The 123,781-nt window shown below is 44.9% G+C and overlaps 1 long non-coding RNA gene across 1 annotated transcript; it reads left to right on the top strand.

Annotated features, from left to right (window-relative positions):
- The first annotated feature begins 55,720 nt into the window (after positions 1–55,720).
- LOC146867307 (uncharacterized) lies at positions 55,721–102,653 on the top strand. The gene is made up of 4 exons (XR_014966085.1): positions 55,721–55,873; positions 63,958–64,021; positions 102,277–102,430; positions 102,511–102,653. It is a non-coding gene; the product is annotated as an uncharacterized LOC146867307 (long non-coding RNA).
- Positions 102,654–123,781: the final 21,128 nt, after the last annotated feature.

Raw genomic sequence — 123,781 nt, forward strand, 5'->3', positions numbered from 1 at the left:
GACTTCAGAGGGATTAAATCTACTATTCCCACTCCAGTCTGTGCAACAGTATTGAAAGGGTTGGACTTCGAAGGTATTACATTTACTATTCCTATTCCAGTCTCTCCAACAGTAGGGAAATCATTGGACTTCTGAGGGGTAGGATTCACTATTACCACTCCAGTCTGCGCAATATTAGAGAAAGTGTTGGACTTTGGAGGAGTAAGATTTACTATTCCCACTACGGTGTGTGCAACAGTAGGAAAAGCGTTAGACTTTGGAGGGGTAAGATTTACTATTCCAACTCCTTTCTGTGCAGAAGTAGGGAAAATGAAGGACTTCAGAGAGAATAAATCTACTATTCCCACTCCAGTTTAAGCAGCAGTAGGGAAAGTGCTGGACTTCAAATGGGTTACATTTCCTATTCCCACTCCAGTCTGTGTAACAGTGGGGAAAGTACTTCATTTCGAACACATTACATATTTGAATAACATTATTATTTTGGAACAAATATAAACCTTTTAATATGAACTTTGCAAGTTAACCCCCAAATTTTATATATATAAAATAATAAAAACTTTACATGATTATTAAACAATTTTATAATTATGTATCAGTTATAAAAAAAGGTTATTTATTTATTACTTAACTATTCTCACACTATACCCCACAAACCTAGCAGCCCATACTTAAAATATAACTAAAATAAATAAGTATACCACAATTTGCATAATTGATATTCTATTAACCAATGAATAAACAATTACAAATTATTTGTTAGAGAATTATTACTTAATTAATGTTCCACGCTATACCCCTACAAACCAAGCAACGCACAACTTAAATATAACTAAAATAAATCATTATTACGCAATGTACATAATTAACTATCAATTAAGTAACTAATAATAAATAACAAATGTATATTTAATTATTACTTGATTAACTTCCCTCCCTGTATCCCTACAAACCCAACAGCCCACACTTAAAATATAACTAACAATATAACGTTATTACACAATTTACATAATTGATATTCAATTAAATAATTATTAATAAATAAATAAATAATTGTTAATTAATTATTACTTAATTAATTTCCAATCCTATAAATCTACAAACCCAGCAGACCAACACCTAAAATATGACTTAAAAATATAATTATTACATAATTATTACACAATTTACATAGTTAATAATAAATTAAAAAATAAATAATAAATGAATAATTAATTGCTAATTAATTATTACCTAATTATCTTCCCTCCCTATACCCCTACAGACCTATGCACAACACTATAAATTATTAGCAATTAAATAGAAAACTATAAATCACTTAAAATGACAAACTATATTTAAAATTATAACATAATAGTAATATATGAACTAAAACCCATTAAGATGAATTAAAAACTATCCTTTTTACAAATATGTTAATAAAATTGTGCAGCTTGAACAGCCCTTGCTGGGACAGCTGTTATTGTGTGTATAACAAACTGTGGTAAATCTCTATATAGTCTAATTAGACCTGAGTAAAGATTACGGCGGTCTGTAACATTTAATGGTGCTAAGTTTGGGGATGGTGCAAAGCTGGAAAAGGCTGGCCAGATCACCTGTTCATTTCTGAGAGGACCCAGTCATAAATTTTTTTGTGGATATGGAAGGGCCCCTTGGAACCAATTCTTATGTTCCTGATATGTTAATGGTATTTAAATCTTCATAAGTTCTATACTGACCTGGTAATGCAGCTGGAGTGTATGTGTGAAATGTTTGCTAAGTGGCATTGATTTCAGGAAAGTGAACCCAAGAATAGATTTATTTTATATGCTTCATTGTCCTCAACCAAGAAGGAAACATCCCCAAAAGGGAGCCCTTGTTGTAGTAATAGAGCTGTAACAGAATGCTTACAATTAACAGGAATTATAGCTTCTAGCACCATATTTAATCAATTGGAATTCAAGGAAAGGAAAATACTATAGTGGGGTAATCCTTTTTAAGGATTTTTAAGTTCAAGCTTGAACCACTTTCAGACAAAAATTGGCGTTTCCTATTAAGCTGAGGAGGATTAAACACTAACACCACGGATGTCTCTATATAAGATGAAAAGGAGAACTTTGGTACACACAAGAACTTCTCAGGGTACCCATTAAATAAGTAAGTGACCTAGAACACACGTGGCGCCATCTTATATGGTTCCTACGAATTAAGTTGGACTTTTGATCTGGACAATATGAGCTCCAGAATATGGAGTCTTAGTTCACACCTATCATCAGAAAATGTTGACCCAATTCCTAGCTAGTTCACAGTGCCCCATCTGAACACCTAACTTTGCCTGGGTAGCAGATGGTATCAGCAGCCTCGAACATGGCGAATCTGATTCCACAGGGAAATCGTGGAAACAGATCTACCCTTTCATTGTTACTTTTGCGTGCCCAAGGTAAAAAAAAGAAAGATAAGAAAATGGCTTTTCAAGCATTTATCGAAATAATTGTCTTCTTGTATAGAAACAGGGAGCTGCAATTATTAGGTAGATGAAACAAAGCATTGTGACCAGCATTACGAGAATGGTGAAAAAGATAAACAGTTCAACCATGATAACATTGCTATATGATTATATTCCTATCTAATACTACTATACTATCAAGATCATAGTGAGAGTACCCTATGCCAAATCCATTGGGATAGTCTAAACCCCATACCTGAGGTAGTAATGGTTTTGTTGACCGCACATCTTGTGATAAGTGCAAACAATGTTAGAAAATTACAAATTTTATCTAGTTGGTGTATATTGGTACAAAAGCACCCTATTACCATGGATGCTTCAAACACGTTGGTACAACTACCTTAGTGTGAACATGGGAAACGGTAGTACCAAAGCAATCAGAAAGCAGTAAAAAAAACAGTTTTAAACCTTCACAACAATTCATATTTTAATTACTGTTTACTCTAAGTAGAAGACAAAAACCAGATAGTTGCAGACCATAAACGTGTATTAAAACCTGGAAAAACAGCCGACATGTTTTTCGTCACAAGGTTGACAGTTGATTGGTCAGAGGTTACGAATTTGGTTTAGGAAATAACTCATATAGATGAAGAGCTGTTAAGGTGAAAATTGTTCCACATACTTAGAGTTCTGATAGGATTGAGTGGTCTGGAGCCTTATAGCTGTCTCCAACCAAACAACCAAATAAAAGTGCCTCGCATTCTACGTGCCTAGCCTTGGACAGAGTGTATAAACAACATGATGATAATACTTACTAAGAAATTAACTGCATGTAAAATAACTTCTGAGTAAATTATGGTGTCAGTATAAAACATGTAAAAAGTCATCATTAGAAAAAGATGTCAAGCTAAAACGTGTAGCTAAAATTGAGACTCAGAGGGGGTCCTAATGTTCATTACAACAGGTCCCATATTGCCATTAAGGGGTTCTTGTGATAGAGTGGTTTGTAAATGTCACTACAACCCCATGATAGTGATGATGTAGGACCATCTTAAATATGTTACCCATAATATATGTTTCATAGTACATCTTAGGGTAGTTATCAGGGCACACACAAATTTATGGCACGCCACCACTCACATAGATACACACTCAGGGATATGAGCACTCCGATAGAGGCAGATAGGCGGGGGTCGTCCAATGCAGGCACAAGTTTACGCACACACTGCTAACTCTGATACACACACATGGCTAATCTCAGGCATATGTACTCTCAAATAGTGGCAATGTGCATTAAGTCAGTGAGCATCCAACGAAGGTGCACATTTATGTACACTGCCACTCACTTCCATATGCACTCTGGGCTACACTCAGGTATTTGAACACTCCGATGGAGGCATAAGTACAGTAAGACAGGTAGGGTCCAATGCAGGCTGAAGTTTAAGCATACTGCCACTTACTCGGACACACACTTGAGGCTACGCTCAGGAAAGGTAAAATTCCGATTGAGGCAAGTCACAGGTCACAGGTTAACGCACACGGCCGCGCACTCTGGTACACAGAGTTCTATGCATAAGAGGGGTTGTCACCTGGTGCGGGTTTGGCCCAGAGTCTGGCCAGAGACTATGCTCAGAGGAAGCAGAATGTTGGGCACAGGGCCAGAGGCCATGATCTCCAGCTGATCTCCACTTTGCACATTCAAAGGTAGACAAAGGCTGTGCACAGCAGGGTCTTGGTAGCCACAGAGGCTTGGGCGCTGGGCCTTATGTCAACCCCAGTGCACATGGCCAAAGGTCCAGCACAGCATGTGTTGGCACCCCAAACCATGCCATACTACCCATGCTTCATCATTGGGCGTGCGACTAGCAGTGCTCCTACCCCAAGGGTAGGAGCACTGCTAGTCGCACGCCCCCCTGTTGGTGAGCAACAATTTGCTTTTTTGGCGAACTCGTACAGCCACGACCCCACTACTGGGGGTCTCGCACTCGCAGGTCTCTCTACCCTCCTGGGACCGCATAGACCCTTGCTGGTGATGTACTAATTTTACTTTCACTGGCAACTGTAGTAGAGATATTCCTGAGCAATTTCTCACCACCACGGTCCTGAAGAATTGCCAAGCGACCCGTTAGGGGCATAAGGCAAGAAACATGTCGACCAAACGGACACATTAGTCCCTGTGGATCATTATTATCCAGACTGGGCTCACATATTTTAATTAGGTTGGTACACCACCAGAATAAATTCAATCCCCAGTGGTGGCACCAGACCTATTTTAAACCACAAACACACCAACTCACTACACTGTTTCACTTACCCCCACGCACCTATACGGCTGTCTCTTAAAAGATCTCCGATAAAGAGCTCCTACTCGGGAGCCCGTCGGGCATTGCTTCGCCGGCCCGACGAGGAGCACAGCCCAATGATGAAGCTGGACACCTTGCTAGGTGTGTGAGGGCAATCAATAAGAGACTTGCTCCCCTCCCTGTTCCCTTCTCCCCCTTGAGGAACTGCATACCCACTGCCTTTAGCATACCTTGGAGCATTGTGCAGGACCTCGTACAAAAGCTCTTGGTTCCTCTTTTCTCATAAGCTTTAACAACTTTGCCCATTTTTTCAGCATCAAGGAGCAAAAAATCCTAATGTTTTTTTAATCCTTATATTCGGGTTTTTGTTTATACATTCCAAAAAAACTTCACATTGCCATGGGAATTCCAACAGAACACAGAGTAATGCAGTTTTTGTAACCTTTGCTGTTGCCAATTTCAAGATCAGTGTCATTGTGAGTGCGCAGTTCCTTGTCCAGAATGTTCTCATGTCAACTAGTTAACTCTTCTACCCTCATCAAGGTTTTAGTGAAAGGAAGGAACAGAACAAGAACCCTAGAAACTATCATGCAACCAAGGAGTTTTGGTGGGAGTAGGGCATGGGTTTTCAACCAGGGAGGAGGTAAGTGATACACTAAGCCAAAAGGAATGCATTCTATATATACATATGTATATTCACTGGAAAAACAAAGGGTAAAGTTACATTATAATAAGTTGAAAATGTCAGTTTCATTGTTACAGTTAAAGTTACAAAAACACTGAAATTTACCAGTTATATAGTTAACTGAAGTAACTATAACTCACACCTACGCCGGGCACATCTATGTCATCAGTTGTCATTTCAGAGGTAATCAGGAATCTTATCAGTGATGTCATAGAACATTTCATGTGTGATGTTGATGGAGCAAGGGCTCATTGAAAAGAGACTTGCTCAGAAGCAATCCTCTCATTTAACTCACTAACCAGTTATTAATTATGTATTGTGTAAATATAACGTGCACCACATAAACACATGAATTAGTGAAGCTTGCCTATGTGTTTGCTTATACTAAAAACACAGGCGAAGGACTAAAATGGCTTCTAATGGGGAAATCTTTACGGTGCATGCGTCAACTATATCTATGTAATATGACGTACTAATGCTTGGAGGGAAATTCTTGCGCATGAGCAGAAGCACTAAAATGGAGTCTTAAAGACTTGCATGCACGGCACCTGCTTAGCCGAATAGAAAACGCGTTATTTTACTAATGCTAATGCGGGGAAAAGTAATAATAAATAAAGGGGAATAGAGTATAGATGGGTGGTATACAGTGAAACCATTTATTCTTTAAAGTAACATCTGTCTTTTTGACTTTATTATTAGTGCGCATTTGGGCCTCTCAAGTATGACAGAAGTAAGCAGAGCCATGTGAATTGTTCATCTGCACATGCCTATTGAGAGTGAACCCAGAACGATGACTACAAACTAGAATACAAGCCAAGGCTGCAGAGTAATCTGGCCTGGGAACTGTGCGGTGAAAAGTTCACTGGAATGAAAGAATATGTGGAAGTTATTATCAATGTTGCAAATATAATGTGAATACGGGTGGGAATAAAGTTTGTGAATAAAAATTAAGCGCATAAATCTATGAACAATGGGCTGACTGAAAAAGGTGACATGTAAGCATGGTGTGATGATCATCCCCCCTTGCCTGACCAATTAGATTTCATATTTTTACGATATTGAAACTTCAGTGGGTGGTACATGAAGAGCGAAAGGTATAACTGAGGTAGACTTTAGTTAGAGAGACGTCGATGCTGAGATGCTGTGAGCCGCGGGTGCTGTCTCAGTAGGGAGAGATGCTGATGAAGAACCTGAATGCAGAGCCCTCTATCCTAACTTAATTGGGTTAAAAAGAAGATTGCGGAAGAATCTCAAAGAGGAAGAGAGTGTCAGAGAGGGGTGCGACTCAATCGTCGGTCTTAGCGAGGCAACTATCCTGTCCTGAATCCTGTCCTGAAGTCTTTGTCGCCTGAACTATCCCGGGGGACCCTTACCAGCCCTTTGGCCAGGGGGTTGGTCTTCACACCATCCTTGGTAACTATAATTTCATGCATTTGCAGATGTTCTTTTCTCTCTTTCCTCTCCTTTCTGAGCATAACTCATTGCAAGTTTGGAATATATGTTGATGATTTGATTAATTGAATCTTCCCTCCTATGAGTGACGGTGACTGTACTGTATTTTTGGAGTGGATCATATGCAATTAATTTAGATAAAGACTTAAAACTTTCTCAAGTCTGTGGTTATTTACTTTAAGGTATAGAAATGTTTTAGAATTATGTTCATCATCACCATCAATTAGTTCAACTAATGGTATATCGACCAGAGGAAAGAACTTTTTGATCAGCGAAAGGTAAATTAGGAATGGTGAATAACTAATCTTGATTTTGTTTTTACCCACATAAACTTTGACTCCAGCGGTTTACTCAACTGTGTATGTGTGTTTATGGGCCCAGGTGAGCATATGGAAGTGGAGTATCTGTTGTTGGTATGCCGCTGGATCAGTTTTCTGGTAGCAGAGTTATGTTTATTATTGACTAGTTTGGTGATGAGTATTGATTATTGATTTATGTTTAACAAGAGTTAGTGTTTTGTTTTATGTTGTCTGGAAAATTCCCAGGGAATGAATAGCGGGTGGTGACAGAAGCCACACTGCAGTGAGGTTACTCGTCTGTTGGAATAGCACTGAGAAGCTAAGCAGGGCTGGCATTGTTAAATTAGGGACTATTTTGTATAAAAGTTGAGTGTGAGTGGTAGCAAAAAGGTTCACTGGTGAAACCTTGGTCTTATATCACCTAGTACGGGTAACACTGAAGAAGTAACAGGTTCTCTTGAGCTTGAATGAAGGGTAAACAGAGGTTTTTACTCGCAGTAGAAGAGGAGAAATTCTGAGACTCCAGAATAAGTTGGAAATCTATCGTTTGTTTAGTGTAACAGGCAGAGTAGAAAATGTTTCTATGTTGTTATTAACAAGGAATTTAATGAAAGTTGTTAAGAAGTACGTTTTTTGTATTAAATTGTAAAGGGAGGGTCAGTTGCCGGAGTAGTGCTGACGTCACAGAGAGCCGCACTGGGATTGGTTGAAACAGCGGACGTGAGACAGAGCAGATTGTAAAGGAGGGGTCAGTAGTAAGTAGTAGAACTGACGACATCGAAAAGGCCGCGTTGGCATTGGTCAGACCAAGAAGTGGGCCTGAGTCTGATTGCGTGATTGAATAGAAGCTGCTTTAGGATTGGTCAATGAAAATATGTATGTTTGATTCTGATTTGCCTTTTGGTGTGAGTCGCCCGGACAGAAAAGCTCGAGGATTGGTGGATTATTGTTTCTCACATTGAGTATCTAGAATGTATGGAGAAAGGAGAAAGATGGTGTTAATAAAGAAAATTAAGAATTTCTTTAAGAGAGATAAGCCTGTGTTGACTAGAGAGGGAATTCCTATTCTGCCACCAAAGACGCCTGCTTCATTTATGATGATGGAAAGAAGATATCATACTTGTGTATGGTTGGAAAATTGGATAGAATATACGAAAGGTGATGGTGTTCTAGCTTTCCCTGAAAATGGTATGTTTAATGGGAGAATTCTTCAGAATTTGAGGATGAGGATGAATGATTTAGACCCAAGACCTAGGTTAACTCAGTATGAGGCTTTAGAAGAATGGGAGACAGAGTCATATGAACGAGAGAAAAATTGAGGTGGTAGATATAAAGCATTTTTCCCTGGTATTTGCATGAGTCACGTGACGGTCAGATGAAGCAATGGAGAAGAGCACTGGTATCAGAAGGTTTAAACCTAGTGTTGATGGCTGAGGAACAGACAGGAAGCAAGTGTAAAGAGAAAACAAAACATATGAATGTGGCAGGATATGGTGAGTCAGATGATGAATTGTTGGAGGACATTTTAACTAAAAACCCTCCACCCTATTAAGAAGGACCGAGTAGAATCACCCCAAGTGCACCAGTAATGGGAACAGCCTTAATTCCACAAATTTTACATGATACATCAGTTAATAGGGTGCTTCAAGACAGAGAAAGAGATGTGTTAGGTAAAAATAGAGAGGAATTAATACAGAAAATAGACCAATTGAGTTTAAACCCTGAAGCATTGACAGTACCAGTGACTATAGGTCCTGTTATTCCATTATATGGAGATAAAATAAATTGACCAAAACCCCAAGCCGTAACAACTCCTTTGAGTAATCCTGGAAAGGAGGTAGTGATATCTGATGATCAAGCCAGTGAGTTTGGTTCAGTCATTTCATTAATGGACCTTCCAATAAGGGAATCTGTAAGTGAAACCCCAAAAAGAGTTACACCCAGTAGTTCGAAAGAAAGAAAGTCTGTGGTACCCTCAGGAACCAGAAGCTCAACAACAGTAACTCCAGAAGATTTGGAAAGATGGGCACAGGGGATAGAAACACAAAGTTCACCCCCAAAGATTTTAGATATTTTCAAATTGAAGGTATAATTGGAAGAGATGATAGCTGGAAATATGGGAATAGAAAGATTGAACCATTACAATGAAGAAGAGTTGTTATTTATATGTAGGAGTATAACCAGAAATGCAAGATTTTTTCATGAGAAATTGACAGAGCTTTCTGCAGAGATTGGAGTGGATATAGGGAGACCAAAAATATTACAGAAACCATATAGAGTGGAGTTTACGGATAAGGATTTGAAGAATATGAATGTGTCCGGTAAGAAATTACAGGTTAAGGAGTTAATGAATATTTTGCAAATATGGGGAGACATTGACAAGTGGAGAACTAGGTGGACAAGAAAGAAGGAGGAAGCTCAGACAAAGGAAGCGTCATCTACATTCTTGCTAAAAGAATCAGAAAAGGCGGAAAGACTGTGTCCTATGAGAGAGGTATCTGGTGGTGGATATGTTCATGTTCCATGGAGCCGACAGGATATTTTTCATTCACAAACGATTTTCCTAGGTTAAAAGAGATGGTACAAACAAGTTGAAAGATTTGTGAAGGTTTCAAAGGTTCTGTTAAAGGATCTGGATGGTTTGTTTGACATAGTGGTACCTACTGATTTATGGATGGAGTGTAAGATTACAGTTGATTGGCCAAGCGAGGAGTATCCAAGAGATTCGAAAACAGGAGCACCCTCAGATGAGGTGATGAAGAAATATCATCAAGTAATTACTTTTCTGAAAAGGAAAATCCCTCCCAAAGAAACAGATTGGGTAAAGATAGATAGAACAACTCAAGAGCCGAATGAGTCTGTACATGCATATTATGAGTGGTTGCTACAGGTGTTTTATGCAGTATAGTGGCTTTGAGAGCATTGGAGATAAGGATATGGGACATTTTGTGTATCGGTTTGTGTATGGTCTGAAACCGGAGATTAGTCAGATGATTCAGCAGCACATGTTGTGTTGGCAGAGTAAGCCAATCGACGACATTTTGAAATAAGCGATGTACTGTATGGATGATATTGAGGCAAGGCGTATAAAATTAAAGGAGAGAATGATGTGGGCACAGGTAACATTGGCAGAACAACAGGAGAGTAAATTAAATAGCCAGACTGATAATCATGTGCAAGAGCAGAGTCAGAATGATCATGCGCCGAATGGTGGAAAATTAAGAGGATGAATAAATAGAGAGGAAGCAAAGAAGAAGTTTCCTTGTCATGCGTGCGGAAAGCTTGGACATTGGAAGAACGAGTGTAAGAGTATTCAGAATAATAATGGGCCAAACCAAAATTTTAATCCACAGACGCAGAATGAAGTGCTTATGAATCAGCCGCAGCAGGTAGTTAATCCACAGTGTCAGGTGCCACCAGCTCCTATGCCACATTTCATGAACCAGCTAAAGTACAGTGCGGACGCAGGATTTCAAGGAGGAAGTGGTAAGAAAAATTCTGTGGTTTCACAATATCTTTTACAGAATAATGATGATGAAATTAGTTACTTGCAATGACGGTGCCAGAGGGGGGAGGAAGAGGAGTGCGTACTTGGTGCATCCTTGCCGATAGATCAGTCAGGTCCATTTATTGATGGGAAAGTGGAAAGTAATGATATCATTTTTCTATTGGATACTTGTGCTACCCGTTCTACTGTGAGAACAGCAGATATCCCAAACCTACCCCTCTCAGGAGATTCCATCCAAGTCGTAGGAGTTTCAAGTCAACAGATTAGAACCCCAATCACAGAACCAATGGAAGTGCACATTGGAAATTTTAAAGACATGCATAGATTCGTGGTTTGTGATTCTAGTCCAGTAAATCTATTAGGAAGGGATCTGTTGTGCAAAATGAATCGCACAATCTACTGCACACCGGATGGTGTTGTTTTTCGAACCCCGGATAAAGCTATTGTATATAAAATAATGCTTGCTAAACAAGGCACAGAAGTAGATGAAATGTATTCATTTTTTGACAGTGTATGATTTACCAGAAGAACTAAAAACAACAGTGAACCCGGAGGAGTGGGATTTCACGGGAAAGGAAATTGGTCTAATGTCAAACTTAGATCCAATGAAAGTGACAGTGAAAGAAGGTGCAGTTTATCCCAACACCCGACAATACAAAATGAGTCCAGAGGGGCAAAGCAGGGGTTGCTTCAGAAATTGACCGAATGATTAGACAAGGCATTCTAAAGGAAATAATGAGTAGTCCTTGTAATGCATCTATAATGGGACTTAAAAAGCCTAGCGGAAAATACAGGATAGTGCAGGATTTGAGAAAGATCAATAAAATTATAGTGCCTTGTTGTCCCGTACTGCCAAATCCAGCAGTGACTCTTTATCAGATACTCTGGAATGCAGGCTGGTTTTCAGTAATTGATTTATGCCAAGCCTTTTTCTCTATCCCTTTGCACCCAGACAGTCAATATCTCTTTGCATTTAAGTTTGAAGACCGTATCTTGGCATGGTTGCCGAGTTCCTCAAGGGTATTCAGAGAGTCCCTCGTTTTTTAATCAAATTCTGAAAAAGTGTCTGGAGTAATTAGTCATGCCCAGAAATTCAGTCCTGGTACAATACATCGATGACCTACTAGTGGCATCAAAATCATGAGAAAATTGTGTTACTGATTCAATTTCATTACTGAATCATTTGGCCGACGGAGGACACAAGGTGTCTCCAGAAAAGTTGCAATTTTGTCGACAAGAAGTTAGATATTTAGGCCACAAAATAGAAAGAGGAGTGAGAAAAGTGACTCCAGAGAGGATTAAGATAATCAAGCAAATGAAGTTACCACAGATGCAAAGGGAGATAAGACTGTTTCTCGGAGTGGTTGGATACTGTCGGCAGTGGATCATTGGGTGTTCCCTGCTGGCAAAGCCATTGATTGAGTTAACATGAAAAAGAGCGAAGGACCCAATTGTTTGGAACAATGAATGTGTGGATGCATTTGTGAAATTGCGAAATTGTTTGTGTGAGGCCCCTGCTTTAGGCATGCCTAATTATACAAAATAATTTGCACTATTCTGTTGCGAGAGAGAGAGTTGTACGCTTTCAGTTCTGACTCAAAGAAATGGACTGAGTCGACATCCAGTGGTATATTTTTCTGCTAGTTTGGATCCTGTGGCTTCAGCTTTAACTGGCTGCTTAAAAGCAATAGCTGCTACTTGTATGAGTCTGGAGCAAAGTGAGTCAATTGTGATGGGATATCCAGTCAAGGTTTCTGTCCCACATTCAGTTGAGATTCTTTTAACACGAACTCGAACACAGCACCTTACCCCTAGTCGGATGACTAAGTATGAAAGAGTGATTCTTGGAGCAGAAAATGTGACCGTGATAAGGTGTACAATGGTAAATCCTGCCACATTATTGCCAGATCCACACTGTGAAGAAGTGAAAGATGAAGTGGATCATGATTGCTTGGATGTGACTGAGATGTGTACCAAGCTCCGACCTGATATAAAAGAAGAGCCCCTGAAAGAGTCAGATCATGAACTATTTGAAGATGGCTCATGCCTGAAAGTAGAGGACTCAGTGCAGCGTACGCTGTATGCAAAGTACCTGGTATTGTTGAAGCATCCTGTTTACCAGGAGTCAAGTCTGCACAAGTAGCTGAATTGGTTGTCTTAACAAAGGCATGCAAAATTGGGAAAAATTGGAGAATAACCATATTTACGGACACCAAGCATGAGGAGAGACAGGACGAGCACGGCTACATCTTGCGAGAGTTCCACCGCCGCTACACCATCCCCAAGGTGGTGAACCCCGCGGCCATCACCAGCGCGCTCTTGCCCGACGGCATCCTGTCCGTCGAGGCACCCACGGTGGAGGCCAAGAAGCCCGAAGAGCGGACCATCCCCATCGTGTGCCAGGACAAACCCGCTGTGGCCGGGAAGTAATATCGGGAGGAGCTCTGGCGCCATGCCTGGCTTGTGCCCCCTTCAGCAGATGCTAAGCTGACCTTTGACCTTGGTTACCAGGCTGAGAGACCGCCTTCAAAGCAGACTGCCCACAAAACAAATATAGACATTTCTCTATGGACTATTGCTTGTCTGAGCCCTGTTTGTCTGAGGGGGCAATTTACCGGCCATCATTACTGCCACAATCTTGCCGCCACAGAGTCCTGCCGCCAGCGCTGCCATTCCGGGACTCTATTACCCGGCACCACCAGCGGCGAGCGTGGCGCGCTCACCAACCACACCCACAGCAAGCGCCAGGAGGTGCATATAAGGAGTACAGGGCTCCGGTGGAGCGGGTGCCCTGTTTGTCTGAGGGGGCAATTTACCGGCCATCAATTCTGCAAAAATCTTGCCGCCACCGCCACAGAGTCCTGCTGCCAGCGCCGCCATTCCGGGACTCTATTACCCGGCACCACCAGCAGCGAGCGTGGTGCGCACACCCACCACGCCCACAGCAAGCGCCAGGAGGTGCATATAAGGAGTACAGGGCAGCGCTGGGCGAAGCCCGGGCCAATGGCGGGCCCATCTTTGCCCGTCTATGGCCGGAGGAAGCTGGGCTGGGCCGCCCCCCTTGGTTTGAAAATCGCGCCTAGAGAGAAGTAACAGGAAGTGAGGGGTTCTGCATTGGGGTCAGGCAACGAAGAAGCAGGAGTGACTAACCACTGCAACTGTAAGTCCTACCATTAACTTCGCCAACGTAAGCTGTTTCTTTGGGCTTGTCGTTTTTGTTAGTATTAAGAAAGCCCCCACAATTTTAGCCGACACCACAGAGCTGAGTATGGGCAAACAAACTGTAAAAGCCTTATGCCATGCCCCCCTTGTTCCACCCCTCAAATTCTCCCCCAGACATCAATCGATCAGATGTTACAAAGGGCGATAGGAGTGGTGGCCACAGAAATCCAGTGAACTGAGCACCGACTGTCTATAACTCCGGACCTTCCCCTGGCCTTGTCACCATCTAACCTTTCCCTTCCCCTTGAAAGGGGTGACAGTATTCAAAGTCAGGTCTCTACGCCTAAGTCGCCTGTTCCAATTATAGAAACTACATGTAGGGCAACTACTAGACGTAAAGGGTACACTAAAACCCCCGCTAACTCAAGTGCGGCCAATCATCATCTTCAATCCAAGAATGTGGGGGGCAAAAAGAGGAAAATAAACAATGGAACCTCCGTGTCGGTAGTAGCTGACCAGAGAGTTTGTGAGCCTCCAATTCATATGGATCTATCGCCTCCTGCATGGGCTGCTTCATTTTCCAACATACTATTAAATCAAATCAGTGGACTTCTGAAAGAAGAATTTGCCCTAATCCATGCCCGTTTGGACACAATGTCTAAGACCTGCACATGCACTCGGCTCATCCAAATCCATCACTCCCAGCCAACACATATCGGAGAAATACGGCTCCAATTTTGTGCACTAGTCTGGGAAATCCATCTGCTGGGAAAAGCAGAGGGGAAGGTTTTACAGCCCATACTGCAGATAAGGGGTCAGCAAGTTCTAGCAATGTAACAGCCTGTACTACTGAGGCAAAGGCAGACGGTCTCGTTCGTCGAAAGGAGATTGCCACAGTTCCGGGAGTAGCCCCCACACCTCATGGTCATCGAGGCCAAGAGCTACCTCTTATTAATCTGCCTCCTGCTAGTGTACCATATGTACTAGTCCTTGCTCGTATGCTCTCACTGGGTGAAGATAATACTGAAACTCATTTGGAACGTAAAAACAAATGCCTCCATTTTCTTGCCAGAAACTATCAGTTTCCTTATGCCAACACAGTTGACATTTTGATGACTCGAAGGGTGAAGTGGATTGGCAATCGGGCTAAGGACATTAGTGGGGATTGTGTAGTTGTCAATTTTAGGAATCCCCACTTGGTACAACACGTTTTATACCTGAGTAATGGGGATTCTACCATCAGACTTCTTCCCCTCACTTATTTTTACAACCATGGTTTTGCTTGTGGTACAGGGGTCAGGTCACGTTATGGCACTAGGGTACGGCCTTCTCATCGATCTGGGAGGGGCCAGGTGATAGGCTTGCAACGGCCCCAACAATTTAACTTACCCCTCTTTAACAGATTTGAGAGCTTGGAGGAGGTGGATTGACTCTTGATCCCAGGGCCCCCACGTAGCAACGCTGGGCCAGCAACGATCAAAGTTAACTGTGAATTGTGAATTGAAGATTGTCATTGATAGTGGAAGGGCAGCGTGCAAGTTTCCATCTACCCTTGAGCAGGCAGAAAATTGCGTAGTAATTGCAGTGCTGGTTGGTCCTTCTCTTAATCAAAATTCTGTAAATAATCCTGTGGTCCCACCCACGACAGAACTAGTTATGAAGGCCTCAGCTGACAACCAGACCTCTCTCCATAGAATTAAGTTACTATCCTGGAATGTGGCTGGTATCAAAAACAAACTACATTGTCCAGAATGGGGAGTCTTTGTAGATTCTTGTGACATATACTTATTTCAGGAAACATGGGCTACAGACCACCCTGTTCGTAGAGGCTTCGCATCATTCCATATCCCTGCCATTGTTGGAACTAGGGGCAGGTCTTCAGGTGGACTCAGCATTTGGGTGGGATGCCATCTGAGTTGCGATGTTAGGCAAGTGGACTCACATAGTCCAGACATCCTTTGCCTTATATTATTCTTTTCTAACAATCTTACATTTTTTTTAATTAACATTTATTCTGGGCCCTTTAAGACGGGTAAGGAGTCCCCTGCACTAGCACACCTAGAAGATCTCCTCTCGGATATCCCCGTGGATGCCGCGATAATTCTGGGAGGCGATTTGAACTGCCAGTTTGAGCCCCTACTGGAATCTGGGGATTTGGACAGCGCAGAAGAGGATGATATATGGGCTATTTCGGAGCCTAACATCCCTCGGATCAGAGCATGGTCCCCCTGAGCTCTTCAAATTAAAGCGCTAACTCTCAGATATTCACTGAGAGCATGCAATGCGTGGTTTCCCTTTGATTCCCCAGGTAGTTTTACCTACAATAGTCTGGCCCACTCCTTTATCCTGGACTATATACTTCTGGAGACCAGAGTATGGTCGTTAGCATCTGATTTTAGTGTTATACCCTGTGAGGACAGTGACCATAACGCGCTGATGGTAAATCTTGCAATCTATCCCGGGGCCAAACACAGCCCGGATCATATCGACCAAGACGATGGGCTTCTCCTCAGTAACAATAGGAAGAGAGTGAAGTGGTCATGGTTAGAGAATTCCCAGGAAAAAATGGCAACACTATACAGGGAGTTTATCCCAGACCTTGAGGCTATGTTAGAATACGTGCACTATGATATCTTAGTACCCCATGTGAGTAAGGTTGCTGAAATCAATCGCCAAGCTTTCCTGAGACTGAAAGATGTCTTCTGGAAGGAATGTCGTAGGATTGGTGCCCACAAACCTCAGCAATCTTGGTTCGATTCCAATTGCAGGAAAATGAAAAGTGCCTTGATAGAGGCCATAAAATCAAAGTGTAGTCCTACCATAAAAATGGCAAGGCTTGTCTATAAAAACGCCATTCATGCTGCTAAAATCTCGTGGGGAGAAGAACAGTGGGCAAATCTCAAACAGGGTCTGGAAAATAAAGACTCAAAATCTTTCGGGAATATAGTGAGCTCAGGGACTGCAAGAGGACAGGGTGCTGTTGAACCTAATATAGCGGCAGAAAAGTGGGAAGCCCATTACAAACTCTTATATGCACAAAGTCCCGATGAATGCACTGGTCAGGGGCAGGAAACTATAGTCCTCCCAGAAACAGATTTAGATAGCACAAAGATCACCTCCTCAACACTTCCAGCCCCGAGATCCTGTGTCTAACTGAAACCTGGTACACCGCCGACTCCCTACCTGACGTTCTCACTTCCCTCCCAGACTCCTATTATATCCTCCGCGCTGACCGCCCTGAGGGTAAGACGGGCGGTGGAGTGGCTATGATTGTTCGCTCTAACCTTCTATTCCAACCTCTTCCTCACCCTCCCATTTCATCTGTCGACCTTCTGGTGGCACGCTCTACCAATCTTCCGATCCCTCTTACCGTTGTATTGCTCTATCGTCCCCCTCAATCCATGTCTCACTTCATCCCAGCCATACAGGACCTTTTATCCACCCTGGTCGTCAACAACTCCTCTCTTCTGCTATTAAGTGATTTCAATTTTTGGCCTGGGGACCCGCGTGAAGACTCCATGTCTAAAGACTTCTCTGACACCCTCCATAGTATCAACTTCATCCCTCATATTTCTGTTCCCACTCACACTCACGGTCACACTCTCGACCAAGTCTGGACTGTTAACCTACCCATCTCCACACCTAATATATCCCCCTGCGTCTGGTCTGATCATTCTCTGATCACCTTCTCTGCTCCTCTGGCAGAGGTTAACCTTCCTCCCTGCCCTAAATACACCTATGCCCGTAATTGGAACAGAGTAGACATGGTCGCCCTAGGTCTTTCTTTAGCCTCTTTGGCCCCCACCCTGACTGATTTTCCCTCAATTAAGCAGGTAGCCCTCATCAACACCTGGCTCTCTGAAGCCTGCAATCAGGTCGCCCCTCTCAGATGTGTCAGAACTCGCCGCCCCCACGATGCCAACAGATGGTTTTCCAATACCCTCAAAACTCAGAAACTCGCACTCCGTCAGGCGGAGCGCCACTGGCGCCGCAAATACTGTCCCGATTCCAAGCTTCATTATCTGACTCTTCTGCAGGCGTACAAAAAGTCCATCCTCTCCGCTAAGCAGGAATATTTCTCTCAGAAAATTCATCTGGCAGCTAACAAACCTAAGGAGATTTTCATAATTGTGCATGAACTTTCTGCCTCTGACAGAGCCGCTTCTAGGCCCATTCCCTCCCAAACCCTCTGTAATGCCATCAATGACTTCTTCATTGAGAAGATTGCCATCATAAAACAGAACATCCCCTCGGCACCCGCCTTTTTCACCTGTCCCCCGCTACCTCCGCCATCCTCCTTCATTGACCAATTTCCCTTGATCTCTGAAGAGGCCTTCTGCACTCTCCTGGGTAAAGTCACCTCGGGCTCCCCTGCCGATCTTTCCCCGGCATACATCTTAAGAGATATTCACTTCCGCTGCCCGGCCCCTCCTATTACCCTTCTTAATACTTCCAGCACCCTCGGTATTGTACCCGATTCGTTCAAATCTGCCACTGTTATTACCATCCTAGAAAAAGCCCGGTGCCGATCCTGCCGCCCTTTCAAACTTCAGACCCATCTCACTGTTGCCACTCCTAAGCAAAATTCTGGAGAGCCACATTACTACTTCACTCTCCAACCACATTGAAGCTCATCACCTCCTAGCAACTAATCAGGCTGGCTTTCGGCTGGCTCACTCTACGGAATCCGTCGTCCTCTCTGTAGTCGATGAGCTCAGGCGCAGTGCCGATACCAACTCCCCCCAGGCCCTAGTCCTCCTCGATCTCTCTGCTGCCTTCGACACGGTCGACTACTCCATTCTCCTCGACCGTGTCGGGGGCGCCGGCCTGCGGGGTTCGGCCCTGGCCTGGCTCGCCTCTTTTTTAACCGGCCGCACACAGGCTGTTCGCCTGGAGGGCTTTCTTGCTCTCACCAACTCCGTCACCTGCGGAGTACCCCAGGGCTCCTCACTACCGCCCCTTCTGTTCAACCTCTACAGCCACACCCTCATCGCTGCTTTACAGGACATGGAGATCACGGCGTTTAACTACGCCGATGACCTCCAGCTCATTTTCAATCTCTCTCCCTCCCCTGATTCCATCTCCAAGGTCCACTCCATCCTCACGTTCATATTCAACTGGATGAATCTCAACCAATTGAAATTGAACCCCGATAAGACCGAGCTGGTTCTCCTTGGTGGTCCCTCTAACCCCTGGTCCTCTGCTTTTTGGCCCCCCATCTTTGGTTCCCCCCCATTACCCTCAGCCTCTGTGAAAACCCTGGGCATTAAAGTTAGTCAAGACCTCTCCATGCGCCCACAGATTAGCTCCGTAGTCTCTTCGTGCTTCTTGGCCCTCAGAACTATTCGCAAAATCTCACGTTACTTCTCAGCTGAAGCCCTTAAACTCATTATCCTAGCACTCATCTCGTCCCGCCTGGATTACAGCAATGCCCTCTACGTCGGCATTCCCGCCTACGAATGCCGCCACCTGCAGCTCATCCAGAACCAAGCGGCCCGCCTCATCTACAGGCTCCCCAAATCTAGCCACATTACCCCCGTATTAAGGACTCTGCACTGGCTTCCTATCAGGGAACGCTCACTCTTCAAGATAGGCTACTTGACCTTCATGTCCCTTACTGGCACTGCCCCCGCTTTTATCAGATCTAAAATAAACGCATATGTCCCCTGCAGAGACCTCAGTTTTTCCACTCAGTTTCTTCTTAAGGTCCCCCGCTTTCGCAAGAAGAAATCTGGTGGCACCAGATTCTCTACCCTTGCCCCTCTTCTCTGGAATTCACTCCCCCTCGCGATCCGATCCACCCCCTCCTACTCAGACTTCCGAGCCAAACTCAAAACCCATTTGTTTTCCCTAGCCTACCCCTCTTAAATCTCTCCTTCCTTCCTCCTTCAGGTTTCATTTTTTGCCTACAGCGCCAAGAAACCGCATGGTGATAGAGCGCTCAATAAATCCTAGTTAACACATGAGGTAGTGGTGCATAATGCGTCGCACAATCAAACCAAATATTTAGCAGATAGTAGGGTACTTATATAGAATGGATACAATTGGCTAAAAAATCGGAAAAATTTATAGGTGCCAACTCGAGGTAAGATATCCCACTACCAAAGATGTCGATCAAACAGGCCACAAAGTGGCCAGTAGTACATATAAGCATAGAAACCCCGGCACTCTGATTAAATGTAAATATACACAATTATGGAAATTAACCCCTTCTGTGCCCCGCCCTTTCCACGCCCTGTGCCGGGCGTTTCATTAGTGGGTGGGGTTCATGACGAGATAGTCTCGTCATGGGCACAGCGCAACCACGCTCCATGACGAGACTATCTCGTCATGGGCACTGAAGGGGTTAATCCTTTGGGCTAAGAACACAGAAATGATGTTTGAGAGTAGACCTCTGACATAGAGAATGTTCAGAAACGTACAAATATATAGTGCAAAAGCTAATTTATTGATTCTTAGAAACACAAATCCAGAATATTGTATCCCATGTCAACAAATTCATAAATACAGTTAATTTCGTGAAGTTCTTGACAGTCCAGTTCTTGACATGAGAAGCATCAGAAAGAGCCGACGCGCGTTTCGTCACCAACGTGACTTCCTCAAGGCTCTGTTTGTGATACTCAGAAAATCGGGAAGGCATTGATATGCATAATTCCCTAGAACCTCCGATGTCCTGGATAATTTGTGGGATTCCAAATTTAGGTTCCAAACAAGATGTATTTGTGTCTGAATATAGACAAAAGCAATTCTGCTCTTAAGGTATGCAAACATCATTTCTGTGTTCTTAGCCCAAAGGATTAATTTCCATAATTGTATATATTTACATTTAATCAGAGTGCCGGGGTTTCTATGCTTATATGCTCAATAAATCCTTTTCAACTTTCAACTTTCAAGTGTATAATTCCTTAGACAGAATAGTCCCAGGGAAAGCAGCTGGCCTTGATAAGGTTCCTGGCGACTTGTATCGGGCTGAACCTAAGATCTGGGGCCCTTATTTATGGGTAGTTTTTAATGCCATTCTGGAAGGGATGGATCCCCCTGAGTCTTGGCTGGGTGCAGAGGTGATACCAATATTCAAAAAGGGTTCGCCTCTTCTCCCAATCAACTACAGACCGATCAGCTTGATCGATGTCTCTCAGAAGGTGTTTGCCAGGATCATTTTGGATCGCCTACAATTATGGATGGAGGACAATGATATCCTCTCCCCCCTCCAGGCGGGCTTCAGGGCCAAAATGTCAACGGTAGACCAGATTTTCAGGCTGCAGCTCCTCTTTTGGAAGACAGTAACGATGGGGGGCGGCAGTCTGTATCTGGTCTTCGTTGCCCTTAAAAGTGCCTTAGACTTGGTTCCCAGAGAGGCACTATGGAAGGTGCTCAAAGAGTTGGGACTTCTGTCTTATCTCTTACTCCTACTTAGGAAATGACACACTGGCACCTTCGCCCAAATTAGAATTGGTAAGAATGGGGAACACACTAATCGCATTCCGGTTAATAGGGGAGTGAGGCAAGGATGCGTGTTAGCCCCAACACTGTTTTGCATCTTCATTAATGGCTTAGTGGATGTTATAAATAAATGCCAGAACATCGATGCCCCTAAACTAGCAAACAAGAGTATACCAGCAATGATGTTTGCAGATGACACCTTGCTCCTCTCAAAATCCCCCATGGGCCTGCAAAAAATCCTGGATGCCTTCTGTGAATTTTGTAGGGGTAGGGGTTTAGAAATCAAGATACTAAAAACAAAATGTATGGTTTTTAACCCCAGTAAGAATTAACCCTGGGCGTAGTACTCCGCTTCACCCACGGAGTGTACGTAGCGCTGCCTGCTTCGCAGTTTACGAAGTAGGCGTAGCAGGCAGCGCTACGCACACGCCAGGGCGAAGCAGAGCTGCCTGCTGAGTGCCGCCCGCCTCCCGCCCACCCTCCTTTTAAAACAAGGTAAACTATGATAAAAAAATAAAATAAAATGCATTACCTGCAGCGCGGCGTCCCGGGGCTCCCTCTTCCTCGTTGACCACAAATTCTTTTCACAAATGCGCATGCGCATTTTTCGCGAGAAATGCGCATGCGCGGGCGTCCACGCATTTATGAAAAGAAGTTGTCAATTAGGAAGAGGGAGGCCCGGGACGCCGCGCTGCAGGTAAGGCATTTTATTTTATTTTTTTATCATAGTTTAACTTATTTTAAGTTAGGAGGGCGGGCTAGAGGCGGGCGGCGTGTAGTGGGGCTACGCGGAGCACACAAGTGTGCGTAGATTTGGCCACACTACGCGATGCTCCACGTAGCCCCACTACGCCCACTATGCCCAGGGTTAGTAAGAATGTCCGCTCTAATCTCTGCATGAATGGTGTACCGTTAGAAAGGGTATCAGAATTTGAATACCTGGGTCTTACCATAAATGAAAATATGACATGGAAACCCCAAGTGGCCAGATCAAATCTGAAATTAATACAGACAGCTGGGGGTTTGGCTAAACATTATGGAAAGTCCTTCCACAAACCCCTGACCCCGGCAATGGAGATTTATAAGACGCAGGCCAAAAGCTCAGCTCTCTACGGGACTGAACTATGGGGGCACTCCAACCTTAGGCCAATTACACATATCCAAAATAATTTTCAGAGGCAATTGACAGGGTTTCCGCAAACCTCCCCTCTGTTGCCCTTGTATATGGATCTGGGGGTGAGACCTATCGCACAAGAAATTGCAAGGCGTCCGCTACTGTATTGGCGACGTCTATGGGCAACAAACAAGCTGGCGAAGTACAGAGCCGAATTGCAAGAGGTACTCAGCCTATCTGGGGCAGGGATGCTTCCTTGGCTTATGCATGTCAAGAAAAGCTTAAATGAGATAGGCTGTCCCGAGCTATGGGCAAGTCCTCTAATTGCCCACACCAGGGTCACGCGAACATATTTATCCACCATGTACTGGAAGGCGAAATTTAATAACATCTCAGAGGACCCCAAGATTGGCTCAGTAACTCGCCAGTTCCTGGATATAAAAGCCATTTACCAATTAGAGCCGTGCTTGGACTTTATACGTCCAACCATTGCCAGGAAACTCTCTTTGCAGTTTTGTCATGGTTGTCTCCCCCTGCATTCATTTGTTAATAAATGGTCTAAGGATGTTCCCATGGCCTGCCCTGCCTGTGGTCTAGCTGAGGAAACAGAACTGCATGTTTTTTTTGTTTGCCAAGGCTACTCTAAGATCAGAAGAAGAGAATGACAGCAATTATGTAAGAATCTAGGTGCTATCCATTGCATAGATGTGTTTAGGCTTTTAAAACATGACACCAGCATGCATATAGTATTTTCTACCTCACGATTTCTTGCTGCAATGTGGTGGGCTCATCTGCAAACCTTAATGAAATGTATTTTTTTATCTGTGGTCATTGACAAATTGCGAAAGAACTTTTTCTTTTATCAATGTATTTTACTCTTTTAAATATTCCTGCCAAAATCTTTTTTTAATCGTTGACATGAAATGCTGTCTTTTATGGTTTCATAACTGAAATAAAGATTTCCTACATATTTACGGACAGTCAATATGGTTTTGGGGTTGTCCATGACTTTGGCCTGCTATGGATGCAGAGGGGATTTCTGACTTCTTCAGGATCCCCCATCAGAAATGGCAAAAATATTAAAGAATTGTTGGAAGCAATACAATTGCCAAAAGAAATAGCAGTGGTCTGGTGTGCTGCTCACCAGTCAGAAAGAGACTATGTAGCGGCAGGTAACAGATACGCTGACCAAATTGCTTAATATTGTGCGAAAAATAACATGGTGTTAAACAGAAAAATTGAAACAAGTGAAATAATCTGCCAACTTATGTTCTTCTCAGCTTTAGAAACATGGGATGAGGTGAGACAGTTGCAGGATGAAGTTGAGGTGAGCGAAAAGGAAAACTGGATAAAATCTGGTTGTGAAAGAAGGACAGAGGACGATGTATGGGTGTACACTGATGGCAGACCATTGATGCCAGACTGCCTCCTGTCTCAAATGGCAAGAATGTATCATGGGGACACACATGTTGGCAGGTACGCCATGATCACACTATTCAGACAGAATTGGTACAATGCAAAGTTTAGGGTAGTCGCAGAGAGTCTTTGCCAAAGATGCTTAATTTGTCAGCAGCAAACTCCAGGCAGAAAGACAGTGGTAAATTGGGAAAAATCAGAGAGGCAGAAGGACCATTCACGAAATTACAGCTGGACTTCATAGAGTTGCCTCCAAGCAACGGAATAAAGTATGTCCTTGTCATAGTGTGTTTGTTTTCACGATGGGTGGAAGCATACCCCACGAGAAGAAATGATAGCCTTACAGTTGCCGAACTACTGTTGAGGGAGTTGATACCTCGTTTTGGTTTTCCAGTCCCTTTGGAATCAGATAGAGGACCTCATTTTAATAATGAAGTAATGTGTTTAATCTGTGAAGCATTCAAAATTGAGCAAAAACTGCACTGTTCATACCGCCCAGAGGCTTCTGGAGTGGTTGAGCAATTAAATGGCACAATCAAATCAAGGTTGAGTAAAGTATGTGCAGCCACATCACTGAAATGTCCAGATGCATTGCCTCTTGTGTTGATGGGACTCAGAAATATTCCTGACACAAAAACAGGATTTAGTCCGCATTAGATACTCATGGGAAGGGCAATGAGACAAGCATTTATTCCTGGTCACAAATTAATGAATATAACTGATGATTTGGTGTTGGACGATTGCAAAGGATTGGCTGATCTAGTGCGTTCTGTCACTCACCAGGTTGCAGAAGACGCAGTTGCCAGGCAGCCAACTCAGGTGCATGATTTGAATCTTGGAGACAGGGTGGTAGTGAAGAAACACACCAGAAAGTCGTGCTTAGCACCCAGGTGGGATGAACCACGATAAGTCATACTGGTCACTACTACAGCAGTGAAGTGTGCAGGTTTACCCAATTGGATATATGCGAGTCATACCAAAAGAGTTCCAGACCCCACTGAAAAAGAACAGCAACTGATTGAACCAGTTGAGACAGCTGAAGGTTGTGAAGTCGAAGAATCTAGATTGATAGATTCTGAAGTAATAGATGACGAACAACCGAGCACAAGTCAAGGGGAATGGATACCAGTGACTGACATACCTGAAGTTGTTATTCAAACAAGAAGAAGAACGAGATTAGAGAGACAGGAAAGTAGTGAGGACCAGATAGGTGTAGAAGAACACGCTCAGGGCGAAGTGAACAAGGTTATTCGAGACTCTGAGCAGGACCAGACAGGGAAAGAAGAACATACTCAGGCGAACAGACCTACCAAAAGTCCTGAGCATGGATAGACAGGAATAGAAGAACACGTTCAGGCAGCAGAAGAATCAATTGTAGTTAGACCTGAATAGGACCAGTTAGGTGAAGAAGAACAAGTTCGGGCAGGAGAAAATCAAGATGAAATAAGACCCAAACAGGAACAGATTGAGGAAGAAGAACAAGTTCAGGCAGAACAAGCCACGATAATAAGACCTGAACAGGAACAAGTAGAGAGTGAAAAAGAAGAACGGATTGTGCCTAGACACCTTGAAAATAAAAGAACTTTAGAAAAAGACGGTGAGGGTGAAAGTGCAGCACAAGTGAAAAGGGTCAGAAAAGGTGATAACTGGCCAGGTGGAGTGAAAAGACTGAGGTACTATCTGAGGAAAACAAATGAAAAACCAGAACAAGTGAATGAGGTTACTAGTCAAACTCAGTCTAAACAGTCAATTGTGAAAAACACTCGAAGAAGTCCAAGACTGAGAATTCTGAGCAATAACTTCAAGGGTCCTGAGTGGACCTATGTAATATTGGAAGAATGTGAAAATCTGGATTTGAGTGAAGAGACCGAGGAAGTAAATGCCGCAAAGATTGATGAAGGGAAAGTGAGGCCTCCTTGAAAAAACAAAAGTTTGAATTTATAAGCGAACAAAGGAAAGACAGGAAATCTTCTTAGACTAAAATGACAAAAAACAAAGTTACAGAGAGACCAAAACGAAGTTTTAAACGCAGATGCTGTAGAGCTTGCATATATAGCATTTTATTAGTGGTCTCAATATGGTTATTTCTAACAGTAGCAATTCCTTATCTCATGATAAAAGACAAAAAGAATGATACAGATACTAATGAGAAAACAGCTACAATGAAAGGAGATAGATTAGAATTAGAAGCCGCAGATGAGATAGATTTACATCACACAGTAGCAGATAATGACACGTCTTTAAATGTCTTCAGAAAGTTGTTATTTCAATATGTAGATACAATGGAGATTAGTGATTGTTACGTCTGTATGAAATTACCAGCTTCAGTGTCGGAAGGAGTTACATATCACCATTTACCTTTAACACATGGTATTTCATGTAGTGTACTAACAAGTTTGTTCTATAGAACAGGGACACTTCAGTATTATTATTCAAACTTAGATGTAGTATTTTTAGAAATTCCTATTCGAAAGAATATGAATCCAGTGCTTAGTAGTCCGGATGCACAGTTTATGGGTGAATTTTCCCTAACAATGAAGTCAATAGATATAGTAAAGGCACACAAAATAACCTAATATGTACATTACGTGAAGAAGAAAAAGTGTTTTTGAATTTAGTTGTAGAAAGGAGACAGGATTCCCAAAGGAAAGCTGCTGAACAGAAAACATATCTGCCTCCATGGGCTGAGAAAGAGGGAATTTATACAGCTGGCAAAGCTCGTGCTGCGATGTTCCTAGACTTTGTGAAGAAAGGGAAAACCTGCCTCCATAGATGAAATACAGATTATAATAACGTATTTATTGGTTCCAGTGAATGTGAACACAACTTCCTGATTTTAGGAGGTTGGGGACTAAAAGGGGGAACTGATCCAGTATTTCCTGAGGTTTACTACGTGTTTGGGAATAATGCTTACTATAAGCTACCTGCACGGTGGTACGGAAGTTGCTACTTTGGGATAGTATTTCCGAAAATATATCATATAAAAAGAATCATTGAAAGCAATGAAAACACTAATGAACTAACACGAAGAAAGATAGCTAGTTTTTCAGAAATAATAGGTGACATATTTGGTGCATTGATACCTTCAGAGGGAGTCATTCTAAATTCACATAGAATTTGTCAATTGTCAATAGTAGTTGATCGTCTCTCGAGTGATACTGCTGGGGAGTTCTTGATGATTAATACGGAAATGGTTGCACTTAGGTCTATGGTTTTACAAAACCGACTTGCGCTTGATATCTTATTGGCAAAAGATTACGGAGTCTGTAAAATGCTGAAAGTGCAACATTGTTGCACTTACATACCAGACAAAAGCAGGGAAATCAGAGGGTATATTAAGAATATTACAAGACTTCATGAAAATTTGAAACCACTGGAGGTTGACAGTGTATGGGAGAGACTAACAAAGATTATTTCTTCAATAGGGACTTGGTTTACTGATTTAGGGGAAAGTGTTTTAGGTCAGATAATTCTTGCAGTAGTTGGAATAACAATAATAGTTTTCTTAATAATGATATGGTGTAAGTGTTGTAGAAACAAAGGAAAGGAAAGAAAATATGAAGTGAATGGAAAAGGAAAGAAAATAAAGTATGAAGAGATCCAAATGGAGGAAATGAAGGGCAGAATTTATAAAAAGATGAAAGATTTAGAAGACAAAGACGAGACCAAGAGAGAGAAGGAAGAAAATTAAATCAAATGATACTGAAAGTTGGTATCTAGTTTGGGATGGGTAAATTTTGTGATGGCTCAAAATGCCATCAGAGAGGGGATTGATGAAGCAAGGACTCGTAGAAAAGAGACTTGCTCGGAAGCAATCCACTCATTTAACTCACTAAACTGTTATTAATTATGCATTGTGTAAAAATAACGCGCACCACATAAACACATGAATTAGTGAAGCTTGCCTATGTGTTTGCTAATACTAATAACACAGGCGAATGACTAAAATGGCTTCTAACGGGGAAATCTTTACTGCGAATGCGTCAACTACATCTACGTAATATGACGTACTAATGCTTGCAGGGAAATTCTTGCGCATGAGCAGAAGGCACTAAAATGGAGTCTTAAAGACTCGCGTGCACGGCACTTGCTTAGCTGAATAGAAAACGCGTTATTTTACTAATGCTAACGCCGGGAAAGTATTAATAAATAAAGGGGAATAGAGGAGAGATGGGTGGTGTACAGTGAAACCATTTATTTTTTAAAGTAACATCTGTCTTTCTGACTTTATTATTAGTGCACATCTGGGCCTCTCGAGTATGACAGAAGTAAGCAGAGCCATGGGATTGAATCATTCATCTGCGCATGCCTATTGGGAGTGAACCCGGAATGATGACTACAAACTTGAATACAAGCCAAGGCCGCAGAGTACTCGAGCCTGGAAACTGGAGTGGTGAAAAGTTCACTGGAATGGAAGAATATGTGGAAGTTATTATAAAGTTGCAAATATAATGTGAATACGGGTGGGAATAAAGTTTGTGAAAAAAATTAAAGGGTTGGATCTATGAACAATGGGCTGACTGAAAAAGGTGACATGTAAGCATGGTGTGATGATCATCCCCCTTGCCTGACCAAGTAGATTTCGTATTTTCACGATATTGAAACTTTAGTGAGTGGTACATGAAGAGTGAAAGGTATAACTGAGGTAGACTTTAGTTAGTTAGAGAGACGTCAATGCTGAGATGCTGTGAGCCACGGGTGTTGTCGGAGTAGCGAGAGATGCTGATGAAGAACCTGAATGCCCTCTATCCTAACTTAATTGGTTAGAAAGAAGATCGCGGAAGAATTTAAAGGAGGAAGGGAGTGTCAGAGAGGGGTGCGACGCAATTGTCGGTCTTAGAGAGGCAACTATCCTGTCCTGAATCCTGTCCTGAAGTCTTTGTCGCCTGAACTATCCTGGGGGACCCTTACCAGCCCTTTGGCTAGGGGGTTGGTATTCACACCATCCTTGATAAGTATGATTTTATGCATTTGCAGATGTTCTTTTCTCTCTGTCCTCTCCTTTCTGAGCATAAGTCATTGCAAGTTTGAAATATATGTTGATGATTTAATTAATTGAATCTTCCCTCCTATGAGTGACGGTGACTTACCGTATTTTTGGAGTGTTTCACATGCAATTAATTTAGATAAAGACTTAAAACGTTCTCAAGTCTGTGGTTATTTACTTTAAGGTATAGAAAATTAGTTCAACTAATGGTCCATCGACCAGAGGAAAGAACTTTTTGATCAGTGAAAGGTTAGTTAGGAATGGTGAATAACTAATCTTAATTTTGTTTCCACCAACATAAACTTTGACTCCAGCGGTTTACTCAACTGTGTATGTGTGTTTATGGGCCCAGGTGAGTATATGGTAGTGAAGTATCTGTTGTTGGTATGCCGCTGGATCAATGTAATATTTGAGGTCATCTCTTTTTCCTCACTAAGGCCATAAGCAATGGCTCATTGTTCAACAATCTCCAAGTACTCTGAAGAAGTGTCATGATTTTTTATGTTCTCCCTGTAGAATACAAAGCTCTGCTTGTCAGGCTATACATGCAACGTTGACCTATAACTGGTGTCTTACTCTACAGGTTGAGGAACCCTCTGCAGATTGCTGGACGTCCTATCTACCAATATGCCACAGAAGGAAATTTACCTGAGGTTCCCTCGTGCCTTAACTGAGTGCACAGTGATAAATCTCAGAAAGAATTCTCCACCTTTTGCCCTTCTGTGTTACTATAAGCAACATTGCAGTGTATGTACCATGGCTAGGGTGATGGCTGGACAAAGTGTCCCTCCTCTCCACTCAAGGTCCCTCCTCTACACTGACTCAGAACAGCTGGTACTTCTCGTCCTTTGCATCACACATTCCACATTGCGGTGTCCTGCAAAGTGCAATTATGTCCCTCCATCTTGTTAATCTCTACCCTATCCTTGATCAGGTCCTTCACAAACGATAACTACACAGATGACACTCCTAAAACTGGAAAATCCCAAGTATCTACACAGATCCAGATGTAAGAAGTGTCTCCATGCCACTCATGACTGGAAGATACTAAACAACCTTAAATTAACCTACACAAAAACAGAAATAATAAACTGTGACTAATGGCAAAACCACCATCTCACATAAATATAGCCCATAGAACTTGATGCACAGCTAGAAACATCATGAGATGTATGGAGCCAAGGAGTGATCATGGATTTGGTGTTATCACAGATCCAACATGTAACTGAAACCACAAGTAGCACCATATACACAAAAAATGGCTGAGAGCCCTTACCTAGAGTTGCAACAGAAATTCTGTGCCATTCTCACCCACATAATATCAAAGGTTGATTATGGTACCAGACTTTAACTTGAAGCCCCTTGCTTCCTAGTATACAAATTATAAAAGGGTTCAGAACCCGGTACTCAATGGATTGCATAACATCAGTTCTCCAAGCACTTCACTGGCTACTCCTAGCAGGACACTTGGCATTCAAGTCACTCTGTTTTATTCACAGATCCGTCATTACTTAAGGCTTACAATATCTGCAATACTCTCCAAACTGCACACTACAGATGAGTAGTCAATGAGCGGTAACAAAATCAAATTTAAACGTTTATTGACCAATCAGTGGTAGTGCAAAAATAGTTAATCAACGCCTCATTTTTCTTTAGCTGGTTGTAAATTTTTGTTCATCATAATACAGCATCTCTGAGCTTGTAACAGGAACTTCCTTTGTCATGTCCCAGTGACCCCTTTCCAGCCTTACCATGACTGTTTCACATCTCTGGTTACTTAATCAAAGCGAATATTTCCTGTGTGATTCCATCTTTTCTTCTCTGTTGTACACTTCCAAGTGGCCAAACTTAAAGACTTTTCTCAAACCCAAGTATATTGAGGCATCTTAAGTGACACACTGTCCCTCATGGGGAAAACCACCTGAGCAAGGAATGGTTTTGTTTGCAAATGCAAAGCGAGGAAAGGCAACAATGCAATATCCCTGCCATCTAAACTACTGCTGGTGTGTGAACCTGTGACCCAACTTGAAGAATTGCACTTTACTGGACATCTGCCATTCTGTAATAACTACTACTGGTTGGCCTCTGTAGTCCACCAATAGTGCATGGCCAAAATATCTTGGCTCTTGAGTTCCAGATATGAACCAGTCATCAACCTGCCTTCAGTCCACTATATAGTAGTAAAAAAAGATATTACCCAATTCCAATACCTTTGGTTGTGAATTGAGCATCTTATTGTCTAAGTTCTTATGGAGTTGGGCAACTGCTGCTCATGTCAGTTGCTTACCCCGCTGCCATCGGAAAAAAAGAAGCATCTAACTGCCTCAGCTGTTCTAATTGTTGGTACAATTCCTGCAGACCCTGCTGAGTACAACACCAGGGATTGAAATCCATTGATATCCGTTTCAATACTCTATTGTTGCAGTCCCTAATGTTCTATTGATGTGACTTATCTTATCTTATTTGCTAACCACATGGGCATGTCCTGGTGACTAACTAACTATGGAAAAATATGTTAACACTGAATGAGACTAAGGACTCATAATATGGGCCAGATAGGTTTTAGGTTAGTTTTCCTTGGACTTATACTTATGACACAGTGTCAGCGTAACTAGCACCACCAGTTTAAATTCGTAAATACATAAGGGCACTTTAAGAATAAGCCACAATAGGATTGGTGTAGGGAAGACTGAGCTTTTAACTTATTATTCCAACGGATACATGCTAGACGAGGACCATCCCCATCCATCCACTATAATCCAGCTAATGCTGGATTCCTGCTTAGGAGCAAAGCCAATGAGGCACCATGCCACTAATTGTGAGCAAGGGTTTTGTTTTATATTACCAGATTCAGTCACTTAATATCAAATCAAATCATATCAAATCAAATACACTTTATTCAGTTTTTACATAAAACCATAAAAGTAATCTAAAACAGTACAGTATACAAAAATGTAACATAGTTGACAGCTCGCACTTAAAAATCACTTGTACAGTACATAGGAATAGAGGCACGGTATACTAAAAAATGTGTGTGTACTAGTTCTTTAAAAGGGAAGGAGATGAACACAGGAACCTTAGCTCCGCCGAGTGAACCACAGACCTATATACTGGAACATATTAAAAAAAATTACATCAATTAGTTGCAGCAGTCTCTAAGCCTCACTGCTGATTTGGAACGTAATAAAGGGTGTTAGAAGATGACATTTGTAAAAAGATAAAAGCTGGTCCCACCTGTCTGAAATCCAGTGAATTCAGGAGGGTGATGATTAAAAAAATTCCAGGGAATCATATACAAATTACAAAATATTAGAAAGTGACGCATGTCCTGTGGAGTCCTACCGTCGCAGCCACAGGACGGTAAACTTTGTCCTCTGCTACACCCACGTGGCTGAGCTAAGAGGAGGTGGAAGAGATCAAGGCTAAACCTAGTTGATAGAAAACGTTTGTGAGTACTCAAAAGCCCTAAAAGATATGGCTCAGTATATCGTGAAGTTTTTGAGCAACAAACCTACAAGCACTAGATTTCTTCAGCTCACATTCTTCCCGTTCCACGGACATCTGATTAAAACAGGTCTCCTTTACCCAGCCCAGATCTTTCTTATGCACCGATTCCGGGTTGGAAAATAGGTCAGCTCTACCCAACCCGCCAAAGCATTTCTTAATATATTGAACCATGGGATATGGTGAGCATGGTCAAGGCCTATACACTCTTTTATAATTAATTTACTTAAAAGTGGACCCTGTTGCAGCCAGAGCTTCACTACAATGTTAGGGGGTGAAGAGGCAATAAATGAGAAAGGTAAGGCACACCCAGCTCTTCATGAGCCACAAAACGTCGTTTTAAGAAATTGTTTTCAATCACTTGTAATTCCTTTGTGGTAACATAGCCCAAAATCTCACTGCCATAGGGGGCTTATGCAATACATTTTGCCTTGTATAGCTGAAGGATTTCGGCAATCGGTCTCCTACCTAATCTTGAGGCAAAGTTGAAAATAGCTGTGTTAGCATGCACGAAATCACCATCCTTGCTCTGTTTTAAAGGGCCCCATTTCATCTTGTCATCTATCAAAACCCCAAGCTAAGAAAAAACATCTGTGTGAGGGACCAAGGCGGAGCCGACTCCAAACCGATACCGCTTTTTTGTGCGCTGTCCCATCTGCATCACGTAGGATCTGGAATTATTTATAGTCAAATCCAAATCTTCCATGAATAATGAGAAAGAATTGAGCAGAGATTGAAACCCTCTGGCGGTCCGGACCATAAGAAGGTGAACAACCTTTACAACGCAACTATTACAACGCACTACACTTACAACGAAATTTTTACAACGCAACATCCACTACAACGCATTCCATTACATCGCATGACACTACAACGCATGTTTAAAAACTACCTTTACAACGCATTCCATTACATCGCATACTACCTTTACAACGCATACCATTACAGCGCAATCCAACACTTACCCTACTGTTGCACCCCCTGGAGTTAGAATAGTAATTTTTACCCCTATACTATCCAATACTTACCTTAAATGCAATTTAATATTATGCATTGTAATGGTATGCGTTGTAAAGGTAGTATGCGATGTAATGGAATGCGTTGTAAAGGTAGTTTTTAAAAATGCGTTGTAGTGTCATGCTATGTAATGGAATGCGTTGTAGTGGATGTTGCGTTGTAAAAAATGCGTTGTAAGTGCATGCGTTGTAAAAGTGTGCGTTGTAACGACATACATCCCCATAAGAATCTCGTCATCCGTGTATAGTAAGACCGGCGGGCACCCTCGACACACCTGGGGGTAGTCTACCCCGCCTCCAGTAAAACCTTCCCCAATTTGTTGATTTATAAATCAAACAAAACAGGGGCTAAAATATAACCTTGACGTACTCCTCTTTTTATCAGGAACTAGCAGGAGACCTTGAGGTCCTGCGAGTATCGCACCTCGGCCTCAGTATCCCTATGGAGGTTGTCCAAAAAATAAAGCATATCGCCGTCCATCCCCAAAGACAACATGGTCTGCCAGAGCTTAGCTCTATTCACACAGTCAAACACGGAAGACAGATTCATGAAAGCCAAGTAAATGGTACCAGGGCGGGCAACCGTGTTTCTGTAAAGAATCAAAAATAAGTTAAGACATTGGGCCACGGTTGACAGACCAGGACGAAGGCTGTACTGGATATCGGTTAAAATATTGTTATTATCTGCCCAACCATTCAGCCTGTCTAAAAGAACACGGCCCACCACCTTAACCACCGAATCCAACAGGGATATAGGTCTATAACAGTGGGTGCTGTCTTTATCACCCTTTTTAAAAACCGGAACAATAGTGAAGCTGGCCCAAGAACCAGGAGGGCCACTACTAACCGCCGCATTAATAACGGATGTTACAACAGGTGCCCAAAGGTTCCACATAAGATTTATATGCATCTGGCGGGATACCATCAGGGCACAGTGCTTTATTATTAGACAGACCTTCATTACCTCTTCAACCAAAACAATCAAGGCAGATTTCCCCGCCACTACACCAAGGGATCTATTCCTCTCCGGGGGAATCTGAAACATAACCTCAAAATTATGCACCCATTTCTCTTCTTTTATGTGTGTCGCCACCATAATTCCTGCATTCTCATTTTAAAACGGGCTGTTGATTATGCCCCAAAACTTGACGCAACTCTTCAAGGTGCTTGCCTCAATTAAGTCCCTCCATGTTTCCTCCTTCATTGCTGCCTTACGTCCAGCTAATACAGCTTTATACTCCCTTTTGCGAGTTTCAACTAGGGTGATATCCCTTGGACTTTAGCCTACCGCTTCCTTCAAGTTCCTGGCAGCCCTGGAACAATCCTAGTCAAACCATCTGGGAACCCGAGTAGCAGTTCGCCGCACAGGGGCACTGAGAAGATATGTTATTGTGGAGGAAATACTCTTAAAAGCTTCTAAAATATTGCCCGGATCTGTTAACGGGGCTAAACAAAATTCTAACTTGATATCACAGCGAGCAGATAAGGAATCATGGAATGACTCCGGGGATATCTGAGCCCGTTTTAACCTTCTTCCTCTTTTACCTTCAGTACCCCTCTGCTCCCGACCCACTCGGTAGCAGCCAGTAGGGGCCAACTAATGTGCATACATAAGGGATTTTAATCACTGTGTATGCTGTCCTCGATGGTAAAACCCGAGATCAAGTCGAGGAGCGGTGTCGAGACCAAGATAAAATCAATAACTGTGCTGCTACCACTCTCTACAAAAGATGGATTAGAGACCTTACTACATGGTTCTAAGATGCACATGGATAAGGATAAATCAAATTCATATAATATGTCATTGAGGGAGTCACCTTGTACAGTATGCTAGAAATGACTACCCTTCACCCGTGGGCAGACCAAGTTAATGAGGTTAATTTCCCTTGGGTCCCCACATACGTGGATGTTAAAGTCTCCGGCTATCATAAGATTACTGAAATCTTCCTTAAGCTGATTTCTTAAAAAGAGGCCCAACAAAGATATGTTACAGGCTTCCATTGGATAGGAGGTTGCATTATTAAAATTCAAAAGTCCCAATTTGCCAGACTCTTTGTATAACAACAATGATTGTAAGCAGGGCTTGTCCATAGGCAACACTGATACATTACACTGTAATGCAAGGGAAACATAAATTATGAGGTCACCCTTTGATCTTCTTGAGCTCGATGGAATAGCCGGTACAAAGAAAGATTTAAAACCCTCCAGGTGGAAATGTTTTTTGGTATCCCATGTTTCCTGTAAGCAAATCAGGTTAAACTCTTTCATAAAAAGGAACAATGTGGGGTCTAAAAACTTGTTCGCCAAACCAGCAATGTTCCACGAGATAAAGTTACAGACCCTTCCACCCATGATGTTAAAACCTTGCCAAAAAGTGTCCTGCTTGGGATTTGGTATCCCTAGTTCCACTGAGACAGCCCCACTCAGTCAATCACAGGCATCCAGGGTGCTCAAAGGTGCAAAACTGTTAGATAATTCCAGGAGGGGCGGTGTGAACATCCATCCTCCATGTGGGGCCCGGTAAGCATGGTTCAAGTTGTTCCGGGGCACCATGATGTTAGAATGCATCAAAGAAGGGTTAATAGAAATCTGCCTTCCAAACGAGACCTCACAGTTGTAAAGCATGTTGTTCCAACCTGGATACTCAGGTTTGTAAAAAAAAACAAGAGGGAGGGCTATGATAGTCGACAAAGGTCCTGGGGTGGTATCGATGTAAAATGAGGATGAAGCCAAGTTCCTTTCTGCAACATGTGGTTTGTTGAAATTAATGATGACACAATCAGCCTTGTAGGTTTTTTTACCCCCCCTACCTCCCACCCAGTTGACCCTGCGCACCATGTTAATATGTTTTCCCACCCGTGGGCCCATTGTAGTGTAACAAGACATTCCAGGGCAAAACATTATTCTTCAGAAAAAATCTTCCTCAACACCTGGAAAAAGGGTTGGCACATTTCCCACGACCAAAACATATGGCGTAGATTTCGGTGGGAGATGTATATTAACTAGGTTCTGGTTAGAGTTCATCTCACCGCCATTCGATTTTTTCCCCTGTTTTAAAGTTCCTGGGGATCGATTGTTCCAGGATGGGAGCCCTACACACAGCTTCACCACGTGGGCCCACCTGGATCATTTTCTGAGCCGGGGGCAAAGGCCAAGGGTACTGAGGGCAGGAAATAATGGACCCCGTAGCAGACTTTTGTGATGGTGGTTGTTGCACCCTACTTTTTAAGTGTGAATCATCTGAATTAGGCCTCTGGAAAACAATGTGGCCCATCGTTGACGTTGGACCCATATTGCCTTCCTCTCCCCTAGGTGGAATACAGTCGCTTAGTAGTTGAAACAACTTTTACACAGGTTGTTAATATACCATTTGTTCCTACACTCTCATACTTTAAAAACAAGATCATTCTTCAACTCATTAGTGTTTATTCACTGCTGGCAGAATAAAGCCTAGTTTGACCTCAACACGTTTCAGATCTGTGAACCTCATCTTGCCCTCAGTTATCATATCAGGAACATTAACTGCTAAGCTGTCTCTTCTACTATATAGCTGCAAGACAATGGTATGTGCTGGTAAAAAATGGCTTAAGATGGCGGCGTATTCTGCAGAAATCTTTGTGTATACAGCAATTGTCAGCGTATAATATTGAAAGGCACCGTAGTGGGTTAATGGTCATGCTACACAGACTTTATGTTAATGTTAGACCTGCCAGCTTTAGGGTGGTCTCCACAAACCTTTTACCTTACTCCCCTTGTTTTTTCTTAATTTGTTTTTTTTAGCTTTAGGACTCTGCACATGTTACAACTGCTAACCAGTGCTAAAGTGATTGTGCTCTCTCCTTTAAACATGGCCAAACTGGCTTAACCTAATTGGCAAATTTAAGTTACTTGCAAGCCCCTGGTAAAATTGTACTGCATATACCCATGGCCTGTAAATTAAATGCTACAAGTGGGCCTGCAGCACTGATTGTGCTACCTACTCAAGTAGCCCTTGAAACATACCTCAGGCCTGCCATTGCATCTGTGCGTGCAGTTTTGAACTGCCATTTTGATCTGGCAAAATAAACCTTTGCCAGCCCTAAACCTCCCTTTTCAATACATCTAATTCACCCCTAACGTAGGCCCTATACAGCGTATAGGACAGGGTTCAGGGTATATAAAAGGTTTGACATGTACTTGTTGATTTTATATGTCTTCGTATTGAAAAGCTCCCAAATTAGTTTTTCAGTGCTCTAAGGCCTACCTATCCCACAGGAAAACACTGGGTTGCCTTGTTACATTTAATAGGTGATAACTTTCAATTGAAAGCAGTTAGAAATGTTGAGTTTTGTCTCTAAAGAATTGTATTTTAAAACCCTCATTAATGTTAAAGTTGGATTTTAAGTCACAATTCTAAAAAATGCCTCTTTTAGAAAGTTAACATTTTTTTGTGCCAACCATTTGGTGACTGCAGCCTGTGTCCCGGGGTCACATGAGAAGATGTAGCTGGAAGTTGGTCTTTGTGTATTATTCCCGGAAAGTGAGACAAAGTGGGCATAGGTGTTGGCAGGTTGGTCCATCTTTTACTTGATAGGTGGGAGGAGCTGTTACATACCACACTTACACATCACAAAGGCTCTGCCTCAACACACTCACAAAGGGGTTCACAACAGTCATTTGGGAAGAGGTGTGGTGCAGTGGCCAGGGCGACTGACGCCGGACGCTGGGGATCACGGTTCGATCCCCGGCACCGGCAGCAGGTCAGCCCAGCACCATGTGACTCTGGGCAATAGCTCGCTTAATTTTCCAGACAGCCCCCAGCGCCGGGATGCCTACGGGTAGCTGTGCGCTTTAAAAATACTGGATTTAAATTTGTTCCCCCAGACAAGCTGGGGCCAGGGCAGAGAGGAGAAAAGTTCCTAGGTTCTCTGACTAAGGAACCCTCTATAAACTTCTCCTACTTCAAAGCTAGCACCAGGTATAAATATTGAACCCTGAGACCTAACCCTACAGTACACTTCCAAACCTATGGAAGACTTGACTTGGAAAGATTGCTCTGCTGCTCTGCTGCAAAAAGCTACTATACTACTCTGCTCCCCTGCTGCCTGAGTGAGAAGGATTAGGCCTGCATCTTGAACCCAGAACACAGGAAAACCAGAGAGACTCTAAGGGCTGGTTGGCTGGCCTCCTGATCAGTGCCTTAGGGACAGAAAAGGCTCCAACCACCATAAACCGAGCATCTGCAGTCTGTCTACTTTGAGTGTTACACCCCAATGGTGCCACCAAGTCCTGGACACTTGGAAGTGAGCCTGAAAGGGCTCTGCCAGCCCAGCTGTGACCCAAGCAGAACAGATGCAGCGGGATGCATTGATCCTCGTATCAGAACCGCCACTGTGCAATGCATCCTCGATGCAGGACCTTGCAGCTCTTCAGATCTGCCGCTTCGCAACTCCTCATCAATGTAGCACCTTGCATCACAGTCCAACTGCTCCTTGAAACAGCCACTGCACAACCGAACCTCAATGCAGGACCTCGCACTGCAGCCTCCCTGGAATTGCCACTGCGCAATGTATCCTCGATGCAGGAGCTTGCATTGCAGCCCCAGCTCTCCAATGCATAACACATCCTCAATGCAGGACCTCACAATGCACCGCAACCAGGATTTAAGGTACTTTATTCATTGGGCCTAACCTGGTCCCTGTAGCCCGGCCTACTCTTCATCCTGGTTAGCCTGAAAATGTGACTTTGACTCGGTCCGGCTCGACCAGAAAACCACAGTAGACGCCTTTCGCATTTAATCATTAATTTTACCTAAATCTGTAAAATTGCTTATCTCCGGTTCAACTAATTGGATTTTTTCATTTTGGTGTTAAATATTTTATACTTTATTTTGCAAAATTGGTGTGGGATTTCTCTTGTGTTGTGTTTTCACTTTGTGTAATTGTTTGAGTGCTGCATAATACCTTGCACATTGCCTCTAATTTAAACCTGACTGTTTTTGTGCCTAGCTCCCAGAGGATTAAGCTCAGGCTAATTTGAGGTTTGCTTGTGTTTCACCCTGACAAGATTTGTAGTTGCTGCTTGAGTAGAGTTTCACCCTCCTCAACCAGTAACCCAATTTCCTACAGTTAACACCTGGTCATAAAATTTCTGAGACAGTGTGAGGATCTATTACATGATATGGATAGGTAGCCTTATCGTGGAATACACTCACAAAAACTTTTATTGAGTCCACTCAGACTAGTTTTCAAACCTTAAGCTCAACCCTGGGTAGCTGTGGCTTAAAGCATCAAGGCTTAGACAAAGGAACTTAGTGTGAAGCATTTAACAGCAACAGACAATGAAATAAAAAGGAACACAACTCAATGAAAGAAACAAAACACCAATTTTACAAATGTTTAGGGTCCTTTATCGACTAGAGGGTTCCAGAGATATAGATTTTTAAAGATTTTATCACTTTTAATTTCAACCGTAAACAAGCATTGGTCAATAAAAACTTTGCAAACCTTTCAATAATTTGAAACAGTTAGCTTGGTTACTCCAGCCTTACTTGGGCTATCAGATCTGACAGGAAGATGTTATAGGCAGTTTATAATGATACTTTGGACATTTAGCTGGCGAGTAGAGAGTTTACCAGTCCAGTTCCAGCCTTTACAGCACAACCGCCAGAGTTGACAATTGAGTGGTCCTAATGCTGTGGATGCAGGATGAAAAGATGCTCAAAGATGCTCCACTTGCAGGGGAGCCTTTGTGGTGGTTTCTAGGTCCACAGACAATATGGGGCAACTGGGTCCACTGAGTTCTGGGTCTCATGATGTCCAATTTAAGGGGGTAGAAGGGCAGCGGTGGCTGGCTTTCAGATCTCCGGATACAGCAATTGGAGTCAAATCCTTTAGTGGGTTTAGTGTCCCTCGTGGATGACCAATCCAGACCCTGATGGCACTCTTGAGTCCAGCTGACTCAGGTGCAATGTTTGGCCATTGAGGATTGGTCTATTGTGGCACCCTGAGGCAGCTGACAGTGAATCTTCTCCGGTGCCTAGCAACATGTCAGTTTGGGCTTCTTCAGCTCTTTTAGTCCTAGAGCTGGTTCCAGAAGATCAGCATTTTGATCGTTTGAGTCACTTCACTGGTCAGGGGCCGGGGATCAACTTTTCCCCAAGATAGGAGCCACAGGCACAGTCCAAACTTCACTAGCTCAAAGTGCAGCAGTTGCAGTTCAGCAGATGGTACAGTCTCTGTTTGTGAAGCTGCAAGGGCAGCAGTGCAGTCAATTCTAGGTCCTCTTTCGAAATCCTGGGTGATCTACAGGTCCAGGGTGCCAGGGATGCCCTATTTATCCTACTAAAGTGCCCTGAGGGGACCACGCGGTTACTAGATAATGGGCTACTTGGTCTCCTCCCTTTGGGCGAATGTGTGGCATCTGACAATCCCAGAGGGAACTATTCTAGCCATTCTCGAGATGTCGGGACTCTTCCTCAGAAGCTTACCGTAGAGATTTGCCTACCTGGGGGCTACAAGCCCACAGAAAAAATGGGTTAGAGATGTTTTTTGCCTCTCTGGCCCTGTCTCCAGCTAGTCTAGGGAAAAAAGCAGCCCCTCAGGAGTGTTATCACCATTTACCCTTTGAAACTCGCCTTTTGGCCTAACACATGGATTGGCTTCCTCGCAAAGGGGAGGTAAGACCCCACCCTGTGGCAGGCTGTGTTTGATTCTAGCCTGGGAGTCATTCACAAAACTCCCCAGATGGGCGGAAAGCTGTCTGTGGGTCAAAGCCTGTGTGAGGCTACTGAACCACTAGGCACAGAATGACCAACTTTCTAAAAGTTGCTCTACCTTTATAATGACATTAAGTACGAGCTGGGCATCAGGTCCGGTTCAATGCCGCAAGTTATTTGATACCTTACAGTATCAAGTTATGTAGTCCTATTTAGAAGGTAGCCAGGCTGGGGTGCCAGCCAGCAACCCTGTGTTAGCCAATGGGGCTACTAACTTTTCCACACAAAAATGACAATTTGAGGGGTTTTGCAGCAAGGACATAAATTTAGTATACATGTCAAAATTAATATATGGCCCCCTGGCTTAGGGCTCTTTCTCTAGGCCTTGCCTAGGGAAATCTTACATATATTGCCAAGAAAAATTGTGGTGGCTTTGCTGTTGGTTTGAATGGTAAAGCCTAACTGGCAGTGCAAACACTGCCATTCCAGTCTGCAGTGGGAGGCTAGGATCCATTTTTGTACTTTGTCGCACATAGGGCGGCACAATCAGTGCTGCAGCCCTGGGTGGACACTCTGCCTTACATGCCCTTGGTACCCTGTGTATCATATGATAGAGATTTATAAGTTACTCAGTACTTGCCAATTGGGAATAGCCAATTCAAATTACACTTTGTATGGGGTTAGAACATTGGCACTAAGGTCTTGTTAGCAGACCTCAATGCACTCTCAGAGTTAAAAAAAACCAGCATCAGCAGTAAAAAAATGTGGGGCTGAACATCCCAAAAAATGCATTACCTTACAGACGAGTAATGTGACTACATAGAAGCATTGTGTGTAACTTGCAAGTCCTATATTCTATTAAAAATATAGTGCACCGGATTCCTGTGTTTTTGTTGAGATATATTTATAACTTGAAGGCCACACATTTCTTTTCTGATTCACAAATCGGTGGCTTTTGCTTCTGCTACAAATACATATATGCAAACTAGCAGGTCAAACCAAACTTTCAGTCTTATGATGTTAATGGTGCAAACAGCAGTGCTAATCCCCAAGGATTTTGCTACTCCTTAACTGGACCTGCTTGTCTACATTACAAAGCAAGATGTAAAACACATTGAGTTTTGAAAATGAAACAAACATTTAAAATTAAACCTTGAATGTGTATTAAAGGTTTAAATCATTACAAAAGAAAGAATTAAATGGGTGGAAGTCAGACATATATTCATATAAACCAGTAAATAGTATAATGCCCAGAATAAAATGTAATTAATAATATATCAGAACAAAACACAGTTCAGCTTAATTATAATAAGTCACAAATCAGAGGTCAGTGGCTCTATGGTGGGAGAAAAGACCACACCTAGCTGACAGAACTGGCGCTCAAGGGAGCCCATAATATCAAGAACTGGATTTATAGGGAGTCTCTCCCGGCCTCACTGTTGGAACTATCAAGAGTGGTAATCCCAACATGGAGGTCGGCGCTTCACAGGACGGTGTGAAACAGAAAGCTCACACTGATGATCCCTTCATGGAAATTTAGGTGATTGTGTCAAGTGGCACAGCTTGAAGGTTTCTGTAAACGGGCCTTAACGGCATGGAACAGTTGGGAGATGTTTGGCAGGGTACCCATATGAAATCATACCCAGACTTACAGGCAGAATTTGACTTACACCAAACCCAATTCTACAGGTACCTCCAACTACGGCATGCATTACTCTCCTATGGTGACTCCATCAGAAGGCCCCCAGAATTGAGCCCGGTGGAGGCGCAGCGATTGATGGGCCTGTTGGGAAAGGGAGGCATATCCAGAGTGTACAGATCCTTTGTAGTCAATTCACCAGGCCTGTTTACAGAGCTGTGGGCCAAGTGAGAATCTTGGTGGGTGATCTGAAAGGCGGAGACTGGAGGGAAGTCCTCATGGCCCCCAAGAAAACTAGTTATCCCCTCCAAATTGCAACTAAACCAGCTGAATTATTTGCATACTAGGCAGTCAGTCAGTCAATAGCTTTATTCGATCCAGATAACAAATAGATCATAAAAGTACAGAAATATATCAAAGAAACATCATATAGCAAAATATCATAAATAAGTGTTTTAAAAAGACACATTCAAACAAATTAAAAGGCCATAAAATTACAATTTACAAAGAAGGGATAGGATCTGTTGTTCCTAACTACTGGTAACATATATGCATATCACTTACTTGAACCCTGTGAAGCTTTGAAAGGCTTATAGGCACCCGACAGCCACCTGTGCGCGATGCAAAGAGGGGGCAGCTGACGTTTTTCGCATGGTATGGTCCTGTCGAGCAATTGCGTGTTACTGGGAATTAACCCTGGGCGAAGTTCACGAAGTAGCGCTACACGTAGCTACGCAAAGTGCACTTCGCACTACGCGAGCTATCCATAGCACTTCGCGAACTGCGTAGTACCCTGTTTGCACTGTGCAAGATGCCGTTTTCAATGATTGCACAGTGTGGACAAGCATCCGGCACTGTGCAATCATTGAAAACAGCATCTTGCACAGTGCGAGCTATAGTTTTCTGCCGCTCGAGTAGATTTTTACTCGAGCAGCAGCTTTCTCAACGCAGACTGGCAGTTTCTCATCGCGAGCGGTCGCAAGCATACGCGACCACTCGCAATGAGAAACGTGACCTCCCCGCATTGAGAATCTCGCCGGGAGGTTTATTTTCCACGCTCGCGATCGGCAACTTGATGTTGCTGATCGCGAACGAGGAAAAAGTCTCCCCGGGATGTCATTTTGCTTCCTCGCGGTCGCCAACTTGATGTTGAGGACCGCAAGCAAGCAAAAAATGACCGCTGCACTACGCTACGCTACGCTACGCTACGCTACGCGTATTTGCACTGTGCTACGTGCAATTCGCATAGTGCGAAGTAGCGCAAACTTTGCAAACTACACGAGGCTTACTGGGAATCCATTTTTTAAATTTATCACAGGTGCTGGAGTGCCAAATTGAGGCCTCGGCCCGAGTTGTTCACTTAGAAATCCTGGAGTGTGTTGGGGGGAACAGGAGGGAGCGTGCATTGGTAGGGGTGGGTACCCGTTTGGCGGAGAGAGACATTGCACGGAACTAGAATTCTGCTACCACTCAAGTAATCGAGGTCTGGCATAGAGTGATGGATTGGTGCGCCAAAATGGTGAAGACCATTTAGGAGGCAACTGGCTGCCCCCGCAACATGGCAAAATTTGAGTTAAATGGGTGGAGTTCTCTGGGGTAGTTTAAATTCACAAATGTGACTGTATACAGAGCTATGTGCAAATCTGTACTCAAATGTGTGTGTGAAGGCTAAAGTTGTAACAGTTTTGTAAACAACAATAACATTTTGTTTATCAAAAATAAATCAGCGGTCAGACGGACATAATGTCACCTCTTACAGATCTGGGAGAGTAAGCTCTCCACCCACCGTAATGGGCTTCTTTTATGATGCAAAATACAATTGTTGTGGCTCACTAATGTGAGAGTCTCTATCCAGTGGCTCTGGTTCCATTTGAATGGGGAGATCTCAGGTTCCTTGAGGGTAGCTGTGGGTCCGTCCATGTCTGTGGATGGCATGCTTGGCAATGACCTGAGCAATCCAATCAGTCAAACCTGAGCTATTGATTTTTAAAGAATAAATTATTAATTAGTGCTTAAAAGCAATAAGCATTTACTTGGGATATCTGGTCTTGCTGGATCGGGACTAAGTTAAAACTTCAGGCAGACCACTATAGAGCATGGGGTGGCTACAAAGACACAGTGAGACCTGCTGAACAAAAGTACTTTAATACTGATTGCGCAGACATCGAGAATGCGTGGGCAGATGAGGCGATGCGTCGTTGTCAATCCATGCAATGACTGCAATGCACTGGTCTTGATCCTCACAGCAGGGCTGATGAATCCTTCAAAAGGAGAGTTAGCGGTATCAGGCTACAGAGCTAGGCTATCGGACCGGCTGCAAGTCACGAGGGTTTTCTGTTGCAAGGTACGTGTTTGTAATAGGGCATTTTATTTTAATTTTGGAGGATTGATAGTAGTGATATTAATGTGGTGTCTTTTGGTTACATTTACAGTTAAATAGTCAGTGAACAGGAGGATAACAAACAAGTTGAATTTGCAATAATATTGATGGAAGCCTGGAGGTTTCAAACGGATAATGGCGATTATAAGCAACTGAGCGGGATCATTGGATCAGATGTGGGAGTTGTGAGGACATAAGATTATAGGTACGATAAGGAAATTGGACGTGTCAACTTACTAATGGAAAGATGGAAAGGATTGTTATTACTAATGCATCTTTTGTTATATATTTTAGATTAATCAATCGTATACAGAAGGATTGATTGGGATAAAAAAAAACAATTTGGTGACAATAAACAAAGCAACGGAAAACTAAGAGGTGAATTAAAGTAAAGGAAAGCATAGTTGTGCAAGGATTGTTCCATGTAATATGAAGGTGAGAAATAATTATTAGAGAAATGCAAGCTTTTGGATATTATTAGCAGGAGGGGAGAGGTAGAGTGGTTTTATGACAAAAGGGTCAATTTTTGGAAAATATAAAATTGAATTGGAGCTTATATCTTTAAGTTTGATAATAAATTGTGAGTTCTTAAATGAATGTTGATTTTGTAAACATTTATATTATAGGCAGGATGTTGTGGGTTATCCTCTCTGTAATGGAAAACGTGAAAGGAATAATACGGCCATGGGTGGGACCAAGGGCACAACTGGAAAATCAGGGGTCAAAGGAGCGATTAGCTCATCACTAGAATGGAAAATAATTGTTCACACTGTTCGATCATAAATGGATATTTTTGATTTTTATTTTAATGATTGTATTGTTCAATAGGTATATTCTGTATACTAGGGATACATGTCTTCCTTGTATAGGTTTTTAGTAAGAATCATACATGGAATAATGGAGAGTGATACGATATTCTTTTTTCTTTTCTCCTTCATTACAGCCCTGACGATGTCCTAGACAGGACGAAACGCGTCGGCTGTATGGCTATGTACATTGAGCAATATTCACTCAACGGATTTATTATATTGTTTGAAATTTTGAATATTGTTAGTTGGAATTAATGTAACAGTTGTACATGTATAGGTTTAGATGAAAACCAATGTATTAGTTGATTGGAACACTATTTAATGATTGAATAATTGAAAAAATCAGGAAGGAACAATATTAAGAAATATAAAGAATGAGAAATAAAAACAAATAATATAAATTCATTTGTTGTACTACAACATTTATTTGTTTATATTATGTAATATTACTCCGCTCCTTTCCATTATAATTCAAAAGTTTTGTATTCAGGTGGCTTTAACGGTGGGCCACTAGGAAGTGAGCAGGAGACTATTAATTGCAAGTTAATAACTATCTACTAGATATTACTCTCTGGTGCACGCATAGTTGTAACCCTCATCGTTGCATTCATTATATTAGAAGCCAACAAAACTTATTTTCCTTTTTTTAGAGCTTAAGCTGTGGTTTACAAAAGAAGTCATCCTTTATGGAAGAGGAAACCTCACAAACATAATAGTGTCATGCTTCATCATTGGTATACTCTCCTCACTCTAGTAGATAAATAACACCAGGGCGGACTCGCCCTCCTTAAAAACTTCTAGGGTAGGGGGGAGTTCTTGAATAAGACTAACTGGATAAAGGCAGCATCTGGATCTTATTAAAAACACCTTGGTGTTGCCAGGTTATTATCTTTTTTCAGTGGTACACCAGGTATATCAAAAAAAAAATCTGAACGGATAGGATGAGGACAATGGCTCAAACCAGTTCCTTAACTGTCAACATGTTTCTGCCAATTAAAAGCCAAAATGTCTGGGCATTCTTCAGGGCATCAAGATCCCTAGCTAAAGTGAATATGACTTATGTCAGTATATAAGTAGAGGTATGAAGAATTGTTTTCATCTAAGAGTTGTGAAAGTGTCAACTACTTTATAACCCAGGTGATTCCTCCCTGGTTCTGGTTCTAGTGTTCAATGAAATCCATAGACTTTAGGGGATATTGGCTTACTGGTCTAGAAGGGGGTGATGTCCTTTATAGTCACACTCTCATCAAAAGGTACACTACATGTGGTTACCTATACATGCCCGCTCCGAGCCACTGGTGAGTGTTTCTCACCCAGGCAAGAGGGCAGCAGGCAACAGGCCAGCACAGCAATGCAGGAGTCCAGTGGAGTAGCAAGCAAGCAGAGTGGCAGTCCCTTCAGCAGTACAGCATTCCTTCTTCCTGGCAGAGTATCCACAGGGCCAGAGGTGTACAGAGGTGTACAGAAGTGGTGGTGTCTCAGGTTCAGTTCTTATAAGAGATGCCTTTGAAGTGCACAGATGGCGTCCCTTCCTGCCCTGGTTCCAGACTCTCTACAGGGGGGGGGGGGTATGTAGCCCTTTGTGTGGGGACAGTACACACTCTATTTAGGTATAAGTGAGGCTGCATCGAGCTCTTTCCTCTCATCCTCCCAGGATGGCCCATCAAGTCACACCTAAGCTCCCATTGTGTGTGACTGTCTAGGGTGAATACACAATGCCCAATATCACCCACCACAGACATGTGATCAGAGACAGGCAGAAGGCTCACAACTCCTAAAGCAAGAAAATGCCAGCTTTATAAAAGTGGCATTTTCAAAATTGCAATTTAGAATCTGACTACAACATAAGTTAGGATTTAAATTGTGATTCCGGAGGCACCAAACTTGAAAAGTCTACCTCTTTACAACTGGGAATTATACTTATAAAATGTAATAAGGTAATTCCAATGTTGTCCTATGGGAGAGATGGGCCTTGCAGCAGTAGGACAAATGTAATAGTTTTTCACTACCAGGACATGTAAAGCTTAAAAGTACATGTCCTACTTTTTAAATACACTGCACCCTGCCCTTGGTCTGTCTAGGGCCTAGGGGTGACGTATATATGTATTAAACTGGAAGGTTTGGGCCTGGCAAGAGGTTTAATTTGTCCTGTCAACATGGCAATTTAAACTGTACACATAGGTTCTCCAATGGCAGGCATGAGACATGTTTAAATGTCTACTTAAGTGGGTGGCACAACCAGTGCAGCAGGCCCACTAGTAGCATTTAACTTATATGCCCTGGGCACGTGTACTGCACTATACTATATCAATAAAATTTTACAGGAATCATACAAATTGGACCAATCGGGTTAATGGAAGAAAGATGCAGTTTATGACTATCACATTATTCAGCACTATCCCACAGATTCACATAATGCAGTTCCCACCCCTGGCACTCTCTTCGAGCACCTCAATAGTTAGCACAAATATTGTTAATTATTATACAAGGGCAAGTCAACCACAGCCCTAAAGAAAGAATCTGGGAAAAATCACGGAGTCAATTACCTGTTGCCTTCGACTCGCCGTGAGGGGAACGGCTCTGTCAGTGGGAGAACCCTGCTCCTGGACTCTTCCTGAAACGCCGTGAGGGGAACGGCTCTACCGCACTACCCTACCCAGCACTCCGAGGAACCGGCGCAGCGCGTGACGTCACCCGGGTGGGCCGGAACAACTGAAAAGCCGCCGGGTGCCCCCGCAGCGCGGGACGCGCCTGGGAAAAATCACGGAGTCAATTACTTGTTGCCTTCGACTCGCCGTGAGGGGAACGGCTCTGTCAGTGGGAGAACCCTGCTCCTGGACTCTTCCTGAAATGCCGTGAGGGGAACGGCTCTACCGCACTACCCTACCCAGCACTCCGAGGAACCGGCGCAGCGCGTGACGTCACCCGGGCGGGCCGGAACAACTGAAAAGCCGCCGGGTGCCCCCGCAGCGTGGGACGCGCCTGGGAAAAATCACGGAGGCAATTACCTGTTGCCTTCGACTCGCCGTGAGGGGAACGGCTCTGTCAGGGGAGAACCCTGCTCTTGGACTCTTCCTGAAACGCCGTGAGGGGAACGGCTCTACCGCACTACCCTACCCAGCACTCCGAGGAACCGGCGCAGCGCGTGACGTCACCCGGGCGGGCCGGAACAACTGAAAAGCCGCCGGGTGCCCCCGCAGCGCGGGACGCGCCTGGGAAAAATCACAGAGTCAATTACCTGTTGCCTTCGACTCGCCGTGAGGGGAACGGCTCTGTCAGTGGGAGAACCCTGCTCCTGGACTCTTCCTGAAACGCCGTGAGGGGAACGGCTCTACCGCACTACCCTACCCAGCACTCCGAGGAACCGGCGCAGCGCGTGATGTCACCCGGGCGGGCCGGAACAACTGAAAAGCCGCCGGGTGCCCCCGCAGCGCGGGACGCGCGCGGGCAGCGCCCGGGCGAAGCCCGGGCCAAGGGCGGGCCCGTCCTTGCCCGTCATAGCCTGGAGTAGGCTGGGCTGGGCCACGTTCTATGGCTGGAGCTTCTCAAAAGAGTGATCAGTGAAGAGACTTAACAATTACCAAAGGTACTGTTCTTATTCGTGTTGGATTGTCTGCCCCATACTTTGTTTATTTGTGCACTCTGAAAGCCACGTTGTCTGAAATATCCCCCTCATTTAACTGATAATGAACAAAGTCAAGGGTACTCTGGGTAACAGGGTGGTGGGTACCTTGGATGCTTTTTTATCCAGGGCCAACTCTGTATTGACCCAAGAGATCCTGGATACTGAACGTAGACTTTCCTTAGATCCCCTCAGTTCTACGAATAGGTTATCAGCTACACCGGAACTCCTCTCACTACCAGAACTAGGTGTTACTGAGGGCTCCTCGATTAATATATCGCTGTCTCAGCCCATTGAGGAGACGGATATTCCTGTGGTTGAGGAAGTAGCGGTCGTGGACAAAGGGATGATTACCAGGGGGAAACAGGGCAAAAATAAAACAATTAAGGTTCCAAACCCCAGAAAGAAGGGATAAAGGGAACATGAGCCAGTGGGTGTACAAGAAAACGAGGGTGGGATAACAGCTAACGCCCAAATCCCAGACATTACTGACATTTTTAATATTACCGGGGCGAGACAGGTAACTAAGAAAGTTATCGAGGGTAGCCAGGCATACGAGGGCAACTCAGAAACTCTTGAAATGTTACTAAAAAAGCTTCTGGATCCGATCTTAAAAAAGCTCATAAGTATAGAGGATAGACTAGCAATTATAGAAAGGAACAGTGGGGGGAAACCTGACAGTAGACCAGTCATCACACAAAACACCATAGCAGAGGCGTCCTCAGGTGGCAATTCCAAGGCACATAAGGTTGACCCAGTAACGAGAAGAGAGGTCCCAGCCAACATAGCCGTCCAGCCTCCTCCACTGACTGAATCTAGACCTACTCCGGGGCCACAGGAATCTAAAAAACATAATAGTACCATTGATAATCCTATGATCAATCAGGAACGGATATCCTCCGAATATCATTTGCAGGAATCCCACTCGATTGATCTTCCTTGGGAGTCCGCACCTTATACTGTAATCCTGAGTAATGTCCCCCAACTGAAGGAAGGGGTCACAGAAGATTTTGATCAACTTAAAAATAAACTAAATCAATGGTTTACCAACAACTTATATAGGGGACAGGATGTTAATAGATTCATAATTATGGCCCGTAGAATTAAATGGATCGGCAAAGGGACTAAATCACATAATGGTGATTGTATCGTTGTGAATTTTGATAATCCACACACTGCCAAAAAATTTCTACAGGAGTTTCAAATGGGTTACCCGGGTTCCGGTTCTAACATAGTGATTTTGTCCCTTAGATACTTCTACCCTCAGGAACCCTGGCCACATAGAGTTGATATCAATAGCAAAGATCACACATACTTAAGGGACACCATGAGACAGAATCCCTTTTGTCGATCAGATATTCGCCCTCAACCCCTGAGGAATAGGGTTAATCCTCCTTTTTCTCAAGGATTAGAGTTAATGAACAGATTTCAGCCACTGTCAGATATTGATGAGTGTGACTGACTAACCCCTCAGGCCTCAGGTGAAATAGACTCCCAAATCCCTATACAGGTTCAAAGTAAAGATAAAGCAACAGATAAATCTCTGACCCCTAGAAATAATATCTTATCCTGGAACATTGCCGGGCTGGCCAGGAAAAGTAGTGATCCGCGCTGGATTGCGTTTGTTACCCAGTATAGGATTATAAACCTACAGGAAACATGGGATATGGATAATAACCATTACCTAGATGGTTATCAGGCCTTTTTTGTTCCGGCCTCTCCTTCGGCCAGTGGCAGGCCCAAGGGAGGCCTTGTAACATATGTCTCATTAGACATTAAATGCGACGTGCGCCTGATTACCCATTCCCACCCCGGAATTTTAGCAATCACACTAAGGAAGGGACATGTAGAATGGGGGATAATAAACTTTTATAACTCCCCATCTACAGTGGAAGAAGGAGGAAATATCAAGTCCCTGGCTATATTTATAAAAAAAATATGGCCAATATCCTGCACAGTTTGATTATTACTGGGGATTTTAATATCCACCCATGCGGTAATCCCTCTACTACCTGTTTAGCAAATTTAGGCTGCCCGCTAATACCTGGTCTACACTATGAGCACACATCACATGGTGAGGAACTAAATGATTTGCTGTGCGAACTTGATATGGGGTCAGCTATGTCTTATATGAGCCCGTCCACACTGTATACCATCCCAACCTTTATAGGCAAAGGGAATGGTACTTTTATTGATTATATTTTGATTTCATCTTCTTTAATTCCCCACTTAGGGGATTTTTTCATTTTAACTAATGAATTTAGCGATCATAATCCGCTGTCGGTTTACCTTGGAGGTATACTGTCAGATCCTATATGTTTTAAACCAGTCACAGGAGTCTTAAGACCTACTGATGGGAAAAAGAGGTTAAAGTGGACTCAAATATCGCCCAGTGTTTTCAATGAAAAAGTAAAGACCCATTGCCTGGGAGAAATAGACACCTGTATAACCGCAGGATCAATGGCCAGATCCGTTCTAGATGCCTTTTTTAACCTATCTACAGAAATATCTAAACTATTGTTAACAAGTTCAGGACAAAATGGTAACCATGGCCCTAAATGGTTCGATAAAAACTGTTCCAAGGCTGCCAAACTATTAAGAGAAGCACTTGAAAAAAAACCCAGAGACTCAGTGGCAGTACGCACTTTGAGAAGGTCGTATAGGGATACCTTAGCACTCCGTAAATCCTCATTAAAAGAAGAGGCTAGGGAAGAACTAGTAGACAGTAGCACTCTAAAAGATAGTACTAGGTTCTGGAAGACTGTAAACGGTCCCTTATTCCACCAAGTGGGAGGTGGTGGTCTGGTGGCCCACATTGGCGAAAGTGATTGGGTCAATCACTTTAAAGCAATGTTTGATTGCCCGACTGACCTTAATGATAGTAGAGTGAGTTGTAGAGCCGCTTCCACCATAACATTTACTGAACTGGAGATTTTGGATGGAATAAAGGGTCTGACAAGTAACAAAGCTCCGGGGCCTGACGGGATCCCTCCAGATTTATATAAATCAGATCCCCATTTCTGGGCAGCTATTCTTTGTCCGGTATTTAATGCGGCAGCCTCAGAAGGCTGTTTAAATAGCTGGGCACGGTCTACCATAGTGCCGTTTTTTAAAAAAGGGGACAGAAACGACACGAGTTGTTACAGACCAATATCACTCATAGACTCGGTCGTGAAGGTAATGGGGCGTGCTATTCTAACTAGGCTGAAGGATTGGGCGGTTGAAAATAAGATTTTAACAGATTGTCAGTATGGTTTCCACGCAGGACGCTCGACCACTACACAGTGTCTTAACCTGTGTCTACTACTCAATAAATATACTGTGGTAAATCCTGGTTCGATTCATCTCGCCTTCATAGACCTCTCATCAGCTTTTGATTGTGTCAACAGATCGAAGCTTTGGTTGGCCATGGAGGCGAGAGGGGTAGATGTGGGGTTGATTAATTTTCTACGGGATGTGCATTCTTCAACCCGAGCAAACGTTAGGTACGGTAAAGATTTAAAGGTTACAACTGACTTTTCTATCAAGAAAGGCATCAGGCAAGGATGTATCATGGCCCCGTTTTTATTTAATTTTTACATTAATGATCTTGAGAGGACCCTGGTAGAGACTGGTGCAGTTTTTCCGCTTATAGCGGGAAGGGGTATTCCTGTCCTGCTGTACACGGATGATGCTGTACTTTTATCTAGAACCAAAATTTGGCTCCAGACCCTGTTAAATTCTTTCCATGGGTTTATGTCCAAGCTAGACTTGAAGATAAACAGTACAAAGTCATATACCATGAGTTTGGGCAAACGACCAAGGAAGTCCTTTATTTTTAAAACAGGGGGAGATCTAATTCCCAGCACCAAGGTGTTTTCTTATTTGGGAGTCCTATTCGATGATAAATTAAAGTGGGATGCCGTTATACACAAAAAAAGGGGGGAGATGGCGCGGGCAAATGCAGCAATCTTCAACTTCGCTTCCAAAATATGGAAGGAACCAACAGGGGCTATGCTCCAGGTATATAGAGCAAAGAGCATTGCCATAGCAACCTATGGTAGCGAGCTGTGGGGACGTGCTGTGATAAACCCTATACAGGTCGAGGAAAATAAGTTCCTAAAAAGACTTCTATGTGTCCCTTTAAGTACCCCAAACTTGGTGGTCCATGAAGAACTGGGAGTACCTTACATAGTCGACCAGATAGCAATGAGCCCCATGACTTTTTGGCTACAATGCTGGCTCAACCAAGACATACCCTTGACCCAGGAAATACTCAGGGATTGTCTGGCTCTGGAGAACAAGGCGCGGATCCCGTGGTTCTCTTATATCAAAAAGGGATTCGAATTAATAGGAAGGGGCTCCTTGTTCTCTAAGCCTGAAGAGATCCTCAAAAAGGATATTCAACTGGTTAAATCCCTCTTTTTGAATTATAGGACACAGGAAAGGGAAGGGATTGAGCTTACTAAACCCAGTGTCCGGTCACACATTGCTTTAATAACCACCCATACTGCTGAACCTTACCTAATGGCTACTCTTACAACCCATGAAAATTTTTTATTAACCAGGTTCAGATGCAACACTTTCCATCTTTTACTGGCTAGACCCAAAACGGGTCATTTGGGACAGATGTTACCGGTATGTGGTTGTGATGAACAGTCTCCACAAAATTTAGTACATTTAATGTTTTTCTGCAACTTCTACTCTGTCCCAAGGAAAACCTATCTGACACCAATTTTAAAGAAAATGAATTTTACCCAAGTTAAACCTGCTTTAATGTTTTTACAATTATTGCATATGGACTGTATGTATTTTATTGTCCGTTTTTTAAAATCTATAATGAAATCAAGAGCGGATATGGATTGTTAAATTGTCAATGGAACTTTACTTCTTTTAAATTGGGTTGTGATTTTCAATTTTGTATGTATGTGACTTTTTATGAATTTATACACTAAATTCGAAATAAAGTATCTTTTGACTTGACTTTGACTTGAATCAAAATTCTATACGTGTGACAGTGACATTAATCTGATAGCAGTGTTTACAAAGTTGCTTGTGCATGAGTTGTTTGCGCACAGAGTGAGACAGGAACAATAAAATAATTACATGCTGAAAAGATGGTTGTAGACAGTACCTCCCATTTTGGAATTGAGGTCTACATTAGCTAACGTTTGCAAAAGGACAGTTTTGCCCACAGAATATTTTGACTTCACTATATGGTAATCACATTGTGTTAATACAATTGCACTAAAAGAAACTCGCCATCAAGTTTGGCAAAGTGAATGACTGAGTTCCTAGCAATCATCACTCAAGTTTTCTGTAAAAAATTGATATATTTTTATAGATCAAAGCTCAGTGCCGGGTCTAAACTAAGATCAGGACTATAGTGTCATGTCTTGGAACCCGGTGACGAAGTTATCTCTCCCTTTGGGGCGCTGTTGTATCGCCGGAGAAGTGACGTGTAGATGACATGGTTTATAATTCAAAAAGAACAATTGTTAAACAGAATGCAGAACAATGTCATACATTCACCCCAGTACAGAGATCTGGGCCTAAATCCATAGTTTTTTTGCTCCATTCCAGTTTGATCCCTACCATATGCAAATCAGTCTTGGCCCTGTGCTTCATCGGTACAGTCTAGCCTGAACTGCCAGGCCAGGTCCTCCCTGGACTGGAAACAAGCATCATCGGAACGGGTTCTGGGTTTCACCCCTCATCCACCAGGATAGCTTGAGTCCAGTGGCATGGAGAGCACGGGACCCATGTCTGGGCATACCCGTCCCACTCGGAGTGGCAATTGCAAAAAGAAAAATTGATGGACAGATTGCAGAACAATGTCATACATTCACCCCAGTACATAGATCTGGGCCTGAATCCTTCTTTTGCGTATGGTTTATAATTCGCCATTTATAATTTGGTGTCTGACAAATGGTGTCAAAAATACCAAGAGTTAAAGTGAGGAGTCTTTACCTTGAGCAAATGGTAACCTCAATCATGATTTCACGTGAGGCACAGTATGACGATAATTTGCATTCTGAGTGTTGTGAGTTTATCACTGAATAGAGGTGCACAGGAAGAGTCCTGCTTTCCAAGCAGGCGCGCGCTGAAATGTCAACACGCCGGATGAAGTCTCCGGGCGGGCAGACCTCCTGTCACGGCGGTTCCCCAGGGGACCGGTCCACTGCCCATGTCGACCTGTAGTTTCTTTGTTTGACTCCACCCATGCCCACACCTTACGTAGGGACACAAAGGGTAGACGTCCTTTTCACGGAAGAGTTGTTTGTTCACCTTGAAGGAAGAGCAGCGTTATTAGGTCACCGATTGTCCGGGAGGAGAAAGGGACCCGGAGCAGGAGGAGGGCCCGCGCACCGCCGCCCTGTCCCAGTGAGACGTTCTTGGTCGCCCAGGCTCCCATTCCAGGGGCCCTCCCGCCGGCGGTGAGTACTCATTTCTCTTCCCTCTCGCAGGCATCTTGCTTTTTGTTTCTTTGGCGGGTTTCAAGCACCTCGATCTAGTTGCGCTGAAATCATCTCTGGGCGCTGCAGCACGATTGCACGTGTGAGCTTTTCTTCTTTCAGAAGCGGCAAACAGTGTTGAGAGGTTGGGGCGGCATAAGCAAGGCGAGGGTGTAGGGGCCGGCTCAATCTCAAATGTACTGAATGTACTGCACACAATCTATTTTCTGTATTCAGTGCCCTTTTATGACAGGAAAGGTTCGCAGACGTTGGAAGGGCTCTCCCTTTCAATGCACCAAGCGCGTTAAAATGAGTGGTCTTTACTAGTGCAATTTTGTGGTGCAAATTGTTTGTTGAATAGCGCACATTTAATCGCTTCAACACTTTTGTTGACAAGGGCACTGAGCCAAAAAGGCAGCATCTTCTATTCTACTCAGGGTTATTACATGGTTTGATAAAGTGGGGACTGGGTGATTGCAGGTGGGTCTCCTGATTACGAAGTGTGCAACTTTGATGCTGAACTGCACCTTCTCCAGACTAATCCGAAGTAAGTCATCCAAAATCACTACTGTCAACCCAGAACCGTCATCATTCAACGCATCGGGCTGAGAGCCTTTGGACACTCACAACATTACACCTAGAAAGGGCCACTGTTTTATTTTCATTGGAAATCACTCCTAAATATTCACATTCTGTAAAACGCACGCTAATTTCAGAATCTTTCAATAACATATCCACTCTATACGCCAGCAGCAAACAAGTGGAAAAATAGAAGCCTGGTACCCTCTACCAGGGTACCTGCTTGTTTCTGATAGATGCTAATGCTCTCCAATTAAAAGCATCACACTTCTGCTGAGAAGTGCAGGTACTCTCGCTCTCAAAATAAATAAAATAGTGCCGGAATAGGGGGTTCCTTGACAGAATTTAAATAAAAAAAATAGTTAATTAGTATTTAATAGTTGACCATGTTTAGTCGCTGAAACTCAGATGCGAGAAATTGAGCACTTAATATTTTTAGACCTGGGGTTTACTTTGCTCACTTTTAATTAAGCAAAATACTTGTTGCCTCTTGATATTTTTCCCCATCTCCAATTCAATTTCTTCAGAATTATCAATGTATATTTTCTTGAAATTCAAAGTAAACAACTTTTTTTAGAAGTGTGGAACTCCAAACGGAGAAGCTGAACATTCCCTTAACCATAATGTTGTGATCTTTTACTTTGAATACTCGTTCTACCTGCAGAAGTGAGAAACTATGCATCATTATGCGCCCAGAATATACTGCTTGGAACATCCTTAGAAGGTGACCCACACTCAGCCTGGCACGTCTGACTGCAGCAGTGGTAGAAGGCGATCTCACGTGTGCTTGCTGATAGAAAACACCTACCATGAATTCCAAGGTCCTGGAAAATATTCTGAGGGGTTAGAGTTCCTCTCAATTTCTAGATTATCACCCTCAGAAAAACCCAAACCCAAAGCCTCATTGCCATCTTAAGCAATGTGGTCTTGGACAGGGGAGCCAGGCCCTGGTATGAATCTCAACAGAAAAATTAGTTCCAGCACCAGCATATGAACAGGCCCAATTCTAGTAGGGAAATGTTTTAAAACTCATTAAGAAGGTTTCCTGTTTTTACAATGCTGTGAGTGTCCTACAATCTGTTTCGCAGTACTGAATTTGATTACGCAGGCGAGGGGTTTAAGGAAAAAGTATGCAATATTACTCAGTCACGACACGACGGAAAGACAATCGATGATGTGTAACTGAATAATTTTATCCTTGTGATTTTATTGTGTGTGATCTGTTTGTAACTTATTTATTCTGTGCTTTTAAGGTCCTTTCCACCGAATAAGGATTATTTGACTGACTGACCGAACAAGGCATCTATATAATTTTTCTTTTGCTGAAAAAAACATCAATTGACTTCCTTCTAGTCCTGAATTTGAGAGCAGAAATTTGTGTTTTCCCCAGGAAGACCTTGAAAATGTTGATCTTTCAGATGAAAACTCCACACGTTAAACTAGAAGGCTTTCTGGCTGCAACATGCTTACAGGATACACAAAAGCACATTTCAATTCATCCCCATGCCAGCACTTTCTGATGTTCATGAGGAAAATCTAAGTTCCTAGTTTGCTATCCTACTATTTGGTCTAGCCTCAGCACCTAGTGTTCTTTGCACCCCTGATGAATGCACTCCATTAGGAAACCATTTAAATCTGACCGTACATGAACAAATGACTGGCTAACATAGTTTTTTTAAGGCATGGGCAAAGTGGGTTATGGCCCAGGGCCCCAGCCTTTCAAGGGACCCCTGATAGAGCCAGCTCTGTTCTATAGAGTGATGCCCTTCCCTTGAATATTTCTTAAACAGATTGTTTTAAATACAATTTTCCTTCAATCTATTTTTTATTGTGGGTGATGTGTCAGTCTGTTACAGACATTTTGCAGAGAGATGTGTTTATGTTTCATGCAACAGCCCAAAAAAAGGTTCTTTTAGATCAAAACAGGACCTCTCATATGAGAAATGGAAGGATTATTTGCAACATTAGTGAGTTTCTGCCGTGTTACAATATTGAAAACACACCTCTATACCTGAATATTACATGTAATTACATTTTAGAATGTGGACGAGTGTGCCTGTAGACTGTCAGGCGGCAAAGCTATGGAATTCCTTGCCTGCAGAGCTACGCTTGCAAACGAATAAGATCTTGTTCAGAAAGGCATTAAAAACCTGGCTATTCACCAATTCTTAGACTGGAAGCTGCCAATCCTAACCCTCACTCAGCGCCAAGACGCCTCGGCAATAGTGCACTTAATAAATAATTCAGTCAGTCAGTCAGTTACCTGGCCAAAGAGGGCATGAAAGACATGAAAATGGATTATAAATTCAAAGCTGTTACGAACATTGTCCCCTTAATACGCTTTGCCCCGGCCCCAAAAATCCTTAAAATGTCCCTCCCTGCTGGCTAATTTGGGCCTCTGTTTTTTTTCACGGTAAAGGAAGACATCAGACACGTATGTAAAATATCTTTAACCCATGGTATTCTTTTAACCTGGTAATGCTCCGCTATGACAGAGGCACCAGGAGAAATAGTGGTTCCTTGAGTTCGCCTTCCTCCTAAGCCCTGTAGCCACACATCCTCCGAAATATTGGAGCCCTGGCTCAGAGGGCTACAAGGCCTCAGTCCTAGTAAACCCACCTCTTTCTTCCCATACTATAACTGCTGTTCCAAGCCCCAATTCTTTGGGGTGGAGGCGTGCGGGGTCATCCTGAAAGATTCCTAAGTTGAGGAGATCTCCAAAGAGACTGGCGTTTTTATCTAACAGAAGGAGCTGGTGTGATAACAGAGAAACTCTGCACTGGTGGAAAAATAAGGCAAAACCCTTAGTGTCATTTTTGCAAACAGTGTTAAAGCAAATGTATCACAGAATATTTCAGTTTGGCCTGTATTTCTTGCACAAAATAGCAGAAAACAGGGCAAAATGTGTTTCTTTTTAAAGGTTATTTATGGATTAGGGGGTTCCTTGTTTAAATCTCCATGACACATGTAAAATAATTCACAACGTAAAAGTGTCAAGTATGTTCAGCAATGTTTCCACAATCTCTTTTCAACATTTGTGAGGTTGCCTTTGGACCGACGTTCCTATTTTCGAACCGAATGTACAAAAAAGGGTTGTGCTCCATGGGGGTTTAGAGGGGCTTGCTGTACAAGGAAGTTTGGGTGCAGGGCCTGAGATTTCATCAGAGATGACATCAATAATGTTGTTTAACCTGTCATGAGTGATGTAATATATGAGGTCCTAAGTACTGCTTGATGAGGCCACAAGTTATAGTTAGTTCACTAACTATTAAGAGGTGGATTTCAGTGTTTTTTCTTTTTTTAAATGTTAGTTCTTATCTTTTTCAACACCTGACTGTAGCATTACCCTATGTCTGTAGCCACTTGTTATATAGTTAAGTCAGAGATCCTACAAGAAGAAAAAAAAATTGTGTTGCAAATAACTTTGGAACTATGTGACATATCTTCACAAAATCAGTGCTTAATTTGAGTCAGTAGTTGCCGTGGGGGCCACCAGCACTTATTTTTGGGGACCGGCGCTATTTTTTCTTATTTTACAATTACAGAGAGCAGGAGTGGGAAAAACAAACGAAGCAGAAAGCTGGATGGAAGGGGAAGATGGAAAAAGCTTTATAAAGGGAGACAGCAGGAGCCTGTAAGAGTGAGATAATGGAATAAGGAGTATTTGGCAATAGATTAAAGAGGCATGAGGTGGATCCACGACTGTGCAACCTTGGTATTTGGTGTGCCGACATTTAATTGCATCTGCCGCAGGTTTCAGAACAGAGTTCTGGCCACCGGCACTCATTCGATAACAAATGAAGCACTGCACGAAAGATTCCCAAACTTTTTTTTCTCCTCCTCTGCTCCTTCCTACACAGTTTTGGGGTGATCCATCTAGTGGGGGGAGAAAATAAGGGGGGTACCAAAAAATAATTTTCAGTAAAATGGCTGAATATTAATATAGCAAATTTGGCAGAAAGTTAGAACATTAAATTAAAAAAAACATGGTTTTAATTTTTTGGTGTAAATCTGTTGATCAATTTTCAAGAAATTTTGTTTTTAAAGAGGTGCTGAGGGTGGTCATAAAGGAGTTAACTAAATAGGTATACCTGAACGATTGTTCCAGTGGGACTCCAGCTGTACTGTAATTAAAAAAATTAGAGTGATTTGATGGTTTAGAAGCTTTTTCCCTGTTTAAACTATTGGGAGTCGCAGGACCTTCTGCTGGGGATGCAGGTGGTGGGCAGCAAAACTCAATTTTGGGGGCGAGAAACTTTATTTCATCACCAGATGGTGAATAAGAATAAGAAAGTGACAGCCAGAAAGAGAAAATAGAAAAACAGAGAGGAAAGAGAAAGAATGAAAAAACAGTAATAAAGGGGATTGCAAGGATACAAAATGACCTGTATGTGTAAGATAAAGGGACAGATAGTGTAGGGTGGATGAAAAAATAGGTATATGATAGAATCAAGGCTAGAAAGCCTTGGTATTAGTAACTCTAACAGCAGTGCCAGTGGTGAGATCATCAGAAAGTATGGCTAAAAAGCCGCCACTGCAGGATGAGTGATGACCAACAGACTTCCAATTCCATCTTGTCTTTCTTGGGCACCCCACACAGCAGTTGCGGTGCATCCCTTTGGGCACTTGGTCCAAATGTGAGCAAAACAAGCAAGAAAGCAACATCGTTAAATGTTTTGCATTAAATCTGACTGGAGCAGTCAGCCCTCAGCCAAGCGGAGCGGCTGTGGCAGGTCCCAAGCCAGTGCGAGGCGGGCTTGAGGGTGGGTGGGGCTGAAGGTACTTTACAGATACATTGAAGTCACACACACTCTTCCACAGTGAGTGCGCATGTCAAGCTGGCCGGCTGCTTTTCTGCGGCCAGCCCGACATGCATATTAGAGGCGCCTCTGCCTGCCCATTATTGAGCTGGAGGTGACTCAAAACAGCATCCCCCGGTCTCAGAAATGAGCAGTCAGGCCACCTTGCCGACTTAATCCTGGCACTGCTGTAACAGCAGGAGCAGCACCAGGATTGCCTTAGAGAGTGAGGTCATGGCTACCAGGGGCCCGTGTGAGACAGCGCAAGGTCTCTCTCTCTCTCCCTCTCTCGCACTCCCCCACCTCTTCCTGGGGCAGGGCACAGAGAGAGACGTTTTGGCAGGCTGCAGCAGTGGCATAGCAGTGATGCTCGCACCCCCGTTTTGTGATGTGGTTTGGTTGTTCAATTTATTTAAAAAATTGATCCCATGACGGGACCGGACTGGTGGCTTTCTGAACCCCCCCACAGTGTAACTGTCCATTCCATCAAGGCTCTGGGGGGTGGCAGCTCTGTCCCGGGGAAGAGCTGAGCATCCAATTTCAGTTCAGACTAACTGCGCCGATTCAGGCAGGCCCATGTTTGGCTCTAGCTGCCCGTCCCCGTAAAGCTGAAATTAGGAACTTCACCCAAAGCACTGCATCAGCAAGCAGTGGGTATCCAGAGCCGTCCACAGACAGACGACCAGCACTGAAGGAGCGAGACTCGCAGATCAGAACAGAGGTACAATTTCTGACTGCTGTTCAAATGTATCTTAGATGATAGGTTTTTGGTTCTAATGTATCTTTAACATATTTTGAAGTTCTCTTTAAAGGACTCTGTGAACCAAACGTTTCTGTTCACTCTTTATGAATATTCCTCCAGATCACTAGTACCTCTGGGGAGCACCTCGGTGGAATATAAACATTCACTATATCAATCACCACACCTTCTGGGCCCGTAAGCCAAATTTTCACATACATGTTGACCATTAGAGGACAGTTTAGCTGCCCTAAGTTGCTCTCGCATACATTCTAGCTTATACAAGACCAAGACAGTGGGCCTACCTGAGGGCCGACCCCTCTGAGAGTGGGTGGCTTGGTTACTACAATCTAGAAAACCATTAACGCTAATACACTCCAGGACCCATGTTTCAGTGAAGCAGTATATGTCATATTGCGCAACAAACTTCAACCAGTCCTTATCCTCTATTTCACTACACAGGACTGTTATATTCCATCATGATAAGTACAAATTATCTTTATTAAACATTTTTCGTAATAGTATCCAAACCTACACTGAATGATGATGAACAAGTTCCAATCATTATATTCCAAGCAATAAAAGCACCCTGTCCGATCTAAAGAAGAAATGAAATCTAAATGAAGATGTTGGCACCCAAAAGGAGCTGTTGAAGTGCCCCAGCAAGGTAGGACATCAAGCCCTGGAATCCCAGTGCCCCCAGCACAAAGGTTGGAAGTCGATCAGCCGGGGATTGCTTAAATTGGTTACACAGGGGATGTTAGGCTAGTCTCCAGCCTTAACTCCCTGGCCCTGATTTATACAAGGCCAGGAGAAAACATGGGAGGTCTAGCCGAAGGATAAAATAATTCCTTTGCAGCCAGACACATTAAAGCCATTAGAGAAAATAACGAATGCTGCATGGAAATATTGACCTCTTTCCTGATATCAGCTCAACAATATTCTTAAACAGAGCGAGATTACTACCCCTCTTCTATGCTGTTCAAGTGACAAGTGACATGAGAGCAGTTTAATTGATTAATCGGTCACTTGGTCCTATAAGGAATAGTGCCTACTCTTCTGTGGTTGAATTTGCATTCCACAGTATTGCAAGACTGGCTCTCAGCCCCATAGATGATTCCCGCATTTTGGGGGTGGATGTATTGCACTGCCCAAGCTTAGTCTGGGACATCATCTCATCATCGGGGCAATGTTGGCCACAAATTCCCCCCTTCTAGACTGAGTGCCCCCCTAATCATAAATATTTTGTGAGGGCATCAAAGAGTGAGCCATTGAGTGTAAATGATGTAGCTTATGGGAATTTGCGTATCACTGCTTGTAACAATTCCAGGTAAATCAGGCTCTTCAACTCTGGGAACTTAGAAATCGAGGTTGACCACAATGACATGGATAGCAGTGACGATGGCAACTAAGTCTGGAGATCATCTTAGATGCGACTCTGATTGAGTATGGAAGAGTCTGTCACCCAAGTCAACTACATTGAGTCCTACTGGACAAACCAGGGCCATTATAGTTGTTTTTGCTTTTGGTTATTATAGCATAAAATCTCAAATTTAGGAAAAGGCAAAGTCTGCCATTCAGAATCACTTTGAAATGTACCTTTTATACTTCAGTGTGATGTACAGTAATGGAATTGCCATTTCTTATTTGACATAGTCGGAGTTACTTTGTATCGAAATATATTCATGCCAGGGTTACATTTCTTGATGAAAATTTGGGAAATGACTTGTCAGTGTTTCTTGACATAACCTCCAAATCAGGAGGTGTCAAATGGTAGCACTTTACTAAATTATATTGGGACAGGGATTTGAGAATTAGTCACATTTTGTAAAACACCTGGAAGATAATTGTGAGGGCTGCATTTAGTTATTTGATATGTTGTCAAATCTCTTCCGAAGAGGAGGGCTGGAGTTTACACCTCGTAAGTGATTGTTTCTTTCTGGTTTCAGGTTCTTGGTGAGATGTTGGTACAGTGGCTTCTGCAGCTCTTGTGTTTGCTCATCATTGCTAAAGGTGATTATATATTTTAAAGGGATTTTGTTATGTAAACAAAGGAAATGGAATATAATACCTGTTCCCCTATATATTGCAAACAAATAAAACACACATCGATAGTCCTCAGTCTTGGTCATTGTGGGTCAAACAGCTTAAGCATCCCTCTTCTTGGCCATATTTCCACAAAGCATTTTCTTGCCACCACAGTACTCCAGGTTTTGTTGTGCGCAGAGCACCACTTCGACCTTGCAATCTTCCTGTCCCAAAACTTGGCACCCCTCCACTTTGCTCTATGCTATTGGAACACAAGTGAACGAAGAGAAACCCTAACATCTACCAGGGTGAAGTTAAACAGAATCATCCTGGCCACTGGGGCGTCTTACTGAGCGGACTTCAACAGAACAACCTCTCATTTCAGCACTAATTTGCTAACCCCCTCTTCAGCTGCTTGTACCTCCTGCTTATTTTCTGTTGGGCCTTTCTGTCTGCTTTCCAGATACTGGGTACCACCTTAGACCTCCAGAAGATTTAATGATTTTCTCTCTTGGTACAGCTGGGAACTCAATCCTAGCTTTAATGCTTAGGAATGTCCTCTTAATGTCTCAGTTAATGTATCCTCTTCTCCATTGCCTAGCTAACATTTGGCAAAAGCAAATAAACTAACTGTGATATACATACGTCTTCCTCTGTGTTTTATTTATTTGCCTTCTCTCACCAATGTTCAACAAGACCATGAATGCTGAATACATCCCGTCTCTTTTGGGCTACAACTTTCTTAATGGTTAAATGCAGTAATAGCTTGCTACCTAGATTTTAGGGGCTTTCTGTACAAGACCAAGTTGCTGGAAGGTCGCCAATTTCAGGCCCAGTTAGAATGCCAATCATGTTCAAATTTGTGGCTCTCATGTAGTTCTCACTCTTTTCTGTACATGCAGAGGTATGCTTGTTTGCCATTGAAAAATATGTATCTGCTGTATCTAGGTCACCATGTCCAGAGATCTAATTTGCTGAACGCCAGAGGTACCCTCAATTCCACCACCCTCTTTTCTCATGTTTACGTGAACTCGATCAGTTAATGCAGCTTATCATTATTGGTCACGTATTCACTTCTTGGGATTCCCTTCAGAGCAAGGTTATAAGGTGAAAACCCTGGGGAATGCAAGCCAGAATTTTCCTCCCTTTGTAACCATCTCTTAGGGGAGAAAAATTGAACCCTTTCTTTGACAACATTTGTTACTTTTTGACCTGGAAATCATTTCTCTGCTCCTAGTCAGTACCAGCTCTGTGTTCTGCAAGAAGTCTTAAGAGTGACACCCAAGACCCCTTTTCTCATACTGGGATCTTTCAGCTCTACCTCAATTTTGTGATCTGTAGTTTCCCTGTGCCCAAGATTGGACTGAACACAGGACCAGGAGGTGGTAAGAAGGAAGACTTTGTGCTGTCTCTTTCCTGAAATTTAAAAGCGATTTCCTTCCACCCATGAGTGCATCATTTTCACCTATTTTGCTTGTGGTTGTTACAGTTTACAAATTGAAGATTTTACCTACGTGTGATTGCATCATCTTTCACCTGTTTTGTTTAAAAATTTGAAGTTTTACTTGCCTGTGACTGTCTCATTTTACCTGTTGCATTCTGGGCTTTGCAGTCCAAAATACGTTGTATCTTCAAAATTGGCCGTGACTACCTGATCTTCCCTCCTAGTTTCTCTCTTGATCTGTGTGCAAAACTGTGTGTTAAGCAATCAACCCCCAGCTCCCATTTTGTCTTAGCAAGTGAGTGAATCCAGATTAAACCCTCCCCTCCCTTAGAAATACAGATATTATACAACAGAGAAAGAACAGAGGATGCTCTGCGTAATCTGCTGTCAGTTGTTTAAACTGTGTTTGGTATGGGATTGTAACACTCAAATTTTGGCTATGAGAGTGAGCTGTTTACGTGTTGGAAAAGCAGTATTGTTAAAGGCAATGTTTTTAGGCCCTTGCCTGCAGAACTGTAGAGTGTGGATTGAGCCTGTCTGTCACCTAGGAGATTCTGAATTGAGGAGCAGCTTCTAGCCCCCTGACCAACAGCCTGAGTTTGCTGATTGGTTCCCTAGCTCCCAAGCAACCTTGAGCCCTCCTCGCACACCTGCCCAGGCCCCTTAAGGGTTTGGTGGGTGAACCCCAAAACATTCACCTCCATTTTGTGAGCTGCAGTTTACCTTTGTCCAAGATTGCAGTGAACCAAGGACAAGCAAGTAGCAAGAAGGCAGACTTGTGTTGTCTCTTTCCTGAAATTTAAAAGTTATTTTCTCTGCCTGTGAGTGCATCATTTTCACCTGTTTTGCTTGTGGTTGTTACAGTTAACAAATTAAAGCTTTTACCTGCTCGTAATTGCATTATTTTTCACCTATTTTGTTTACAAATTTGAAGTTTGACATTCCTGTGTCTGTCTCATTTTACCTGTAGCATAGTGGGCTTTCCAGTCCAAAATCTGTTGTATTTGCAAATTTACCTGTGACTACCTGATTTTCTCTTATAGTTTCTCTCTTGATCTGTGCTCAGACCTGTGTGTTAAGCAATCCACCCCAGCTCCAATTTTGTCTTCGCAAGTGAGTGAATCCAGATTAAACCCTCCCTCCCCCTTAGAAATAGAGATACTATACAACAGAGACAGAACAGAGGGTGCTCGGAGACTTAAGTCATCTGCTGTCAGTAATTTAAACTGTGTTTGGTATGGGATTGTAAGACTCGATTTTTGGCTAGGAGAGTGAGTTGTTTTAGTTTTGGAAAAGCAGTATTGTTCGAGGGCAAAGTTTTTGAGGCCCTTGCCTGCAGAACTCCAGAGTGTGGATTGAGCCTGTCTGTCTCCTAGAAGATTCTGAATTGAGGAGCAGCTTCCAGGCCCCTGACCAGCAGCCTGAGTTTGCTGATTGGTTCCCTAGCTCCCAAGCAACCTTGAGCCCTCCTCGCACACCTGCCCAGGCCCCTTAAGGGTTTGGAGGGTGAACCCTAAAACATTCACCTCCATTTTTTTGAGCTGCATTTCCCTGTGCCCAAGATGGCAGTGAACCAAGGGACAGGAGGTGGTAAAAAGGTAGACTTTGTGCAGTCTCTTTCCTGAATTTTAAAAGTGATTTCCCTGTATCTGTGATTACATCATTTAGACCTGTTTTGCTTGTGGTTATTACAGTTTGCAAATTGACGTTTTCGCCTGCCAGTGATTGCATTAATTTTCACCTGTTTTGTTTAACAATGTAAAGTTTTTCTTGCCTGTGATTGACTCATTTCACCTGTTGTATTGTGGGCTTTGCAGTCCATAATCTGTTGTATTTGCAAAATTGTCAGTGACTACCTGATTTTCCCTACTAAATCTGGGCTCAGACCTGTGTGTTAATCAATCCACCCCCAGCTCCCATTTTGTCTTACCAAGTGAGTGAAACCACATAACCCCCACCTTAAAAAATGAGATATTATACATCAGAGACAGAACAGAGGGTGCTCTGAGACTGCACTATTCTGCTGTCAGTTGATTAAACTGTGTTTGGAAAGGGATTGTAACACTTGTTTTGAGTTGTGTTGGAAAAGCAGCATTGTTAGTGGGCAAAGATTTTAGGCCCTTACCTGCAGAACTCCAGAGTGTTGATTAAGCCTGTCTGTCTCCTAGGAGATTCTGAATTGAGGAGCAGCTTCCAGCCCCCTGTCCAGCAAACATTGCTTGAGGTTGCAGGCACCTTATATAGGCTGCGTTTGGATGCTACATGTGTGCATTGATTGGTAGCTGTACCTGGTGTTTCTATTTGGATTAGAATTAGTATTCTCATTGGTTGAGTATTTGAGGCTGCTGATTGGTTCCTGGGTCCGTGATTCTATTGATGTAGGGCTTAGGGTTAGTGATCTGATTGGTGAATAGGTTTAGGGTTTCTAATTGGTTCCTGGGGTTAGGGTTCCTATTTGGACATAGGGTTAGGGCTTCCTGCATGATTGGCTGCTGGGACCAGGGTTGGGACTAGGTTTGGGACTAAGGCTGGGGTGAGACTTTCTATTAGACATAGGGTTTAGAGTTTCCTGCATGATTGGCTGCTGGGACTAGGGTTTGGGTTAGGGTTGGGATTAGGGCTGGGGATAGGCTTTCATTTGGACGTAAGGCTTAGGGTTTCATGCCTGATTGGCTGCTGGGAGTAGGGCTGTGATTGGCTATAAGAGGCTGCTGTTTTATTGGTTCTTGGCTTAGGGATAGTGGTGTGAATAGTTAGGATTATGGCTAGGGTTCCCATTGGCCAAAGGGGTCACCTGATCCCTAAGGGTATTTAAGGTCAAAGTTCAGGGTGTCTCAGCCCGGGCATCGAGGCTAAGGGTGAAGAGTACAAGGACAGCTGCCTGTTTGAGCCTGTTTGGGACTAGGGCCAGAATTGCTGCCCAAATGTATATACACCAGCATCCCCACCCCATCCACTGCCAGCATGTGTACTCTACTCATTTACTACAAACTAACCCAAGACAAAGTTCAGTGTCTCAGAACCCACTACAAAACTCAAAAAGGAACACTATACACTTTTCTACTCCAGCTAACACACATTTGCACCATCACCTACAAACAATACACAACTCTATCCTATATCACTAACACAGCCCAAATCCACACCATATTTAACTATATCCCATCCAGACACACGCTCCCTGCTCTACGTACTCCTAAAAGAGCCCCTTTTTGTCACTCCCAAACCTATGCTCAGCTTTCCATCATTTCTCCGACAAACAACCTCCTCTTCTTTCAACCACAATAACACAACTGCACAACACTTACACTCCACTGCACCACACATATTACAATTTGCAGCAGTCAAATCTAACACAACACTCTTAACTTTAGTTCATCCCCTGTTAAACTTGGCATCTTTTGGCGTGTTTCACCTGAGTTTTTGCTTTCTTCCCTCCCGGTTTTGACTCTGTTTTTGCTGGCATAGTGTTAATGCGCACTTTTTTCACTGCTGATCAGTGGTAAAGTGTAAGTGCTCCTGTGGTAAATTGTGTTATGGATTGGTGTTTCCATGATTGGATATTTGATTTACTTGTTAGTTCCTAGTAAAGTGCACTGCTTGTGCCAGGACCTGTTAATCGAATACTACTAGTGGGTCTGCAGCACTGATTGTGCCACCCACGTGAGTAGCCCTAAAAAGGCAACTCAGACCTGCTATCGCAGAGTCTGCGTGCAGTTTGTAACTGCCCTGTCGACTTGACAAGTGCACCCACTTGCCAGGCCCTAAACCTTCCCTTCTCTACATGTTAGCCACCCAAAAGGTAGGCCCAAGGTACCCCTGTGGGCATGGTGCAGTATATGTGAAAGGTAGGACATGCCCTGGTGTGTGTGGCATGTCCTGATAGCGAATTACAGCCCATTTCGTTTTTCACTATTGCAAGGCTACCTGTTCCCCATAGGACAGAATGGGAAGTTTCTTTATAACATCTTATAAACATAACTGGCCCTGGGAACTAGGTGGAAAAATAAAGTTTAGTATGCCTGTGTTTGAAAATACCACTTTTAGAAAGTAGATATTTTCTTGCTCAGTCATCCCGTGTGCCTCTGCTGGAATGTGGATTGCCTGTCTGGTTTTTGGATGACAGAAGGCTGGAGGAGCAGGAGTGGCTCCAGATAATCTAGGTGGGTCAGGAAGGGGCTGAATAGACTTGGGCTGCGATGGGGGAAGGGGGAGGAAATTTCCTTGCACCTCAAAGGGTGTGGTCTGCCTCTGACAATGCCGTCCCCACCTCCTGCCAGGAAATCACACCAGAGAAGGCAGAACTGGTTCTGGCTCGGCACAGACACTCTCTGCCTAAGAGATCAAAGGATTTTGGGATACAAATATTGGGGCCCAGACCCCTGAACTTTAGAACTCTTTTGGATCAAGAAGACTGCCAAGAAGAAGATCTGGAGAAGCTGTGAAGAGGACCTACCACTTTGCTGTGTTCTTTGCTGGGTTGGCCGGCAGTGGCTGCTTCTGTCTTGGGCAGTGAAAGGACTGGACTGAACTTTCTGCAATCTGCTTTGTGAGTTTCTCCAAGGGCTTGAGGTAGAGCTTGCTCCATGTTCAAGAAGTCTCAGGAACAACAAAGACTTCAAGCTCTTCTGCCCGCAGCACTGGAGACTGTGTGTTTTGTGCTGCAACAGAGGAAAAGCAACTTGATGACGACTACGACACCGCTGCCGACTCCGTGTCCTGACGGCACCGCAGACGGGAACCACCGCAATGCCGCACTGCGACCTTGGTCTCACCGACGACACCTGCTGATGCCGCCACCGAGCCGCTGCTCGCACTGCGACCTGTGGGCACCGCGCTCCGCATGCCTGGCTTCACGACGACACCTTGGACTCACAGAGGGCACCGCTGTAACGCTGCACCGCGACCCTGGTCTCACCGACGATGCCTGATGACACCGCCACCGAGCTGTTTCTCGCACCGCGACCTGTAGGCACCGCACCATGCACCGCCTCGCTTCACGAATATGCCTTGGTATCCCCGACGACGATGCTCCACGCCAAAATCGATGCTGCTGCTTGCACTGTGGATCGAGGGCCCCGCTCGTAAAGTTACACGACGCACTGCCCTCATCCCACCCTGCAGCCTTGGCCTAGCGGCGCCGGCGCCATCGACTCCAGTCCGTCAGCCGACGACATCGCTTCAGCAACGTCGACGCTGCTGCTTGCACCGTGACCTGAAGCATCGTGACGAGCACCGCCTTCATCTCGCACCGCGACCCTGGTCTCACCCATGACGCCATCTGATGCCGCCACCGAGCCGCTGCTCGCACCGCGACCTGAGGGCACCGCATGCAGCACCGCTGCACTTCGCACCACAGCACCTGATGCCTGCCGACGGCAGCGCTCCTGATCCCAACAGAGATGAGATCGACCACTTCGAGGGCCCCGACGACTCCTGCACCGACTGCCGGAATCGACGCCTGCGGACCCCGTGTTTTTGGAAACTCAACGAAGAGGTCGCTGGCACCCTGCATTTCTAAAAGGTACTGTTAGCGGGTCTTCCTGACACCGTAGCTGGCCCACGACACCGCGGTCAGCCAGAACTGTTTGGATTTGTTTGCTCACAACGCCATGATAGCTACGTACGGAGCTATCGACATCAAGGAACTGTTTTTAAAGCTTATTTTAAACTGGTGTGTTGTCCTTTTGTAGTGCTTACACTATGTTACTCTGGGCTATCTGCAAATGCTTTACACATTGCCTCTAAGATAAGCCTGACTGCTCGTGCCAAGCTACCAAGGGGGTGAGCAGGGGTTATTTTAGGAGTGTAACTCCCTTATCCTGACTTGGACAAAGGTGCAAGCCCTTGCTAACTATAGATCCCCATTTCTAACATCCCCTCTTACACACAACATACACTCTACTCATAAACACATCACCACCCCTTTACAACTTCTAATCACAAACAATACAATACAAACAAATTAATCTCATAAAATAAATACATCACTGCCTCGTTTCACTACTCCTCAAAAACAAAACATAACAATCAATCAATCAGGGAATTTTGAAGCCTGCTACTCATCCGTAAGGGTCTCAAGGCACTGGGGGTAGGGAGCACACACACACCAGAACAACAAAATCTCTTATGCACAATACCTCATAATACTTTCCGTCATAAACTACAAACATATATCCACCTTCCAAACTAAGTAAATGAACAAACTCCAATGCCAAACTTTCTCTCTTCCCCCACTTGTATCGGCTAGAGGGATTGAAAGACTCTCAACTTCACAGTGTGATGGCCAACATTTGCTGAGAGGTTTTGTAACCGTTTCAAGAAGTCAGGTCTATTGTTTTAACTTGCGTCTAGTGTCAATATTATTACGGTACCTCGTAATTGTATATATGCATCCCATGGTCCAATCTATAGAGCTGGTATCAGCAACAAACTCCATTTGGAACACTTAGAAACCCAACTAGCATCCAGTACAAATCTGGAAACAATAAATTCTATTAAAAAACTCAGTGGTTACAGGAAGCTTTTGACAAAGTGATACCACTCAAACCACACAACAGAACAAAAGAAAAAAAGCGCCCTGGAGAAACATAGAGATAAAAGATATAAAAAAACTAATTAGAAAGCTGCAACGTACCTGGTTCAAAACAAACGTCAAACAAGACAAACTTCACCTACAGAAAATTAACAGATCATACAATTCAGCTATCAAAAAAGCTAAGAACAGGTACTTTATAGACAGAATTCAAAATGCTAAATGTGCAAATAAAGAATTCTATAAAATACTTTCCGTTCCTTCCAACACATTTCACACAATGAGTTTATGGCCCTGGTTAAAGCAAGCAGGCCTGCTGGCAGCCCTTCTGACCCGTGTCCACTACAAACTTTCAAGTCCATTCTTTTAACAACCTCTGCTGCCACTCCAGTAAGAAGAATCATCAACGATTCCTTAACTACCGGAATACTTCCAGAAGAACTCAAAGTCATACATATGCCATTTACTGAAGAAAACAAACTTGGACCCGCAAAACTACAGACCCATTACAAATGGACCTTTCCTGGGCAAACTGATAGAAAGAGCAGCGTTCGCCCAGATGTCACAAGTCATTGAAGAGAATGACATACTTTCAGACTTCCAAACAGGTTTCCGTCTGGGAAGAGGCACAGAATCTTGCCGTCTGGGATGACCTGAAGAACACATTAGACCGCAACAGGGTTGTTGCGCTTTTCCTCTTGAACCTCTCAGCTGCCTTTGACACGGTTGCCCATGACACTCAGAAACAAAGTCTCTATGAAGCCGGCATGAAGGGGACAGCTTTAGACTGGATTGCGTCCTACCTTCAACTGGAACGCCCCAAAGATATTGGAAACTCCACAATTTTCAGTTGTCTCAGAGCCGTGGATCAGTGGATGACTTGGAGCCACCTCAAATTGAATACTTCCAGAATGGAAAAACTCATGTGTGGCGATTGGAAACATTATGACCCACTTGCCGCCTGGCCTGATGAACTGGGATCACCACCTAAAGTACCGAAGGTAGTAAGAAACCTCGGAATGACCATGGACTCCAAGATGCAGATGAATGCCCAAGTGGACAAACTAGCAAGATCAAGCTTTGTCACTATAAAAACGCTACAACAAATTTTCCGTCATTTGGGATTTTCACACAAGGTCCAAGCTACCATCTCCCTTGTTCTGTCCAAACTCGATTATGCCAATAGCCTCTACCACGGATCACCTTTAACGACCATGAAAAGACTACAACGGATTCAGAACTCAGCTGCCAGACTACTTTTGCATATCAAAATGTGAGACCACATCTCACCTGCCTTGAAAGCCCTGCATTGGTTACCGGATGCCAGAAGATCCACGTTCAAGCTGCTTTGTATCACCCACAAAGCAATACATGGAATGGGACCGCTCTTCATCAGAAATAAAATCACCAAACACATTCAACAAAGGAACCTCTGCTCTAAAATGTCACCTCGCCTCAAAGTCCCAAGATACAAGAAAAAAAACATGGGTGGCACATCCTTCTCTGTTCAAGCAGCCACACTATGGAACTCTTTACCCCCAACATAAGATCCACAGACAGCCACCTTATCTTTAGAAAACTGTTCAAGAATTGGCGCTTCCCCACATAAGCACCATATGCAAACAGACATTTACAGCATATCCATCTGTATATTTTTACTATAAATATGTACCTATCTTTGTGTATTGCTTTGTATAAACGTGTAGAATAACTATGTTAAAAAGGATATATAGTAAAGTACAATAAAACACGAAAACTGGAGTTTATCTGGTGCATCTTTGGTCTACATGTACTTCTTCCATTGTGCCTCTAAGTACCCTCCATGTACTTGTATCTGTGTGTTTGTTACTATCCTCCTGAAAAGCATATCCAATGCACTACACTATTTCTCATCCTGTACCTCTATCAATATCTTTAATCTACATATACCTACCCCCTTTATGCATCTATATACTTTCAATGTACTTATGGATCTATATATTTATCACTTTCTTCTAATTCAGCATATCCAATGCACTACCCTATTTCGCACCCTATACCTCTCTCAATATAAATTCTAACCCAACTTTGTGACTCATCTCAAACTTCTTTCTACTACTCTTTCCAAAGCACCACCCTATTTCTCACCCTATACATCTATCAATATATCCTCTACACCCACTCTGTTATTTATCCCAAACCCCATACCACTACTATGATCCCCAAAATAACCCTTTCGAGACTCTCCCTTACACTACTCCTCCTTGCATCATCTGACACCTCTTTTATTATACCGATCCCCAAAAGAAACCTTTCTAAACTCTTCTCTCTGACTCTTCCCCTCCACAACCCCTTTTGACTCTTTCAAAAGCCTCCTCCTATTGCTATGACCTCCAAAAAAAATAATAATAAATCCTTTTCGATGAAAATAACAGACTAACTTGTTCACTTCTCAAATTTCATATTCCACTATACTAATTCACCACTAATCCTGTATGGGGCCCAGAGTAGTGTGCTACTTGCCAAAAAAGCGCTTCAACACCTCATCAGAGTTAAGCAAGCATTATATAAATGCAAACCTTTTTCACTTTTCTATCCCTTCACTACCTTTCTCTATCCAACTGAATAACACATCCACCACTCAAACTACTTTCATATTTCACTATATTAATTTTCAACACTAATCCTTTATGGGTTTCGGAGTAGCGTGCTACACACCAATAAAGCGCTTCAACACCCCATCAGGGTTACAAGCAATATATAAATGTAAACCTTTGCCCTTTTCTACCCCTCCCCAACCCTTCTCAATCCAAATAACAGACTAACCTATCCACCACTCAAATTACTTTCATATTTCACTATACTAATTCAACACTAATCCTTATGGGTTCCAGAGTAGCGTGCTACTAACCCAAAATAAAGCGCTTCAAACCCCATCTGGGGTAGCAAGCGCTATATAAATATAAACCTCTTACCCTCTTCTATCCTGCCGCTACCCTTCTCTATCCAAATAACTGAATAACATATCCACCACTCAAATTACTTAATATTTCACTATACTAATTTTCAACACTAATCCTTTTATGGGTTCTGGAGTAGTGTGCTACTTGCCAGAAAAGTGCTTCAAGACCCCTTCAGGGGTAACAAGCGCTATATGAATGCAAACCTTTCTCCCCCTTCTATCCCTCCGCTATCCTTCTAACTCCAAATAACTGACTAATATCCACCACTCAAATTACTTTCATATTTCACCATACTTATTCACCACTTATCCTTTATGGGTTTCTAGAGTAGCGTGCTACTGCCCATCAGGGGTAACAAGCACTATATAAATACAAACCTTTTTTCCTCTTCTATCCTTCCACTATCCTTTCGAATCCAAATAACTGACTAACCTATCCACCACTTTAATTACTTTTATATTTCACTATACTAATTCAACACTAATCCTTTATGGGTCTCAGAGTAGCGTGCTACTCTCCAAAAAAGCGCTTCGATGCCTTGTCAGGGGTAGTAAGCACTATATAAATGCAATTACAATACAATACATGACCCACATGATTCCCTACCGCGAAGGCGCGTTTACCCCGCATTCGTCTTCCGAGTGACAGTAAGATCTATCGAAGAGGGCTTTTTCAAGAGAATTACCCTAAAGGGACTACATTTTCAGCATTAGACCATAAAAAGAATACCAGGAGGTGGTACTATAATTGAGTTTGGAAGCACATAAGAAAGGGATTTATACCGGTTCCTTCTCCTGACATCACTGGATGTGCGTAACATAAGACTTGGAGAACAGTTCATTTTAATAAGGGTGACCTACTAAGAGTGAGGTTCTACAACCCCTCGAAATTTGACTGTAGAAGGAGGGTTGCAGATGATTGAATACAGATACCATTGGTCCAGAACAGGTTTTTAGTGTGCTCTGGGAGACATCCTTTTTAGTCCTGATGAAGGTGGTGTTTAAGCAGTGAGACCCACCGAAACGTGTCGATGCTTTTTGACACTGGGCATACTGTAGATTGTGAAGAGACATTTGTTATTATTGTTATAATTTATTTACACAAAATCCAAATGTCACTATAATTTATTAATTTTGTCTGATGTACATGCCCGTTTATATGATTAGAAATATTTTTTCTTGTAGTTTCTCCCCTTATTGTATCAAGTTGTGTGGTGTCTACGATTTGTTTACAATTCCTGTGAAATAGTATTTTTAACCTTTTTGTATGTTTTATTAATACTGAATAAAATACTTGTATTTTCTTAGTTTCTAGCATCGATGGTGGTGGGGTTTTGTTCTGGTGATATTATATATTATTTTCTGTATGAGTGTATGATTGTATGGGTCTTGGTGAACCAATTTGCCCAAAGGGAAATTCTTTCTGACTGAGGTATTTTTGGTGCCCTACTCCTTTGGTGGTAAAGGGGCCCCTCTCATTCTTTTTTGAGGTAACTGCTGTGCAGACATAGAGGAGAATCTCAGGCACTGTGGAGTCTACTGCACGGCGCTTTAATGCAGCAAACCCTAGACCCTCGTACAAGGGATCCCCCTGCAGTGCATGGGGCCGCTGTGCTACACTCACAGAACTTTTCTACACCATGCCCCTTACGCCACACAGAGAATGGAGATACTGGACTGGAGCCATTCCATGCCTTTCAGTGCTGCATTGAATGGGATAACTGTACCCAGTCACTACCGCACCCGGTGTGCAACTGGCGTAACGAAAATTGAAGGCCCCCCCTGCACTCTGTCAGGAGCTCTCAGGCCACTGTACTGTGCTGACGGGACCTCTGCAGCACGCCCACCTCCCCACACTGTGGGGGCCTATGTTACGCCAATGCTGGTGTCCCTAACTGTCCATCACCGTCTCTTGATTTCCTCACTGCTGCAGTGAAAGAGGCTAATGCATCGCACAGTGTCCCTTATTGTACGTCGCCTCCCCACAACTACAGTGTATGTGTTAACAGTACAGCACTGGTGTCCCTCACTGTACAGCACCATCCGTCGCCTCTCTCACTGCTGTAGTGGAGATGAATGCATTGCACACAGTGTCACGCACTGCACCTTGCCTCCCTCCCTGCTGCAGTGAGAGGCTACTACACTGCGCCCTGGCACCCACACTGTACTGCACCCATCCCTTGCCTCCCTTACTGCTGCAGTGTATGTGGTAACAGTACCACACTGGTGTCCCTCACTGTACAGCACCATCCCTTGCCTCCCTCACTGCTGCAGTGAATGCGAGTCACTTTACAGGGGGCTTCCTCATATGGCAGCAGAGGCAGTGTTATTTGCACTCCCCAACTACAAATGTGACAGGGCTGTGGGACACCCATGTGTGTTTTATTTGAAACTGCCTAAACCCTAACACTGGAGCAGTGGCAAGCGGTGACTGGACCATATCTTTCACCCCCCCAACACTACAACAGAGACAAGGTGCCATTGAACATGTACCTGGATCGCCTCACACTACAACAGCAGTAATCAAAGTGAAGGGAGGGGTGGAGGAGTCACTGCTCACCTTCCCGAGCAGCGCTCACGAAGAAGCAGTGATGTCGTGTCTATATTCCTGTTGAGCCTCCGTCATGCTGTAGCAGGGGCCAGAAGTTACTGCAATCATACCTCAGCTCTGATACTGGCACTTCCAGAAAATCATAACTACAAGAAGCCTCGCAGAGCGAGCCACGCATGTGCGCTAAAACGCTAGGCGAGACCTAAAAAGGGGACTGAGGCAATGGTAGGTGCTATCGGCCTTTATCGCTTTTAGATGCTTCAGTTAAAACTATGTGATCCTTGCAAGGCTGAAAAACTGGGCAGAGGAAAAAGATATTTTGATGGAGTCACAATTCGGGTTATGGAAGGTAGTAGGCACCATGGAATACTGAAATATTCTGCAACTCATTATTAGTGAATATACTCTGGCAAGGGAGGGTCATGTACACCTGTGTTTTGCAGATTAGTCCAGTGCCTTTGACCCCATGAACCAAGCCAATTTATGGTAGGTTATAATAGACATGTGCGCCCCAAATGCTACTTTTTGTCACCTCTCCCAGCAAAACTTTTTAACATCATCAGTGCGTTATGGAAAATAACGGGAATGTACAGACACATTTTAGGTGACCTGGGGGATTAGGCAGGGATGGGTGCTTGCACCACTATTGTTTTCTTTATATATAAACATGATGGCCTGATTCTGCAGAATGTGAATGCGGATGCCCCTGGGGTGGGTTACCCCTAGCTTGCTTTATGCAGATGATGCGGTGCTCATATCCAGGAAGGAAAATGGCCTTCAGCGTTTGATAGACAATTTTGAAAATTTTATGGAGAGTAGAGATTTAAAATTTAATTTAACCAAGACATACATCATGGTTTGTGGAAAAAAGTTGAAACAAGGGTAGAGTCATTATTCTCAAGGCCTAAAATTTGGCGAGTTAAAGCCTTCAGTTATCTGGGCATTACTTTTTTACAGAAAGGTGATTTGCTATCCCACTTGGAAATTGCCAAATTAAAATTTATAAGGGCCATTGCTGCTGTTTTTAGTTTCGGCAAGAAAATAGGAAGCAAGCCAATAAGAGAAATCACTAAACTGTATAGAAGTAAATACCTCTCGGTAGTGCTTTATGGTTCCCTGGTTGAGGGTAGGGAAAAGCGCAACCTGTTGCAGGTGCGAAAAAAAATTCTACATAGGCTTTTGGCAGTGCCAAGTTCGACTTCAGCTTTTATAGTACACAAAGAGCTTGGCATTGAGTACATAGAAGATACCAATACTTTGATGAAGTGGCGTAGCATCTGGTCAAAATAGGGTACCAAGTTTACCAGGGAGATCATTAGGGACTGCCTCAGCATTGACTAGTTTGATAAAATACCTTGCCTCCAGTAAGTAAAATGAAATTACCTCTTTCATAAATAGCTTGAAGAATTGCAGCAAGACAAGATTGTAACATTTTATGCTCACCCAGATCTATAGATGGTCAAATTAATTTTAAAAGTAGTATTTTAAAATATCCTATTAACCCCTTTGCGAAAGCTCCAGTACTTTTTATTCCAAGCAAGTAGCTCGAAATCAATCTATATCTGAACTCACAGCCCTTTTCACAATACTTAATACCCTCATTCAAGAATCAAATGTTTAGGAGAGTTGCTTCATGCCTATGAAAAAGTGTCCATAGGTTGAAAATATGGTCCAGCTTGATTTCCCCAGCGTATCACCCAGTCATTGCTTAATAATCACTGCCTTTACCAAATAAATTGCCAACACTGGTGAAGACTGATGCACTGACCCATGGAATGGAGGGCCTGGTATACTGGATCTGGGTCTTTCATCACACCAGATAAAATTGCACAAAGCAATACAAGTGTGTATCATACCACATCTCTTTGAGTGGGTCATGTCACTGGGAGAAGGGCGTCATGGGTTTACCCCTGGGGAACAATCTATGGTGGTTAGCCTTAGGAGATGTGTCAAAAATGGCTACGGCACAGGGGATTTACAGAACTAACTTAAGACAAAATCCTAAACTTACTACTCATTTTGGTATTCACAGAATGCACTTACTCATCAGTAAGTGCCTTCTGTGAATACCAAAATGAGTAAGTGCGCTTACTCATTTTGGTATTCACAGAAGGCACCTACTCATCAATGAGTAAGTGCCTTCTGTGAATACCAAAATGAGTGAGTGCCTTCTGTGAATACCAAATTTAGTTTAGAATTTTGTCTTAAGTTAGTTCTGTGAAACTGGCCATATGTTCTCAGTGTGCAATGCAGTGCGGATTTTGCATGCCTTTATTTGAATATGTTAGAATCCGGGGTCTCTGGTTGGCACAGGTATACACTTGCGACAAGCAGGGACCCTTTTCATCTAAGTCAGGATGTAGGATTACCTCTTTAAAAATAACCCCTGCTCACCCTCTAGGTAACGTGGCGCGAGCAGTCAGGCTAAATTCCAGAGGGCATTAGGTTAAGCGTTGAAGATGTCCTGCACAATAATCACCACCCCACCACACAAAGAAGCGGGCGGCGATGCTTCGTAGGGCGCTTCCGGATGGTCCCAGACACACGACCAAGTTCAGAAGCAGGAGGGGCAGCTCGGGGGCAATTTCTTCAGCGCGTCGCGCTGTCTGCTTTACTCAGGGGATGAACGGTGCGCAGGTCCTTGCGGTGATCTCGGCGGCGCAGGGGCGCAGAGGCTCGGCATTTGGAGCCTGATCAGTCTTCTTTGCGGTGCGAGCAATGGCTCGGGGGGCAGTTGCTTGCGGTGCTCGGGCCAGGCAGGCAGGCCTTTGCGGTGCTTACAGTAGCCCCGGTGGCAGACATCGCGGTGCTCAGATGAGGGGCACACAGGTCCTCTGGGGTCAGCATTACAGGATCGCCTCCAGCAGCTTCTCTTCTTCTTGGGGAAAGGTAGCGCCCACTGTTCCTGGGGCGCAGTTCAGGGGGCAAGTTCACCAGCAAGCCCTTGGAGATTGTTTAAGAGCTAAAGTTGAATCAAAGTCTTTTCCAGTCTTTTTCTCCCTCTCCTTCCAGCAGCAAGACACCCACCGCAGGCCAGTCTCTCAGGCTTAGAGACAGTACTCCTCCATACAGCTTTTCCAGGTCCTTCTCTTCAGGCAGAGTTTCTTCTTGGTGCAAACAGGATCTGATTTCTTAGGAGCAGGGCTCCTTCTTTTATAGCAAGTTTCTTTTGTTCTTTGTCGCCAGGGGGCCTGGGCCTGGCTCAGTCCAGTTCTGGAGCACTTTGTTGTGGTGACTCTGCTCTTTCCTTTCAGCAGCAGGGCAGAGACATCAGCCGCTCCACAGGGGGCGGAGCCGGCATTGTGGTGGCAGAGCACAGGTCTATTCAGAGTCAAAGGTGGACTCCTTCCACCCATCCTGGTGTAATCTCTCTACCCACCACCTGGCAGCCAGCCTGTCTCCTGGAATTCCGCAGCCCTGCTCTTTACTGTTACTAGGCAGAACACACACACACAGCAGAGGCGGACTGAAATGGCCAGGTCAGTAAATACTAACTTTCTAAAAGTAGTATTTACAAACACAGGATCTTAAAATAAACTTTACTAAAAGAAGTATTTTATTATTCTGAGTTCAGGCATACTAAACTTGACTCTCTACCATGCTCTCTGAGTCCACTGGGATTACAGCGTGTAGTAATTCCAGCAGCCCATTCTGGCCTATTGAGAGCAGGTAGCCTTCAATAGTGAAAAACGAAAATGGCTGTAATTCACTATTAAGACATGCCACACACATCAGGGCATGTCCTACCTTATGCCTACAATGCACCCTGCCCTTGGGCCTACCAGAGGGGTGACTAATATGTAGTTAAGGGAAGGTTTAGGGACTGGCAAGTGGGTGCACTTGCGCAGTCAGCGCGACAGTACCAGCCTGCACGCAGGTTCTGCAGTGGCAGACCTTAGACACATTTTACCAGGCCGCGTCTGTGGGTGGCACAACCAGTGCTGCAGTCCCACCAGCAGCATTTGCATTTACAAGCCCTGGCACTCCTGGTGCACTTTACTAGGGGCTGATAGTAAACCAAATAAGCCAAACATGGACACCAATCAATGTATACACTTTTCAAAAGGGAGCACTTGCACTGTGGCACTGATTAGCAGTGGCACAGTGCCCTGAGCAGCTAACACCAACAAAACACAATGAGGCACATCAGCAAAAAGTGGAAGGGAAACTCACGCCAAGGTGCCAGGTCTAACACGTGTCCCCTCCAGCTGAAATGTGGGGGAACTACCCTACCCCAGGGAGTTCCTCTTCACTAAGGCAGAAAAACCTGGACAGACCGTCAGCATTGGCGTGATCTGTGCCAGGGTGATGCTCCACCGTAAAGTCCATACCCTGTTGGGAGATGGACCACCTCAACAGTTTTGGGTTCTCAACCCTCATTTGCATCAACTATCTGAGGGGCTTGTGGTCGGTCTGAACCCGGAAGTGAGACCCAAACAAGTAGGGTCTTAGCTTCTTCAGCGCCCAGACCACAGCAAATGCTTCTCGCTCGATTGCACTCCACCTTTGTTCCCGTGGAAGTAACCTCCTACTAATGAAGGCTACAGGTTGGTCCCAGCCCTCCTCAGTCATCTGTGAGAGAACAGCCCCTACACCATGCTCTGATGCGTCTGTCTGCACTAGGAATTCTTTGGAGAAGTCAGGAGCCAGGAGCACGGGCGCCGTGCACATGGCAGTCTTCAGGGTGTCAAAGGCCTTCTGACAGGTGTCAGTCCATATCACTTTTCTGGGCTGCTTCTTCGAAGTCAGCTCTGTCAAGGGGGCAACGATGCTGCCATACCCCTTGACAAACCTCCTGTAGTACCCTGTGAGTCCTAAAAAGGCCCTCACCTCCGTCTGGGTCTTTGGGAGCTCCCAAGCCAGGATGGTTTCAATTTTGGGTTGTAGGGGCGCCACCTGGCCGCTCCCTACTTGGTGTCCCAAGTACACCACGGAACCCTGCCCGATCTGACACTTGCTTGCCTTGATCGTGAGGCCTGCCTTGCGCAGTGCCATCAACACTTCCCAGAGATGTTGCAGGTGTTCTTTCCATGTGCCACTGAACACTGCGATGTCATCCAGGTATGCGGCGCTGAACTCGGTCAGCCCAGCCAACACCTGGTTGACCAACCTCTGGAAGGTGGCAGGGGCATTCTTCATCCCAAATGGCATAACCTGGAACTGGAAATGCCCATCTGGTGTGGAGAATGCGGACCTCTCTTTGGCCCCATCAGTCAAGGCGATCTGCCAGTACCCAGACGTTAAATCAAACGTGCTGAGGTAACGTGCAGCCCCTAACCGATCGATGAGCTCATCAGCTCTGGGGATGGGGTGCGCGTCAGTCTTCGTGACTGAATTGAGTCCTCTGTAGTCCACACAGAACCGGAGTTTGGGTGTGGCACCCGGCGCTGCAGCCTTTGGGACCAAGACCACTGGGCTGGCCCAAGGACTGCTGGACCACCCCTAAAGCAAGCATCTTTGAGACCTCCTCGTTGATGCAGGCTCTGACCCTGTCAGTTACTCTGTAAGCTTTGTGCTTCACAGGTAAGCTGTCTCCTGTATCCACATCATGGACGCACCAATCTGTGATACCAGGAACCAGGGAGAACAGGTCAGGAAACTGCCCCAGCAGCTGGCGACAGTCATCCTGTTGCTCAGGGGTCAGGATGGGTGAGAGGTTAACTCCATCCACTGACCCGTCTCGCTCTGAGGCTACCAGGAGGTCAGACAGAGGCTCAGACTCCTCCTCCGTCCCATCATCTGTGGCCAAGAGCATGCCCACTTCGGACCTCTCTAAGTGGGGCTTCAGTCGATTGACATGGAGGACCCTCAAGGGGTTCCTAGGAGACTGCAAGTCCACCAAGTAGGTGACAGAACTCTTGCGCTCCACAATCTCAAAGGGTCCTGTCCACTTGTCCTGGAGTGCACAAGGCTCCACAGGGGCCAGGACCCATACCTTTTGACCAGGTTGAAGCTCAACCAGAGTGGCATTCTGGTCGTACCACCACTTCATTTCCTCCTGGCTGGCTTCCAGATTTGCCTCAGCAAGTTGCCTGAAACGCCTAGTCTGGTTCCGAAAGGCCAGCATGTAACTATATACATTCTGGGGAGGTTTCCTGGGCGATTGCTCCCAGCCTTCCTTGACCAGACTAAGAGGTCCTCGTACTGGGTGGCCATACAGAAGCTCAAAGGGACTGAACCCCAGAGACTTCTGTGGCACCTCAAGGTACGCAAAGAGAAGGCATGGTAAGAGGACGTCCCACTTACGCCTCATGGGTTCCTCAAGACCCATAATCATGCCCTTTAGGGTCCAGTTGAATCTCTCAACCAACCAGTTTCCTTGGGGATGGTAAGGGGTGGTGAACTTGTACGTCACACCACACTCTTGCCAAAGGGATTTCATATATTTTGATATGAAATCGGTCCCCCTGTCAGACACCACCTCTAGAGGGAATCTTACTCATGAGAAAATTCCCATCAGTGCCCGTCCCACCACGGGGGCCATCACTGTGCTCAGAGGGATGGCTTCAGGGTACCAGGTGGCATGGTCCACCAAGACTAGGATAAACCTGTTGCCGATGGCTGTCTTGGGGTCCAGTGGCCCCACAATGTCAATCCCAAATCGCTGGAATGGGGTACTGACCACAGGGAAAGGTTGGAGTGGAGTCTTCAGCTTCCTTCCACTCTTGCCACTTGCCTGGCAAGTCTGGCATGTCCTGCAGTGAGTGTCAGAACTCCTGCGCATTTGAGGCCAATAAAAGTGGGTGACAAGCCTTTCAAAGGTCTTGTCCTGCCCCAAATGCCCTGCTAACGGAACGTAGTGAGCCAGCCCCAGTAGGAAGGCTCTGAACTTCTGGGGTACCACCAGCGCACGGGATGACCCAGGATCAGCAACCTTAGGCTCTGAGTACAGGAGGTCGTTCTCCCAGTAGATTAAGTGAGTACCGACTGATCACCATTGGCCTGGGCAGCAGCCTGCTGCCGCATACCCACTAGAGAGGGGCACTCTTTCTGCTCCCTGCAGAATTCCTCCCTGGTGGGGCCTCCTTCTTGCTGCCAATGGGTCAGCTCAGGCAGGTCCCCCAGTTCGGCTATCTGTTCCCCGGTAGGCTCCAAGGCATCCCCCTCTAGGTCTGCTTCCTCCTGGGCCATGGGAACTTTAGGAGCCGGTTTCCCGTGCCTCCTGCACCCTCTCCCTAAAGCCGGTTCCTGGGCCTCTCTCTCAGGCTCCAGGGTTCCTTCAACACCCCTACTGGCTGCCATTGACCGGGTGGTCACGCACGCCCAATCAGGTAAACCCACCATCCGCAGGTGAGCTGTCTTCTCCACCTTTTCCCAAGGGGAGCTCTCCAAGTCATTCCCTAGGAGACAGTCTACAGGCATGGCAGTTCTCACAGCGACTTGCAGAGTACCAGAGACCCCCCCCCACTCAAAGGGAACTTGAGCCATTGGACAATGACCCTCTGTGTTGTCAGCATTGACAACCCGACAGTAGGCATGGGGTACAACCTGCTCTTGAGATACCAGGTGCTGCCGCACTGCAGTCACACTGGCGTCTGTGTCTAGAAGAGCCTCTACCTTCTTCCCATTGACGGACACCACTTGCCCATATTTCTTAGTGTTAGATGGCAAGTCGGCATTAGGGACCATCTCACTGTCTCCTAGTGAGACTAAGGTCAGTTGGACGGGGTCCCACCCACCTGGGACTTCTACCTCCTCCACAAAGGCTACTGTAGCCACTTGCTTCGGTAGAGCACCAGTGGGTGCTGGTTTCACATACTGGCGACACTTGGGATCACTGGCAAAGTGACCTAGTTCACCACATTTATAACATTGAGGGGGCCCCTTGGGAACAGGTTTACCTGTCGGGGCCCCTGTCGGCTTCAGGGGTGGGGGAGGCTGAGAACCTTCCTGCTGGTTCCCTTGGGTATTACTTTGGGGGCCTTTTGGAAACCCTTTCTGTTTTCCCCTGTCCCCCCCACTCTTCTGCTTGGGACCCTGCCCACCCTTGGTGGAGTCTCCCACTTGACCCTTGTGGACCCTGGTGCTGACCCAGCGGTCCACCTCTTCAGCAAGCTTCCTAGGGTTAGTCAGCTTGTTATCAATCAGTTGTTGGCGTAGCTCAGGAAAACAATTAAGCGACAAGTGCTCCCATGCAATTAAATCAAAGAGACCTTGGTAATCATCAACTTTGCTACCCTTCACCCAGCCATCCAGTGTTCTGCAGAAAAAGGTTACATACTCCACATACGTACTCCCCGCAATCTTGGTACACCCCCTGAACCTCTGTCTATATAATTCAGGAGTGAGCCCATATCTATTCATTAAAGCTTCCTTCATGTGGGGGTAAGAATTGTAGACATCAGAGGGCAAATTTAAAAGTGTGTCCCGCCCCTCACTGAGGAACCGCCTCCACAACCCCGCTCCCCAATCTCTCTCAGGGACCCGGTGGGAAGACATGGCTACCTCATAGGCCTTGAACCATTACCCTATGTCATCATTCTTAAAGTATTCCTTAACTACATCTTTTGGCATGTACACCCTTGACTATATCTGCACCGGCGTTGCGCTGCCACCAGAGGGAGAATTTTCCAAACTTTTGGCCTTTAACTCCAGCTCCCTCATTTTCAGGTCATATTCCATTCTTCTTTCTTCAAGAGCCATTTTCTTGCTCTCCAGTTCCAATTGGCCATTTAATTTCAGTTTTGCCAAAGTGACCTCTTGCTCTCTTGCGGCCTGTCTGTCTGCCAGCTCCTCTGGCGACAGGCCTCTGCCAAGACTACGGATGCTCTCCGCTGGTTCCACTAGGTCAACCTCCTCAGGTACAACATCCTCAGCTGCACCCCTTGATTCCATCCAGGCTTTCAGCGCCGTGTAGAAGTGTGCTTTGTTTGTGCATCCTTTGCGTGGAACCTTGAACTTCCTGCAAAAATGCTTGAGTGGGTCTCTTGTGTATTTATCCAGTTTCGACTCATCCCATTCCGGTTCCTCTCTCTCAGAGGTTCCAGATGCTGTATTCTCTGTGCTGTTTGAGCCCGGCATGGCTTCAACCGCAAGGGATCTTCTTTACTTGGCAAGCGAAATTAAAATTAAAACGTTCTGTGGCTTAAGCTACTGGACTGTCCTCACTGCGCAATGGCTAGTAATCACTGCGCATACACCAAGAACGCAAATCCGTAAATCCTCACCGCTGCCACCAATGTTAGAATCCGGGGTCTCTGGTTGGCGCAGGTATACACTTGCGACAAGCAGTGACCCTTTTCATCTAAATCAGGGCGTAGGATTACCTCTTTCAAAATAACCCCTGCTCACCCTCTAGGTAACGTGGCGCGAGCAGTCAGGCTAAATTCCAGAGGGCATTAGGTTAAGCGTTCATGATGTCCCACACAATAATAACCACCCCACCACACAAAGACACAAGGCTGTATTTATATCAAAATAAAGTTCTTTATATATAAGATTTCTTTACGCAGGCTTGTTAAAATACAGTTCTTCACTTAAATGAGGTTCCAGTTACTTTCAATGCTTTTAGGCAGTCCACAGTTCTTAAAATGGCACTTTTCTACTCAAAATAGGCTTCTTTATGTGTCTGTGAGCTTCGTAGCGCCTTCGGTACGCTTCGTACAAGGTTTTTAACGTGTCTTGCCATTTCTCACGCTTCTCGCGTGAGCACGCGTACTCAGGACGTGAACCGTACGGACCGTACCCTCACTGGTACGTGTCGTACACGTTCGGTACGCCTCTGTCCAAACCTCACGCTTCTCGCGTGAGCACCGTCCTATACTTTAAATGGAGTACGGACCGTACCTTCACGGGTCGCCTCGCACAGCTGCTACGAAGGTTGCCAAAGTTCACGCTTTACGCGGGCACAGCGTAGCGGGACGAATGCGCCAGTACGGCCCGACCAAAGCAACGGACGGGTCGTACTCCAGCGCGCAGATCACAGTACCTTTGTTCTTGGGCAAAGATGGTCGCAGCAGCCTCAGGGGTCCTTAGAGGGGCATCCCACGTCGCGTTGTCGTCCCTCCTGGTCAGCGGGCGGCGATGCTTCGTAGGGCGCTTCCGGATGGTCCCAGACACACGACCAAGTTCAGAAGCAGGAGGGGCAGCTCGGGGGCAATTTCTTCAGCGCGTCGCGCTGTCGGCTTTACTCAGAGGATGAACGGTGCGCAGGTCCTTGCGGTGATCTCGGCGGCGCAGGGGCGCAGAGGCTCGGCATTTGGAGCCTGATCAGTCTTCTTTGCGGTGCGAGCAATGGCTCGGGGGGCAGTTGCTTGCGGTGCTCGGGCCAGGCAGGCAGGCCTTTGCGGTGCTTACAGTAGCCCCGGTGGCAGACATCGCGGTGCTCAGATGAGGGGCACACAGGTCCTCTGGGGTCAGCATTACAGGATGGCCTCCAGCAGCTTCTCTTCTTCTTGGGGAAAGGTAGCGCCCACTGTTCCTGGGGCGCAGTTCAGGGGGCAAGTTCACCAGCAAGCCCTTGGAGATTGTTTAAGAGCTAAAGTTGAATCAAAGTCTTTTCCAGTCTTTTTCTCCCTCTCCTTCCAGCAGCAAGACACCCACCGCAGGCCAGTCTCTCAGGCTTAGAGACAGTACTCCTCCATACAGCTTTTCCAGGTCCTTCTCTTCAGGCAGAGTTTCTTCTTGGTGCAAACAGGATCTGATTTCTTAGGAGCAGGGCTCCTTCTTTTATAGCAAGTTTCTTTTGTTCTTTGTCGCCAGGGGGCCTGGGCCTGGCTCAGTCCAGTTCTGGAGCACTTTGTTGTGGTGACTCTGCTCTTTCCTTTCAGCAGCAGGGCAGAGACATCAGCCGCTCCACAGGGGGCGGAGCCGGCATTGTGGTGGCAGAGCACAGGTCTATTCAGAGTCAAAGGTGGACTCCTTCCACCCATCCTGGTGTAATCTCTCTACCCACCACCTGGCAGCCAGCCTGTCTCCTGGAATTCCGCAGCCCTGCTCTTTACTGTTACTAGGCAGAACACACACACACAGCAGAGGCGGACTGAAATGGCCAGGTCAGTAAATACTAACTTTCTAAAAGTAGTATTTACAAACACAGGATCTTAAAATAAACTTTACTAAAAGAAGTATTTTATTATTCTGAGTTCAGGCATACTAAACTTGACTCTCTACCATGCTCTCTGAGTCCACTGGGATTACAGCGTGTAGTATTTCCAGCAGCCCATTCTGGCCTATTGAGAGCAGGTAGCCTTCAATAGTGAAAAACGAAAATGGCTGTAATTCACTATTAAGACATGCCACACACATCAGGGCATGTCCTACCTTATGCCTACAATGCACCCTGCCCTTGGGCCTACCAGAGGGGTGACTAATATGTAGTTAAGGGAAGGTTTAGGGACTGGCAAGTGGGTGCACTTGCGCAGTCAGCGCGACAGTACCAGCCTGCACGCAGGTTCTGCAGTGGCAGACCTTAGACACATTTTACCAGGCCGCGTCTGTGGGTGGCACAACCAGTGCTGCAGTCCCACCAGCAGCATTTGCATTTACAAGCCCTGGCACTCCTGGTGCACTTTACTAGGGGCTGATAGTAAACCAAATAAGCCAAACATGGACACCAATCAATGTATACACTTTTCAAAAGGGAGCACTTGCACTGTGGCACTGATTAGCAGTGGCACAGTGCCCTGAGCAGCTAACACCAACAAAACACAATGAGGCACATCAGCAAAAAGTGGAAGGGAAACTCACGCCAAGGTGCCAGGTCTAACACGTGTCCCCTCCAGCTGAAATGTGGGGGAACTACCCTACCCCAGGGAGTTCCTCTTCACTAAGGCGGAAAAACCTGGACAGACCGTCAGCATTGGCGTGATCTGTGCCAGGGTGATGCTCCACCGTAAAGTCCATACCCTGTTGGGAGATGGACCACCTCAACAGTTTTGGGTTCTCAACCCTCATTTGCATCAACCATCTGAGGGGCTTGTGGTCGGTCTGAACCCGGAAGTGAGACCCAAACAAGTAGGGTCTTAGCTTCTTCAGCGCCCAGACCACAGCAAATGCTTCTCGCTCGATTGCACTCCACCTTTGTTCCCGTGGAAGTAACCTCCTACTAATGAAGGCTACAGGTTGGTCCCAGCCCTCCTCAGTCATCTGTGAGAGAACAGCCCCTACACCATGCTCTGATGCGTCTGTCTGCACTAGGAATTCTTTGGAGAAGTCAGGAGCCAGGAGCACGGGCGCCGTGCACATGGCAGTCTTCAGGGTGTCAAAGGCCTTCTGACAGGTGTCAGTCCATATCACTTTTCTGGGCTGCTTCTTCGAAGTCAGCTCTGTCAAGGGGGCAACGATGCTGCCATACCCCTTGACAAACCTCCTGTAGTACCCTGTGAGTCCTAAAAAGGCCCTCACCTCCGTCTGGGTCTTTGGGAGCTCCCAAGCCAGGATGGTTTCAATTTTGGGTTGTAGGGGCGCCACCTGGCCGCTCCCTACTTGGTGTCCCAAGTACACCACTGAACCCTGCCCGATCTGACACTTGCTTGCCTTGATCGTGAGGCCTGCCTTGCGCAGTGCCATCAACACTTCCCAGAGATGTTGCAGGTGTTCTTTCCATGTGCCACTGAACACTGCGATGTCATCCAGGTATGCGGCGCTGAACTCGGTCAGCCCAGCCAACACCTGGTTGACCAACCTCTGGAAGGTGGCAGGGGCATTCTTCATCCCAAATGGCATAACCTGGAACTGGAAATGCCCATCTGGTGTGGAGAATGCGGACCTCTCTTTGGCCCCATCAGTCAAGGCGATCTGCCAGTACCCAGACGTTAAATCAAACGTGCTGAGGTAACGTGCAGCCCCTAACCGATCGATGAGCTCATCAGCTCTGGGGATGGGGTGCGCGTCAGTCTTCGTGACTGAATTGAGTCCTCTGTAGTCCACACAGAACCGGAGTTTGGGTGTGGCACCCGGCGCTGCAGCCTTTGGGACCAAGACCACTGGGCTGGCCCAAGGACTGCTGGACCACCCCTAAAGCAAGCATCTTTGAGACCTCCTCGTTGATGCAGGCTCTGACCCTGTCAGTTACTCTGTAAGCTTTGTGCTTCACAGGTAAGCTGTCTCCTGTATCCACATCATGGACGCACCAATCTGTGATACCAGGAACCAGGGAGAACAGGTCAGGAAACTGCCCCAGCAGCTGGCGACAGTCATCCTGTTGCTCAGGGGTCAGGATGGGTGAGAGGTTAACTCCATCCACTGACCCGTCTCGCTCTGAGGCTACCAGGAGGTCAGACAGAGGCTCAGACTCCTCCTCCGTCCCATCATCTGTGGCCAAGAGCATGCCCACTTCGGACCTCTCTAAGTGGGGCTTCAGTCGATTGACATGGAGGACCCTCAAGGGGTTCCTAGGAGACTGCAAGTCCACCAAGTAGGTGACAGAACTCTTGCGCTCCACAATCTCAAAGGGTCCTGTCCACTTGTCCTGGAGTGCACAAGGCTCCACAGGGGCCAGGACCCATACCTTTTGACCAGGTTGAAGCTCAACCAGAGTGGCATTCTGGTCGTACCACCACTTCATTTCCTCCTGGCTGGCTTCCAGATTTGCCTCAGCAAGTTGCCTGAAACGCCTAGTCTGGTTCCGAAAGGCCAGCATGTAACTATATACATTCTGGGGAGGTTTCCTGGGCGATTGCTCCCAGCCTTCCTTGACCAGACTAAGAGGTCCTCGTACTGGGTGGCCATACAGAAGCTCAAAGGGACTGAACCCCAGAGACTTCTGTGGCACCTCAAGGTACGCAAAGAGAAGGCATGGTAAGAGGACGTCCCACTTACGCCTCATGGGTTCCTCAAGACCCATAATCATGCCCTTTAGGGTCCAGTTGAATCTCTCAACCAACCAGTTTCCTTGGGGATGGTAAGGGGTGGTGAACTTGTACGTCACACCACACTCTTGCCAAAGGGATTTCATATATTTTGATATGAAATCGGTCCCCCTGTCAGACACCACCTCTAGAGGGAATCTTACTCATGAGAAAATTCCCATCAGTGCCCGTCCCACCACGGGGGCCGTCACTGTGCTCAGAGGGATGGCTTCAGGGTACCAGGTGGCATGGTCCACCAAGACTAGGATAAACCTGTTGCCGATGGCTGTCTTGGGGTCCAGTGGCCCCACAATGTCAATCCCAAATCGCTGGAATGGGGTACTGACCACAGGGAAAGGTTGGAGTGGAGTCTTCAGCTTCCTTCCACTCTTGCCACTTGCCTGGCAAGTCTGGCATGTCCTGCAGTGAGTGTCAGAACTCCTGCGCATTTGAGGCCAATAAAAGTAGGTGACAAGCCTTTCAAAGGTCTTGTCCTGCCCCAAATGCCCTGCTAACGGAACGTAGGAAGGCTCTGAACTTCTGGGGTACCACCAGCGCACGGGCTGACCCAGGTTCAGCAACCTTAGGCTCTGAGTACAGGAGGTCGTTCTCCCAGTAGATTAAGTGAGTACCGACTGATCACCATTGGCCTGGGCAGCAGCCTGCTGCCGCATACCCACTAGAGAGGGGCACTCTTTCTGCTCCCTGCAGAATTCCTCCCTGGTGGGGCCTCCTTCTTGCTGCCAATGGGTCAGCTCAGGCAGGTCCCCCAGTTCGGCTATCTGTTCCCCGGTAGGCTCCAAGGCATCCCCCTCTAGGTCTGCTTCCTCCTGGGCCGTGGGAACTTTAGGAGCCGGTTTCCCGTGCCTCCTGCACCCTCTCCCTAAAGCCGGTTCCTGGGCCTCTCCCTCAGGCTCCAGGGTTCCTTCAACACCCCTACTGGCTGCCATTGACCGGGTGGTCACGCACGCCCAATCAGGTAAACCCACCATCCGCAGGTGAGCTGTCTTCTCCACCTTTTCCCAAGGGGAGCTCTCCAAGTCATTCCCTAGGAGACAGTCTACAGGCATGGCAGTTCTCACAGCGACTTGCAGAGTACCAGAGACCCCCCCCCACTCAAACGGAACTTGAGCCATTGGACAATGACCCTCTGTGTTGTCAGCATTGACAACCCGACAGTAGGCATGGGGTACAACCTGCTCTTGAGATACCAGGTGCTGCCGCACTGCAGTCACACTGGCGTCTGTGTCTAGAAGAGCCTCTACCTTCTTCCCATTGACGGACACCACTTGCCCATATTTCTTAGTGTTAGAGGGCAAGTCGGCATTAGGGACCATCTCACTGTCTCCTAGTGAGACTAAGGTCAGTTGGACGGGGTCCCACCCACCTGGGACTTCTACCTCCTCCACAAAGGCTACTGTAGCCACTTGCTTCGGTAGAGCACCAGTGGGTGCTGGTTTCACATACTGGCGACACTTGGGATCACTGGCAAAGTGACCTAGTTCACCACATTTATAACATTGAGGGGGCCCCTTGGGAACAGGTTTACCTGTCGGGGCCCCTGTCGGCTTCAGGGGTGGGGGAGGCTGAGAACCTTCCTGCTGGTTCCCTTGGGTATTACTTTGGGGGCCTTTTGGAAACCCTTTCTGTTTTCCCCTGTCCCCCCCACTCTTCTGCTTGGGACCCTGCCCACCCTTGGTGGAGTCTCCCACTTGACCCTTGTGGACCCTGGTGCTGACCCAGCGGTCCACCTCTTCAGCAAGCTTCCTAGGGTTAGTCAGCTTGTTATCTATCAGTTGTTGGCGTAGCTCAGGAAAACAATTAAGCGACAAGTGCTCCCATGCAATTAAATCAAAGAGACCTTGGTAATCATCAACTTTGCTACCCTTCACCCAGCCATCCAGTGCTCTGCAGAAAAAGGTTACATACTCCACATACGTACTCCCCGCAATCTTGGTACACCCCCTGAACCTCTGTCTATATAATTCAGGAGTGAGCCCATATCTATTCATTAAAGCTTCCTTCATGTGGGGGTAAGAATTGTAGACATCAGAGGGCAAATTTAAAAGTGTGTCCCGCCCCTCACTGAGGAACCGCCTCCACAACCCCGCTCCCCAATCTCTCTCAGGGACCCGGTGGGAAGACATGGCTACCTCATAGGCCTTGAACCATTGCCCTATGTCATCATTCTTAAAGTATTCCTTAACTACATCTTTTGGCATGTACACCCTTGACTATATCTGCACCGGCGTTGCGCTGCCACCAGAGGGAGAATTTTCCAAACTTTTGGCCTTTAACTCCAGCTCCCTCATTTTCAGGTCATATTCCATTCTTCTTTCTTCAAGAGCCATTTTCTTGCTCTCCAGTTCCAATTGGCCATTTAATTTCAGTTTTGCCAAAGTGACCTCTTGCTCTCTTGCGGCCTGTCTGTCTGCCAGCTCCTCTGGCGACAGGCCTCTGCCAAGACTACGGATGCTCTCCGCTGGTTCCACTAGGTCAACCTCCTCAGGTACAACATCCTCAGCTGCACCCCTTGATTCCATCCAGGCTTTCAGCGCCGTGTAGAAGTGTGCTTTGTTTGTGCATCCTTTGCGTGGAACCTTGAACTTCCTGCAAAAATGCTTGAGTGGGTCTCTTGTGTATTTATCCAGTTTCGACTCATCCCATTCCGGTTCCTCTCTCTCAGAGGTTCCAGATGCTGTATTCTCTGTGCTGTTTGAGCCCGGCATGGCTTCAACCGCAAGGGATCTTCTTTACTTGGCAAGCGAAATTAAAATTAAAACGTTCTGTGGCTTAAGCTACTGGACTGTCCTCACTGCGCAATGGCTAGTAATCACTGCGCATACACCAAGAATGCAAATCCGTAAATCCTCACCGCTGCCACCAATGTTAGAATCCGGGGTCTCTGGTTGGCGCAGGTATACACTTGCGACAAGCAGTGACCCTTTTCATCTAAATCAGGGCGTAGGATTACCTCTTTCAAAATAACCCCTGCTCACCCTCTAGGTAACGTGGCGCGAGCAGTCAGGCTAAATTCCAGAGGGCATTAGGTTAAGCGTTCATGATGTCCCACACAATAATAACCACCCCACCACACAAAGACACAAGGCTGTATTTATATCAAAATAAAGTTCTTTATATATAAGATTTCTTTACGCAGGCTTGTTAAAATACAGTTCTTCACTTAAATGAGGTTCCAGTTACTTTCAATGCTTTTAGGCAGTCCACAGTTCTTAAAATGGCACTTTTCTACTCAAAATAGGCTTCTTTATGTGTCTGTGCGCTTCGTAGCGCCTTCGGTACGCTTCGTACAAGGTATTTAACGTGTCTTGCCATTTCTCACGCTTCTCGCGTGAGCACGCGTACTCAGGACGTGAACCGTACGGACCGTACCCTCATTGGTACGTGTCGTACACGTTCGGTACGCCTCTGTCCAAACCTCACGCTTCTCGCGTGAGCACCGTCCTATACTTTAAATGGAGTACGGACCGTACCTTCACGGGTCGCCTCGCACAGCTGCTACGAAGGTTGCCAAAGTTCACGCTTTACGCGGGCACAGCGTAGCGGGACGAATGCGCCAGTACGGCCCGACCAAAGCAACGGACGGGTCGTACTCCAGCGCGCAGATCACAGTACCTTTGTTCTTGGGCAAAGATGGTCGCAGCAGCCTCAGGGGTCCTTAGAGGGGCATCCCACGTCGCGTTGTCGTCCCTCCTGGTCAGCGGGCGGCGATGCTTCGTAGGGCGCTTCCGGATGGTCCCAGACACACGACCAAGTTCAGAAGCAGGAGGGGCAGCTCGGGGGCAATTTCTTCAGCGCGTCGCGCTGTCGGCTTTACTCAGAGGATGAACGGTGCGCAGGTCCTTGCGGTGATCTCGGCGGCGCAGGGTCGCAGAGGCTCGCCACTTGGAGCCTGATCAGTCTTCTTTGCGGTGCGAGCTACGGCTCGGGGGGCAGTTGCTTGCGGTGCTCGGGCCAGGCAGGCAGGCCTTTGCGGTGCTTACAGTAGCCCCGGTGGCAGACGTCGCGGTGCTCAGATGAGGGGCACACAGGACCTCTGGGGTCAGCGTTACAGGATCGCCTCCAGCGGCTTCTCTTCTTCTTGGGGAAAGGTAGCGCCCACTGTTCCTGGGGCGCAGTTCAGGGGGCAAGTTCACCAGCAAGCCCTTGGAGATTGTTTAAGAGCACAAGTTGAATCAAAGTCTTTTCCAGTCTTTTTCTACCTCTCCTTCCAGCAGCAAGGCACCCACCGCAGGCCAGTCTCTCAGGCTTAGAGACAGTACTCCTCCATACAGCTTTTCCAGGTCCTTCTCTTCAGGCAGAGTTTCTTCTTGGTGCAAACAGGATCTGATTTCTTAGGAGCAGGGCTCCTTCTTTTATAGCAAGTTTCTTTTGTTCTTTGTCGCCAGGGGGCCTGGGCCTGGCTCAGTCCAGTTTTGGAGCACTTTGTTGTGGTGACTCTGCTCTTTCCTTTCAGCAGCAGGGCAGAGACATCAGCCGCTCCACAGGGGGCGGGGCCGGCATTGTGGTGGCAGAGCACAGGTCTATTCAGAGTCAAAGGTGGACTCCTCCCACCCATCCTGGTGTAATCTCTCTACCCACCACCTGGCAGCCAGCCTGTCTCCTGGAATTCCCCAGCCCTGCTCCTTACTGTTACTAGGCAGAACACACACACACAGCAGAGGCGGACTGAAATGGCCAGGTCAGTAAATACTAACTTTCTAAAAGTAGTATTTACAAACACAGGATATTAAAATAAACTTTACTAAAAGAAGTATTTTATTATTCTGAGTTCAGGCATACTAAACTTGACTCTCTACCATGCTCTCTGAGTCCACTGGGATTACAGCGTGTAGTAATTCCAGCAGCCCATTCTGGCCTATGGAGAGCAGGTAGCCTTCAATAGTGAAAAACGAAAATGGCTGTAATTCACTATTAAGACATGCCACACACATCAGGGCATGTCCTACCTTATGCCTACAATGCACCCTGCCCTTGGGCCTATCAGAGGGGTGACTAATATGTAGTTAAGGGAAGGTTTAGGGACTGGCAAGTGGGTGCACTTGCGCAGTCAGCGCGACAGTACCAGCCTGCATGCAGGTTCTGCAGTGGCAGACCTTAGACACATTTTACCAGGCCGCATCTGTGGGTGGCACAACCAGTGCTGCAGTCCCACAAGCAGCATTTGCATTTACAAGCCCTGGCACTCCTGGTGCACTTTACTAGGGGCTGATAGTAAACCAAATAAGCCAAACATGGACACCAATCAATGTATACACTTTTCAAAAGGGAGCACTTGCACTGTGGCACTGATTAGCAGTGGCACAGTGCCCTGAGCAGCTAACACCAACAAAACACAATGAGGCACATCAGCAAAAAGTGGAAGGGATACTCACGCCAAGATGCCAGGTCTAACAGAATGCCGAAGGCTTGGCCGTCCCTGCTCCACAGTGTGCTATGTTGGCCTTTTAGTTAATGACACAGAAGACAGAAGGAGGTATTGTTTTACTGACCTTCTTTGTTGATAACTCCTTAACCGCGGCGCAAATTCTGCCGCGGTGCTGGAATTCTAATGAGTGGGTGGGGCTGCGTCGGTCAACGAACGTGCGTAGCACTAGCGAGGTAGTGCCGACGCAAGCACGGAAGGGCTTAAATGTCTAAAGTTCCAAACCAAGTACATTTTAAAGATGCTGAATACAACATACAGATATAAACTGGCCAGCTTAATAAGGTTAACTCCACAACACTCTTGCATGACTCGGAAATATTGTTGCCTGCCTGGGCAGCAAAAAGTGTGATTATTGATTGATTATTTAACCTCATCTATGCTTATGATGAGCCCAGCTCGTCATGAGTCACAGTGCAGCTGTGCTCATGATGAGCAGGGCTCGTCATAACGGCCGCGGTACACCCACGCGCAATTGATTCCCCGCCTGTGCGGGTGAATTAACGAGTGGGTGGAGTCGTGACGGGAATTACCCCCGCAGCGAAGGGGTTAAAGAGCTTCAATGAGTTTCTCATTCGAAAAAAATATGTGTGCTTGCTATACACGAGCCTCTTCTTTGTCCACGTGATCCTCCTCTTAAAGAGGCAGCCCTTTCACCTTCAGTCGAAATCTTGAATCCACACACAGCCATATGCATCAGCCTCCTCTGTATCTCTTACATAAAAGACATATTTGCTCTAAACAGCATCACTGCTTCCTAATTGCTTAAGTATTTCAGTGACCACTCCATGCTGCTGTTTCCAAATGTACCCTAACCTACAAGTGGCTTGATAACTATACGTTTGTATAGTGTGTGGATCAGATGTGTGCAATCAGTACAAATGCCAAATCTGTACTCTTTGTCAATATTCGATTGCCCAGTGGCACTAGGGATCAGGTACCGTCATCTGAAAAATGGGTTCTAGAAAAAAAAGGATTGATTTAATTTCTCTAGCATTTATTTTTCCGATGCTTTTGCCAGTGTTCATTCCAGCTAGCAGGCAGCTCTCCTACTGATTTCAGATTTAAACTAGTCCCTCGTGCATTTCAATGCAAATGCGAGGAGACATCCAAACAGCCAATAGAACAAAGATTTGCAATGCAATAGGCCTTGTATTACTGAAAATTTGAGCTATTGGCTTAGCAAATAATAATGTTTGTTTGATTTATTTTTGTATTAACAAATATCCCAGCAGTAGCATTATTAAGAGTGCAGTACCTATGTGGTTAATAGAGGTCCATTTACAACTCCACAGGGACACATAGTAACAGCACCCATTTCTTGATTCGTGAATTTTATTTTATTACTCATGCTACTGCTGGGATATTTTTTAACAAAAAGAAAAACCTTTCAAACATTAGCACTTACAATGCCAATAGCTCAAACTTTCAGTAAGGAGAGACCTATTGCATTGCAAATGCTTGTTTTATATGTTAACTGACTAAGGAAATGTTTACCTTTTTCAGTACGAATTTAACATTCAAATACAGTAATCAGCAACTGAAACTTTCTGAAAGATGACCAGTCAACCTTTGCATAGGGTCTTACCCGGCACAGCAACAGGGGTCGCTGTACTTTTAGTAACTTTTGATCCATTTGACCTAGAAACTATTTTTGGGGCCAATCCTTACATATTCGGAAAAAAAGCTGTAGTTACAGAATTGCATAATTTCAGTGGCCATGACTCAGCCAGCCGCTGATAGGATTTGAAAGTTCTCAAATATTAAAGGAGACATTTTACGGCATTTATTGGTACCCCATTCATGGTCTTTATTAGGGGCGAAACAATCATTTGAAAATGGTGACTATTATAGGTGATGGTGGTTCAAGTGAACCCAAAATGATCCACATTAAACCATGTCTGCCGCTTGGCACCAGCAATGATACTAGTGATACCAACAAATCAAATGCAGAGCTGCCAAAGGTCCCGTTTTTGCCAGGACAGTCCCGGCAGGTTGGAGACTGTCCCAGGTAATTTACTTTTATCTCAGACAGCAAATGTGTGGTTGCTGTTGGTGCGTGCAGAAGCACAACCCTGCATCAGCACGCCTTATATCACCGCTCCTACTTTATCTTAGTATTTTTTCTAGTTTTATATAGCACAAATTTGGCCCAAGGACATTCAGAGTGCTTTACATGAGCACGAACAAGGTTACATCACACAGTTTCTCGTTAGCACGGGTGCAAGTACTGCGGCCAGAGGATGGCGGAGGCCTGCGCTCGAACCTCGTTCCCCAATGCAAGGCCGGCGGCTCCGTCCACTAGGTTGCGTCTCCCCTATAGTATATGCTTCTCTTCATACCTAGAATGCTCCACAGTGCAGACGTCAACCCCGAGTTAGCTACCACCACGTTGGTTTGTTAGTCCTACCTGTGGTACTACTATTTCCAATCCCGGAGCTGGCTGGAGCTCTGTTTTCTGTTGCAGCTTGTGCCCCCCGTGTTGTGCTCCATGCAGAATGCTCTCCACAGATGAGCTGTCGTCTCCGCTGTATGAGGGAGCCACCGGACGGAAGGTGAGGGTCAGAAATTCCCTCTGCTCACTTTCACTTTCGGTTGCTGCGCTTTGCGGCTGAGGGGGCGGCATCTCTCAGCAGAGGCTGTGGCAGGCAGAACCCCCTGGCTCTGGGAACAGCATGCCCCGACTAACTACTCTCCCACCTTCAGCCACTCGGGCCGATGGTTACTGTCGCTGCACAGTGCTCGCCGCCAAATAATTTGTGTAAATCGAGTAAATTACAAGGCACTGTATCCTATGCCAGGAGTGCAAGATTACATGAAAACGCGGACTGGGAAACAAAAGAAAGTAGGCACATTTTGCCAGACCAGCCCTCATGCTGCATTGAGCAAGCTAGCCTGACTATTGGAATGGGGACTGTTGGATTTCTCCCCCAACGAATTTTGGAAAGAAATTGAAAATAGGTTGCGTTTTACCTCAGGTCTAAGGTCCTTAAAAATAGAACGGGTACTGTGATGTTGCACGTAATGGATACGGGCTGAGTGGTGTGGCTAAAAAAACAATTTGAGCCTTTTTAGGTCGTGCAGCAACGGTGAAAAAAGTGCAGCACCCGGTATGTGCGTGGCTGCGAGTTAAGCAGGGGCCATGTTAAAAAATATTTGCAATGCCAAAGGTCTCACATTTAAATGTGAAACCTATGGCATTGCAAACAAGTGGCCGCCATTGTCCAGGCTCAATAAAAGAAAAAGTACACACACTGTGTAACAACCAAGTAAAGGGGCCAATAGCCATGGGAGGATACAAATGACGACAATGGCTGTTTTAAGGAGGGACTAACAAGCCTATTAAGGAATCAAACGGCAGCATTTACGAAGGACAAATACACAAGCCAATAAAAAATATGGACGGGGCTTCTCCTCCATACTCTACCTACAACAGATCGCCAGAGCAGCGTTTGCGCGCTTGCTCAGGCTCGACCTAAGAATGGTGAGACTGAAATACTCTTGCTGATCCAAGAAGAAATTGACAATGTGTCAGCTCAATGACTGCAGGCGCAAGAGCAAAAGAAGCTAATGGGTGAACCAAAGCTCCATTAAGTAATGTTTAACAAGGGATGCCTCTATGGCTTTTACAACTATAATAAATCTGGCACATCAATTTGGCTTATTGTCAGGTTATAAGCTTAATGTCGATAAGACGCAGATTCTCCACTCAGCTTTTATGTGCCCTTCAGACATCCCTACCACTATGGCAGCAACTTATTTGGGGGTTAAAATCTCTGCTTCTGTATCAGATATCCCTGATATTAATCTGCTCCCAGTGGTCAAATCTATCAATATGAAGCTCGGAAGATTGGATCACCTGCATCTTTCCTTATATGGTCGCTGCAATATTCTCAAAATGGTAGTCTTGCCGAAACTTCTATATTTGTTCAGAACTATTCCGTTAGAATTTTCTTTAATGTCTTTGAATAGCGCCGAGAGGGCCGCTTCGAGATTTCTCTGGGGGTATCGTCGAGCACGGAGAGCAGCTAAATTGATGTGCCTCCCAAGAGCCCGAGGGGGTTGGGCGGTCCCAAATCTGCTAATGTATTACTGGTCAGCTATGCTGCAACATTTTGGAATCCTTCTTGTAGGGGGTAGGGCAGATGTTCCTTTAGCAAATAGGCCCACTATTTATGAAATAGGTCTGGGGGATGCCGCTAAGGGTATTCTAGTAAAGATACTAGAACCTAGTTATTTTAAAAAGACAAGATTCAAAGTGATTTACGCGGCATTCTCGATTTGGCGGAAGATTCGTCGCAGGTGTGCAATCGCAAATATTAACTCACATACGCCCTTTTCCCCGGCTGGAATGCTACCATCAATTTTCCAGGATCAAGTCATTCTAAGATGGCAGTTACATGGATTGCAGGTTATTGGGGATCTGTGCTCGGGAGGGGAAATATTTACTTTTTCTTTTCTTAAGGAGAAGTACAATTTACATACCCATGATTTTTTTAAATATCTTCAGATTAGAAGTTTTCTGGGAAAACCTCGGAATGAGATGATTAGTAAATTTGGGAATATAACTATAATAGAAATGGCTCATAAGAAAGTGAGAATAGGCTTGATCTATCAGTATCTTCTATCCTGTTTACCGGACGATCTGGACTTACAGAATCTGAAGTGGGATGGGAAATTTGGTAGGACAGGGGTCGATACTAGGGTCACGCTACAGTTAGCAAGTCGGATTTCAGTTTCAGGCAGTTTACAGACCCAATGTTATATGGCGATGTTCGACTTATATTATACACCTGCTAAGATTGCAAAATGGGGGGGACAGAAGGGCGATAGATGCGCTAGATGTGGATTTCAGGCTGCTGATGCAGTGCATATGTTTTATGTGTGTCCTAAGCTGGGGGTATTTATGTATGAGTTCGAGCAATTTATTAATGTGATGTTAAAGATTCAGTTTAAAATTTCCCCTGAACTAGTGATAATGGGTTGTGATGGTAATGGGTCTATTGGGGGCTCTTGTTATACGGCTGCTTTTCTTTTTCTAGCAATGGCAATGATTCGACTATGTATTACATCACAGTGGATTAGCCCGGAAGCTCCAACTTTCTTTAATTGGAGAGCTAGGATGTTAGCGTTATATAACCTGGAGTCCTCTGTTTTTCTGTTAAGGGGGAGGAAAAGGCGGGAGTTTGAGGCTAGAATCTGGGCCCCTTTCAAGGATTGGTTTGATGGCTGATGATGTGTTTTGCATTCTCTCTCATCTTTTGTTCCTTTCTTTACTTCACTGTGCTGTGTATAGCATGCTTGTCATGTTTTGTTTCATTGTAAATCAAAAAAGAAAAAGAAAAATAGGAAAAAAAAAAAGTAATGTTTAAAATACAATACGTTCTGCATGGGTGGGGTAAACGCCGTACAGATCAAACCTTAAAAAGCGATGTGTGACATCAAATAGGGCGCCATTGTTATCTGTTTAACCTAGACAAGGGCTGATTGTTTTTCCATCATTAGTCATTGTTCCATTATATTCCCTCTCCAGGAGACGATGTCGAAGACAGAATTATTGGAGGGTATGTGGTCGCAAAGAATTCCGTACCATACATGGCATCAATACAGGGCCCATCTGGACACTTCTGCGGAGGGACCCTCATAAGCCTACAATGGGTCCTCACAGCTGCGCACTGCTTCTACCCGTATGTTTCCAAACATTAGTCCTGTCTTTCGATAAAAATGTAAATCGACTTAAAATTAATGTCTCGTTCTTTTGTTCCAGAATCGACAAACTGACGATTATACTGGGATTAAACAACCTCACTTTTCCGGGACCTACCTCGCAAAAGTTTTCTGTGATAAATGTTGCACTGCACCCTCAATACAACCAGACCTCGCTGAATTATGACGCCATGCTCTTAAAAGTAAGTGCAGGTTGGACTTCACCCATATTGATCCGCCTTCGTGAAATACAGCTCTACCAATAAATATCGTTTAAGATATTGCCATAGGTCCTACAGTCTCCCAGTGTGAAAACCTACATACCTCTATCCCTAGATATCACACAAGCCTGCTAACGGAGAAGGAATGGCTTTACAAACAACTGGACGTAAGAATATGTGCATTTTGGTTACAGATAGCACACACGAACATTTACATATCGGAGTTTACACATATATAAATAAATAAACTTATTTAGTGAGGTGAGGGTGTAAATGAAGAGGCAGAGAGAAAAAGTGAAAGGCACATACAGGACTTGAGACAATTTGCTGAAGGCAGGTATGAGGAGAAGACGTAGCTTTTGAGTGTTTGCTTGGAGTGTTTCAGCATGGGAACATTTTAAGAGAAAGAGTTGCCAATTCCAAACGGGGGAAGCCTTGTTTGTATATTTTATGTTATATATCATCATTTTCCAAGCATCTATGGTGTGAGCAGGAAGTGATTTGTATTGCCAACACTGTTGAACACTGACAAACTGACCCATAGAGCGGAGGGCCTGGTATACTGGATCCAGGTCTTTAATGACACCAGATAAATTTGCACAAAGAAATACAAGTGTGTATCATATCCCATCTCTTTCAGTGGGTCGAGACATTGGGAGTGGGGCATCATGGTGTTTGCTCCTTGGAGAAAGGTCAATGTTGGTTGGGCGGGGGTGACAAGTCAAAAATGACTAAGTCACAGGTTCTCAGTGTGCACTGCAGTATGGAGTGCACGTGCCTGCATTTGAATGCCGAAGCCCTGGCCAACCCTAATCCACCGTGTTCCATGTTGATCATTAGGTTGTGACACAGAAGACAGAAAGAGGTATTGTTTTAGTGACCTTTGTTGTTAAATTTCTGAAGTTCTAAACCACTTACATTTTAAAGATGCTGATTACAACATACAAATGTTAACTGGTGCAGTTTCAGAAGGTTAACGCTCCACCACACTCTTGCAGGATTCGAAACAATGTTGCCTGCTATCCTGGGCAGTGAAAAGTGTTATTGTTGATTAATTTAAGGGTTTCAATGAGTTTTCTCATTCGAAAAAAAGAGGTTTGCTTGCGATACCTGAGCCTCCTCTATCTCTTTACGTGATCCTCCTCTAGCTAGAAAGAGCTAGCACTTTTACCTTCAGTCCCAATCTTGAATCCACAGACAGTCCCATTGGTAATAACAGACTAAGGTTGTGAAGTTGCTACCACTTTTATGGATCTCGAGGATAGGACCCTTTGACTTCGACTGAGACTCAAACCCGTGCACTTCACCTTCTTGATAATCATACTCATGTTCTAACTTTTCACTGTCCCAACAGTTGGCATACTGCTGACTATTTTTTTTTGTAAAATGGAGGTGTAGGAACTCTTCCTCTGGCCCAGTTTAGACAACTTTGAGGATTATAATCACTTTTTCAAATCTAGGAAGTGAAAGCTTTAACCCTATCAGATGCCCTTTAGCTTTCCGTTGCCAAATAAACTAATCAAATACCCCACCAGTCCCACAGATTCTATCACTAATGGTAACTACAGGTCAAACATTTGATGCCACAGTCAGCGACCTGAATTGGCTATCTGGTCAGTTAGAGGCTCAGGTGCTTGTAGGATCAGTGACATCAATTGATGCTATACATAAATTGCTACCTGACCAGTTAAACACTACCAAGGGTGCAAACCCTTACTGAGATTTCTCAAGTGTAGCTGTATACTGATTCTATTTAAGCTGTTCTCTCTGCTAGAAATCACTCAAGCTATGCGTTATGCAAGGAAAAGAGTTGTGATAGAATTCAATCCACCCAGTGCCAATGTTCAAAGAGACAGTAATGAAACACAATCAACCACATGGCCCCAGTTTACGAATAACAGTGTTTCAAGTCAGCCTCCATTGAGTATTTAGACCATCATATGATCTTGAGACACTCACACACTTGAGGGGAATTGCAACCCCTTGTTACTGGTAGATACATCTACAAAGAGCAAAAGTCTTGTATATGCTGTCTCTAAGAAAAAAAAAACGTAAAACACTTAGAGAAATGTTGAAGGCTAAGAAAACCACTTGATTCATACAGGACTTGATAGTGACCCAGTGTAACAAATCTACTATGAACGCCAGGTTCAAGGGCATCAATGCTTACTTTCTTACTACCACTATGATTCTTAAATTGACAAGGGTTTGGATGTGTTTTCTAATACTGCCTCTGTCCTCTCTCTTGGTAGGCCGGTATCCTGTGTACTTTTTAAGAATGATTGTCCAAAAAGTTCATACACTCTTTCTTAGAAAGTACCCAGGTTACTTGGCTTACACAGAGGCTGACAAGTGAGCTATCCCCATCATGCTTGAAATAATCAGCTGCAGGTAATTACTCAAGGCCGCTTCCCAGTCCACCAATATTTTGCCACCTCAGTTTTGACCTAGCCATGTACAAATCAGCCATAACCATTCTCCAGTAGGAACAGTCCAGGCAAGGTACTCCCTGAACTGGAACACCAGCAACCCAAGAGCAGTTTCGCCCTTATTGGGGGCTCTTCAGATGGGTGTAGCTTGGTTCCAGTGGCCCAATGATCATCTGGGCATACCCGTCGCACCGAGGACTTTGTACTGAAGTATACCAAAAGGCGATGGGTGAAATGCTTGAATCAGTCTGAGCCTCAAGATACCAGATATGTTTAGTGCTTAATTTGTAAAGAGAAATAAGTGCCAGGGCCCTTGTTAGGAGGCCACTGCAAATTGCTCAGCCCTTTGCCCCTGCCACCGCTGTCAATGACAGAACCAACACAACTACTACCCATCATACTGGTACAAATGTGACAATTCAGTTTATTCCAGGCTGCAAAACCTATAAGAATGGCTTGGGTGGCAGGTATTTGTCAGTTGTAATGCATATTGAATTAAAAGGCAACTGTTGTTGTGCTCATCTTTAAATTAGACACAGTGCCACCAGTGCCTGGATACTCTACTGGGAGATAAGCCATGCTTTATAAATCCTTTTTGATTGATTGATTGATATGGCAGACTGTCATAAGTGCTGGTGTAGACAATTAAGTGTTGGTGCCGAGCTTCGGAAACCACCAGCTCAAATTAGCCACTGAATATGCTACATAACACCCAGTAGGAAAATGAGAATGCCAGTTCCTCTATATGAACCTCCATATTGTTTGACCCCCTGTAATAGTTTCTACCCTGACAGCAGAAGTTAACAATGACACAATTCCTACCATCTCCATTGACCACAACACTATTTGTTCATCCTTCTCCACTCCCCCATTATCACCCACACATTGCTAAGGGATTTAAATCAAACAGCATAGTGTCACCATAAATCATGGTAGTCTAGTTCATAACGCGAAGCAAAAGTAACCCTACCGAAACATACCAAAATACTGTCATAGACCAAAACCATATCCCAGCCGGTAGCCACCAATATCTTTTGCTACAGACCCCCCTTGTTAACCAACTTCCCAAACCAGTCCAGGTACATCACATGAGCAGCACACCAACTACCATAGAACACAACCACCCAAGAATATGATCCACATTAGAGGTGTGGTTACCCACCTCATACTTCAATACAGTAGTTTATTTTAGGAACAGAGAACAAATCTCTTATCAACTCTCCAAAATAATCTGCTTAGCATTAAACACAATGTTGGTCGTCTGCAGGAGATGTTACTAAGTCTGCAACAACACATTCCATCCTTTTCTCACAAGCACACTTTACTCAGGGGCTGCTTTTCTAACCCCCTGCCTCCCCACCCCAGTCGTCCCCTGTTGTAATTCACTCAACACACATGCCCCCGAAGATGCGAAACCAAAACTACCATCAACTATTTGGAACATTCCTCCATGCACATTATTTTATTAGCACAGATCCACTACCTCGTCTTGTAACATGCTTTTTCTGGGCGAGATCTACCTGTACTGGGATAAAAAAAAAAAGGCAAGACAGCGTTCGTCTAATTTCCTTCTGACAACAGTCTATGGTACCATTGCGGTTTCACTACCAATAATAAAAGTGTTGCCATAGACTTGACTTTCAGAGAGAAACACCACTTTAACATCCCTGCCCCTCTCAAGCTGGAATCATCAGACCACTTCTTCATTCCTTACAAAATTCAGACTTTTGCAAACCCTGTCAATGCTAATGCAGAGACAGAAATGGTAAAATCTAGAGACTTAATTCACGTTACAACAAACATTGGTAAAAGCAATAGATGTGTATTTAACTGTCTTATCCATGCAAACGCAGGGCTGCACAAATGCTCACAGCCTATTTGTGCTGATTCATTGTACTTCCTTCTCCTATCTATGAAACCAATGTCGGTCCTGTTTATTATACACTAAGCGTGCAGTGCTTCACCAATTGGAATAAAACTAGAGCACAGAAGATATAAACAGAGGAAGGCTCCATAGAGACGTGGCACTAGTAATTGGTGCACATGTATGCGTGCCTGTGTCTAAATGCTTTAGCTATTAAAACCTAATCTGTTTGCTTTCCCAATGCTTGTTTTCCTTATTTATTTCATCACTATACATATAATTGTGAGGTTTTTTTATGCACTCCACTAAGTACCATGTAACAAACTTGTTCTTTTGAATTTAGCTGGGGTGCATTTGTAGACTTTGCAGATGCTTTTGTCGTCCCTTTTTGGGCTATTTTTAAGTCAACTTCGAGTTCAAGAATGAAGGCTTGATTTCCTCTTTGTCATAATTCCAAAATCAGCGAAGCATAGTTAATTGAAGGATATACTTTCATTTAATTGACATTTATCTGAGCTTTGGGCTGAGAAAGACAGCAGGAAGGCCTTGAGGCGGCACTCCTGGGCCTTCAGTCAGACTCCCCTTGAGCAGGCACGAGAGTTTTGCCATGCCTACTCTACACGGACGATGCAGTGCTCATGGCCCACATGGGCCGGGGTCTGCATGCCCTAATGGACGGTTTTGTGGCATTCATGGATGGGCTGGATCTGTCAGTGAACTTTACCAAGTCGTATGTAATGGTGGTGGGCCACGGGGGATCCGGCCAAAAAGCTTTAAAGCCGGGAACCATATTCTTGGTAGGGTACCGTCCTTCCCCTATCTGGGAGTGTTATTCGATGATAAACTTAAGTGGGAAGCCCTCTTAGAAGGGAAGCTGAATGAGCTGAATGAATCTTTGGGAGATATTACTAGTTTTGCGAATAGATTAGGGTCAGGGGCCCTTTAGGTGATCCTTAAACTTTATAAATCCAAGGGCATCTCAAGAGTAATATATGGGAGTGAAATTTGGGGGTACGTGCCCACACATAGGCTACAGGTGGCGGAAAATACATTTCTGCAACGGATCTTACGAGTCCCCCCGGGTACGCCTGTTTGGACTGTACATGAAGAGCTAGGAGTGGGTTTTCTGGCAGACCTAGTGGCAACCAAACCCCTAGTGTGCTGGATAAAGATTTGGACCTCCGAGTACAAGCACTTAAATCGTATGATTGTATCGGACTGCTTGAAATTGGAGCATGGTAATAAAATACCTTAGATACATCAGATAAGGGAGTCCTTTCAGACGATAGGTATGCAAGATATTTTCTTTGCACATGACACTTTAAATAAGGGGGACGGTAACATTATAAAAGATTTACACCACAAATTATTAAGCTCGAACCGTGAAAATCTGGAGCCCAGAAAATCTTCAGTCAGGGCATATGTAATGTTAAATTCAATATCCGGTATTGAACCGTACCTCCTGGCCCTAACTAGTGCTCACGACAGATTTTTGATCACGCATTTTAGACTTAATCAGCTTCACCACATTTTAGCATACCCGTGGGGTTTTTCCCCTCACCAGATCACCGAGGTCCCTGTGGCTGTAATCTTCGATCTCCTCAGGACACATTACATTTTATCCTATTGTGTAAATATTTTTCACTCTCCAGAAAACCTTTTCTCCGGCCCCTGCTCAAATGTTTGAAGTTAAGGCACGCTAAAGTGGCCCTTTTGCATTTACAGCTGCTACCTAGCCCTTTGACTCCATGTGCAGTGTTAAGTTTCTTGCGGGCCCCTTATAAATCTAGACTATCTAGAGTGGATTGATTATGTGATGTGGGTTTTACTTATGTGCACTGTTTTTAATATTGTAATGTTTTCTTTTTTTAGATGAATTTTGTGCTTATTTTATATGATGTATTGTATCTTATATGGTTGCTTTGCATCCAAATAAAGAAATGTATATATATACTCTGTGACAAGCTCCCAGGGGGATTGAGCACAGGGTAATTTGAGGATTGCATGTGCTTTACCCTGACTAGGATTGTGGGTGCTGCTTGACCAGGGCTTATGCACCTGTCAACCAGTAACCCAATTTCTGACACGTTCTCTGCCTTTACTTGCCATCATCTCACGTGGTAACATGGCCTGATATGAAGAGCATTGTCTCTGATTTGCATATATCTGGGTCTGAACTGAGGTGGCAAAGTGAGCTAAAGATGATGATGGATTCAAGCCAGATCTGTGACTAGGGGTGAATGTCTGAAAAGTCTCAGCACTCCGTCCATCACCTCCTTGTGTTTGCTTTGTTCGCCCTAAGTTCGCAGGGTATGCCCAGATGTGGGTCCCTTGCTCACTTTGCCACTGGATTCAAGCTAGCCTGGCTGATGAGGGGTGTTATCACGAAACCGGTCCCAGGATGCTTGTTTCCGGTTCAGGTAAGCTTGGCAGCTGGCTTGGCAGTTCTAGCTGGGTTGTTCCCATGAGGCACAGGATTAAGACTGATTTGCATATAGCTGTGTCTGAACTAAAGTGGCAAAATGAGCTAAAGAACGATGATGGATTCATCCCAGATCTGTGACTGGGGTGAGTGTTCCGTCCATCTGCCACACGCATTCTGCCAGCCACATGTTATACCTGATTTTTTCTAACCATCCTAATGTGATAGTGGAGCACATCTTACCTATCACCTGGTCAGATCACTATCTGGTATCTTTTAGCCTAACACAGAATTCAGGCATACCAGACCCCATAAAATCCAAGAAAATAAAAGGCTGTGGTGCAACGTCACAATGAATAGCATGACACCAGCACTCGCTACTTCTCCCCTTCAACTGTCAGGCAACCCGTACTTAGATTCAGCAATCTTCAACAGCTGGCTATCTTCAGCGCTAGAGATTGTTGCCCCTCTCAGACCCGTCTTTTCCTCTAGGCAGAGACCTTCAGCCCCCTGGTTCTCCCCTGAGCTTCGTGCTGAGAAAGCCACTGCAAAACATTGGAACGCTCCTGGAGAGCTTCCCATGACCATAAAGGCGAAGATGGCATATAAAAAAGCCTTGAAAAATGTTCAGAAACTCAAGCGCTCCTCTATGAGAGTTTCTTTCTCCAATAAGATCCAACTAGCGAGGAATTCAGCTAAAAGTCTCTATAAAATTATTCAAGAGTTCACTAAGCCTTCCGCCACTGCCAGTACTGTGCTTCCTACCTCTGCGCTGTGCTCAAGACTGTCAGACTTTTTTCAGGATAAAATCCACACTATATATACCTCCTCCCCCCCCCCCCCCCCCCCCCCACAGTCCACCCCAGAGCCTACGGCTCCACGGGTCAGCAATTCTACCATGACCACTTTCCACCCTCTTCCTCTTGAGGCTTCACTGAAAAAACTTTTAACTTGCAAATCAGGCTCACCCGCTGACCCTTGCGCGGCTCAGTTTTTTAAACTCCTGGCACCCTGTATCAGTACCTCACTGAATCAGATCTGGAATTACTCATTGCACTCTGGGATTTTCCCAGCAGTGTGGAAACAGGCTCACCTCCTGCCGATCCTCAAAAAAACGGATGCTGATCCTTCTGCTTTCAAAAATTTTAGACCCATTTCCCTGCTCCCAAAACCTGCAAAAATTCTCGAACAAATAGTCCATGAGCAACTCTCCTCCCATCTGGAATCTAGTAATCATTTCCATGACTCCCAATCCGGCTTTAGAGCTGGTTATAGCACGGAGACTGCTCTCCTTAAAGTATCTGAGAGTATTTGCGAGAGCATGGATCTGGACAAAGCAGCTATGCTTGTGCTACTCGATTTGTCTGCGTCCTTTGATACGGTTGCCCACCCTATTCTCCAATATGGGTATTCAGGGCACCGTTCTGTCTTGGATCCAGCCTTTTCTGGGAATCGGTCTCAACAAGTCTTTCTCCATCCTTTCATCTCAGACATGAAGCCCTTGCTCTGCGGGGTTCCACAGGGCTCAGCCTTGAGCCCCCTCCTCTTCAATGCCTACCTTTCACCTCTTGCGACATTGGTGGAATCATGCAGGGTGAGGTTGGTCTCCTACGCTGATGACACCCAACTGGTGTTCTCCTTCGAGGAGCACTCGGAAGCTGCCTTTTCAATTTTAGGAACTTCCTGAGTAACATTTCGACATGGATGTCCATGAATTGTCTCAAGCTCAACTCGGACAAAACCGAGGTACTTTTTTTTAACCAAAAGTCCACGCTCTTCCCTGCACTTTGGTGGCCACGGGAGATGAATCCTCCTCTCAAGCCGGTTAATTCGGCGAGGAATCTCGGTTTTAGATTCAATACCGAATTCTGCAAAACCCAAATCAAGCAAGTCACCTCCTCATGCTTTGGGAAGCTTCCCCTTGTGCGGACATTCCTACACTTCCTTCCCCTGGAATGTAGACACACAGTTGTCCATGCCTTAATCACATCCCCCCTAGACTACGCAAACAGTCTCTATCTGGGCGCTCCAGTCTATCTTACTCGGCGTCTGCAGATAATTCAAAACGCTGCTGCCAGACTGATATGTAACATACCTCTCCGCCACTCCATCTCCCCCACCTGCGGACCTTGCACTGGTTACCTATTGTCAAGGGCATTGAATTCAAGGCACTTACCCTGGCATTTAGGGTTTACCGGGGACTTGGCCCATCTTATCTGAAAGCTAGACTTCAAAACTACCATCACAACCGGACCTTGCATTCTCCTTGCCATTTCTCATTTTCGCATGGCCAGGACGGGTGGCAGAGCCTTTGCGGTCAGAACTTCGAAAGTATGGAATGCCTTGCCACTTTCCATCCACCTATCAGTGTAAGAATCTACTTTTCGTCGTACGCTGAAAACCTGTTTTTTTACTAGTACCTAGTTTTCTCTTTCCGCCTGTCTGCTGCAGTCTGCCTCAGTGCCGGGACACCCCTGTTGGGGGTAGCTGTGTGCTCTACAAACTCCAATAATAATAATTATCTCCTTGTGTTTGCTTTGTTTGCCCTAAGTTGGCAGGGTATGCCAAGACGTGGGTCCCTTGCTCACTTTGCCACTGGATTCAAGCTAGCCTTGCTGAGGAGGGGTGTTACCCCGAAACCGGTCAAAGGATGCTTGTATCTGGTTCAGGGAAGACCTGGCTTGGCAGTTTGGGCTGGACTGTTCCCATGAGGCACATGGTCAAGACTGATTTGCATATATCTGGGTCTGAACTGAGGTGGCAAAGTGAGCTAAAGTATGATGATGGATTCAACCCAAATCTGTGACTGGGGGTGAGTGTCTGAAAAGTTTCCCTGCTCCGTCCATCATCTCCTTGTGTTTGCTATGAAGAGCATTGCCACCATTTGAGTGAAGACAATGCTATAGGAAACTGCTAATAAGTAAGGTTGTCCTTTGAAGCAGGTCGTTTTAACTAACCCTGGGCGTTACACTACGCTTAGCCCACGTAGTGTACGTAGCGCTGCCTGCTTCGCAGTTTTTGAAGTAGGCGAAGCAGGCAGCGCAATGCGTGGGCGTCCGCGCATGCGCATTTGTCACAAGAAGTTGGAAACGAGGAAGAGGGAGCCCCGGAGACGCCACGCTTCAGGTAAGTCTCTTTACTTTTAATTATTTGACATGCAGGCTATTATTTAAAAGGAGGGTGGGCGGGAGGCGAGCGGCGCGTAGTGGGACTACGCGGAGCGCGTGAGTGTGCGTAGATTTGGGCACACTACGCGCTGCTTCACGTAGCCCCACTACGCCCACCCTTAGTTTTAACTGCACTAACACTATAGAAGAGGAATACTAAGAGACCTGGACAAGAACGTGATCAACAGGTCGCCTATCCGGGCCTCTGTCTAAAATACTGGATCTGTATGAATCTCATGATGGCACTTCTCTCTTACAACCGATGAGACTAGGGGGCATGTTACGCAAAAATGTCGGAGCACGGAGCTGGGACAAATTTGGCAGTCGGGGTAAGGTAGTTACACTCCTAAATTGACACCTGCTCACCCCCTTGGTAGCCTGGCACGAGCAGTCAGGCATACCTCAGACGCAGTGTGTAAAGCATTTGCACATACCCAATAGTAATACAGTGAAAACACTACAAAAGGACACCACAACAGTTTAGAAAAATATCCAATATTTTTATATATCCAAAACAAGACCAAAACGATTAGAATCCAACATACAGTACTTAAAAGTATACACTTTTCAATATATCCTTAAAATTGCAGAAATACATCAAAAACACTGTCCTTCCGAGTCCGTAGCGCCATCCAGGGCTACCGTAATGCTGAAAACAACAGAGTCTAACTGTTCCAGCCAATCGTGTCGGTACGAGCCAGCTAAAGCATGGACAGACTCATGAACAGTACCTTTCTCGTTGCGGCTGGGATATTAGTGTGAGCCGATCGTGGCAACCGTCACAGGGTCGTTGCTAACTGGAAGCGGCACAGGGTGTGGTGCCCTCACGATGTGGTGCAGGCAGCGGCTCAGTGACGATTGTCCAGACGGCGTTGGTGAGACCAATGCTTTTGGGGCAAGGAGAGGCAGTGCTCGATGGGGTGCTGACAGGTTGTGGTGCAAGCAACAGAGCCAGTTAGCGGGAGCTGGCATTGATCAGCCCAGTCTGCTGTGTGGGACGAGGCAGTGCATCATGAAACTCATGAGCGGTGCCCCCGTCCACGATGTGGTCACGAGTGTCAAAGTCAGCAGGCAGCAACAGTGTTGGTGAGACAAGGATGGCAAAGTGAAGCGAGGCAGTGCGGACTACGGTGCCCACAGGTCACGGTGCAAGCTGCTGCTCATTGGTGGCGGTTACCGTAGTCGGTGAGACCAGGGTTGCGGTGCGAGTTGCGGTGGTGCCTTCTGTGGTGCCTTCAGGAAATGGAGCCAGCGATGGAGTGGGTGATGGAGTCAGTTGCTTTTCCCTTCTCTGTGGCAACTGAAACAGCTGTTCAGAAGCAGTACCCAGAGGTTGGTGAAGTCTTTGCCATCCCTGAGACTTCAGAACAGGAGGCAAGCTCTACTTCAAGCCCTTGGAGATTCTCAGCACAAGTAAGGAAAGTTCAGTCCAGTCCTTTCACTGCCCAAGGCAGAAGCAGCAACTGCAGGCCAACCCAACAAAGCAACAACACATCATAGGGGCAGTACTCCTCCTGGCAGCTCTTCCAGCTCTTCTTCTTGGCAGGTTCCTTGATTCCTGCGAGTTCTAAAGTTCTGGTGTCTGGGCCCCAATATTTATACTCAAAATACCTTTGTTCTCTCAGGCAAAGAGTGTGCTTAGCCCAAATAAGTTCAGCCCTCTCTGGCCCATCTTCCTGGCAGGAGGTGGAGACAGAATTGTTCAAGGCAGACCAAGCCCTTTCAGGTGCAAGGAAATCTCCTCCCACTACTCTAAATGAAGCCCATCACTATTCAGCCCAGCCCTGACTCATCCAGGAAAGGCAGGGCACACATCGACCCCTCAGTGGCTGTCTGAAGAGAATGCACATACTCAGCCACTGTCACTCCTAAACTAGACAGTCAATCCACAAAACCAGCTGAAGGCACACAGGATGGCTAGGCAAGAAAATACCTTCTTTCTAAAAGTGGTATTTTCAAACACGGAATGCAAAAATCATCTTTTCTAAAAGATGCATTTTTCCATTCTGAGTCTAAGCAATACTAAACTCCATTTCCCTATCCTGTCCCAATGGGAAGTTATGCTTATAAGTTGCTATAAGTAAAACTCCCATTCTGCCCTATGGGACAGATAGCCCTTCCATAGTGAAAAACGAAATGCACTTTAATTCACCACCAGGACATGCCAGGCATACCAGTGCATGTCCTACCTTTAACAAACACAGCACCAGTCCCACAGGGGTACCTTGGGCATTCTTTAGGGGTGACATAAAAAGGGAAGGTTAGGGCCTGGCAAGTGGGTGCACTTGCCAGGTCGACATGGCAGTTAGAAACTGCGCACAGACCCTGCAGTGGCAGGTCTAAGATACCTTTTCAGGGCTACTTATGTGGGTGGCACAATCAGTGCGGCAGGCCCACTTGTAGCATTTGAGTTACAGGCCCTGCCTCACTCCTAGGGGCTTACCAGTAAATCAAATATGCCAATCATGGAAACACCAATACATTATAACAATGTACAACAGGAGCACTTGCACTTAAACACTGAACAGCAATCAGAAAGTGGGTAGAGACACTAAACAAGCAAAATCATAGTCAAAACCGGGAGGTCAGAAAGTAAAAAGACAGGGGAAACCCGCCAAAAGATGGCAGGTCTAACAGAAGGCCTATAGAGCCCTAATGCAGGGAGTTATATCTTATTATTAGGACATATATTTGATATGTGTCTTAACAGCAAGACTTCTAGGTTGTTGTTTTGCTGTGGAAAGGCTCCTAGCCCCATAGATGAACACAGGGTTACCAGCTGACCCCTCAGCCAAGTTAACTTCTGAACGGGGCTCCCTAGCTATTTACTGGTACTATAAGGTATCAAATTAACTATGGCATTAAACCCAAGCTGATTCTCAGGACGAATTTAATGTCACTACTACAGAAATGCAACTTTTAGAAAGTTGCCACTCTGTGACCCAGTTGTCTAGTAGTCTTTCAAGGGCACTAACCAACAGACAGAATTCTGTCTGCCCAGGGGATAGTGTGAATGACTACCTGGCTTAGGAAAAATAGCAGCCTGCTACAGGGTGAGGTGTTACCTCCACGTCACAGGAAGCCACTCCGGGTGGCAGCCCAAAAGCTGAACTTCAAAGGCAAAGCTGCCTTTGTGGGCAGATGGCATTCACACTCTTGAGGGGCTGCCATTTGTTCAGGTACACAGGCTGGAGTCAGAGACAGAGAGGAAAACCAGTGCCCAAACAGGTTTTCTCATGGGCATGTGAAGCCCTAAGGTACCCACACCTCTAGGGTGGGCTACCACGCTCATGACATCCGAGAAAGGGTCCCGACATCTGGAGAGGGGGCGTCATAGCGTACACTGGGATTGCTAGAGGCCATACATAGCTGGAAAGTTGTCACCAAGAGGGAGGTAGTCTGGTATCTTATTTGCTAGTGACCGTATTGTCCCCCTAGGGCACTTTCTTAGAATAAGAATGGCACTCTTGGCACCCTCCACTTCAGATCACGTCAGACCTGGTACACGGACTGAAGATAGACTGCCCTGCTGCCCCCTGGACTGCATAAAGAGAAGCTACATTGCCTGCTGGACTGCACCTGCTGCACCTTGGGCAAGTGAAATTAGGACTGTACATGGGGGTCCTGGCTCAGGGAAAGTCATCCCCAGCCCGAGACTGAAGCAGTAACTAGAGATTAGTTGGCTGCCCCCCTGGAATAGCACCAGGGACATTAAAGCTGAAAAAGCCCAAACCTGCAAGTTGGTAGCCACCTCAGAGGAATTGGTGCTAACTACCACTGGGTGCCGTAAGATATTGATGCTCAACAGCCAAAAGTTACACCCGAGTCAGTCAGACCCAGGAGTGTTGTCAGAGTCAAGATTGGTTTTCAAGAGGGACTCTAGCATCCACCCAAAGATTATTTTGTGACTACTGTAGAGGGAGACCGGTAGACCAGCCACAGCAGCCCTTCAACGGTCTTGAAGAGGACATAGAGGGACTCCAATCTCTGGGCCAAAGTCACTTCACAAGAGCTGTGGACCAAAGAATCACTACGAAGGCACCCTCATTGACCGCACAACAAACGGAACATCGGTGAGCATCTTTTCATCCTGTATCCTCAGAATCAAGACCACTTCATTAACGTCTATGGCGGTCACGTTGTAAAGTTTGGTATTGGACTGGAACATACTCTGGAGGCAGGATAACTGTCCAAATCTACCCCATTGGGTGCCAGATCTTCTGTTGGGTTTGGTCACCCAAACCGGGCCAAAGTAGCCAAACTGACTTTTACAAAAAATTTCAAACTTTAATTAGACCAATGCTTGTTTGTGGCTGAATGAAAAAGTGATAAAACCTTTAGAAATCTATTTTTGTAGAATACTCTGGTGGATTTTTATAATAAATGCCTCTAAAAATTCATAAAATATAATCTATTTGTTTAAATTGTTGTTGTTTTTCTTTCGTGTTAAGTTGCTTTCTTATTTGGTTGTTTGGTACTGTTAAATGTTTTAGAGTAAGCTCTTTTGGGCAAGCCTTGCTGCTCACAGCCATAGCTACTTAGGGTTGAGCTTAAGGCTGTCCAGATGAGCTTGACTGGACTCAAACTGTTTTTGGGAGTGTATTCCACAGTAAGGCTGCACAGCCACACCAAATGATACACCCCAATCTTCACATTGGTGCCTAACGGTGGGATCCAGAACTTGCGTTTAGCTGTAACAGACAATTATTAAGTTAGCAACCACCAAAAGGACCTGCCAAGTTGACATTGAGCAAAAAGTTTCAAAAGCTACCAAGCTCTGTAGATCCAAGGGACTGTCGCTCTGAGAAAGAGAAGTTGACAATCAGTCCTCATTCAAGTAGCAAAAAGTTTTGCAACTCCTTAAAGATGGAGAACATAGAACTTGACTTGGCCACCATGCCCACACTTAAAACCAATGAGTTAAGGGTGCTGTGCAGGAGTAGGAAGATCAGCCCAGGATTTACAGCCAAAAAGAAGGACCTTGAAATAGCTCTTAGAGCTTGGAAGGAGGCAAGGAGAGCCCATGCCCAACTGGCAGATGGAATCACCCCGACACTGGTGATAAAGAATATGGCAGAGATCTTTCTAAAACTGAGGGGGACAATTAGAGTGTGATCTTCACAATTCAACCAATGCTTCGCTCCACATCAGGGAGTAAGAAGAGCTTTACTTCTGAAAGGGGAACCAAGGATCTGGATGCCCAGCTCAGGTTCCTACAGATTGAGGAGATGCAGCTTGCTCTGGAAGAAATTAGATTGGCCCTTGAGGATCAAGTTGGGACTAAAACCCAAAGGACATGGTGGCAGCAACAAGAAACCAGAGGTGCATACAGGTGTTGCCTATGATCCCAGGTTCCCCAAGGACATAGTTCCTAGGATTGTAGAAGGGGATGACATAGCCAAATAGCTGCCATCCTATGATAGAGCTCACAGGCTGAGAAGGGTGGGTATTCAACATTGGATTGGGGTCCTTATTGTGGGAACTGATCCCAACAGTAGGGAGAGATAGGCTGTTGGCACTTGAGGATGAGGTGGCAGAGTCAGACATTCACATAAAGGAGGCCCTCATTGAGCTATTTTGCCTCACTCCAAATGAGTACAGACTTAAGTTAAGGGATCAACACAGACATGGGTGGTCTTTGTAGATGCCTCTGTGATTCACTGGAAGACTTGAACAAGGATTACAAGGTAGATACCTATGAGGGGTGCTACAATTTGGTGGTAAAGGAGCACATACTCAAAAATTGTACCTCAGAGAAGTACACCAGCATCTCATAGAGTCAACACTCCCTAGCCCTAGCGTGTTGGCTAAGAGAGCTGATGAGTGGGTTAGGACAAGAGTACCCAAGAAGATCCAGGAGGTGATCCCAAGAAGGGGGATTCAGGCCCACATAAGGAACAGGAGGGGGTAGTAAACCTGCCAAAGCGGTTCCCTCAGAACCCTAAAGAGGGAGTTAAAACTCAACCCACCTCATGCTGTGACATCTGGAGAGAGGTGCCTTCTCAAGTACCCACATTGTTTACTGAATCCCAACAGCACAGTGTGAGCGTGGAACTAAGACTTGTATCTGGAGACCGGATTGTCTAGTGTGGATACCGAGAAATCTTGCTGCATCTAATGTGTGTGGTTCCTGTACTGCAGGGTCCCTGACACTCATAACAGTCTAGTTCGTGGTGAGCAGATTCACTGGTTGTGGGACCCTACGAGACCTGTTTCATTGATCGTGGCGCATCTTTCTAGTGCGACATGCCGACTGCATGCTCATTGCTTATGGTGTGCAATTCACAGGGTGCAACCCTCGGAGGTGGGAGTGTACACGTAGTAATGCCTCATTCTACTTCATGTGGCTCTGCTGAACTTGTGCGTGTGTGTGTGTTACTCGACTGGTCTTGTGCAATCTGTAACATCATGCACCAGAAGTGGTGCCTTCTTTCCAGGGATGTATGGAATTTACAACTCTTCATTGTGTTAAAGGAATTGCCTGGTGCAACCCATTTCAATGTGCACTGGTCATTGTGCCTCATTTCCATGGAGGTAATAATGTGCAACTCTTCATGTTTGAGACCTGAAGTGTCTGGTGCGACTCATACCAATACACACTAGAGGCTGTGCCTGAATTGTCGGGACACAAACCTATCAAGAGGCTTCCCTGTATTACTTGCATTTCATTAGTTGTTTGACCCTCATCAAAGCGGACCAACAGCCCTCTCTACACATGATACCCTACCGAAGACAACTTGGCACCAGGTACTAGCGAGAGAGAGATTGACTGGGTTGAAGGAATGCTTTCGTATACTTCGGAGGTGTGTCAAGGGTCTGCGTGACTCTAGTGTTTTGAGACCTGTGAGTGAACTTTCTTAGTGGCTGCTAACCTTCCCTCGTTTACGTCTACCTCTAATTAAAACTTGCTACCTGTCCCCACCTGCTTCCCGAGGACCCAGACTAGGTGTAACTTCAGCCCTGTGTGGCCTAGTATCCTGGAGGTGGGCTGGTTATCTTCCGTCCAGAGGTATAGGACAATTGGGGTGAACCAGAGGGGGAAGGAGGCTGGGGCCATGGCGTCTGCAGGGTGTGATCCACTGACTTGCTGGGTACCAGTAGCACCGCATTAGGGTGCTCAGTGCGTATGTGTGTAAAATCCTTCTGTACAGACTGGGCTGGTACCTGTCACATTGTGTAGCGGTGCAGAGTGTGTGAGTAGGAATGATAGTCTGCAGACCGCCTGTGATTCTAGATACTGGTCTGCATTGCTCCTATAATATGTTGATTTAATGCCAAAAGCGCAATGACATTGGGTTTACCTATGTGGCTCCAGCCTGCGGTGCTGCTAAAAAGTGTTCTCGTTTCATGTATGTACATATCTTTGATATTGTTGTGACCCGAGTTATCCCCAATAACTGTGCAGGACTGTATTATCAGGAATGCTAGGGTGAGCCTGGAGTGGATAGTGTGTCACACCACATAAGGGTGCTTTCTCTCTATTGGGGGGGGGTTAGATTAGGAATTCTCAACAGTGTACATGCTATTGATATAACGATACGAGTGGGCCTAGTACTACTAGCAATATTTTCAAATGTATTTTATGCCCAAAAGTGTATGATGTTCATTTTTATAATGATTGAATATGTTTGTTGAATTTAAACATTATTCACATACATCCTGTCTGAAGTCTTTTTGTGACTCTCTATTTATCGCGTGTTACTGCTGTGCCTTTGCTTTACACATTGCCTCTGGGGCAAGCCTGTCTGCTCAGTGCGAAGCTACCTAAGGGTGAGCACAGGTTATATAGCAAGTGTAATCACCGGCCCTTGATGGAAGCGGTAGGTTCTGCCTGGCTGGGAGCATCCCTTTAGCCAACCAGAAAGTGCTGGTTTCAACAGGTAACCTCAGCTGGCATAGGGTGGTAGTCATTCCTGACCTCCCCCTAGAATGCATCTTAGGCAGTGACCTCCCAGAAGTTGGTCTTAACCCAGAAGATATAAAATTAGGAAAGGAATGCTACTCTTGGCAAGATACAGAGGGAGGCAAGGGGCGTCTATCCCAGTAAGGGAGAACGCCAAAGTTGGCAATGGCAAGTCCTCTCCTGAACCCCAGGAGATCCTGGAGAGTCAGACAAGTGTTCAGAACCAGGAGAACTGACAGAAGGAGGAGTGGAAGAAGGACATCTGTCACATGAGAGTAGCCTATCCACCTGTCAGTGGAGAGCTCAGGATGTGGCTCTAGACACTGACAGTGGTCAGTAGCCTCTGTTGGGTGCTTGCCTTTATGGTGTGGGAGACAGACCTTGTGACAAGTTGTAAAGTAGGCACCCTGACCCTGTTGGTCATGGTGGGGTTACTGAAGTGTTGGGTACCCTATTTGTGTCAGATAGGTATTGCCCTAGCTAAGGTAGGGTTAGAGGAGGAAGCCACCTCACAGCCCCAAACAGAGGGAAGAGATAAGGATGGTCAAAACACAGTACCAGTTAAGGTACAGTTTAGGTTGGGCCCTGTACTAGTTGAGGTTGGTAAGTTTCCCAGAGGGACAGACCCTGACAGAAGGATGTGAGGCAGATCAGGCCTTGAAATAGGTCAGCAAATTTTCCTACATCCTTCCTCACTGAACAGTCAGAAAAAACCCAGCAACAGTGAGGTTGAGTTCTCCCTTACATATCAGCTGGAAAAAGGGTTTTGTAAACAAAAGGCTTTATGCAAGTTTTCCTCTTCTTTTGCCCCCATTTGGACTACTAGCTGTTGGTCTTTCGACTCTGAGCATGAACTGAGGCCTGCCAACTAAACTCCAGTGTCCTAACCAATTACAAAGTATATGTCAAATTGGCTATCCCCAATTGGCAAGGACTGACTTACTTAAAAGACCCTAGTATATGGTACCCAAGATACCTCGGGCATGTAAGGCAGAGTGTCCCCCCAGGGCTGCCGCAATGGATTTGTCACCCTGTGTGTAACAATGTACAAAATGTCTCCCAGCCTGGCACTGCAGACTGGAAGGCTAGTGGTAACATTCATAATTCAACTTTAAACTAATGGCAAAGCCCCCACTTCCATTCATAATATATGTAAGTCTCCCCTAAGGAAGGTCTATAGACCCCAGGACAGAGAGCTGAATATAATTAAGTAGGGCATGTATTTTATATATGGCTTAACAGCAACACTTCTAAATTGTTGTTTTGCTGTGAAAAGGATAGTAGCCCTATTGGCTAACACAGTGTTACTGGCTGACCCCTTGTCCTGGCTAACTTCTGAATGGGACTACCTAGCTGAGTACTGTAAGGTATCAAATTCATTGTGACATTAAACCTAACCTGATACCCAGGACAAGTTTTAATGTCACTATGAAAGAAATGCAATTTTTTTTAAAGTTGCCACTTTGTGACCCAGTTGTCCAGTTGCCTCACACAGGTACTGACCAACAACAAGCATTCTGACCGCCTGGCATGTAGTGTAAACAAGTTCCCGGCTTGAGAACAATAGCAGTCTGCTGCAGGGCGAGGTGGCACCTCCCCTTCACAGGAAGCCACTCAGGGTGTTAGCCCTGCTTTACAGTAAGTTCCTTTGTGCAAGCCTTGCTGCTCAAAGCAATAGCTACCCAGGGTTGAGCTTAAGGTTGTCCTAACTAACTACACTGGACTCAAGACAGATGTTGCGAGTGTATTCTACAGTAAGGCTGCACAGCCATACCACATAATACACCCAAATCCTAACAGCTTCTTGTCATAAGCAGCTACATTTATATAAGGGGAAAAATGCATATTACACAACAAGATAAATGTGCATATCATACCATCTCATAAAGTCTGCCACTATCTATATATAGTTGCATATATACAGGGGTTAATGCCCAATACTAAAACTTTAATAAAAGTTGTGAAAATGTGCCTACTTTACTGCAAGGTATATGCACACATCAGACCATATAAATATTGCTGCTTCTATGCACATATGGGTCTTTATAAACAGGGATTTCTCCAGCCATTAAAACGTTTACGACATGTCATGTGGATATATGAATGTATAAGTTAATTTCAGTTTTCTGTTATATTGGGAAAGAAAGCTCCTTTCAAAATGTGCTCCTTCCTTTCTCACTCTGACTCATTCCAAACCTTTCTGAGTACTCTGAACTCCCAAACATAATTCTCAAACTTCCCCTCCTTTTCTACCCATGTCACACCACCCAACAAGTGCATATGACCCCTACTTACAATAGCAACTCACTACTTACCCTTTCAAATCCATTCCCATCATTCTATCTCTACTCTAAACTCTACTAAACACACAGGCAATCAAGAGCACAAACCTAACACAACTAATGATCAAGAACCCCCACTCACTTATTACTAACCTCCTAACCATTAACCTCAAATCTTAGGTTCTGGAGTAGCATGAAACTTGCAGCAAAGCGCTTCAACGCCTCATCAGGGGTTGTAAGCGCTATATAAAAACAAGTTACTATTGCAATTGAGCTTTAGGCAGTCCCCTTTCAAGTCACTGGTAGGTGGGTGACGCAGGCCTGAAAAAAAGGCTGATACATAGCCTAGATTGCATTCTATATGAAGATTCATGATCCCTCATTTTTCAATTGTTACCTCCTAAAGGAGGCAGAATTCATGCTTGTGTTAAACCAACAGCCCCAGAAGTACTCAACCCAGAAGTCGCTAGATCAAAGTCAGGATAACCTGCATGGACTAGCATGGAAAAGAGCAAAGGGTCCAAGATGGTAAACTCCAGTCCCAGAGTCAACCCAATATAGGTGAAGGAACAACAAGGGTCTTCTCTATGTGAGACTCCTACTTTGAGTGCATATGTGTATGATCTGGAATTGTTTCAGGTATGCCAGGTTGGATTCATCTCCCAGGAGGAAGTTTTTATATTTGTCCCAGTGAGAATGTAACATGCACCAGTTACATGTATCCTCAGCAAAAACGTCTGGCACTGCAGTACTGTGCCTGTGACATTTCTGCATAGGGTGCAGTTCCTGGGCAGCTCAAGACCTAGTGAGAACAGAGAGGATAGGGGTATGTAACATACGGCACAGTATAGTACAGTATGTATTTTAGGGTTTGTGCCCTCATCAGGATAGGAAGCAAAGCTTTAGCTTAAGAGCTTTATTACATTTGTCTGGACATGAATATACCAAGAACTATATGTGTGTGCTCCTTTATATCTATTACTCATGCCAGCTCTGATGGTTATTCTCTCATACTCTATTATCTATCTCACCCTCTTGCTTTAT

This window comes from Triturus cristatus, chromosome 1_2 (assembly GCF_964204655.1).
Source record: "Triturus cristatus chromosome 1_2, aTriCri1.1, whole genome shotgun sequence".
In the NCBI taxonomy this organism is placed as follows: domain Eukaryota; kingdom Metazoa; phylum Chordata; class Amphibia; order Caudata; family Salamandridae; genus Triturus; species Triturus cristatus.